Below are 144,179 nucleotides of genomic sequence, written 5' to 3'. Positions count from 1 at the left end.
TAGTAGAGTCATTTTCACAATGTTGATTCTTCCCATCCAAGAACATGGTATATCTCTCCATCTATTTGTATCATCTTTAATTTCTTTCATCAGTGTCTTATAATTTTCTGCATACAGGTCTTTCGTATCCTTAGGTAGGTTTATTCCTAGATATTTTATTCTTTTTGTTGCAATGGTAAATGGGAGTGTTTTCTTGATTTCACTTTCAGATTTTTCATCATTAGTATATAGGAATGCCAGAGATTTCTGTGCATTAATTTTGTATCCTGCTACTTTACCAAATTCATTGATTAGCTCTAGTAGTTTTCTGGTAGCATCTTTAGGATTCTCTATGTATAGTATCATGTCATCTGCAAACAGTGACAGCTTTACTTCTTCTTTTCCAATTTGGATTCCTTTTATTTCCTTTTCTTCTCTGATTGCTGTGGCTAAAACTTCCAAAACTATGTTGAATAAGAGTGGTGAGAGTGGGCAACCTTGTCTTGTTCCTGATTTTAGTGGAAATGCTTTCAGTTTTTCACCATTGAGGATGATGTTTGCTGTGGGCTTGTCATATATGGCTTTTATTATGTTTAGGAAAGTTCCCTCTATGCCTACTTTCTGGAGGGTTTTTATCATAAATGGGTGTTGAATTTTGTCGAAAGCTTTCTCTGCATCTATTGAGATGATCATATGGTTTTTCTCCTTCAATTTGTTAATATAGTTTATCACATTGATAGATTTGCGTATATTGAAGAATCCTTGCATTCCTGGAATAAACCCCACTTGATCATGGTGTATGACCCTTTTAATGTGCTGTTGGATTCTGTTTGCTAGTATTTTGTTGAGGATTTTTGCATCTATGTTCATCAGTGATATTGGCCTGTAGTTTTCTTTCTTTGTGACATCCTTGTCTGGTTTTGGTATCAAGGTGATGGTGGCTTCGTAGAAGGAATTTGGGAGTGTTCCTCCCTCTGCTATATTTTGGAAGAGTTTGAGAAGGATAGGTGTTAGCTCTTCTCTAAACGTTTGATAGAATTCACCTGTGAAGCCATCTGGTCCTGGGCTTTTGTTTGTTGGAAGGTTTTTAATCACAGTTTCAATTTCAGTGCTTGTGATTGGTCTGTTAATATTTTCTATTTCTTCCTGATTCAGTCTTGGCAGGTTGTGCATTTCTAAAAATTTGTCCATTTCTTCCAGATTGTCCATTTTATTGGCATAGAGTTGCTTGTAGTAATCTCTCATGATTTTTTTTATTTCTGCAGTGTCAGTTGTTACTTCTCCTTTTTCATTTCTAATTCTATTGATTTGAGTCTTCTCCCTTTTTTTCTTGATGAGTCTGGCTAGTGGTTTATCTATTTTGTTTATCTTCTCAAAGAACCAGCTTTTAGTTTTATTGATCTTTGCTATTGTTTCCTTCATTTCTTTTTCATTTATTTCTGATCTGATTTTTATGATTTCTTTCCTTCTGCTAGCTTTGGGGTTTTTTTGTTCTTCTTTCTCTAATTGCTTGAGGTGCAAGGTTAGGTTGTTTATTCGAGATGTTTCCTGCTTCTTAAGGTGGGCTTGTATTGCTATAAACTTCCCCCTTAGAACTGCTTTTGCTGCATCCCATAGGTTTTGGGTCGTTGTGTCTCCATTGTCATTTGTTTCTAGGTATTTTTTTATTTCCTCTTTGATTTCTTCAGTGATCACTTCATTATTAAGTAGTGTATTGTTTAGCCTCCATGTGTTTGTATTTTTTACAGATCTTTTCCTGTAATTGATATCTAGTCTCATGGCGTTGTGGTCGGAAAAGATACTTGATACAATTTCAGTTTTCTTAAATTTACCAAGGCTTGATTTGTGACCCAAGATATGATCTATCCTGGAGAATGTTCCATGAGCACTTGAGAAAAATGTGTATTCTGTTGTTTTTGGATGGAGTGTCCTATAAATATCAATTAAGTCCATCTTGTTTAATGTATCATTTAAAGCTTGTGTTTCCTTATTTATTTTCATTTTGGATGATCTGTCCATGGGTGAAAGTGGGGTGTTAAAGTCCCCTACTATGAATGTGTTACTGTTGATCTCCCCTTTTATGGTTGTTAGTATTTGCCTTATGTATTGAGGTGCTCCTATGTTGGGTGCATAAATATTTACAATTGTTATATCTTCTTCTTGGATCGATCCCTTGATCATTATGTAGTGTCCTTCTTCGTCCCTTTTAATAGTCCTTATTTTAAAGTCTATTTTGTCTGATATGAGAATTGCTACTCCAGCTTTCTTTTGGTTTCCATTTGCATGGAATATCTTTTTCCATCCCCTTACTTTCAGTCTGTATGTGTCTCTAGTTCTGAAGTGGGTCTCTTGTAGACAGCATATATAAGGGTCTTGTTTTTGTATCCATTCAGCCAATCTGTGTCTTTTGGTGGGAGCATTTAGTCCATTTACATTTAAGGTAATTATTGATATGTATGTTCCTATTTCCATTTTATATATTGTTTTGGGTTCGCTACTATAGGTCATTTCCTTCTCTTGTGTTTCGTGTCTAGAGAAGTTCCTTTAGCATTTGTTGTAAAGCTGGTTTGGTGGTGCTGAACTCTCTCAGCTTTTGCTTGTCTGTAAAGGTTTTAATTTCTCCATCAAATGTGAATGAGATCCTTGCTGGGTAGAGTAGTCTTGGTTTCAGGCTATTCTCCTTCATCACTTTCAGTATGTCCTGCCACTCCCTTCTGGCTTGTAGGGTTTCTGCTGAGAGGTCCGCTGTTAACCTTATGGGGATTCCCTTGTGTGTTATTTGTTGTTTTTCCCTTGCTGCTTTTAATATGCTTTCTTTGTATTTAATTTTTGACAGTTTGATTAATATGTGTCTTGGCGTGTTTCTCCTTGTATTTATCCTGTATGGGACCCTCTGTGCTTCCTGGACTTGATTAACTATTTCCTTTCCCATATTAGGGAAGTTTTCAACTATAATCTCTTCAAATATTTTCTCAGTCCCTTTCTTTCTTTCTTCTTCTTCTGGAACCCCTATAATTCGAATGTTGGTGCGTTTCATGTTGTCCCAGAGGTCTCTGAGACTGTCCTCAGTTCTTTTCATTCTTTTTTCTTTATTCTGCTCTGCAGTAGTTATTTCCACTACTTTATCTTCCAGGTCACTTATCCGTTCTTCTGCCTCAGTTATTCTGCTATTGATCCTATCTAGAGTGATTTTAATTTCATTTATTGCATTGTTCATCGTTGCTTGTTTCATCTTTAGTTCTTGTAGGTCCTTGTTAACTGTTTCTTGCATTTTGTCCATTCTACTTCCAAGATTTCGGATCATCCTTACTATCATTATTCTGAATTCTTTTTCAGGTAGATTGCCTATTTCCTCTTCATTTGTTAGGTCTGGTGGGTTTTTATCTTGCTCCTTCATCTGCTGTGTGTTTTTCTGTCTTCTCATTTTGCTTATCTTACTGTGTTTGGGGTCTCCTTTTTGCAGGCTGCAGGTTCGTAGTTCCCGTTGTTTTTGATGTCTGTCTCCAGTGGCTAAGGTTGTTTCAGTGAGTTGTGTAGGCTTCCTGGTGGAGGGGACTAGTGCCTGTGTTGTGCTGGATGAGGCTGGATCTTGTCTCTCTAGTGGGCAGGTTCACGTCTGGTGGTGTGTTTTGGGGTGTCTGTGGCCTTATTATGATTTTAGGCAGCCTCTCTGCTAATGGGTGGGGTTGTGTTCCTGTTTTGCTAGTTGTTTGGCATAGGTTGTCCAGCACTGTGGCTTGCTGGTCGTTGAGTGAAGCTGGGTGCTGGTGTTAAGATGGAGGTCTCTGGGAGATTTCCGCTGTTTAATATTATGTGGAGCTGGGAGGTCTCTTGTTGACCAGTGACCTGAAGTTGGCTCTCCTACCTCAGAGGCAGAGCCCTGACTCCTGGCTGGAGCACCAAGAGCCTTTCATCCACACGGCTCAGAATAAAAGGGAGAAAAAGTAGAGAGAATTAGTAGAAGTATGAGGAAAGAAAGAAGGAAAGGAGGAAAGGAAGGAAGGAAGAAAGAAGCAAAGAAGGAAAGAAAGGGAGGGAGGGAGGGAGGGAGGAAGGAAGGAAGGAGGGAAAGAAGGAAAAAAAGACAGAAAGAAAGATGATACAGTAAAAATAAAATAAAGTATAATATAGTTATTGAATTAAAAAATATTTAGAAAAAAAAAAAAGGGACGGATAGAACCTTAGGACAAATGTTGGAAGCAAAGCTATACAGAGAAAATCTTACACAGAAGCATACACATACACCTTCACAAAAAGAGGTAAAGGGGGAAAAATCATAAATCCTGCTCCCTGAGACCACCTCCTCAATTTGGGGTGATTCGTTGTCTAAAGGAGGGAGGGAAGGAAGGAAAGAAAGAAAGAACGAAGGTAAAGTATAATAAAGTTATTACAAGTAAACTTAATTATTAAGAAAAAGAATTTTTAAAAAAAAGTCATGGACGGATAGAGCCCTAGGACAAATGGTGGAAGCTAGAGTATACAGACTAGATGTCACACAGGAGCATACACGTACACCTTCACAAAAAGAGGAAAAGGGAAAAAAATCATAGATTTCGCTCCTAAATTCCACCTCTTCAATTTGGGATCATTCCTTGTCTATTCAGGTATTCCACAGATGCAGGGTATATCAAGTTGATTGTGGAGCTTTAATCCGCTGCTTCTGTGGCTGCTGGGAGAGATTTCCCTTTCTCTTCTTTGTTTTCACAGCTCACAGGAGCTCAGCTTTGGATTTGGCCCTGCCTCTGCTTGTAGGTCGCTGGAGGGCGTCTGTTTTTTCGCTCAGCCAGGACGGGGTTAAAGGAGCCGCTGATTCGGGGCCTCCGGCTCACTCAGGCCGGGGGTTGGGGGATGGGGGTAGGAGGGGCACTACGTGCGGGGCGGGCCTGCAGCTGCAGAGGCAGCGTGACGTTGCGGCAGAGGCCGGCGTGACGTTGCACCAGCCTGAGACCCGCCGTGCGTACTCCCGGGGAAGTTGTCCCTGGATCCCGGGAACTTGGCAGTGGCGGGCTGCACAGGCTCCGCGGAAGAGGGGTGTGGAGAGTGACCTGTGCTCGCACACAGGCCCCTTGGTGGCGGCAGCAGCAGCCTTAGCGTCTCCCGCCCGTCTCTGGGGTCCGCGGTTTTAGCCGCGGCTCGCGCCCGTCTCTGGGGTTTGCGCTTTCAGCCGCGGCTTGCGCCCGTCTCGGGGGCTCGCGCCCTCAGCCGCGGCTCGCGCCCGTCTCTGGGGTTTGCGCTTTCAGCCGCGGCTCGCGCCCGTCTCGGGGGCTCGCGCCCTCAGCCGCGGCTCGCGCCCGTCTCTGGGGTTCGCGCTTTTAGCTGCGGCTCGCGCCCGTCTCTGGAGTTCCTTTAAGCAGCGCTCTTAGACCCCTCTCCTCGCGCACCAGGAGACAAAGAGGGAAGAAAAAGTCTCTTGCCTCTTCGGCCGGTGCAGGCTTTTCCCCGAACTCCCTCCCGGCTAGTCGTGGTGCACTAACCCCTTCAGGCTATGTTCAAGCCGCCAACCCCAGTCCTCTCCCTGAGCTCCGTCCAAAACCAAAACCTTAGCCTCAGCTCGCAGCCCCGCCCGCCCCGGTGGGTGAGCAGCAAGCCTCTCGGGTTGGTGAGTGCTGGTCGGCACCGATCTTCTGTGCAGGAATCTCCCCGCTTTGCCCTCCGCACCCGTCGCTGTGCACTACTCCGCGGTCCCGAAACTCCCCCCTCTGCCTCCCGCAGTCTCCGCCCGCGGAGGGGCTTCCTAGTGTGTGGAAACTTTTCCTCCTTCACAGCTCCCTCCCACTGGTGCAGGTGCCGTCCTTATTCTTTTGTCTCTGTTTTTTCTTTTGCCCTACCCAGTTACGTGGGGAGTTTCTTGCCTTTTGGGAGGTCTGAGGTCTTCTGCCAGCCTTCAGTAGGAGTTCTGTAGGAGTTGTTCCACGTGTGGATGTATTTCTGGTGTATCCGTGGGGAGGAAGGCGATCTCCGCGTCTTACTCTTCCGCCATCTTCAAGGTCCCCCCCGATAGTATGTTCTTTTGATACTTACCTAGCTTTATGCACTAGTTTTCTATTGGGATTTTTGCATTTATATTTATATTATGTGAGTCTATAGTTTTCTTTTTAGAATATCTTAATAGTTATTGGTACTAAACTTATGGATTTGTGAATTCAATTCAAATGTAATATACATAGTGCTTTTATTTTTTTTTTTTTTGTGGTACGCAGGCCTCTCACTGTTGTGGCCTCTCCCACTGCAGAGCACAGGCTCTGGATGTGCAGGCTCAGCGGCCATGGCTCACGGGCCCAACTGCTCCACGTAATGCGGGATCCTCCCGGACCGGGGCACGAACCCGCGTCCCCTGCATCGGCAGACGGACTCTCAACCACTGCGCCACCAGGGAAGCCCCATAATGCTATTTTTAACCCACAGTTCTGACACCAAATGTATGAATTTTTTTCTCACACCAAACAATTCTCCAACTCTCCAGGCACCAACTGGTTGTCCTACAATTTGATTCAATTCCAACACTAATTGGGGTTGATGCATACCCCACAGGTTAAGGACTCAGTCGCACTAGACTGCCCCTACTTCAGATGCTAATCGCAAGTCCCAGAACTCCTGCACTTCTGACCAACCTTCTATAAAGCAGCGGTTTTCACAATTCCATTCTCAGAGGCAATAATTTGCTGGAATGGATCACAGAACTCAGAAACACATTTTACTCATGATAATGGTTTCTATGAAGGATATAATCAGGATACAGATGAACAGCAAGATGAAGTACAAGCATACCTCTTTTATTTGCATTTCACTTTATTGCACTTTGCAGATATTGCACTTTTTACAAATAGAAGGTTCATGGCAACCTTGAGTGAAGCAAGTCTATCAGCACCATTTTTCCAACAGCATTTGCTCACTTCATGTCTCTGTGTCACAAACTGGTAATTCTTACAATATTTCAAACCCTCCACCAGCAAAAAGATTATGACTTACTGATGGCTGGAATGTGGTTAGCATTTTTTAGCAATAAAGTATATTTAATTAAGGTATGTACATTGTTTTTTTAAGACATAATGCTATTGCACACTTAATAGGCTACAGTATAATTTACAAATAACTTATATATATACTGGAAAACCAGAATTTCATGTAACTCACTTTATTGTGATATGCACTTTATTGCAGTGGTCTTGAACCAAACCTGCAATATATCCAAGGCATGCATGTATATAGGGTGAGGTCTGAAAAGGTACTGAACAGAAGAACATCTGTCTTCATGGTGCTGGGATACACCAGCCTCTAAGAATATGGATGCATTCACCACCCTGGAAGATCTCCGAACCCCATCATTTAGTTTGGTTGACTAAATCATTGGCCATTGGTTATTAGGTCAATCTCTAGCCTCTCCTCGGCTTCTCCCCCACAAGCCCCACTCCCCTTCCACTTGCCAAGTCTCTAATCCTTGGCTTGGGCTTTCTGGTGACCAGCCCCAATCCTGAAGCTCTCAGTGGCCCACAGCCAGTCATCTCATAAGCCCACTAAAGATTTATCACTCAGAAGTTTCCAAAGCTTTTAGCATATGTGTGCCAGGAACCTGGGACAAAGATCACATGTTATAATTTTAAAACTCTCCTACAATTCCTATCACTCAGAAAGTTATAAGAGTTTTAGAGCTCTATGCCAGGAATCAGACAGAAAAACTAAATATATATTCCTTCTTGCATAACAAATACCAATTAATTTTTTCAAAGTTGAAATAACTTTATTATAGGGATTTTCTCTTTTTAAAAGGTTATCTGAAATTTAGGTAAGTATTACCTAGTCCTGATTACTTTTCAGTTGTAAGTCATTGTTCATATTTGAAGCTTTCCATAAAGAATTATAATTTTTACTTTTTGAATGACTTTTGATGAAGTTTAAAATTTCTTGCTATAGGAATCAAAATGGGGAAATGTTACTATCTGTTACGTCCAGTGGTAGGATTATGGTTGTTGGTAAATTATCTTCTATATTTTTTATTTTAAAAAATATTTTTAAATTAAAAATAAATTTAAAAAATAAGATTTCTTTACTAGCTACAAATGCTTAAATGGCAGCTATTAGAGAATGGAACACTGAACTGTACAAGAGATTTGTGTCTGTTTTTGCCACAATAACGATGCATAAGAACCCCTAAAGCTCCGTAGCTTAAAACAACAAGCAGGGAGACGAGGGGAAGATGGCGGAAGAGTAAGATGTGGAGATCATCTTCCTCCACACAGATACACCAGAAACACATCTACACGTGGAACAATTCCTACAGAACACCTACTGAACGCTGGCAGAAGACCTCAGACCTCCCAAAAGGCAAGAAACTCCCCACATACCTGGGTAGGGCAAAAGAAAAAAGAATAAACAGAGATAAAAGAATAGGGACGGGACCTGCACCAGTGGGAGGGAGCTGTGAAAGAGGAAAGGTTTCTACACACTAGGAAGCCCCTTCACGGGCGGAGACTGTGGGTGGCGGAGGGGGAAGCTTCAGAGCCGCGGAGGAGAGCACAGCAACAAGGGTGCGGAGGGCAAAGCAGGGAGATTCCCGCACAGAGGATCGGTACCAACCAGCACTGACCAGCCCGAGAGGCTTGTCTGCTCACCCGCTGGGGCAGAGGGGCTGGGAGCTGAGGCTCAGGCTTCGGTCGGACGCAGGGGGAGGACTGGGGTTGGCGGCGTGAACACAGCCTGAAGGGGTTAGTGCACCACGACTAGCCGGGAGGGAGTCCGAGGAAAAGTCTGGACCTGCCGAAGAGGCAAGAGACATTTTCTTGCCTCTTTGTTTCCTGGTGCGCGAGGAGAGGGGATTAAGAGCGCTGCTTAAAGGAGCTCCAGAGACGGGCGCGAGCCACGGCTAAAAGTGCGGACCCCAGAGACAGGCATGAGACGCTAAGGCTACTGTTGCCGCCACCAAGAAGCCTGTGTGCGAGCACAGGTCACTATCCACACCCCCCTTCCGGGGAGCCTGTGCAGCCCGCCACTGCCAGGCTCCCGGGATCCAGGAACAACTTCCCCAGGAGAACGCACGGCGCGCCTCAGGCTGGTGAAACGTCACACGCCTCTGCCGCCGCAGGCTCGCCCCGCACTCCATGCCCCGCCCTACCTCCCCGGCCTGAGTGAACCAGAGGCCCCAAATCACCTGATTCTTTAATCCCGTCCTGTCTGAGTGAAGAACAGACGCCCTCTTTCGACCTACACGCAAAGGCGGGGCCAAATCCAAAGCTGAGCTCCTGGGAGCTGTGAGAACAAAGAAGAGAAAGGGAAATCTCTCCCAGCAGCCTCAGAAGCAGTGGATTAAAGGTCCACAATCAACTAGATGTACCCTGCATCTGTGGAATACGTGAATAGACAACGAATCATCCCAAATTGAGGAGGTGGACGAGAGCAAGATTTATGATTTTTTCCCCTTTTCCTTTTTGTGAGTGTGTATGGGTATGCTTCTGTGTGCGATTTTGTCTGTATAGCTTTGCTTCCACCATTTGTCCTAGGGTTCTATCCGTCCTTTTTTTTTTAATCTTTTTTTCTTAATAGTTATTTTTTATTTTAATACTTTATTATATTTCATCTTACTTTATTTTATTTTACTTAATCTTCTTTCTTTCATTTTTTCCTTCCTTCCTTCCTTGCTTTCTTCCTCCCTCTCTCCCTCCTTTCTTTCTTTCTTTCTACTTCTACTAATTCTTTCTTTCTACTTTTTCTCCCTTTTATTCTGAACCGTGTGGATGAAAGGCTCTTGGTGCTGCAGCCAGGAGTCAGTGATGTGCCTCTGAGGTGGGAGAGCCAACTTCAGGACACTGGTCCACAAGAGAACTCCCAGCTCCACATAATATCAAATGGCGAAAATCCCGCAGAGATCTCCATCTGAACACCAGCACCCAGCTTCACTCAACGACCAGCAAGCTACAGTGCTAGACATCCTATGCCAAACAACTAGCAAGACAAGAACACAACCCCACCCATTAGCAGAGAGGCTGCCTAAAATCATAAGTCCACAGACACCCCCAAAACACCCCACCAGATGTGGACCTGCCCAACAGAAAGACAAGATCCAGCCTCATCCACCAGAACACAGACACTAGTCCCCTCCACCAGGAAGCCTACACAACCCACTGAACCAACCTTAGCCACTGGGGACAGACACCAAAAACAACGGGAATTATGAACCTGTAGCCTGCCAAAAGGAGACCCCAAACACAGTAAGATAAGCAAAATGAGAAGACAGAAAAACACACCGCAGATGAAGGAGCAAGATAAAAATGCACCAGACCTAACAAATGAAGAGGAAATAGGCAGTCTACCTGAAAAAGAATTCATAATAATGATAGTAAAGATGACCCAAAATCTTGGAAATAGAATAGACAAAATGTAAGAAACATTTAACAAGGACCTAGAAGAACTAAAGATGAAACAAAAAATGATGAACAACACAATAAATGAAATTAAAAATACTCTACATGGGATCAATAGCAGAATAACTGAGGCAGAAGAAGGGATAAGTGACCTGGAAGATAAAATAGTAGAAATAACTACTGCAGAGCAGAATAAAGAAAAAAGAATGAAAAGAACTGAGGAGAGTCTCAGAGACCTCTGGGACAACATTAAACACACCAACATTCGAATTATAGGGGTTCCAGAAGGAGAAGAGAAAAAGAAAGGGACTGAGAAAACATTTGAAGAGATTATAGTTGAAAATTTCCCTAATATGGGAAAGGAAATAGTTAATCAAGTCCAGGAAGCAGAGAGATTCCCATACAGGATAAATCCAAGGAGAAATATGCCAAGACACATATTAATCAAACTGTCAAAAATTAAATACAAAGAAAGCATATTAAAAGCAGCAAGGGAAAAACAACAAATAACACACAAGGGAATCCCCATAAGGTTAACAGCTGATCTTTCAGCAGAAACTCTGCAAGCCAGAAGGGACTGGCAGGACATATTGAAAGTGATGAAGGAGAAAAACCTGCAACCAAGATTACTCTACCCAGCAAGGATCTCATTCAGATTTGATGGAGAAATTAAAACCTTTACAGACAAGCAAAAGCTGAGAGAGTTCAGCACCACCGAATCAGCTTTACAACAAGTGCTAAAGAAACTTCTCTAGGCAAGAAACACAAGAGAAGGAAAAGACCTACAATAACAAACCCAAAACAATTAAGAAAATGGGAATAGGAACATACATATTAATAATTACCTTAAATGTAAATGCGCCCACCAAAAGACACAGATTGGCTGAATGGATACAAAAACAAGACCCATATATATGCTGTCTACAAGAGACCCACTTCAGACCTAGAGACACATACAGACTGAAAGTAAGGGGATGGAAAATGATATTCCATGCAAATGGAAACCAAAAGAAAGCTGGAGTAACAATTCTCATATCAGACAAAATAGACTTTAAAATAAAGAATATTAGAAGAGACAAAGAAGGACACTACATAATGATCAAGGGATCGATCCAAGAAGAAGATATAACAATTGTAAATATTTATGCACCCAACATAGGAGCACCACAATACATAAGGCAAATACTAACAGCCATAAAAGGGGAAATCGACAGTAACACATTCATAGTAGGGGACTTTAACACCCCACTTTCACCAATGGACAGATTATCCAAAATGAAAATAAATAAGGAAACACAAGCTTTAAATGATACATTAAACAACATGGACTTAATTGATATTTATAGGACATTCCATCCAAAAACAACAGAGTACACATTTTTCTCAAGTGCTCATGGAACATTCTCCAGGATAGACCATATCTTGGGTCACATATCAAGCCTTGGTAAATTTAAGAAAATTGAAATTGTATCAGATACCTTATCCAACCACAATGCTATGAGACTAGATATCAATTACAGGAAAAGATCTGTAAAAAGTACAAACACATGGAGGCTAAACAATACACTACTTAATAATGAAGTGATCACTGAAGAAATCAAAGAAGAAATCAAAAAATACCTAGAAACAAATGACAATGGAGACACGATGACCCAAAATCTATGCGATGCAGCAAAAGCAGTTCTAAGAGGGAAGTATATAGCAATACAATCCTACCTTAAGAAACAGGAAACATATGAAATAAACAGCCTAACCCTGCACCTAATGCAATTAGAGAAAGCAGAACAAAAAACCCCAAAGTTAGCAGAAGGAAAGAAATCATAAACATCAGAGCAGAAATAAATGAAAAAGAAATGAAGGAAATGATAGGAAAGATCAATAAAACTAAAAGCTGGTTCTTTGAGAAGATAATCAAAATTGATAAACCATTAGCCAGACTTATCAAGAAAAAAAGGAAGAAGACTCAAATCAATAGAATTAGAAATGAAAAAGGAGAAGTAACAACTGACACTGCAGAAATACAAAAGATTATGAGAGATTACTACAAGCAACTCTATGCCTATAAAATGGACAACCTGGAAGAAATGGATAGATTCTTAGAAATGCACAACTTGCCAAGACTGAATCAGGAAGAAGTAGAAAATATGAACAGACCAATCACAAGCACTGAAATTGAAACTGTGATTAAAAATCTTCCAACAAACAAAAGCCCAGGGCCCGATGGCTTCACAGGTGAATTCTATCAAACATTTAGAGAAGAGCTAACACCTATCCTTCTCAAACTCTTCCAAAATATAGCAGAGGGAGGAACACTCCCAAACTCATTCTACGAGGCCACCATCACCTTGATACCAAAACCAGACAAGAATGTCACAAAGAAAGAAAACTACAGGCCAATATTACTGATGAACATAGATGCAAAAATCCTCAACAAAATACTAGCAAACAGAATCCAACAGCACATCAGAAGGATCATACACCACGATCAAGTGGGGTTTATTTCAGGAATGCACGGATTCTTCAATATACGCAAATCAATTAATGTAATACACCATATTAACAAATTGAAGGAGAAAAACCATATGATTATCTTAATAGATGCAGAGAAAGCTTTCGACAAAATTCAACACCCAGTTATGATAAAAACCCTCCAGAAAGTAGGCATAGAGGGAACTTTCCTCAACATAATAAAGTCCATATATGACAAACCCACAGCCAACATCATCCTCAATGGTGAAAAACTGAAAACATTTCCCCTAAGATCAGGAACAAGACAAGGTTGCCCACTCTCACCACTCTTATTTAACAAAATTTTGGAAGTTTTAGCTACAGTGATCAGAGAAGAAAAGTAAATAAAAGGAATCCAAATCGGAAAAGAAGAAGTAAAGCTGTCACTGTTTGCAGATGACATGATAGACAGATGTTTGCAGATGACATAGAGAATCCTAAAGATGCTACCAGAAAACTACTAGAGCTAATCAGTTAATGTGGTAAAGTAGCAGGATACAAAATTAATGCACAGAAATCTCTAACATTCCTATACACTAATGAGGAAAAATCTCAAAGTGAATTCAAGAAAACACTCCCATTTACCACTGCAACAAAAAGAATAAAATATCTAGGAATATACCTACCTAAGGAGACAAAAATCCTTATACAGAAAATTATAAGACACTGATGAAAGAAGTTAAAGATGATACAAATAGATGGAGAGATATACCATGTTCTTGGATGGGAAGAATCAACATTGTGAAAATGACTGTACTACCCAAAGCAATCTACAGATTCATTGCAATCCCTATCAAACTACCACTGGCAATTTTCACAGAACTAGTACAAAAAATTTCACAATTTGTATGGAAACACAAAAGACCCCGAATAGCCATAGCAATCTTGAGAACGAAAAACAGAGCTGGAGGAATCAGGCTCCCTGACTTCAGACTATACTACAAAGCTACAGTAATCAAGACAGTATGGTACTGGCTCAAAAACAGAAACATAGATCAATGGAACAGGATAGAAAGCCCATAGATAAACCCACGCACATATGGACACCTTATCTTTGATAAAGGAGGCAGGAATGTACAGTGGAGAAAGGACAACCTCTTCAATAAGTGGTGCTGGGAAAACTGGACAGGTACATGTAAAAGTATGAGATTAGATCACTCCCTAACACCATACACAGAAATAAGCTCAAAATGGATTAAAGACCTAAATGTAAGTCCGGAAACTATCAAACTCTTAGAGGAAAACATAGGCAGAACACTCTATGACATAAATCACAGCAAGATCCTTTTTGACTCACCTCCTAGAGAAATGGAAATAAAAACAAAAATAAACAAATGGGACCTAATGAAACTTCAAAGCTTTTGCACAGCAAAGGAAACCATAATCAAGACCAAAAGACAACCCTCAGAATGGGAGAAAATATTTGCAAATGTAGCAACTGACAAAGGATTAATTTCCAAAATTTATAAGCAGCTCATGCAGCTTAATAACAAAGAAACAAACAACCCAATCCAGAAGTGGGCAGAAGACCTAAATAGACATTTCTCCAAAGAAGATATACAGACTGCCAACAAACACATGAAAGAATGCTCAACATCATTAATCATTAGAGAAATGCAAATCAAAACTACAATGAGATATCATCTCACACCAGTCAGAATGGCCATCATCAAAAAATCTAGAAACAGTAAATGCTGGAGAGGGTGTGGAGAAAAGGGAACATCCTTGCACTGCTGGTGGGAATGTGAATTGGTACAGCCACTATGGAGAAGAATATGGAGGTTCCTTAAAAAACTACAAATAGAACTACCATATGACCCAGCAATCCTACTACTGGGCATATACCCTGAGAAAACCATAATTCAAAAAAAGTCATGTACCAAAATGTTCATTGCAGCTCTGTTTATAATAGCACAGAGATGGAAACAACCTAAGTGTCCATCATCGGATGAATGGATAAAGAAGATGTGGCACATATATACAATGGAATATTACTCATCCATAAAAAGAAACGAATTGAGCTATTTGTAATGAGGTGGATAGACCTAGAGTCTGTCATACAGAGTGAAGTAAGTCAGAAAGAGAAAGACAAATACCGTTTGCTAACACATATATATGGAATTTAAGGGAAAAAATGTCATGAAGAACATAGGGGTAAGACAGGAATGAAGACACAGACTTACTGGAGAATGGACTTGAGGATATGGGGAGGGGGAAGGGTAAGCTGTGACAAAGCGAGAGAGAGGCATGGACATATATACACTACCAAGCGTAAGGTAGATAGCTAGTGGGAAGCAGCTGCATGGCACAGGGAGATCAGCTCAGTGCTTTGTGACCGCTTGGAGGGGTGGGATAGGGAGGGTGGGAGGGAGGGAGTCACAAGAGGGAAGAGATATGGGAACATATGTATAACTGATTCACTTTGTTATAAAGCAGAAACTAACACACCATTGTAAAGCAATTAGACTCTAATAAAGATGTAAAAAAAGAAAAAAAAGGATAGAACTGAAAAGTGTAACACCTGAAATGGAAAAATCACTGGAGAGGCTTAACAGCAGATTGAAATAAAGGTCAAAGCTTATAGAGAGATTCAAAGAAAATATCCAGTTCTAAGAAAAGAATAAAAGAAAGAAAATACAAATAAATCCTCAGTGATCTGTGGGACACTATCTAGAGTTCTGGCATATATTCAGTTGGATTCCTGGAAATAAGGGAAAGAATGGAACATAGAATAGTTTAAAAGAAAACTGGCTGAAATGTAACCACATTTTGGGGAAAAAATCAGCTGACATATCCACAAAGCTCAGAGAACTCCCAGCAGGAAAGACAGAAAGAAAACCACATATTTTAGACTAACTATTTTAACATATTTTAGACTAACTGCAGGAAAGCCAAAGATATAAAACAATGACAGCCTACTCGACAGATAAAAATGGAAATCAAAGTGATACTATCTTTAAAATGTGCGGAAATAAAATAAAACACTGTCAATCCACAATTCTATATTTAGTAAAGATGAATCTCAAAAATGAAAGCAAAATAAATATATTTTCAGATTAATAAAAGCCGAGAGAACTTACTGCAAGCAGATCTGCACTTTAAGATATCCAAAAGGAAATTCTTTAGCCCAAGGACAGGTGACACTATATGAAATTCCAATGTCCAAGAAAGAATAAAATGCACATGGACTTATGTATATGTGGGTAAGTATAAGATTTATCTTCTTTTTTCCCTTCTCTTAATACCTATAAAAGAGAAATGACTCTATGCCAAAGTTATAACAATGTACGTGAAATTTATATCATATGTCCATGTGAAATATGTGACAACAATCACATAAAGGATTGAGAAACTGAAACATACTGTTGCAAATTTTTAAATTTTGTACGAAGTGACATAATATTAACTCTAAGTGGACTGTGACAACATGAGAGCAACTGGTTAAAGATAACAACACACCACACAAAAAGATGCAGCTAAAAACATCAAGACAAGTGGAAACAAATACTTAAAACAAAAAAGATGCAGTTGTTATCACGTGACTTATTCAAGTTGGAACATCATTAGATCCTGACTTTGAGAAAGACTTGAGTTTAACTGGTCATAGCTTTGGTGCCTGTTTCTTTGTTTTATATTTTAACACACTTTCTACATTTGAAAAATGTCCTGTTCAATAAGAAAATTTTAGAAAAAGAAAAAGGGAAATGTCCTGTGCAATTTCTAAGCAAAACTACAGTATGATTTTAAAATTTTATTCTCACACACATACTGACAAATAGCATGCATACAAAGGAAGATGGAAAATTGCAGAACTCCCCTCCCATATGCTTTCCCCTATCCAAACTTCTCCCATACTGGGGCACTGCGAAGTACTCTTCAGAGCTTAATCTAGTTTTGTCCAGTTTTGATTGCTTAATCTAGAGGTCTGGGACCTCTAGAGTCTCATCCTTCCAGTGAGTAACTAAGCAGGACTCTATGGGGTCTTTCTGGGACAGACCTCCCCCCCCCCCCCCCCCGCAAAGTTCTCCACCTGCCTCTTGTCTGTAGAAAAACTTTAGCCTCCTAGGTCTTCACTGAGTTCCAAAGAATACATTTAATCAGAGAAGTGAGAAAATGCAGAAAGAAAGGAAAACAGTCAAGCAAGACAAAATAATCCTATAATAGTTTTAGCCATTAAACAAAGTCGAGGACCTTTAGTTCCTCCTCAAGGGCCATACATAATATTCTGAGCCATATCTTTTGAGCTGTGTTTGCAGATACTGAAACCGCCACCAGGGGGAAGAAATTAACTGTATGCTGCCCACAAACACTCAGGCCCCAGACTGATGGGAAGCAGAAGGTTGATGATGTTGACTCCCGATTACCTCACAAACAACCAATCAGAAGAATGTCCACCAGCTGATGGCTCAGGCCACAACCTGCCTCCTTCACCCTGGCTTTAAAAACCTTTGCCTGAAAGCCATCAGGGAGTTCAGGTCTTTTAAGCACTAGCTGCCTAGACTGCTTGCTTGGCGCCCGGCAATAAACACTGCACCTTCCTTCACCACGACCCCAGGTCAGTAGATTGGCTTTACTACACTCAAGGCACGCTGACCCAACAGCGACAAGTGAATTATGTTCCTCCCCATGGACCACAAACCTGAACTTCAGTAGTCTGAAAACAGTAATTAACACATGGCTTTGTTCTCCCAATGCCAGAAAACACAGGCAACCCAGCTCCCGCACCTCTTTTTCCTGGCACCCCTTCCTCCCTCCCTCCAACATCAAACTGGCCTCCTCCAATCCTGTGGAAAGGAAAACAAATGCCCGGGCCCCCGCGACCCAGTGTTTCCAGCCAACATTGCATCGCCAAGGCCAATTCTCCAAGCCAAGCGTGTGAGGGACTGACAGGTGCAAATTAACAGGGCTCTTACGAAAAGTGTCTTCTTTTCTTTTCTGGGCTCTTTAATCTCTGCCACGAAGCCCTGCCTCACAGGCTCTAGAAAGTGCCTTTAGGATTAGAGGCAACCGTCGACTTGCTCTTATCTTTTTCTTCACTTCACATGTGAGCGGTGACACTAGTTTTCCCTCTTTTCCTGTCCGCTGTGTTTTTTACTTGAAAGCCGGCTTCAGCGGCGGCCCACGCCTCCAGGGGGCAGCTGAGCCGGGGCTGCGGAGCACCCAACGCGGGGGCGGGACGGGGCGGGAAGACGGCGCCCGGGGAGGGTCTCCGCCCCCGTGGTCACGCCCCCGACCCACGACCCCTGCCCCCTGCCCGGCGGGGCTCTATTTGGTTTTAATTAGAAAATCCTCCTCTTCCTTCTCCCTTTCCCGGCCCCGTCCCTTTCTCTTTCCTCCCTGGATAAACTCAGACCCCCAGTCTTGGCGTCGCGGGTGCCGTGCGGACAGCGGGCCGGGAGGTGAGTGGGGCCGGGCGGGCGGAGAGCCGGGTCGCGGGAGCCGCGAGGAAAGGCCCGAGGCCGGATGCCGCCCCGCGCCACATCCTCAGGTGGTTCCCGAAGTTTTGGTACTGCTGGGAGGGAGCGGTCTCGGGCGCTGAGTAGGGGTCGGGGTCCTTTGGATCTGAAGTCGGCGGCCGTGGTCCCCAGACGGAGTCTGTGTTGGGGAGACCGTTGTGCCTGCGCAGAAGCGCGCCCCGGAGAGCGGGCTGCGCTGCCTGGCCGAGCTGCGCCCCTTTCCCGCCTCTCCTGGCGCGCCTCCCGCCGCCCAGGGCCGCCCGCTACCCGCCTGTTTCTGTCCCGCAGGCCGGGTCCCGCCGGCTGCGACTCAGCTGGGGTCTCCAGCGGGTGGTCCCTCCGCGTAGCTCTGGGGAACCGGGTCAGGTCGACTCGCAGGTAAAAGAGTTTGTAGTCACTTCTTGACGGGCCTGACGGGCGGGGTTACAGGAAGAACCCATCTATCACTTTAGCATTCAGGCAAACTGGAGAGATGTAATTATATCGCGATGCACTTACATGTAAAATGAAACATATTTCTAGACTTAGGTTTTCTCTTAATTTTATATTCTCCCCCTTTGTTTACCTTTACTGAGAACCTGCATTGAGTTTTAAATTTTATATCACATATTTAAAATTGGAGCCACCTAAACAGGTCTAGGTGAAGAAAATATGTGTGTACTAGGTTCATTTCTCACCTACTTAAATAGTTATAAATCAGTATTTTAAGTTGCACGTCTCTCTGATAGGAATATACAGATAATCTTCTGTTGTTCTGACATGTTTAATGGTAAAACACTACTGTCATCTCCATCAAATTTGAAAAGGACAAGAATGTTCACCATCACACAATCAATGTGGTAATACTGTGAATTGTACAGCCAAGCAAATTAGGTAGAACAAGTTACTCTGAATGGAAAAAGAAGATGCAAAAGCCACCTTTATGCATAATATGGTTGTATTCCTTGAATATCCAAATGAAACAACTGAAAAGCTATTTGAAAAACTAAGAAAATTTAGTAAACTGGATAACTACTTTTAATCTTAATCTACAGAAAACCTTACATTTCCTGTATATAAACACCTGGAAAATTAAAATACCCTCTTTTCAGGTTATCAACAAGGAACACAAAATATACAGGACTTTTTTTTTTTTTTTTTTTTTTTTTGCGGTACGCGGGCCTCTCACTGTTGTGGCCTCTTCCGTTGCGGAGCACAGGCTCCGGACGCGCAGGCTCAGCGGCCATGGCTCACGGCCCCAGCCGCTCCGCGGCGTGTGGGATCTTACCGGACCGGGGCACGAACCCGTGTCCCCCGCATCGGCAGGCGGACTCTCAACCACTGCGCCACCAGGAAAGCCCTGTTTTATCTTTTAATCCTACATTTTAAGATCCTAGAATATTTTTAAAGGGATGATAAACCATTTTAGTGGCCACTTTTGAAAAATTATAAGACACGTTCAGACCCCTCTCCCATCTGGTTGTGTTTTCATAGAAGAAGAAGTCTTGAATTAAGCATGGATTGTGTTCTCTCTACCCTCCTGTAATCAACAACATGACTAAACATTCATGCTCAGTTAAGTCACTTTCAATTTTATTCATTTCAAAATCTATTCATTAACTTATTCACCAAATTCATTAACTTGTTCATTAATTTATACAACAGATATTTAAGGAAATATGGCATTTCAGTCCATGTTCTGTGTTCACAAATTAGGAACGATGTAAAATTGTATAAGGTATGATCGGTCTGTCCTCAAGGAGATTTCTTTCCTTTTGCTGGAAGGACTCAAGTGTAATAGATAATAGGCCTATCAAATGTCCCTCTTGGGAGTAATTCGGAAGTAAAACTAAGATAAAAAGTTTATCTAATGGTATTCCCAACCTCTCTTTCCTCTCTTGTGCCCTAATCTTAGTCATGTTTCCTGCCCTCTCCAACCTTTTCCTAATTAAAGTGTGCGCTAAGGGAAGATGTTGGTGTTTAGTAACTCAAGTGAATGGCAATCATTATGTTACTCTCTCAGAAGTACCTGTGAAATGATACAAAATTGGACATTCCTGTATAAGGTCCACTAGCTGATTCACTCTCCCAAAGCCGCTGAGAAAATTGGCTTCTCTATGGCTGGTCCATGTTAAACTGTCCTGAACTTCCTGACAAGTCCAGTCTGTGGAAGACACGTCAAAGGTGTCAGTGAGTATGGACTGAGGAGACTGAGCTAGGAGCAATCTATGTCAACACAGCTTCTCAATGCAGTTACTGTAGCAGGAAGGTGATTTTCTGATATTTTAGATAAATGTTTCAATCTTTTACGGTAGAACTGGAGGAAAGTGTTTTTCCTATCTGGACAGCTCTGCTAATAACCATCTGATCAGGTGCAGATAGGCTGATTTCACTTGAAAAAATATATAATTAATTCTACTCATATTAAAGATACTTTAAAAATCAATTAATATGCTGTAATACATCTATCTTCAATTTCTTTTCTAATGGTAACTTGTTTTAATTCTATTATTTCTCTCTCTCCTAATTGCTTTTTTCTATCCCAATAGTTGGACAGCATACACGTTCTTCAGCGTTTTGAACCTCTGGAGAGTATGTATAATCCAGTAATGTTCAGCAATATTTGAATCAGGTTTGAATCAGCAACATTTGAATCAGAATTATCTAATATCCACTTTCTTCTTTAGATTAATCAATTTTTAGTGGTTCAAAGAGGAAAGATTGTCCTTTAGAAACTAAGGGAATTATTTTGTATAATTTTATTTATTTGTAAATCAGGTAATCATCAGATCTTATATATTATTTGGTCCTACACTTAGTCCTTCTCTCCACCCCCATCATTCACCTTTTATAGATGAGGGGGGAAAAAAGAGCAGAAAAACTAAATGACTTAGCAAGAGAAAAGCAGAATCTCGATTTACTGAATTCCAGTCCATGATCCTTGCTTTGGAAGTAGGAAAAATGAGGACAGTCAACATGAAGCTTGTCCTTTATTAGTAAAGCATTCCTGACCCTTAAAGTAACAACTCTACACATTAGTTGGACTACAGCATAAAGCTTTTAACTCTTCTTGGTCCTTTTTCTATTTGCAAGTTGCAATGATATCGATCATCTTACCACAGTTCACAAACTGACTATTTCATGATGCAAAGTATAATCTCATTGAAATATTTTTATAAGTCAAGTTTTCTGAATACAGGTATTATATAAAACATGATCAGTCTTATTCAGTATGGTTTCCATCTTTGTTGTTATGTGAAAAAAAACATTTTTAAACCATTTTGCCCTGAGCTTAAAATAAATGTTTTAAATTCTAAAGGACTTATATACTTATAAGGGTTATAAAATATTTTGATGTTTGAATCAATTGTGTATGTTTCAAATAAAATTTTTAAAAAGCTGTTTTTCTTTATACCCTAAGGAATGCTGCACAAATACTTCTTGAGGACCATTTTCACTACTTCTAATTTAAGATGGCTTTCTCAGTTTGTTTTTTAATGATGGCAGGTTTTGAAACTATTTATAGATACCATGCTAAAAACAACCTGGATAAGATAGTTTACATTGTAACTGAAGACAGAGGCAGCCAGCTTTATTTAGAATGATGCTGAGACACATTAGCGGCTATCCACCTACTATTCCTTCATGAAACAGGATCTAACAATCCCACAGGAATTCCATCTGACACAGACAAAATTCCATTTCACCCCTACTACACAAAGACATTCTAGGTGCCTTACTACTAATCGAGTTGAGGCTCTCAGGTCATTGACTATATGGACCCAGAAGTCATGACAATGCAAGAGACCTTTCAGATGCACCAACTTCTGTTGTCCCTGCCCCAGGCAAGAAGTCAGAGAATGGAAGTCTAATCCATTGTTTCTTCCTGATCCAACTCTTCATCGCATGGCAATGCTCCTTCCAAAACTACAGAGGAGGGGATTTCCACTGGCTCTGCCAGTCAGAATGGAAGATTGGTGGGGAGGGGGAAACCAAATTATTTCACCTAAGAAAAATCACAAAGGGCTTTTTCTTATGGGTTCATGCTCTTCAATGGTAATTGGTGGGTCAAGCACAGATTAGGGTTGTTTAGTCAGTGACCACAATTCTATCAGTTGTGTCTACTGAATTAGACATTTACCTATCACCTAGAACAGAAGTCACACATATTTATCTAAATGTCTCTTTGGATCCCTAGATAAGGTGTTGCTAAGCATACACTTATGCTTTTAGAATTAGAAGAGATTTTAGATAACTTTACACTACCCATCACAACCCAATGTCTTGCTACAGATAAAGAAACAGTGGTTCAGAAAGATTTAAGTGCCTGATGACAGCTTTACGTTCAGCGGGTGGCAGTGCTGGAACTAGAAAGCAGATGTTCTGGGTTACAGTTTGTTACTCTTCTACAACCTGTGCAGCTCTAGGAAAATTTTTGCTGCAGGGAGAAGAAAAGCAGCTTTAAATAGAGACCAACCAGAATTTTGAATTCTATGTATGTTACCTACTTAAATGTGTACAGTCTACTTAACCTCTTTGGGGCTCAGTGTTCTTATACATAAAATACCTATAATAATACCCCACAGAATTACTTTTAAAAGACATATGTTAAGTATGAGCATTTACTAAATATTACTGTATTAATGTAAATAAATATTAATTTATACATTTACATTAATTAATATATTTACATTAATACATTAACATTTAGTAAATGCTGATACTTAATAATTATGGTTTTTTAAAGTTTATTTAATTTATTTATTTTTGGCTCTGTTGGGTCTTTGTTGCTGTGCACAGGCTTTCTCTAGTTGCAGTGAGCGGGGGCTACTCTTCGTTGAGGTGTGCAGGCTTCTCATTGCAGTGACTTCTCTTGTTGCAGAGCATGGGCTCTAGGCACGTGGGCTTCAGTAATTGTGGCACACGGGCTCTAGAGCGCAGGCTCAGTAGTTGTGGCGCACGGGCTTAGTTGCTCCTCGGCATGTGGGATGTTCCTGGACCAGGGCTCGAACCCATGTCCCCTGCATTGGCAGGCGGATTCTTAACCACTGCGCCACCAGGGAAGCCCAATAATTGAGTGTTTTGATTGTCTATAGAATGGAGATAATAATAGTACCTATCACCTGGATTTTTTTGAAGATTAAATAGTAAATAAATGTAAACTGCTCAGAACAGCACCTGGCACATAGTACAGTGCTCAAAAAATGTTAGTTGTTATTTCCAGGTATTATACTTTATCATTACTGTTTTTGTAATAATAACCTTGTATTTAGCATGAATCTTCACTTCTAATCCTTGATTCTTTTGGATATTCTAGGAATATCCAAAAGATACTTGCTTCATATTCATGGCTTGGTTTTCTTCTCATATCCTGTAAGTGCAGCCTCCTAAGATTAAAGTAAGCCATGATGTAGTAAAGCTAATCAAAATGACAAGCCTACTCAATTTATGGAACATTTATCCCATGATAGATTTTTTTCTGATTTCTCTAGTTTTACTTGTATTCGTGGTGTGTGTGTGTGTGTGTGTGTGTGTGTTCTGTGAAGTTGTATCACTTGTGTAGATTCCTGTATCCACCACCACAATACAGATACCCAACAGTTCAGCACTACAAAAATTCCCTTTTATAACCACACCCACAATAAAATTAGAAAGGGAACTGGCTGTTTTATAGCAGGTGGTAATCAAGCTTCCTCTGTGTCCTAAAGGAAAACGTGGCCCCATCCTTCAAAGTTCCTCCCTGCAAAGGCATTCTTGAAGAGTAGGAGTGAAGTGCCAGAGATCCATGGAGGACTGTCTCTCCCAACAACAGTTTCCTTAGTTCTTGAGTGAGTTAAGAAACACATCTAGGTGTGTATGTGTACATGTATAAATGTAGCATCTTCGCCTCTGTCACTGCTTCATTTGCAGCTGGAGGTGCAGTGTCCTCCTGGCATCACCACTGGCTTTGTCATGGAACACTGGAACCTGTGAAGGGTGGTGTACAGCACCCAAAAAGAGAAGAAAGAAAATGTGATATGAGTGCATGGGCCATGCTCCACCTACAGCTGTGGTTCAGATTCTGTTTTTGAGGTAACCTAAAGTTAAAATAATGTATTTAGAATTTTCTCTACGTGGGGTAACCAACTTCAGAATGATATTGTTTCAGTCCACTATCTCATGTTAAGTGAATTGAGGTTTATAATATCACTTATAAAATGAATATAGTAGTATGGTGAAAGAGTTAACCAGCTGACATCAAAATATTTTCAAAGATTGCTAATGGATTGCATGGTATTTTTCCAAAATGTGAGCTCTTTTTTTTAATGATTTCAGCAGTTGATAAAGGTAAAAAGAGTAATAACTCATTAAAAACCTTATGAGAGAAATAGCCTGACCTAATCTATTTTTTTAGTACAGGTAAAACTCATAATAGGTCGTATTATAGCATTTTTTCAGTTAAAAAAACCCCAACATTGCCTTTATTTCAGTGGCTACAAATAATTCCTTATTGTCTAACAAATTTGACAAAAGAAATTCATAGAAATATTTCCTGGATTTTTTTAAAGATTCCTTTCTGAATGCCTTACAATCCAGCTAAGTTCATCATGTACATCCAGTAAACTTTTCGAGTTCCCATTTTATTTCACCGTATCATCAGGCATTGCTTATGTGATAAAAAGGCCATTGTAGCAAAAAGAAAATGTGGATAAACTGAAGTGTGGGGAGAAAAGAGTGTATTATTCTCATGACCAAGTGACATTAGCACATCTACCCTATAGCAAGTGCCAGGGTCCCCCTTTTAGAAGCAGAGTCTTTTTGGTGTCCTAGGATACCTTAAAGAAGACAGTGAATTTAGCCTACAGAAGCTTATGGGATTATATGGATTGTGTGAAGTGCACAGCACCATACATACCTCCTTGCTTTTTCATGTGGCTTCCTGAACTGGAGAAGTTTTCCTCCCAATCCCCAGTCCTAATCCTTTGCTATGTTGAAAAGAATTTAGGAATTAGTTCACATCATACCTCTTGACACAAGTTCCCCCTAATGCTTCATTTAAGGATGAAGAAAGAGCATTGGCCTGATAATTTTAAGATGTAGTCCAGCTTACCTCTTAACTAGTTGCATAGTACCTAACCTTTCCTAACTCTTAACCCTTTCTTCATTTGAAATTACATAACTTCTATATCCTTTTCATGCACTGTTTTTATGCTATCTCAATATAAACTGCTTCTAATTAGAAGATTAAAACATGTATTTTAACACTTTTCAATCATCACAGAGTCTCATTCTTGTCTTTCTAGGTCAAATCACTCAATGGTGTATCCAACGTGGGCAGTATTACTCAGAAGTGGAATGGTTTGTTATCTGCAATGAGCGATGCTGACCACTTTGAAGTTCACTTCCCATTAGACCTGGATGTGATGATGAAAACCATCTTTTCTGGAGCTCGCTTCCTCATGGTAAGTCTGTCACTTTTGAGTTATCTTGAAAATGTTATCCTTTCTGATGAGAAGTAGTACAGGGTGCTGGGACAGGAATAAATGTGACAACTAGGATATCTCCTGACTCCGCCACTCACTAGGTACATGACTTGTGACAAGATTCAATTGAAAAGGTCAGTCAGTAAATTTTAGTTATTTATTAACCTAAAGCCAAGGGCGTGTCTAGTACATCTGAAACGCTCAATTAATGTTGAATAAATGAATGACAGAATGAATAAAAGTCCTATTGTTTGTAAGACATTGCTAGGTATTTAAGGAGATTCAAAGATGAACAGAATAGTACTCTATCCCTCAGCAAGTGTAAAGCAAGAATATATAATTAAAGTATGAAGCTCACCAAGAGTTATTGATATAAAATAATCAGTTTATACATGTGTGTCATATGATTCTCAAAACTACATCATGAGACAGGTATCAGTTAATCTTACTTTTTAGAGACAAAGCTGAAATTTCATTAGGAGTTCATAGTAGGCAGATGGGGTGCTGAGGAATCTCTTCCCTCAGATGTAATTGTAAGGAAGGGAGTTGGAAAGAAAGGGAAAAACATAAAAGGTCCTGGAAGAGGGGGTGCAGAACAGGTAGAATTTAGCTGATACAAGAGCTGTTGAGCTCATGAGTCTCAAAGTTCCAACAGAAACTTGGTGAGGCAGCCTGCTGTCCTAACCCTGTTTGCCCAGTCCCCCGATAGGCTGGTGGTCATTGTCACTGGTGTGTGTGGCAGAGCAGGGGGAGGTGCTGGGATGACTGTGGCTCATCCACTCTTGAGGTTAAAGCTGTATTCAGTTTACTCAGCCTTGTGTGTATCTTAGAGCATCTATCCATGTAACATTTTCTGGATTCTACAGAACCAAAATATGTGTGCCCTAACATAACACATTATAAGGCAAATGATTTATGCTGGAAACCTATATATAAGTGTAGCTTTAAAAAAATAAATAGTAAGTTCTAAATGCATTATATAACTAGACAGCTTAATAGTTGCCCATTAAATTTTCCTGTGGTTCTTAGTTCTGCTGCTTCTCAACAAAGACCAGTCATGTGAAATCAAATAATTTTTCTATATATAGTTGTTAGGTTTACCTTAAAATTTAATTGCAGGCCAGATGGATATGCATCTGGGTAAATATGGAAGAAAAAAATCCTAATGATGAAATAGGTGGGATAATGTAACCGATTACCTATAACAACAGTGATGCTAATGATGATAAGAGCAGCTAGCCCTTTTTAGTGCTTGCTATATTCTAGGCATGGTTCTGGTTCTAACTACTTTCCATATAGTAATTCATTTAATTCTTGTATGTTAGATAAAGTATTATAATAATTCTCATTTTAAAGATGAGAAAACTGAGGTTAGGTATCTTGTTCAAAGCCATCCAGTTAGCTAAATGTCCGAAAGCCACTATCGAAGGTGGCTTCAGAGGCTACACCCTAAACCACTGTGCCATGTGCCTCTTTCATCTCTGTGTGATATTTGGTTTCTTTCTGTGTTAACACAGGAAGAGAAATAGAGTAAAATGGTGGCCTGTTGCCTCTAGAAGCCCGTGAGTCTCCAAGGAGGTCTTGTCTGAGGTTACACTCTCTATGAGCAGTTTGCTTTTCCTTCTGCTGGTGTCCCAGTGGTGCAGCCAATTGAAGACCACTTTTTATGTTATTCTGTCAGTTTGGTGCTTCCCAAGTTCGGTATGTGTTTTAAATATGAACCCCTAAACAACAATTGCAAATCTTGATTATGAATTCTCAGTGGACAGTTTTTTCCCTACCTCTGGCACAGGCCAGTGCAGTCAAGCTTTTTATTAATCCTCATTTGCCAGTGGGTAAATTTTTTCTAGTCTATCCTTTATACCGGGTTGTGTCCCTTTGAGTGTTCTCACTTTGTTGAGGCATCTCTGTTACAATACATTTATTGCTCAGGCCCACTGCCTTGCCACAATTGATGAAATCAAATCACCTTGCTAAGGAAGATTGGCAACTCTTAGGAGCCAAAGAAAATGTCTTTGTAACACTCGAATTTTCAGATTTTTCCTTACTTTTTTTTTTTTTTCTTTTTTTTTTTTTTTTTTTCCTTACTTTTTGCTGCACAGATTTCTCTAACTTTACTAGGTGTTTGGCTTTGCATGGAAATAGGTTTTAATTATACAGTTGTCCCTTGAAAAACAAGGGTTTGAACTGCAGGTCCACTTGTATACAAATTTTTTCAGTAAATATGTGGTATAGTACTACATGATCCACACTTGGTTGAATCCACGGATGCAGAACTGTAAAGTTATATGTGGATTTTTGACTGCACAGAGGATCAGTGCTCCCGCTGCCTGCATTGTTCAGGGGTCATCTGTACTTTAGTCAGCACATTTAGATTTTCACAGTATCTACTTTGCACATTGCCAGAAATGGAAGTGACAGTTGTGAAAAGGGGACACAGATTTTAGTGCCAAAAACATAGGAAGAATGTTCAACATAACAATTAAAATAATTTCTTCTTGTGAATTATTAATTCTTGGCAATGACTAAAAAAGATACTCCTTTGTTTTCTGTTTGAGATGACAAATATGATGTTTCTGCCATATGGAATTTCAAATCATCTGAAAAGGTTTGTTTCTACTACTGTTTTTTAGATAAAACATTATTCATGCTAACATATATGGTAGCAACTGGGGGGTGCCTTCAAGATGGCAGAGGAGTAAGACATGGAGATCACCTTCCTCCCCACAAATACATCAGAAATACATCTACAGGTGGAACAACTCCTACAGAACACCTACTGAACTCTGGCAGAAGACCTCCGACTTCCCAAAAGCTTTCCTTTTGCCATTTGTCCTAGGGTTCTGACTGTCCGGTTGTTTTTTGTTTTTTTTCCTTTTTTCTTTTAGTATAGTTTTTACCACTTGTTATCATTGGTGGATTTGTTTTTTGGTTTGGTTGCTCTCTTCTTTTTTTTTAAATTACTTTTTAATTTTTAATAATTTTTCAATTTTAGTAAATTTATTTTTTTTATTTATTTATTTTTTCTTTCTTTCCTTCTTTTTCTCCCTTTTCTTCTGAGCCATGTGGCTGACAGGGTCTTGGTGATCAGGACAGGTGTCAGGCCTGAGCCTATGAGGTGGGAGAGCCGAGCTCAGGACATTGGTCCACCAGAGACCTCCTGGCCCCACGTAATATCGTTTGGCGAGAGCTCTCCCAGAGATCTCCATCTCAATGCTAAGACCCATCTCCACTCGATGACCAGCAAGCTACAATGCTGGACACCGTATTCCAAACAACTAGCAAGGCAGGAACACAAACTGAACCATTAGCAGAGAGGCTGCCTAAATTAATAATAAGTTCACAGACACCCCAAAACACACCACTGGACGCGGTCCTACCCACCAGAAAGACAAGATATAGCCTCATCCACCAGAACAAAGGCACCAGTCCCCTCCACCAGGAAGCCTACACAACCCACTGGACCAACCCTACCCACTGGGAGCAGACATCAAAAACAACAGGAACTACAAATCTGCAGCGTGCGAACAGGAGACCCCAAACACAGTAAGTTAAGCAAAATGAGAAGACGCAGAAATACACAGCAGATGGAAGAGCAAGGTAAAAACCCACCAGACCAAACAAAAGAAGAGGAAATAGGCAGTTGACCTGAAAAAGATTTCAGAGTAATGATACTAAAGATGATCCAAAATCCTAGAAATAGAATGGAGAAAATACGAGAAACATTTAACAAGGACTAGAAGAACTAAAGAGCAAACAAACAATGATGAACAACACAATAAATGAAATTTTAAATTCTTTACAAGGAATCAATAGCAGAATTACTGAGGCAGAAGAACGATAAGTGATCTGGAAGATAAATAGGGGAAATAACTGCCACAGAGCAGAATAAAAAATTAAAGAATGAAAAGAATTGAAGACAATCTCAGAGACCTCTGGGACAACATTAAATGCACCAACATCTGAATTATAGGGGTCCCAGAAGAAGAAGATAAAAAAAAAGGGACTGAGAAAATATTAGAAGAGATTATAGTGGAAAACTTCCCTAATATGGGTAAGGAAATAGTCAATCAAGTCCAGGAAGCACAGAGTCACATGCAGGATAAATCTGAGGAGAAACATGACAGGACACATATTAATCAAACTATTAAAAATTAAATTCAAAGAAAAAATATTAAAAGCAGCAACAGAAAAGCAACAATTAACATACAAGGGAATCCCCATAAGGTTAAGAGTTGGTCTTTCAGCAGAAACTCTGCAAGCCAGAAGGGACTGGCAGGACATATTTAAAGTGATGAAAGGGAAGAATCTACAACCAAGATTACTCTACCCAGCAAGGATCTCATTCAGATTTGATGGAGAAATTAAAATCTTTACACACAAGCAAAAGCTGAGAGAGTTCAGCACCACCAAACCAGCTTTACAACAACTGCTAAAGGAACTTCTCTAGGCAAGAAACACAAGAGAAGGAAAAGACCTACAATAACGAACCCAAAACAATTAAGAAAATAGGAATAGGAACATACATTTCGATAATTACCTTAAATGTAAATGGACTAAATGCTCCCACCAAAAGACACAGATTGGATGAATGGATACAAAAACAAGACCCATATATTTGCTGTCTACAAGAGACCCACTTCAGACCTAGAGACACATACAGACTGAAAGTAAGGGGATGGAAAAAGATATTCCATGCAAATGGAAATCAAAAGAAAGTGGAGTAGCAATTCTCATATCAGACAAAATAGACTTTAAAATAAAGAATATTAGAAGAGACAAAGAAGGACAGTATATGATGATCAAGGGATCAATCCAAGAAGAAGATATAACAATTGTAAATATTTATGCACCCAACAGAGGAGCACCTCAATACATAAGGCAAATACTAACAGCCATAAAAGGGGAAATCGACAGTAACATAATCATACTAGGGGACGATAACACCCCACTTTCACCAATGGACAGATCATCCAAAATGAAAATAAATAAGGAAACACAAGCTTTAAATAATACATTAAACAAGATGGATTTATTTGATATTTATAGGACATTCCATCCAAAAACAGCAGGTTTCACTTTCTTCTCAAGTGCACATGGAACATTCTCCAGGATAGATCATATCCTGGGTCACAAATCAAGCCTTGGTAAATTTAAGAAAATTGAAATTGTATCAGGTATCTTCTCCAACTACAAGGCTATGAGACTAGATATTAATTACAGGAAAAAATATGTAAAAAATACAAACACATAGAGGCTAAACAATACACTACTAAATAACCAAGAGACCACTGCAGAAATCAAAGAGAAAATCAAAAAATACCTAGAAACAAATGACAATGACAACGCAAAACCTATGGAAAGCAACAAAAGCAGTTCTAAGAGCGAAGTTTATAACAATACAATCCACCTCAAGAAACAGGAAACATCTCAAATAAACAACATAATCTTACACCTAAAGCAATTAGAGAAAGAAGAACAAAAGAACCCCAAAGTTAGCTGAAGGAAAGAAATCATAAAGATCAGATCAGAAATAAATGAAAAAGAAACGAAGCAAACAATAGCAAAATCAATAAAACTAAAAGGTGGTTCTTTGAGAAGATAAACAAAATTGATAAACCATTAGCCAGACTCATCAAGGAAAAAAGGGAGAAGACTCAAATCAATAGAACTAGAAATGAAAAAGAAATAACAACTGACACTTCAGAAATACAAAGGATCGTGAGAGATTACCACAAGCCACTATATGCCAATAAAATGGACAACCTGGAAGAAATGGACAAATCTTAGAGAATCAGAGTCATCTGAGACTGAACCAGGAAGAAATAGAAAATATGAACAGACCAGTCACAAGCACTGAAATTGATACTGTGATTAAAAATCTTCCAACAAACAAAAGTCCAGGACCAGATGGCTTCACAGGTGAATTCTGTCAAACACGTAGAGAAGAGCTAACACCTATCCTTCTCAGACTCTTCCAAAATATAGCAGAAGGAGGAACACTCCCAAACTCATTCTATGAGGCAACCATCACCCTGATACCAAAACCAGACAAAGATGCCACAAAAAAAGAAAACTACAGGCCAGTATCACTGATGAACATAGATACAAAAATCCTCAACAAAATACTAGTACGCAGAATTCAACAGAACATTAGAAGGATCATACACCATGATCAAGTGGGGTTTATCCCAGGAATGCAAGGATTCTTCAATATGCACAAAATCAATCAATGTGATAAACCATATTAAGAAATTGAAGGAGAAAAACCATATGATCATCTCAATAGATGCAGAGAAAGCTTTTGACAAAATTCAACACCCATTCATAATAAAAATCCTGCGGAAAGTAGACATAGAGGCAACTTACCTCAACATAATAAAGGCTATATATGACAAACCCACATCCAACATCATTCTCAATTGTGAAAAACTGAAACCATTTCCACTAAGATCAGGAACAACACAAGGTTGCCCACTCTCAACACTATTACTCAGCATAGTTTTGGAAGTTTTAGCCATAGCAGTCAGAGAAGGAAAAGAAATAAAAGGAATCAAAATCTGAAAAGAAGTAAAGCTGTCACTGTTTGCAGATTACATGATACTATACATAGAGAATCCTAAAGATGCTACCAGAAAACTACTAGAGCTAATCAATGAATTTGGTAAAGTAGCAGGATACAAAATTAATGCACAGAAGTCTCTTGCATTCCTATACACTGATGGTGAAAAATCTGAAAGAGAAATTAAGGAAACACTCCCATTTACCACTGCAACAAAAAGAATTAAATACTGAGGAATAAACCTACCTAAGGAGACAAGAGACTGTATGCAGAAAACTGTAAGACACTGATGAAAGAAATTAAAGATGGTACAAACAGATGGAGAGATATACCATATTCTTGGATTGGAAGAATCAACATTGTGAAAATGACTACCCAAGGCAATCTACAGAGTCAATGCAATCCCTATCAAACTACCAATGGCATTTTTCACAAAACTAGAACAAAAAAATTCACAATTTGTATGGAAACACAAAAGACCCAGAATAGCCAAAGCAATCTTGAGAAAGAAAAACAGACCTGGAGGAGTCAGGCTCCCTGACTTCAGTCTATACTACGAAGCTACAGTAATCAAGACAGTATGGTACTGGCACAAAAACAGCAATATAGATCAGTGGAACAGGATAGAAAGCCCAGAGATAAAACCATGCACATATGGTCACCTTATCTTTGATAAAGGAGGCAAGAATATACAATGGAGAAAAGACAGCCTCTTCAATATGTGGCGCTGGGAAAACTGGACAGGTACATGTAAAACAATGAAATTAGAACACTCCCTAACACCGTACACAAAAAGAAACTCAAAATGGATTAAAGACCTAAATGTAAGGGCAGACACTATAAAACTCTCAGAGGAAAACAGGCAGAACACTCCATGATGAAAATCACAGCAAGATCATTTTTGACCCACCTCCTAGAGAAATGGAAATAAAAACAAAAATAAATGGGACCTAATGAAAGTTAAAATTTTTGCACAGCAAAGGAAACCATAAACAAGACGAAAAGACAACCCTCAGAATGGAAGTAAATATTTGCAAATGAAGCAACTGACAAGGGACTAATCTCCAAAATATACAGGCAGCTCAAGCAGCTCAATATCAAAAAAACAAACAACCCAATCCAAAAGTGGGCAAAAGACCTAAATAGACATTTCTCCAAGAAGATATACAGATTGTCAACAAACACATGAAAAGATGCTCAACATCACTAATCATTAGAGAAATGGAAATCAAAACTGCAATGAGGTATCACCTCACACCAGGCAGAATGGCCAGCATCAAAAAATCTACAAAGAATAAATGCTGGAGAGGGTGTGGAGTAAAGGGATCCCTCTTGTGCTGTTGGTGGGAATGTATGTTGGTGCAGCCACTATGGAGAACAGTATGGAGGTTCCTCAGAAAACTAAAAATAGAACTACCATACGACCCAGCAATCTCACTACTGGACATATACCCTGAGAAAACCATAATTCAAAAAGAGTCATGTACCAAAATGTTTGTTGCAGCTCTATTTATAATAGCCATGACATGGAAACAACCTAAGTGTCCATCGACAGATGAATGGATAAAGAAGATGGGGTACATATATTCCATGGAATATTACTCAGCCATAAAAAGAAGTGAAATTGAGTTATTTGTCATGAAGTGGATGGACCTAGAGACTGTCATACAGAGTGAAGAAAGTCTGAAAGAGAAAAACAAATACTATATGCTAACACATATATATGGAATCTAAAACAAAAAAAAGGTTCTGAAGAAACTAGGGGCAGGACAGGAGTAAAGATGCAGACATAGAGAATGGAGTTGAGGATATGGGGAGGGGGGAGGGTAAGCTGGGACGAAGTAAGAGAGTGGCATGGACATATATACACTACCAAATATAAAATAGATAGCTAGTGGGTAGCAGCCGCATAACAAAGGGAGATCAGCTCCGTGCTTTGTGTCCACCTAGAGGGTTTTGATAGGGAAGGTGGGAGGGAGACGCCCAAGGGAGGAGATATGGGGATGTATGTATATGTATAGCTGATTCACTTTGTTATACAGCAGAAACTAACACACCATTGTAAAGCAATTATACTCCAATAAAAATGTTAAAAAAATATATATGGTAGCAACTCTTTTATGATCCAGGACACAGAAGAATTTATTTTGGAAAAATTGCTGAAACCACGTTTTTCCTGAAAATTTCAGGAGCGTGTTTGCTCGGTTGTCTACACTAACAATCACTGAACATTATTTACTCTTTTTTTGTTAAAAATAAGCAAAACAGATTGAGAAAATAAACAATTTTAGAAACTCTTGCTTATGCAAGTTTAGGCAGATGAGGGATGCCAGAGAAAATAATTAAAATGAAAAAATATTTGTCTAGTTTTGTAAAAAATCATTGCTGCTGGAAGCCTTTTCCACCTTCTCCACTATAAAACTGAATGAAACAAGCCTACAAAAGGGGGCAGCACTAGCTCATAGCTTTCTTTACTAAAATATACTCATTTTCTTCGCCAAAATTATGCCAGTTCTAATTAGAACATTTTAATGAATAGAAGCAAAGAATTTTAAAGTTAGAAGGAACATTAAGGACTATCTACATTCTAATGTACAAATAGAAAGCTGAAAAGCTCTAGTTTGTGTATCCAAAGTTACACTGGAAATTAGTAATAGAACCAGAACTATGACTACGCACTCCCCCTTTTTGTCCAGTATTTTTGGAACCATACCAAAAATTTGATTTAAATCATTTCAAGGTACTTTCATAACAATGACATTTTAATTAATAATCATTCTAAATTAATTCTAAATTATTTTTAAGCACATACAAATAGAGCCATTTCCATAATGCAGACTGACCTCACAGCAATCCTCTAACTATGAAGGAAGAAGCAAATTACTGTTACAAAAAAAAAGAACTTTAAAAATGTCTATGTCATGGGTGACATAGAGATTTATTTTATTTCAAACATTGATACACTTGTATCTTTATTGTCATGCCTACCATTCACATCTGAGTTTAATTTCTTTTATTAATATAGCAACTTTTAGATTTTTTTTTTTTTTTTTTTTTTTTTTTTTTTTTTTTTTTTTTTTTTTGCGGTACGCAGGCCTCTCACTGTTGTGGCCTCTCCCATTGCGGAGCACAGGCTCCGGACGCGCAGGCTCAGCGGCCATGGCTCACGGGCCCAGCCGCTCCGCAGCATGTGGGATCTTCCCGGATCAGGGCACGAACCCGTGTCCCCTGCATCGGCAGGTAGACTCTCAACCACTGCGCCACCAGGGAAGCCCCTAGATTTTTTTGTAAAAGGATATTTAGCATTTGACAGATTCACTTGTATTGAGGTAGTTTAATTATTGGTGGCACAATATAAGATGAGCACAGACAGAATCAAACTATTACCTTGATTAGAAGAAGGGAAATGTATCTATTTAATGGGCAATCAGGTACAACTCTGCCAAGATGTGACCTAGCCTTCCTGCTGGCCTGACAAAAGACTTAACTGGGGATGTGGGAATATTTTATTCAGGGGTCTAGCAGATTCATAGTCAGCTATGATCTGGGGACTGCTACACTGTTTCCTTGAGTTTATTTTTACATCAACTGTAACATTTCCATTTTTTCTTTATTTTTTTTATGTTTGTATATTTCTCTCTGTTCTGTATGTCTTTGTATGTTTCTGTCTACATGTAATCCATACCACTAATTTGAGATATGGCTATAGCACCTGTCTGGACATGGATATCAGGGAGAGATTGTGCTGTTTTCTTCGCTGATAGCTTTTTAATGTTCTAAGAGAGAACATGTTCATATTTTTTGCATTTCGAGAGGTCACTTTATACTATCACTGTTCTTTGTCAGTGAATAAAATCAATTGAGAGACATAGGAGTGAGAAACATGTTATCTTTATCCTGACAAAGCTGTTGAGAGGGCATGGTTATGTTCTTTGGGAACATAGTAAGTCCCCTACATACGAACCTTCAAGTTGCAAACTTTCAAAGATGTGAACGTGCATCTGGTTCCAGCAAGGAGCCATAACCTGTGCCATCAATGTCAGGCATAAGTGAAATTGCAGCTTGCCCTCCATCTCCTATCGCTGACAATCCTTCAGCTCTACCATCTCCCACCTCCTCTCCCTCCTCGAGTCAGTAACTCTTCTTGCCTGTTCACTCGATGCCAACCCCTGTATGCCAGCTGTTACACTGTACTACTGTACTTTTCAAGGCACTGTATTGTAAGATTAAAAAGGTTTTCTTTATTTTCTTTGTTTGTTTGTTTTTTATGTAGTACTTGTGTGAAAAGTATTATAAACCTATTACAGTACAGTACTATATAGCCGACTGTGTTAGTTGGGTACCTAGGCTAACTTCGTTGGACTTATGAACAAATTGGACTTAGGAATGTGCTCTTGGAATGGAACTCGTTCGTATGTAGGGGACTTACTACAATAGACTTGTAGAAGGATGCAGATTGAGATTTACTCTTCTTGTCTCAGGCAGAGCCAAAAATCCACAGTCCTTTCTTATGGAGGCCTGCCACTATAAACTTTACTCCATGGAGGAGCTAGGAATGTATTCTCCCTGCAGACAGGCTGCCTCTCCAAAGAGAGTCAAAGATAAACAGGGCTGAACTACTCCTACCCAGCTTCTTTCAATCTCACCAGACCAATAACTCATCCCTATTCCCTGAGGCAAGCAAATTAGGTGACAGAAAAGGTCAGGTGTGTTCTCTAGAGTCACTGCCTCTACATGGAAATTTCAGGAGTGGAGACTAATTGTGGTAGAGGTGAGCTTGTCCCTTAAGTCTTTTCTCTTCTTTCATAATATCATAACCTGTGATTTCATTGATTTCACATGAAAACTTGGAATAAAGAGAAAATTTCCCATCCCACTATGCAGCTAGGTGTGATGACTTAGCCAAATTTGGGCCTACTATATGTGAATTGTAGCAACTGTTTTAAAAGATAATTGGCACACACCATTTGCCTCTCTTTGAGTCTTTCCTGATTCCAGGGAACACCTTTCCTCATTTCAGGGAGTATCTTTTCTGGGACACCAGCTGATTTGGGGAATGAAAACCATGAATAGTTGAGCCACAGGGTAGGAAAAGCCTGGGTTCCTAAGAACTCTTTAGGGCTAATAGAGCTAACGTAAAGATATTATATGATTCCTGGACTGCCCAATGGCAGACTTTCATGTAACTTGTATCTTGTTCTGGGTCTCTGTTACTTGCAACTAAACATAATACTAAAAGATATATCTCTTAACAAACATGTTTTCTAAGTATGTAAATCATGAGTCAAACTATTATAAAAATTGTCCAAGAATTGATGAATTTAACTGAGCAATTATTTAAAATAGAATAACCTAATTGATTTTTTTGAAATTGTTTTCCTAGGGCATATTCTTGTCAGAGTATAAGCAGACTAGGTTATTTGCAAATAGCTTCCTATAAGGTGGCATGTTGTTATACTTAACTGTAGGTAGGAAGTAATATCCTTCATACTGGTAGTTCCCAGTCCTCCATTTCTCTCCCTTTTTCTTGATTCTTAAATGAACTAAGTCTTTCACCATTTTCCCAAAATGTAAGGAAACCTCCTATGCACTGTGATCAAAACTTAATAAAATATGTAAAATTATTATCTTTTTAACTGGCTTAAGAAACATTTTTGAAGAGATTTGACTATTTAAAATTTATTTATCTGAATCAAGTAGGATGTTCAGTCTTCCTATGTTTCCAATAAAATGTAATTACCCCTAGTAAAGAACACATTGTCACATCTAAACTAAAATTCCTGTGGAGTCAGGAACAAGGCAAGATGTCCCCTCTCACCACTCATTTTCAGCATTGTGTTGGAAGTCCTAGCAAATGCAATAAGACAGGAAAAATAAGATCATCTATGTAGAAAATCTGAAAGAATCAACAATAAAAACTCCTGGAACTAATAAGGGATTATAGCAAGGTTGCAGGATACAAGGTTAATAGGCAAAAGTCAATCACGTTCCCATACACCACCAATGAACACATGGAATTTGAAATTTGAAACACATTACCATTTACATTAGTACCCCCCAAAAATGAAATACTTAGGTATAAATCTACCAAAATGTGTCCAAGACCTATATGAGGAAAACTACAGAACTCTAATAAAAGAAATCAAAGAACTAAATAAATGAAGAGATATTTCAAGTTCTTGGATAGAAAGACTCAATGTTGTCAAGATGTTAGTTCTTCCCAACTTGTCTATAAAATCAATGTGGTCCCAATCAAAATCCAGCAAGTTCTTTTGTGGATATAGGCAAACTGATTCTAAAGTTTATATGGAGAGGCAATAAAGAGAAAATTTAGAAAACTTAGAAAAGACAGAAAATAGCCAACATAATTTTGAAAAAAAAAGAACAAAGTTGGAGGACTGACACTACCAGACTTCAAGACCTACTGTAAAGTTATAGTAATCAAGAAAGTGTGGCACGGACGAAAGAACAGACAAATAGATCAGTAGAACAGAATAGAGAGCCCAGGAATAGACCCACATGAATATGGTCAACTGATCTTTGACAATAAAGTGAAGATAGTCTTTTCAACAAATAGTGCCAGAACAGCTAGACATCCACATGCAAAAAAATGAATCTAGACACAGACCTTAAACCTTTCACAAAAATTCACTCAAAATGGACCACAGACCTAAATGTAAAGTGCAAAACTATAAAACTCCTAGAAGATAACAGAGGAGAAAACCTAGGTGTCCATGGATTTGGCAATGAATTTTTAGATATAACACCAAAAGCATGATCCATGAGTGAAATAATTGATAGGCTGGACTTCATTAAATTAAAAAACTTCTGCTCTTTGGAAGAGAATGTCAACAGAATGAAAGACAAGCCACAGATTGGGAGAAAATATTTGCAGAAGACATATCTGATAAAGGACTATTACAAAAAATATACAAAGAACTCTTAAAATTCAACAATAAGAAGACAACCGAAATAAAAAATGGGCCTAAGACCTTAACAGATGCCTCACCAAAAGAAGATACACAGATGGTAAAATGGCATATGAAAAGGTGCTCCACATCATATGCCATCAGGGAAATGCAAATTAAAACAGCAGTGAGATACTACCATATACCTTTTAGAATGGTCAAAATCCAGAATACTGACAACACCAAATGCTGGTGAGGATGTGGAATGACAGGAACTCTCATTAATTGCTAGTGGAAATACAAAGTGGTACAGCCACTTTTAAAAACACTTCGGCAGTTTATTACAAAACTAAACATTCTTACTGTATGATCCAGCAAAAGCTGAAAACATCTCCACCTAAAAACCTGCAATAAAGTATTACATGCAGACAATGGAGTATCATTCAGTGAAAAAAAAAAAAAAAAGACACGGAGGAAACTTAGATGCATAATAACTAAGTGAAGGAAGTCAGTGTTGAGAGGCTACTTACTATATGATTTCAACTATGTGATATTCTGGCAAATATCAAAAAAGGCAAAACTATGGAAATAATAAAAAGATCAGTGGTTGCTAGGCAGGGGTTGGAAGGGATGGAGGAATGAACAGGCAGAGCATAGGATTTTTAGGGCAGTGAAACTACTCTGTATGACATTATGATGGTGAATGCATGTCATTATAAATTTGTCCACACCCATAGAATGTAAAACACCACGACTGAACCCTAATGTAAACTATGGACTTTGTATGATGATGATATGTCAATGTAGGTTCATCAGTTTTTACAAATGTACTATTCTGATAGGGGATGTTGATGATGGCAAAGCTATGCATGTGTGGGAACAGTGGGTAAATGGTAAATCTCTACCTTCTGCTTAATATTGCTGTGAACCTAAAGCTGCTCTATAAAGTAGTCTATTAAAAACAAACAAAATTCTTATAGAGGCCTTGTAAATGACATTAATGAGTGAGGAATAATTACCAGGGATTGTTGCAAACTGGAGACCCCATCTAAAGGGGGAAGCTGATTGTTAACATCAGCAGATTGAGTCATCAGAGCATGTGAGAGTAATATGGACAGATTATCAGTCAGGGTAGTCTAGGTTATGCTGTGGTGACAACTCCTAAGTCTTAGTGGCTTATAAGAAGAAAGGTTTGTTCCTTGCTTACCCCATATGTCCAGTGCAAGTTATCAGAACACCTCTGCTCATCAGAGTTTCTCAAGGACATATGCTGGTAAGACTCCATATTGATTCAGTCTTTCATAATTGCCAGGGTGTGAGGAGGTGTACAGTGCCACTCACAGACTGGATCTTAAAGTTTCTGCCCAGAAGTGAAGTACCTCACCTGAAGTCACAATTCATTGGTTAGCGCAAGCCATGTAGATACAACCAACTTAAATGAGTAAAAAAAAAAAAAATGCAATCTTATATACCTGGAAGGAAAGAAAAGAGTTTGTAAATAACGTTAATGACTACCCCACAGATGTTCTGGTTTTTTGTTTTCTTTTTCTTCAGAAGAGCTTATATGAAATCACTTCATATATAAATGTGGGCAAATGGTTACATTTTAAAAACACATCATTAGGTTGATGATGCTTGTTGGCTTCTAGTTTTTCATTTTTATCAACTAACATCTTAGTAGAAGCTAGGATAAATTTGGCAGCTGAGTAAAGGCAGTGAAAGGCCCTAGGGATAAGGAAAATGAGAAAAATAGAGGGAAGCTTCTCGACTGGACACAGGCAGTAGTATCAAAGCTATACTTTCTCTCACTTCGAAGTTTGCCTGACCTGAATGCTTAAAATTAAAAAGACTAACAAGACCAAGTGTTGGTGAGAGTAGAGAGCAACTGGAACTCTCATAAATTGGTTTGCCATTTTGGAAAGCCATTTGGAAGTATCTAATAAAACTAGACATATACTTTATTATTCAGCTATTTAACTTTTAGGTATATACTCAAGAAAAGTAAATGCAAATGTTTACCAAAGGTCATGTACAATAATGTTTCTAGCAGCTATTTTCATAGCACCAAATTCAAAGATCCCAAAATATCCATCAATAGGAGAATAAAGTGTATTCACACAATGGAGTACCACAGTAATAAAAGGGAGAAACTGGGATGTACAACACAACATGGCAGATGGAAAAATCTCAGAAGGTGTCTGTATTAGGGTTCTCCAGAGAACCAAGAGAATGTATGTATGGAATTGGCTCATCGGGTTTTGGAGACTAAGTCCCACAATCTGCAGTTGGGAAGCTGGAGACACAGGTGAGCTAATGGTATAGTTCTAGTACAAGTCCAAGGCAGGAGAAAACTGATGTCCCAGCTCAGACAGAGAGAGAGTAAATTCTCCCTTACTCCAGTTTCTCTATTCAGGTATCCAGCTGATCAGATGAGAATCAACCACGTTGGGGAGGGCAATCTGATTTGCTCAGTCTACTGACTCAAATATTAATGTCATCCAGAAACACCCTCACAGACTCACCCAGAATGTCTAACTCTATATTTGGGCACCCCATGGCCCTGTCAAATTGACACAGAAAACTAACCATCACAAGTCCACTCCTTGTCAACTTGGCATCCATACATATCTCCTTAAACCATACTTAATCTTTGAACCCAGATAATAACAAATTGATAATTCCACCTGACATGATAGGGCTATACTTCCTACAGTTGAAAACACACTGGGACTTCCCTGGTGGCACAGTGATTAAGAATCCACCTGCCAATGCAGGGGACATGGGTTCGAGCCCTGGTCTGGGAAGATCCCACATGCCGCGGTGCAACTAAGCCCGTGTGCCACAACTACTGAGCCTGCGCTCTAGAGCCCGTGCTCTGTGACAGGAGAAGCCACTGCAGTGAGAAGCCTGTGCACCACAGCAAAGAGTAGCCCCCGCTCACCACAACTGGAGAAAGCCCGCACACAACAATGAAGACCCAATGCAGCCAAAATTTAATTAATTAATTAATTTAAAAAAGAGAAAAAAGAAAACACACTAACCTCTTCCCTAGAAGAGAAAGTCCTTGGGTGATGTTTACTCTTCTCCTGATATCCAGTAACTTAAATACTATGATATAAAATTAATACGTAAATACCATGATAATAAGTCAATATATCTTATGTTACATGATAAGGGAATAGGAGAGGAAAACAGATATTTGCTCTACATACAACACATAACAGAGTAAGGAATACTCAGTTGTAATTCTCAATTCTGTAACAGGTGACATGGTCATAGCTGGCATTTATAATTGCCTTCTCCCACTATTTATTACCTTTGCCTTCAGACAGCACTTCAGCTGGTTGTGGTTTTCTACCTGGTGGAATTACCCAAACCTTCATTCCTAAATGTCATGGGACATTAGTAGTCCTGTCTGGATTGGGTTATTGTAGTTTTCCATTGACATTAACACAGGGCATAGTAATACCAAGAGATGCCCTAAAGGATCTCCTGTATTCCAGAATATTCTTCCTTACCTCCATTGTTGACTAGCCGTCCAATGTCCCCTTGGTAATCAGGATCAATCACCTCATCCAGTATAGTTACACCCTTCTTTGCCTGTTGACTCAAAGGCATGAAGAGTCCAAAGTGCCAGGGTGACAGTCTTCACTTTCAGAGTAAAGGAATCACTGTTTTGCCTCCTAGTGTGAGAATTCCTCACTCTGGTACTAAGGCTTCTAGGCCAGCAGAGCATAAGGTCACAGGAACAGGAAACATAAGTTTTGCTAATGGGTGATAGTGGTGCTGCTCCCATTTCCACCCCTAGATTCCTGGATTCATGAATACTGGCTATCGAAGAAACAGCATTGTACTTTGGATGCTGATTCAGAGCATATGTAGCCTCCTGGAGAACCTTGCCCCAGCCTTGCAAGGCATTGCCACTTACTTGGTGCTGTAGCCAAATCTTCAAAAAGCTGTTTCACCATTATATCAATCCAACTTCTTCAGGATGGTGAGGAACATGGTAACATCAGTGAATTCCATGAGCATAGGCCCATTGCCACACTTCTTTTGCTGTAATGTGTGTTCCTCAATCAGAAGCAATGCTGTGTGAAATATCATGTTATGGTGAATAAGGCATTCTATAAGTCCACAGATGGTAGTTTTGGCAGAAGCCTTGCATGCAAGGAAGGCAAATTCATATCAGAGTAAGCATCTATTCGAATAAGAACAAAACGCTGCCCTTCCATGATGTAAGAGTCCAATGCAGTCAACCTACCACCAGATAGCTGGCCGATCACCTCATGGAGTGATCCTATACCGGGGACTCAGTGTTAGTCTCTGCTGCTGGCAAGTTGGCTACTCAGCCATGGCCATAGCCCAGTCATCCTTGGGGAGGGGAAGTTCTTGTTGCTGAGCCCATGTTGACCTCTATCCCTGCCACCATGGCCACTTTTTTCATGAATCCAATGGGCAATGATGTGTGGCTGGGAAAGGAGTTGGCTAGTAGAGCAGAATGTCTCATCCTAGTTGCATGATTATTAAAATCCTCCTCTGCTAAGGTCACCCTTTGATGAGCATTCACATGGGACACAAATAACATCATGTTTTTTGTCCATTCAAAGAAGTCTACCCACATACCTCTTTCTCAAATTTCCTTGTCACCAATTTTCCAACCGTGTTCATTCCAAGTCTCTAACCATCCAGCCAAATGGTCATCCAGCCATTGACCATAGCCCATGAATCAGCATCACGCATCTGGCTTTTTATCCACGCAAGCAAAGTGAACAACCAGGTGTCCTTCCCAAAGCTCTGCTAACTGGAAGCATTTTCTTGACCACTGTCCTTCAGGGCTGTCCCAGAAAGGGGCTGTAGTGTTGCAGCTGTCCACGTCCAAGTGGCACCTGCATATCATGGGGAACCATCTGTAAATCAAGCCTGAGTCTTCTCCTCCTCTGTGAGCTGATGGTAGGTGCATTCTGAGAGAGAGAGAGAGAGAGAGAGGGCGATGTGGCAGGAGTGGGGACCATGGACATTTGGGCCATTGTTTTCAAAACAACTACTTACTCATTCTTATATTGTCTGACAGGTAATTCGTATGATTACTACTCATTTAAGGGAGGAGGATTTCTTGGGTGTTCTTCTTTATGTCACCAACCTCCAGGTAAAGCTCTGCTAAAAAATAAGCAAACAAATCTATTCTTGCTTCTGATTTGTGTGTGTGTGTATGCCATTACTTTTAATGAGGTCTAATCATTTTTATGATAAAGTGTAATTGTGAAGTATTTTAAGCTATGTGATAGCAAAGTTTTAATAAGTATTAGTTGTACAATAATAGTAAATAATTTAAAGAAGGGGAAGGCAAATCAAAACAAAAGTGAGCTTGTATTTTGTAAATAAGTTTTTCTAAGTTGTGCATAAAGTAAAAAACAGGACAACTTTTACCAGATTCCTTTGTTCTTCCCTCTGTTGTAAAATCATATCTAGGTACTGACTCTCCAGTTTTATCATATGTGGTATTTTTATGATACACTCTTTAAGAACGTGGGAAGGAAATAGGTTTTGAAGGGTGAAAAACTGGGAGCAACAGAAACACAAAATTGAACCAGTAATTATTTTATTATATTTTCTTTTATTATTGAAAATATGGATGTGTGTTATTTAAGCAATCACTTCCTTAAGAGAAAGAATTGACTTATCACTCTTTGTTAATTTATATAGTGTCCCAGGATATAAAATAATGTAGAGCTTCTCATTTGGTCAAATTGTGGAACAAAACTTGGAATTCTGCCAAATGATCAGGCAGATAGTATTCCAGGCTTCTGACACCATGAGACCACAGTGTCACTGGCTTTCAAAAACACATCCGTACAGCCCATTTAACTAATGGTTGTCATTTTTGTTTCCTCCTTAGTTTTTGGCACTGTCCTATTTTATTGTACAGGTCATAGACCTCCACATCTGGAACTGATCTAGTTGGGTTTTTTTTAACTGAAATAGTGCTAAGTTCATATCCATGCCTCAAAGTTTCATGGGAGTTGGTATTTTGAGGATTATTAGCCAAACCACTCTTCTAATAGCGTTTTGATTTCATCTATCCTTAGGGAATTATGAGCAAGTGCTAGATAATTAAATTCAGTCATATTATCAGATATAAAAAATATATAAAATTATGTCATTTTTGCTTCAGAAATCCAAATATGACCAGGGTTTGATTTCCTGGCTCTGTCCGTTTTGGACAAAATCCTCGATGAAGCCTCTGTTAGCCTTGATAAGTAAGGGTAATAATTCCCTCTTTTTAGGATTTTTATGATTAACTAAGCATGTTTTACCATTATTATTTTATTTATATTATTAATACACCCTTGATTCTCACCTATAAACATTTTTATGGCTTTCAGATGATGCGTAAGTACTCAAAGTGGGAGATAAATTTCTCAGAAAAATAATGAGAAAGTAAAGTTTTACTAATTCTAAATATTGGATATATCTAATCTAGCATTTTCCACACTGAGGAAATAGATGCTCTCCTACAATACTGGTGTATATTTGTAACGTATTTTTGATTTTTGATACTCAATTCAAATAACAGCTATAATTATTTACATGGGTATTTATGTAAATAAGCCACACATTCTCCAGATTAGTTTTCCAACAATATTTTCCAAATTTTAGTTTTTGTGAAGACTTGTTCTAAGTTGAGAATCCATAATTCAGTTTAACTTTTACCTCTCAAAATATGTGATGACTTTCCTTCAGAGTACAGCAAGGAGAATTTGAGAGCATTTATACAATCACAGGATTTATAACTAGAAGAAACTTTAGTTTTCTTTAATAGGTAAAATATTGTTTTACAGAGAGTATTATTTTATAGATAAGAAAACTGAGGCTCCAGTATTAGTTAATTAACGTTCACTGACACTGTGGACAGGTGTGAGGTATTACTTTCATACCCACAGTCTTTCACAGGATTTCCAATTCTCTTCCCTTTGTTCAAGGGGACGTAAAAGTGTCCAGGACAATTGTGTTGTCCATAGGTCCATGGATGAAGTGAGCGGAGGGGGTCATGCACAAGGGCAGCTCATCCATAGCATCCCTAACACTACACTTCTAGGTCTCATGTGTTCACAATTTCTCTCTCTTTTTCATTTTTAATATCATTTTCACTCCTGTTTTGAACTAGCATGGTCTTCCTTTTTATTTTACTGAACCTTGTACAAAATAGAATATTCTGATTTGCATTACGTGTAGTGTGTCTCTCTCTTTCATACATATACTTGAGGGTGATGCTTCTCAATACCGTGCTCTCACACAAGGTTCCAGAAAGTAATCCAGTCCAACAGTGGACTGGATTACAGTGCTCTGAAACCATTTTATGGGCCACAGTGTAATTCTTCATTATCTTATACTTAACCTTATCTTACCATTAACTTAGATAATTATATAATTTTACTGAATAAGTGCTTTTTTAATGAAATATAGTTGATTTACAAAGTTGTGTTATTTCAGATGTACAACGAAGTGATTCAGTTACATATATATATTCTTTTTCAGATTATTTTCCAATATAGGTTATAACAAGATATTGGATATTGTTCCCTGTGTTACACAGTAAGTCCTTGTTGCTTAGCTATTTTATATAGAGTTGTGTGTCTGTTAATCCCATACTCCCAATTTATTCCTCCTCACCTTCCCTTCCTCTTAGGTAAAAATAAGTTTGTTTTCCAGGTCCATGAGTCTGTTTCTGTTTTGTAAATATATTCCCTTATATCATTCCTTAGGCTTCTCATATAAGTGATATCATAAAATATTTGTCTCTCTCTGTCTGACTTACTTCACTCAGTATGAGTTGACTGTATTACTTTTCTGTTGCTCTGTAGCTTTATCAACAAATAGCTGGAGCAATTGGAAATCCACAGGTAAAAATATAAACCTCAACCTAAATCTCACATCTTACACAAAAAATTAACTCAAAATGAATCAGATATTGAAATGTAAAACTTAAAACTATTAACATTTTATTTAAAAAATAGAAGGGCTTCCCTGGTGGCGCAGTGGTTGGGAGTCCGCCTGCTGATGCAGGGGACGCAGGTTTGTGCCGCGGTCCGGAAGGATCCCAAGTGCCATGGAGCGGCTGGGCCCGTGAGCCGTGGCCGCTGAGCCTGCGCGTCTGGAGCCTGTGCTCCGCAATGGGAGGGGCCACAGCAGTGAGAGGCCCACGTACCACAAAAAAAATAATAATAAATAATAAATAAATAAATAATAGGAGAAAAGGGCTTCCCTGGTGGCGCAGTGGTTGAGAGTCCACCTGCCAATGCAGGGAACACGGGTTCATGCCCCGGTCCAGGAAGATCCCACATGCCGCAGAGCAGCTGGGCCCGTGAGCCATGGCCGCTGAGCCTGCGCATCCAGAGCCTGTGCTCCGCAACAGGAGAGGCCACAACAGTGAGAGGCCCGCATACCGCAAAAAAAATAAATAAAAAATAATTTGTGATTAATTCTCAACATACAAGGTATTGTAAGAAACTTTCTCCGTTTGATAAAGGGTATATGGGAAAGCTACTTAATGCTAAAATATTGAGTGCTTTTCCACTAAGATCTGAAAAAAAGTCAGGATGTTCAGTCCTACAGTTTTTTTTTTCTTTAATAGATCTTCATTGGAGTATAATTGCTTCAGAATATTGTTAGTTTCTGTTGTACAACAAAGTGAATCAGCCATATGCATACATATATCCCCATATCCCTTCCCTCATGAGCCTCCCTCCCACCCTACCTGTCCACCTCTCAAGGTGGTCACAAATCACTGAGCTGATCTCCCTGTGCTATGCTGCTGCTTCCCAATAGCTAACTAATTTGCATTTGGTAGGTATATATGTTGATGCTACTCTCACTTCACCCCAGCTTCCCCCTCCCCTCTGTGTCCTCAAGTTCATTCTCTATGTCTTTGTCTTTATTCCTGCCCTGTCACTAGGTTCATCATTACAATTTTTCTTTTTAGATTTCATATACATGTGTTAACATATGGTATTTGTTTTTCTCTTTCTGATTTACTTAACTCTATATGACAGGTTCTAGGTCCATCCACCTCAATACAAATAACATAATTTAGTTACTCTTTATGGCTGAGTAATATTCCATTGTATATATGTGCCACATCTTCTTTATCAATTCATCAGTCCATGTCCTGGCTATTGTAAATACTGCTGCAATGAACACTGTGGTGCATGTCTCTTTTTGAATTATGGTTTTCTCAGAGTATATGCCCAGTAGTGGGATTGCTGGGTCATGTGATAGTTCTATTTTTACTTTCTTAAGGAACCTCCGACTATTCTCCACAGTGGTTGTATCAGTTCACATTCCCACCAATAGTTCCCTTTTCACCACACCCTTTCCAGCATTTATTGTTTCTAAATTTGTTTATTTGTTTGTTTGAATTTTATTTTATTTTTTATACAGCAGGTTCTTATTAGTCATCCATTTTATACACATCAGTGTATACATGTCAATCCCAATCGCCCAGTTCATCACACCACTACTCCCACGCACCACTGCTTTCCCCCATTGGTGTCCATACATTTGTTCTCTAGATCTGTGTCTCAATTTCTGCCCTGCAAACCAGTTCATCTGTACAATTTTTCTAGGTTTCACATATATGCGTTAATATACGATATTTGTTTTTCTCTTTCTGACTTACTTCAGTTTGTATGACAGTCTCTACATTTCATTTCATCCACGTCTCTACAAATGACCCAATTCTGTTCCTTTTTATGGTGTAGTAATATTCCATTGTATATATATACCACATCTTCTTTATCCATTCGTCTGTCAATGGGCATTTAGGTTGCTTCCATGACCTGGCTATTGTAAATAGTGCTGCAATGAACATTGGGGTGCATGTGTCTTTTTGAATTATGGTTTTCTCTGGGTATATGCTCAGTAGTGGGATTGCTGGGTCATATGGTAATTCTATTTTTAGCTTTTTAAAGAACTTCAATACTGTTCTCCACAGTGGCTGTATCAATTTACATTCCTACCAACAGTGCAAGAGGGTTCCCTTTTCTCTACACCCTCTCCAGCATTTGTTGCTTGTAGATTTTCCGATGATGCCCATTCTAACTGGTGTGAGGTGATACCTGATTGTAGTTTTGATTTGCATTTCTCTAATAATTAGTGATGTTGAGAAGCTTTTCATGTGCTTCTTGGCCATCTGTATCTTCTATTTGGAGAAGTGTCTATTTAGTTCTTCTGCCCATTTTTTTTTTTTTTTTTGAGGTACGCAGACCTCTCACTGTTGTGGCCTTTACTGCTGTGGAGCACAGGCTCCAGACGTGCAGGCCCAGCGGCCATGGCCCACGGGCCCAGCCGCTCCACGGCATATGGGATCCTCCCGGACCGGAGCATGAACCCATGTCCCCTGCATCAGCAGGTGGACTTTCAACCACTGTGCCACCAGGGAAGCCCCCCATTTTTTGATTGGATTGTTTTTTTAATATTGAGCTGCATGAGCTGTTTATATATTTTGGAGATCAATCCTTTGTCCATTGATTCATTTGCAAATATTTTTTCCTATTCGGAGGGTTGTCTTTTCATCTTGTTGGTAGTTTCCTTTGCTTTGCAAAAGCTTTTAAGTTTCATTAGGTCCCATTTGTTTATTTTTGGTTTTATTTCCATTACTCTAGGAGGTGGATCAAAAAAGATCTTTCTGTGATTTATTCAAAGAATGTTCTTCCTATGTTTTTCCTCTAAGAGTTTTTATTGGTGGTCCAGTCTTACATTTAGGTCTATAACCCATTTAAAGTTTATTTTTGTGTATGGTGTTACGGAGTGTTCTAATTTCATTCTCTTACATGTAGCTGTCCAGTTTTCCCAGCACCACTTATTGAAGAGACTGTCTTTTCTCCATTGTATATCCTTGCCTCCTTTATCATAGATTAGTTGACCATAGGTGCGTCGGTTTATCTCTGGGCTTTCTATCCTTTTCCATTGATCTATATTTCTGTTTTTGTGCCAGTACCATATTGTCTTGATTACTGTAGCTTTGTAGTATAGTCTGGAGTCAGGGAGTCTGATTCCTCCAGTTCCATTTTTTTCCCTCAAGACTATTTTGTCTATTCGGGGTCGTTTGTATCTCCATATAAATTTTAAGATATTTTGTTCTAGTTCTGAAAAAAATGCCATTGGTAATTTGATAGGGATTGCATGGAATCTGTAGATTGCTTTGGGTAGTATAGTCATTTTCACAATATTGATTCTTCCAATCCAAGACCATGGTATATCTCTCCATCTGTTGGTATCATCTTTAATTTCTTTCAAAAGTGTCTTATAGTTTTCTGCATACAGGTCTTTTGTCTCCGTAGGTAGGTTTATTCCTAGGTATTTTATTCTTTTTGTTGCAATGGTAAATGGGAGTGTTTCCTTAACTTCTCTTTCAGAATTTTCATCATTAGTGTATAGGAATGCAAGAGATTTCTGTCCATTAATTTTGTACCCTGCAACTTCACCAAATTCATTGATTAGCTCTAGTAGTTTCTGGTGACATCTTTAGGATTCTCTATGTATAGTATCCTGTCATCTGCAAATAGTGACAGTTTTACTTCTTCTTTCCAATTTGTATTCCTTTTATTTCTTTTTCTTCTCTGATTGCTGTGGCTAGGACTTCCAAACTATGTTGAATAATAGTGGCAAGAGTGGACATCCTTGTCTTGTTCCTGATCTTAGAGAAAATGCTTTCAGTTTTTCACCATTGAGAATGATGTCTGCTGTGGGTTTGTCGTATATGGCCTTTATTATGTTGAGGTAGGTTCCCTCTGTGGGTTTGTCATACATAGCCTTTATTATGTTGAGGTAGGTTCCCTCTATGCCCACTTTCTGGAAAGTTTTTATCATAAATGGGTGTTGAATTTTGTCAAAAGCTTTTTCTTCATCTATTGAGATGATCATATGGTTTTCCTTCTTCAGTTTTTTAATATGGTGTATCACATTGATTGATTTGCATATATTGAAGAATTCTTGCATCCCTGGGATAAATCCCACTTGATCATGGTGTATGATCCTTTTAATATGTTGCTGGATTCTGTTTGCTCTTATTTTGCTGAGGTTTTTGTATCTATATTCATCAGTGATAGTGGTCTGTAATTTTCTTTTTTTGTATTATCTTTGTCTGGTTTTTGTATCAGGGTGATGGTGGCCTCATAGAATGAGTTTGGGAGTTTCCTTCCTCTGCAATTTCTTGGAAGAATTTGAGAAGGATGGGTGTTAGCTCTCCTCTAAATGTTTGATAGAATTCACCTGTGAAGCCATCTGGTCCTGGACTTTTGTTTGTTGGAAGATTTTTTTTTATCACAGTTTCAATTTCATTACTTGTGATTGGTCTGTTCATATTTTCTATTTCTTTCTGGTTCAGTCTTGGAAGGTTATACCTTTCTAAGAATTTGTCCATTTCTTCCAGATTGTCCAATTTATTGACATAGGGTTGCTTGTAGTAGTCTTTTAGGATGCTTTGTATTTCTGCAGTGTCTGTTGTAACTTCTCCTTTTTCATTTCTAATTTTATTGATTTGAGACCTCTCCCTCTTTTTCTTGATGAGTCTGGCTAACAGTTTATCAATTTTGTTTATCTTCTCAAAGAACCAGCTTTTAGTTTTATTGATCTTTGCTATTGTTTTCTTTGTTTCTATTTCATTTATTTCTTCTCTGATGTTTATGATTTCTTTCCTTCTGCTAACTTTGGGTTTTGTTTTTCTTTTTTCTCCATTTCCTTTAGGTGTAAGATTAGATTGTTTATTTGAGATTTTTCTTGTTCTTGAGGTTGGCTTGTATAGCTATAAACTTCCCTCTTAGAACTCCTTTTGCTGCATCCCATAGGTTTTGGATCTTCATGCTTTCATTATCATTTGTCACTAGATATTTTTTTATTTCCTCTTTGATTTCTTCAGTGATCTCTTGGTTATTTAGTATAAACGTATTTTTTAACCTCCATGTGTTTGTGTTTTTTGCGTTTTTTTTCCCTGTAATTGATTTCCAATCTCATAGAGTTGTGGTCAGAAAAGATACTTGACATGATATCAATTTTCTTATTTTTCCGGGGCTTGATTTGTGACCCAAGATGTGATCTATCCTGGAGAATGTTCCATGTGCACTTGAGAAGAAAGTGTAATCTGCTGTTTTTGGAAGAATGTCCTATTAATATCAATTAAATTTATCTGGTCTATAGTGTCCTTTAAAGCTTGTGTTTCCTTCTTTATCTTCTGTTTGGAGGATCTGTCCATTGGTGTAAGTTGGTGTTAAAGTCCCCCACTATTATTGTGTTACTGTTGATTTCCTCTTTTATAGCTGTTAGCAGTTGCCTTATGTATTGAGGTGCTCCTGTGTTTGGTGCATATATATTTATAATTGTTATATCTTCTTCTTGGATTGATCCCTTGATCATTATGTAGGGTCCTTCCTTGTCTCTTGTAACATTCTTTATTTTAAAGTCTATTTTATCTGACATGAGTATTGCTACTCCAGCTTTCTTTTTATTTCCATTTGCATGTAATATCTTTTTCCATCCCTTCACTTTCAGTCTGAATGTGTCCCTAGGTCTGAAGTGGGTCTCTTGTAGGCAGTATATATATGGTTCTTGTTTTTGTATCCATTCAGCAAGCCTCTGTCTTTTGGTTGGAGCATTTAATCCATTTATGTTTAAGGTAATTATCGATATGTATGTTTCTATTACCATTTTCTTAATTGTTTTGGGTTTGTTTTTGTAGGTCCTTTTCTTCTCCTGTGTTTCCCACTTAGAGAAGATCCTTTAGCATTTGTTGTAAAGCTTGTTTGGTGGCGCTGAATTCTCTTAGCTTTTGCTTGTCTGTAAAGCTTTTGATTTCTCCATCGAATCTGAATGAGATCCTTGCCAGGTAGAGTAATCTTGGTTGTAGTTTCTTCCCTTTCACCACTTTAAGTATATCATGCCACTGCCTTCTGGCTTGTAGAGTTTATGCTGAGAAATCAGCTGTTAACCTTATGGGAGTTCCCTTGTATGTTATTTGTCATTTTCCCTTGCTGCTTTCAATAATTTTTCTTTGTCTTTAATTTTTGCCAATTTGATTACTATGTGTCTCAGTGTGTTTCTCCTTGCGTTTATCCTGTATGGGACTCTCTGCACTTCCTGGACTTGGGTGGCTATTTCCTTTCCCATGTTAGGGAATTTTTCAACTATAACCTCTTCAAATATTTTCTCTGGTTCTTTCTCTCTCTATTCTCCTGGAACCCCTATAATGCGAATGTTTTTGCATTTAATGTTGTCCCAGAGGTCTCTTAGGATGTCTTTATTTCTTTTCATTCTTTTTTCTTTATTCTGTTCCGTAGCAGTGAGTTCCACCATTCTGTCTTCCAGGTCACTTAATCCATTCTTCAGCCTCAGTTGTTCTGCTATTGATTCCTTCTAGTGTATTTTTCATTTGTGTTGTGTTGTTCATCTCTGTTTGTTTGTTCTTTAATTCTTCTAGATCTTTGTTAAACATTTCTTGCATTTTATTGATCTTTGCCTCCATTGTTTTTCTGAGGTCCTGTATCATCTTCACTATCATTATTCTGAGTTCTTTTTCTAGAAGGTTTCCTATCTCCACTTCATGTAGTTGTTTTTCTGGGGTTTTATCTTTTTCCTTCCTCTGGTACATAGCCCTCTGCCTTTTCATCTTGTCTATCTTTCTGTGAATGTGGTTTTTGTTCCACAGGCTGCAGGATTGTAGTTAGCTAGATTTTTTGATAATGGCCATTCTGACTTTTGTGAGGTGATACCTCATTGTGGTTTTGATTTGCATTTCTCTAATTAGCGATGTTGAGCATCTTTTCATGAGTTTGTTGGCCATCTGTATGTCTTCTTTGGTGAAATGTCTATTTAGTTCTTCTGCCCATTTTTTAATTGGGTTTTTTGCTTTTTGATATTGAGCTCCATGAGCTGGTTGTATATTTTGGAGATTAATCTTTTGTCCATTGTTTCATCTGCAAATATTTTCTCCCATTCTGAGGATTGTCTTTTCATCTTGTTTATGGTTTCCTTTGCTGTGCAAAAGCTTTTAAGTTTAAATGGGCCCCATTTGTTTATTTTTGTTTTGATTTCAGTTACTCTAGGAGGTGGATCAAAAAAAGATCTTGCTGTTGTTTATGTCAAAGAGTGTTTTTCCTATGTTTTCCTCTAAGAGTTTTATAATATCTAGTCTTACATTTAGGTCTTTAAAACATTTGGAGTTTATTTTTGTGTATGGTGTTTGGGAATGTTCTAATTTCATGATTTTACATGTAGCTGTCCAGTTTTCCCAGCACCACTTATTGAAGAGGCTGTCTTTTTTCCATTGTATGTTCTTGCCTCCTTTGTTCTAAATTAGGTGACCATATGTGCATGGGTTTATCCTGGGCTTTCTATCCTGTACCATAGATCTGTATTTCTGTTTTTGTGCTAGTACCATTGTGTCTTGATTACTGTAGGCTTGTAGTATAGTTTGAAGTCTGGGAGCCAGATTCCTCCAGCTCTGTTTTTTTCCTCAAGATTGCTTTGGCTATTCGGGGTCTTTTCCATTTCCATACAAATTGTGAAATTTTTTCTTCTAATTCTGGGAAGAATGCCATTGGTAATTTGATCAGAATTGCACTGAATCTGTAGATTGCTTTGGGTAGTAGAATCATTTTCACAATATTGATTCTTCCAATCCAAGAACGTGGTATATTTCTCCGTCTGTTTTTGTCAACTTTTATTTCTTTCATCAGTGTTTTATAGTTTTCTGAGTACAAGTCTTTCACCTCCTTAGGTAGGTTTATTCCTAGGTATTTTATTCTTTTTGTTGCGATGGTAAATGGGATTGTTTCCATAATTTCCCTTTCTGATTTTTTGTTGTCAGTGTATAGGAATGCAAGAGATTTCTGTCCATTAATTTTGTATCCTGAAACCTTACCAAATTCATTGATTAATTCTAGTAGTGTTCTGGTGGCATCTTTAGGCTTTTCTATGTATAGTATCATGTCATCTGCAAACAGTGACAGTTTTACTACTTATTTTCCAATCTGTATTCCTTTCATCTCTTTTTCTTCTCTGATTGCATGGCTAGGACTTCCAAAACTATGTTGAATAATAGTGGCGACAGTGGACATCCTTGTCTTGCTCCTTATCTGAGTGGAAATGATTTCAGTTTTTCAACTTTGAGTATGATGTTTGCTGTTGGCTTGTCATATATGGCCTTTATTATGTTGAGGTAGTTTCTCTATGTCCATTTTCTACAGAGTTTTTATTGTAAATGGGGGTTGAATTTTATCAAAAGCTTTTTCTGCATCTACTGAGATGATCGTATGGTTTTTAACTCCTTGTTAATATGGTGTATCACATTGATTGATTTGTGTATATTGAAGAATCCTTGCATCCCTGGGGTAAATCCCACTTGATCATGGTGTATGGTCCTTTTAATATGTTGTTGGATTCTGTTTGCTATTATTTTGTTCAGGATTGCATCTATGTCCATCAGTGATATTGGTCTATAATTTTCTTTCTTTATAATATCTTTTTCTTGTTTTTGTATCAGGGTGATGTGATCTCAGAGAATGAATTTGGGAGTGTTCAACCCTCTGCAATTTTTTGGAAGAATTTGAGAAAGATCTGTGTTAGCTCTTCTCTAAATGTTTAATAGAATTCACTTCTGAAGCCATCTGGTCCTGGACTTTTGCTTGTTGGAATATTTTTAATTACAGTTTCAATTTCATTACTGTTGATACGTCTGTTTATATTTTCTAATCCTTCCTGGTTCAGTCTTGGAAAATTGCACCTCTCCAAGAATTTGTCCATTTCTTCGTGGTTGTCCATTTTATTGGCATATAGTTGTTTGTAGTAGTCTCTTATAATCCTTTGTATTTCTGCAGTGTCATTTGTGATTTCTTATTTTCATTTCTAATTTTATTGATTTGCGTCCTCTCCCTTTTTTTCTTGATGAGTCTAGCTAATGTTTTATCAATTTTGTTTATCTTCTCAGATAACCAGCTTTTAGTTTTATTGTTCTTTGCTATTGTTTTCTTTGTTTCTCTTTCATTTATTTCTTCTCTGATCTTTATGATTTCTTTCCTTGTACTGACTTTGGGTTTTGTTTGTTCTTCTTTCTCTAGTTCTTCTAGGTATAGGGTTAGATTGTTTATTTGGGATTTTTCTTGTTTCTTCAGGTGAGATTGAATTGCTGTAATCTTCCCTCTTAGAACTGCTTTTGCTGTGTCCCATAGGTTTGGGTTGTTGTATTTTCATTTTCATTTGTTTCTGTGTATTTTTAAATTTCTCCTTTGATTTCTTCAATGGTCTCTTGGTTATTTAGAAGCGCACTGTTTAGACTCCATGGGTTTTACAGTGTTTTTCCTGTAATTGATTTCCAATCTCATAGAGTTGTGGTCAGAAAAGATACTTGACATGATATCAATTTTCTTATTTTTCCGGGGCTTGATTTGTGACCCAAGATGTGATCTATCCTGAAGAATGTTCTGTGTGCACTTGAGAAGAAAATGTATTCTGCCACTTTTGGGTGGAATGTTCTATAAATATCAGTTAAATCTATCTGGTCTGTTGTGTCATTTAAAGCTTGTGTTTCCTTCTTTATTTTCTGTTTGGATGATCTGTCCATTGGTGTAAGTGAAGTGTTAAAGTCCCCCACTATTACTGTCTTACTGTCGATTTCCTCTTTTATAGCTGTTAGCAGTTGCCTTATGTAGTGAGGTGTTCCTGTGTTGGATGCATAAATATTTATAATTGTTATATCTTCTTCTTGGATTGATCCCTTGATCATTATGTAGCATCCTTCCTTATCTCTTGTGACAGTCTTTTTTTTAAAGTATATTTTATCTGATACAAATATTGCTACTCCAGCTTTGTTTTCATTTCCATTTGCATCGAATAGCTTTTTCCATCCCTTCACTTCCAGTCTGTATGTGTCCCTAGGTCTGAAGTGGGTCTGTTTTAGACAGCATATATATGGGTCTTGTTTTTGTATCCATTCAGCCAGTCTGTGTGTTTTGGTTGGGGCATTTAAACCATTTACATTCAAGGTTATTATCGATATGTATGTTCCTATTACCATTTTCTTAATTGTTTTGGGTTTGTTTTTATGGGCCTTTTTCTTCTCTTGTGTTTCCCACCTAGAGAAGTTTCTTTAGCATTTGTTGTAAAGATCATTTGGTGGTGCTGAATTCTCTTAGCTCTGCTTATCTGGAAAGCTTTTGATTTCTCTGCCGAATTTGAATGAGATCCTTGCTGGGTAGAGTAATCTTGGTTGTAGGTTTTTCTCTTTCATCACTTTAAGTATATTCTGCCACTCCTTTCTGGCCTGCAGAGTTTCTGCTGAAAAATCAGCTGATAACCTTATGGGGCTTCCTTTGCATGTTATTTTTTGTTTTTCCCTTGCTGCTTTAATATTTTTCCCTGAATTTAATTTTTGTTAGTTTGATTAACATGCATCTTGGTGTGTGTTTCTCCTAGGGTTTTTCCTGTATGGGACTCTCTGTGCTTCCTGGACTTGGGTGACTATTTCCTTTTCCATCTTAGGGAAGGTTTCCACTATAATCTCTTCAAATATTTTCTCAGACCCTTTCTTTTTCTCTTCTTCTTCTGGGTCCCCTATAATTTGAATGTTGGTGTGTTTAATGTTGTCCCAGAGGTCTCTGAGATTGCCTTCAATTCTTTTCATTCTGTTTTTCTTTATTCTGCTCCTCAGCAGTTATTTCCACCATTTTGTCTTCCAGCTCATTTATTTGTTCTTCTGCCTCAGTTATTCTGTTATTTCCTTCTAATGTATTTTTCATTTCAGTTATTGTGTTGTTCATTTCTGTTTGTTTGTTCTTTAGTTCTTCTAGGTCTTTGTTAAACACTTCTTGTATCTTTTCAGTCATGCCTCCATTCTATTCTCAAGATTCTGGATCTTCTTTACTATCATTACTCTGAATTCTTTTTCAGGTAGATTGCCTATTTCCTCTTCATTTATTTCGTCTTGTAGGTTTTTACCGTGCTCCTTCATCTGTGACATGTTTTTTGGACATCTCTTTTTTTTTTTTTTCTTTTGTGAGTGGGATTGTGTTCCTGTTTTACTGGTTGTTTGGTGTGAGGCTTCCAACACTGGAGTTTGTAGGCTGTTGGGTAGAGCTGGGTCTTGGTGCTGACATGAGGACCTCCAGGAGACATCACTTCAATGAATATTCCCTTGGGTCTGAGGTTCTCTGTTAGTCCACTGGTTTGGACTCAGAGCTCCCACCTCAGGAGCTTTGGCTGGACCTCTTGCTTGTGAGCCAAAATCCCACAAGCTGCGTGGGGTGGCAAAAATAAAAAAGAAGAAGAACAATAATGAAGTAAAAAATAAAATTAGACTAGGAAACTAATAGCTATGTTATAAAAAATATAAAAATAAAAATATAGATGAAATGACAACCAGAAGGTAAAACAGAACCAGAATAGTAAAAAAGAGAACAAAAAAAGAAAAAGTGGAAAAGGCCTTGGCTGTGGAGAGCAGGGCCTAAGCAGGGGCGAGGTTTGGGTGGTGGGTGGGGCCTATGCTTAGGCCCCACGGGGCTGGAAATGGCTCTGGGGGTTTGGGGATGGGGCTTGGGCCCAACAGAACAGAAGGGGCCCAGGAGTGCCTCCCACCTCTGATCTCAGAGGGTGGGGCACTCCACCTGGGTGCCCAGCAGACTTCCTGGGCTCGAGTGGGCAGGGCATACAGCCTCCTGCTCCTCTGGTCCTGGGGTTCCCCTCCAACCTGCCTCTCCTGATCTCCCTGGCCTCCCTCCTATTGCCCCAGTAACCACATGGCCTGGAGTGGGCTTTGGAGGGCAGGGGATCAGCCTGGGAGCTTAGCAGGCTTCCTGAGCCTGAGGGGGTGGGGAAAATGCCCTCTGCTCCTCTCTGGCTCCTGTGGTTCCAGAGGGCCTCTCCCACCTGCCTCTCCTGTTCTCTCCTGGCCTCCCTCCTACGCTCCCAGGACCAACCCAGCCCAGAGGGGACCTCTGAGGGCATAGGACCCAGCCCAAGAGCTGGGCAGACTGCCCTGGCTAATTGGGCAGGGGAAACTCTGACCATGCTCCCCCCCAATCCAAGCTCCTTAGGGTCCCCCCAGGCATGGGAACCCCTCCCTCTCTCAGCCACCCCTCAGGGGCTCCAGTCCTGTCTGCCCTCCACTTCTTCTTCCCCCTCAGTCCCCCCATGTCCTTCCTACAAATTCGCTTGGGGGTTCTTCCCATCTCCTTAAGCATTAGGGTCCCCCGCCAGCATCTGGCAGGCACCCTAGTTGTGGGGAGATGCGAAGTCCATGTCTTCCCATACCACCATCTTGACTCTGTCCCCAGTCCTACCATTTCTATTGAACTTTGTACTGGAGCTATAAACTGATTGCAGTAAGGCAATGAAAATACTTAAAAGGCCTAAAGTTCAAAAATAAACAAAACTGTCTCTATTGGTAGATGACATAATTTTTAACATAGTAAAAACTAAGGAAACTATAATAAAGATACTAAAAATAATAAATGAGCTAGCAAGCTCACAGATTGTAATTAAAAATCAATTGTATTTTCATACACTAACAGGAAAAAACTTTGGTAAATGAAATTACAGAAATAATTCCATTTATAATGGCATCAAAAATCATAAAATATTTGGAAATTTAACAAAGGCTATGAAAGACATTCACACTGGAAACTACTATACATTGATGGAAGGTAATAAAGGAGACCTAAATAAATGGAATCAATTTACTGGGTTTTATTGGTTTGAATACCTGAAATTGTTAAGGCATCAATTCACTCCACAGTGATCTATAGATTTAGGGCAATCCTAACACAATCACGATAATAATAATAATATTATATATTAATTATATATATAATATTATATATTAATAATATAATCAGTCTAGGACTGATAAACAAATTACAGAATAGAGAGTAACAGAATAGAGTTCAGAAATACAATCATATATTGATGGTAGTTTTGACAGAGGTGCCCCTGAACTCCAAAAGGGATAGGAATGTCTTCAACAAATGATCCAGAAAAGGTGGATATCCATATGGGAATAATTAATTTCAAACACTATCTAATGCCATACAGAAAAATTAACTCAAGCTATAACATAAACTAAAATACAGTAGCTAAATCTGTAAAGCTTTAGAAAAATAATCATAGCATAATATCTTTGAAATGTGGATTTAAGCAAAAGTTTTGTAGACAAAACTAAGAAAGCAATAACTATAGTAGAAAAAATATGTTAGACTTTATGAAAAGTAAAAACTTCTGTCATCAAAATACATTAAAAAAATTAATAGGTAACCCAAAGACAGGGAAGAAACTTTACAAACATATCTGACAAAAGACTGCTATGTACAATATATATTTTTTAAAACCCTATACCTCAATAATTAACAGACAAAAGAATATTAAATATGAGAAAAATATTTCAACAGAAATTTGACAAAAGGAGAGATATAAATGACCAATAAGCACATGAAAAACTGCTCAGTATTGCTTGTGACAGGAAGATGTCTAATAAATTCACATGAAGATTTCTACACATCTCATCAGAATGGTTAAAATGAAAAAGAATGACCTAACTAAATGTTGGGAAGAATGTGAAGCACTTGTAACTCTCATACATTTTTAACTGGTGTGTAATATCGTACAACCAAATTGGAAAAAGCTCTGGCAATTTTTTATGAAACTAAGCATATGTTAGTATTTTGACACTGTAATTCAAATCCTACGTGTTTATTCAAGAGAAATAAAAACACATTTTCACAAAAACACTTGTATAAAAATATTCATAGCAGTCTTTATTTGTAATAGCCAAAGCCTGGAAATAGCTCATGATTCCATCGAGGACAATGGATAAAGAAGGTGGGATCCAGATGGTGGAGTTGGAGGACATTGAGTTCACCTTCCCTCATCATGAACACGTACATCAAAACTACAACTACATAGGGAACAACTCTATCTGAAATTGACCTTAAGACTAGCAGAACATCTCTTATACCACCAAGGCTATAAAGAAAGATCCACATGGAGTCTGGTAGGTAGGGTAGAGGAGTGCTCTAGTCTGGACCCACACCCCTAGCTGGGGACCCAGAAGATAGGGGGATATCACAGGCTTGGGGAGTCCCTCTGGGGAGTGAGGTGTTCAAGTCACATAATAGGCACCCCAGCCCTGGGATCTGACATTAGGAAGATGAGCCCTCTTAGCTGGTTTGAAAATCACTGAGGCTTGGGACTTCCCTGGTGGTGCAGTGGTTAAGAATCTGCCTGCCAGTGCAGTGGACATGGGTTTGAGCCCTGGTCTGGGAAGATCTCACATGCTGCAGAGCAACTAAGTGTGTGCGCCACAACAACTGAAGCCCATGCACCTACAGCCTGTGCTCCACAACAAGATAAGCCACCACAATGAGAAGCACGTGCACCACAATGAAGAGTAGCTCCCACTCACCGCAACGAGAGAAAGCTCATGCACAGCAATGAAGACCCAATGCAGCCAAGTAATAATAAATAAATAAATAAATTTAAAAAAAAGAAAATCAGTGAAGCTTACCAGAGGGCTGTAAGAAACTGAGACTCTGCCCTTCAAGAGTATACACACAAACTTGCTTACTCCCAGTCACAGCATGGTGACAGCCAATTGAAAACTACCTGGTGTTCTGGCTGGCTTGCCAGGACCACCACTAGCATACCCCCCAGCTCTCACTGGGCTCCTGCTTGGGCCGCTTTTGCTCTGGTGCTGCTCCCAACTAAGACAGAGGCAGCCATTGCAAATGAGGATGTGCACACTAAGAGGGAACATAGCTGGCTTGGGCCCTGGCACTGCCTTTGACCAGGACAGAGGCAGCCATTGCAGATATATGCATGTGTGCACACATTTAGGAGGACGTAAAACCAGCTCCAGGGAGAAGACCAGCATTTCTGGCACAAACATCCATGTTTACACTTGGGAGGGAATGACACCTACTCAGTAGTATGGCCCCAACCTCTCTGGCCCCACCCAAGCCTAAAACTAGGGCACGCACACTGGGGGAAAATGTCAAACAAGCACAGAAGTACAGCCCCAAGTCCTTGGGCCTTGGTGACACCCCCAACCAAGATGGAGACTGCCATCACACCCATGAGAGACCCAACTCCCTCACAGCTCCTGCCCACCCCTTGGGTCCTACCCTTACCCCTGATAAGGTGGTGACTGCCATTGAGCATAGGAGGAGCCCTGACTCATACTTGGCTCTAGCTCTAGATCCTCCCACTCCAGCCCTACATCCCACCAATGCATTGGTTGCCACTGTACCCCTGGAGAAGACATAGCCTGTGCTCACTTCAGATCCAACTCTCCCACCAAAGCCACTGGGCACACACAAACTGCATAGGGAGGCTCCCACATAGGACATGCCTGTAATACTGGGATAGGTAACTGTTTCATCTAATCTAGAAAGACAGAGAAAGTTAAACAAAATGAAAAGACAAATATGTTTCAAAAGAAAACAAGGGAAAAAAATCTCTGAAAAAACCCTAATGACACAGACACAAATAATTTACTTGATAAAGTGTTCAAAGCAATAGTAATAAGAATGCTAACTGAACTTGGGAAAAGATGACCATAGTGAAAATTTCAACAAAGAACAAGAAAATGTAAAGAAGAACCAATCAGAGCTAAAAAATAATAATAACAGAAATGAAAAGTACACTAGAAGGAATTAGCAGATTCAGTGATACATAAGTAATCTGGAAGACAGAATAATGGAAATTACCCAATCAGAATACCAAAAAGGAATGCAAATTTTAAAATATGAGGATAGGGTTTCCTTGGTGGCTCAGTGGTTGAGAATCTGCCTGCCAATGCAGGGGACACGGGTTCGAGCCCTGGGCCAGGAAGATCCCACATGCTGTGGAGCAACTAGGCCCGTGAGCCACAACTACTGAGCCTGCACATCTGGAGCTTGTGCTCAGCAACGAGAGGCCGCGACAGTGAGAGGCCCGCACACCACGATGAAGAGTGGCCCCCGCTCGCTGCAACTAGAGAAAGCCCATGCACAGAAGCGAAGACCCAACACAGCCAAAAATAAATAAATAAATTTTAAAATATGAGGATAGTTTAATGGACCTCTAACATAACATCAAGCATACTAATATTTGCATTACAAAGGTCCCAGAAGGAGAAGACAGAGATAAAGGGGTAGAAAATTTGTTTGATAAAATTATGACTGAAAAATTCCCTAAGCTGAAGAAGGTAAGAGATATCTGGGAATAAGAAGCACAGAGTCCCAAACAAGATGAACTCCAATAGACCCACACCAAGACATGTCATAATTAAAATGGTGAAAGTTAGATATAAAGAGAGAAATTTAAGGCAACAAGAGAAAAAGAGTTACATATAAGAGTATCAGCTGATTTTTCTACAGAAACAGAAGTTTATAGCAATACAGGCCTTCCTCAAGAAACAACAAAAATCTCAAATAAATAACCTAACCTACCATCTAAAGCAATTATAAAAATAAGAAAAATAAATCCTAAAGTCAGCAGAAGGAAGGAAATAATAAAAGTCAGAACATAAATAAATATAATAGAAACAAAAAAATAGAAAAGATCAATGAAACAAAGAGCTGTGTTTTGAAAAGATAAATAAAATTGATAAGCCTTTAGTTACACTCATTAAGAAAAGAACAGGCCCAAATAAACAAAGTAAGAAATGAAAGAGGAGAAATTACAATTGATATCACAGAAATAAAAGCAATCATAAGAGAATAATATGCCAAAATATTGGACAACCTAGAAGAAATGGATATATTCCTAGAAACATACAATCTTCCAAGACTGAATCAAGAAGAAATAGATAATTTGAACAGACAGATTATTAGAATTAAAATTGAATCAGCAATCATAAAACTCCCCCAAAACAAAAGCTTAGGACCAGACCACTTCAGAGGAGAATTCTACCAAACATAAAGAAGTGTTAATACCTATCTGTCTCAAACTATTCCAAAAATTTCAAAAGGAGGGAACATTCGAAAACTCATTATATGAGGCCACCATTACCCTGATACCAAAACCAGACAAAGACACTACAAAACAAGAAAATTACAGGCCAATATCTCTAATGAATAAAGATGCAAAAATCCTCCACAAAATATTAGCAAACTGAATTCAGCTATATTTTATAAAAGGATCATACACTACTATCAAGTGGGATTTATTCCAGGGAAGCAAGCATGGTTCAATATTCACAAATCAATCAATGTGATGCACCACATTAACAAAAGCAGGATAAAAATCACATGATCATCTCAGTAGATGCAGAAAAAGCATTTTACAAAATTCAGCATCCATTCATGACAAAAACTCTCATCAAAGTGGGCATAGAGAGAACACATCTCAACATAATAAAGGCCGTCTATGAAAAACCCACTGCTAACATCATACTCACTAGTGAAAACTAAAAGCTTTTCCTCTAAAATCAGGAACAAGACAAGGATCCACATTCTTGCTGTTTCTATTTAACATGTTATTGTAAGTCTATCCACAACAATAAGACAAGAAAAAGAAATAAAAGGTATCCAAGTTGGAATGGAAAAAGTAAAACTTTCACTATTTATAGATGACATAACACTACATGTAAAAAACCCTAATGTCTCCACACACACACAAAAACTATTAGAACTAATAAATGAATTCAGTAAAGTTGCAGCATACAAGATTAATTACAGAAATCCACTGCTTTTCTATACACTAATAATGAAATATTAAAATTTTAATTTTAAAATTGCATCAAAAAGAATAAAACACCTAGGAATAAACTTAACCAAGGAGGTGAAAGGCCTGTACTCTGAAAACTATAAAACATTGATGAAGCAAACTGAAGATGATAAAAAGAAATGGAAAGATATTCCATGCTCTTGGATTGGAAGAATTAATATTATTAAAATGGCCATACTTCTCAAAGCAATCTATAGATTTAATGCAAACCCTATCAAAATACCCATGACATTATTCACAGAACTAGAAAAAGTAATTCTAAACTTTTTGGAATCACAAAGAACCCTAAATAGCCAAAGCAATCTTGAGAAAAAAGGACAAAGCCAGAGGTATCATGCTCCCTGACTTCTGACATACTACAAAGCTACAGTAATCAAAACAGCATGGCATTTGCAGAAAAACAGACATATAGATCAATGGAACAGAACAGAGAGCCCAGAAATAAACCTATGCTCATGTGGTCAATTAATCTATGACAAAGAAGGCAAAAATATTCAATGAGGAAAAGATAGTCTCTTCAATATGTAGTGTTGGGAAAATTGGACAGCTACATGTAAAAGAATGAAATTAGAACTTTTTCTTACAATATATACAAACATAAACTCAAAATGGATTGAAGACCTAAATTTGAGACCAGAAACCAAAAAACTCCAAGAAGAAAACATAGGCAGTACTTTCTTTGACAGAAATTCTAGCAATATTTTTTGGATCTCTCTCCTCAGGCAAGGAAATCAAAAGCAAAAATAAACAAAAGGGACCAAATCAAACTTAAAAGCTTTTGCACATCAGAGGAAACCATCAACAAAATGAAAAGACAACCTACTGAATGGGAGAAGATGTTTGCAAATGATATATCTGTTAGGGTGTTAATATCTAAAATATATAAAGGCTCATACAACACAATATCAAAAAACAAACAAAAGCCTGACCAAAAACTGAGCAGAAAACCTGAAGAGACATTTTTTTCCAAAAAAGACACACAGATAGCCAACAGGCATATGAAAAGATGGTCATCATCACTAATAATCAGAGAAATGTAAGTCAAAACCACAATATCACCTCACACCCGTCAGAATGGCTATCATCAAAATGTCTACAAGTAACAAGTGTTGGCAAGGATATGGAGAAAAGAGAACACTTGTGAACTATTGGTGGGAATGTAAATTGGTAGAGCCACTATGGAAAACAGTATGGAGTTTCCTCAAAAAATTAAAAACATAAGTACCATATGATCCAGCAATACCACTTCTGGATATTGTATTCAAAGGAAACAAAAACAGTAACATTAATGTTCATAGCAGCATTATTTACAATTGCCAAGATATGGAAGCAACCTAAGTTTCCATCAATAGAGGAATGAATAAAGAAGATGTGGTATAGGGAGTTCCCTGGTGGTCCAGTGGTTGGGACTCAGTGCTCTCACTGTGGTGGCCCAGGTTCGACCCCTGGTCTGGGAACTAGGATCCCACAAGCTGCGCGATGCAACTGAAAAAAAAAAAAAAGGGAAGAAAAAGGAGTTGTGGTATATATATACATATATACAATGAAATATTACTCAGCCATAAAAGGAATGAAGTTTTGCCATTTGCATTGCAATAGCATAGATGGATCTGGAAGGAGTTATGCTTAGTGAAGTAAGTCAGAGAGAGACAAATAGTGTATATTTTAACTTATATGTTGAATCTAAAAAAAAAGAATGAATATAACAGAACAGAAACAGATTCACAGTTACAGAGAACAAACTAGTGGGGAGATGGGTAGGTGAGGGGCACGATGGGGAAGGGGATTAAGAGTACAAACCGGGCTTCCCTGGTGGCGCAGTGGTTGAGAGTACGCCTGCCGATGCAGGGGACACGGGTTCGTACCCCGGTCTGGGAAGATCCCACGTGCCGCGGAGCGGCTGGGCCCGTGAGCCATGGCCGCTGAGCCTGCGCGTCCAGAGCCTGTGCTCCGCAACGGGAGAGGCCACAACAGTGAGAGGCCCGCGTACCGCAAAAAAAAAAAAAAAAAAAAAAAAAAAAAGGTACAAACCACTAAATATAAAATAAATAAGCTACAAGGATATATGTAAAGCACAGGGAATATGGCCAATATTTTATAGTAACTTTAAATGGAGTGTAATCTATAAAAATATCAAATCACTATTTTGTACACCCAAAACATATAATAAATCAACTATACTTCAATAAAAAATATTTAAAAATAAATAAGTAAAAGGATCTGGGTCAGAAAAAAAGGATAATGAATAAAGAAATTGTAATATATTCATAAATGGAAAACTTCATAGCAATAAAATGAATGAACTACTGGTATATACAACAGCATGGACTAATCTCATAAATATTCTGCTGAGCGAAAAAAGCTGCACACCTAGAGTACATACTGATTCTGTTTATAGCATCTATAAACAGGCAAAAATTTCTATGGTAAGAAAAAAATCAGAACAGTTGTTGCCTATAATGAGTGGAGTGAGGGTTTGCTTGAAAGGGGCATGAGGAAGCTTTCTGGACTGCGGCTAGTATTTAACATCTTGATAATGGGTTAGGTTACCATGTGGCACTCCAAGCAACTGCACTTTCTCTGAGGCCCTTGAGGCCAGCCCTGGCCAGCGGGCAGTATCACTTTACATATTGAAGCAAGCTAAATATTTTCCATTTCTGTCTGGTACCGGAAATTATTGGCTTACAGTGTTGCAGATGCAGATGTGAGTCCTAGCTCTGTCACATATCACCTGTTGGATTTGGGGCAAGTTATTTTCAGTTTCCTCTCCGAAATGTGGCCATGCAAATTAAATTTCCATTGCGAGTTCCAGCATCGCATATGAATTACACATGTGAATTTTATTCTAGTGAATTTACAAATAACTGAATGTATTATAAAAGTTATAAAAATTAGTGACTTTAAAATCTTGCTATTAGTGTTAGAACAAGAATTACATTAATTAAAACAATCTTTTGCTTTTCTCCCCCGCAATCCTTGGGGTCCCTTTTCCCAGTTGTGAGCTATCAGTCATAAGTAAAGGTCATTTTAAAATCAGAAACGCTTATTATTTAAACGAAGTTATATATTTAGGATTAAGAACATAATATCGTGTGCACTATATAGTCTACATATGGTATTCTTCATTGTAATCTTTTGCCATGACTTTTTGGTATTCATAAGTAGAATAATTTACATAGTGCTTAACAATTCTAAAAATCTGTTTACTTACATTTTATCTTTTACTCTTGTACTGAAAAACAGGAGTGCTGGTTCTTGACTGTGGACCTGTCTCTGTGGGTGGCCAGGCCACTTCCTTCACCGTCTCCAGGTGCTAGAAACCTGGCTTTTTCCAGTATATCTTTAAAAAACTGACACCAAAGCTCAAAGCATCTGTTCCCCAAAGGCATATCATTGGTACGCACTCCCCATTAAAAACAGAAAACAGGGGCTTCCCCGGTGGCGCAGTGGTTGAGAGTACGCCTGCCGATACAGGGGACACGGGTTCGTGCCCCGGTCCGGGAAGATCCCACATGCCGCAGAGCGGCTGGACCCGTGAGCCATGGCCGCTGAGCCTGTGTGTCTGGAGCCTGTGCTCCGCAACGGGAGAGGCCACAACAGTGAGAGGCTCGCGTACCGCAAAAAAAAAAAAGAAAGAAAACAGCAGGAGGCAAAGTACCTCTGCCAGCACCCAGCCCTATGCCCCAAACACATCTCTCCAGGAAATTGTAAAAGCAGGGGTCTCTTGCTCGTGCTGGCACTCACCAGTGAGTTCCTGCCTGCATTATGTGGTGCTTGCTGCTGTGTGCCCTGAGCCTTTGCAAGATAACCTTTAAGTCATTGTGGGACAAATAGGGGCAGGAATTATTCATCTCATTTTACAGTAAGGAACACAAAGTCAGATGGATAAAGTGAAATGCTCAAGGTCACATATCTTGATTGATGTGGCTATTTGACCTTCCTATGCCGGGATAAGTCATCAGTGATGTAGGCTTCTTGATAATAACAGCTAACATATTATTTACTCTATACCAGACCCTCTCACAAGCACTTTATACTTATTGACACATTTAACCCTACAACAAACCTCTAGGACAGGGACCAATATTACCCCATTTTTACAGAGGGAGAAAATGAGGCAAGAGAAAGTTTGGTGTTTTCCTCAAGGTCTTAACTGATAGTAAGTTGCAATGCTGTAGTTCAAATCTACATGGTCTGGGTGCAGAGTCCACGCTCTTATTCTGGCTCTGAAACCCTTTCCCAGGGCTGGAGCTGTCCAACCATAGCTCTTCCTGGGCCTCATAACCGGCTTATTCTATGGAAAAGGAAAAGAAAGATCTCCTTGTAAGAGGTCAGGTTGGTGTTCAGGGCAGCCCCAGGAGGGCAGGGCAGGGTTTGTGGCCCACGTCACTGGTTCGGGCAGGGTGTAAGACCAAAGGCAGCAGACATGTAGAGAGCTGATGGGTTAGGTCAGTAGTCTTCACCCATTCAGACTCATTCAACACTTGATGACACCTATTTTTTCATGTCTCCCATTAGGCATTCCAAGTCATGCAGGACACTAACAAATACTCTTTGTGCAGGGCTGCCCTATGTCCTGCAGGAAGTTCAACATCTCTGGTCCCTGTCCTTTCAATGCCAGTAATGTCCCTATCAAAGTGACAGCCATAAATGCTCCCTCACATACTCTCCCACTCCCAACATGAACTCTGAGGCGTGGTTCATTCTGTGCTGAGAATCACCCGTGTATATCTGTGCAAAGCCTTCAGGGATGATCTAGACTCAGGAGCCACAGGCAACTCATCTGCACCTCCCTGGGGTATATATACCTCATATCTTTATGTACCTGGCCTAGAAGCAATTCCCAATTCCTGGGGATGCCCTAAATTTCTCCTCAACAAGATCTCTACTTTTTCTTCACCTCTTGTTTCACAAGCGACGTATATCAAGATATTCTGGGTTCATTCCTGTTGTTAGAGCTTCATTGAAGACAGAGTCCCAAGAAACAAAAATTGGAAGCAAAATGTTTGCATGACCCTCTTACAGGAAATAGTTAACTGGCTGAAGTATTGGGGTGGGCTATAACCATGCATAGATTTTTAAAGAACAGCTAAGACAGGAGCACCCGGGAGGTAACCAAAATGAGAGAGCTGGTGAGCAGCTCTATGCCAAAGTTCTTGAAGACTGTCAGAAACCAGAGACAAAATATAAATGCCAAATCTCCAGGGCAGAAGCAAGCATTATATGAGAAAAAGGATCAAAAAGTCAGGAAACAGATGGAGATGGAATTTAAGAGTGAGCAGGCCAGGAACATAAGAGTAGGGATGGTCTGGGATGACAGCCAGACTATTGTGTGTTTTGGGCTCATTATTATTGCTTGGTGGTGCTTGTTGCACAACTCTCTGAATATACCAAAAAATACTGAACAGTACACTTTGAAAGGGTAAATGTTATTGTATGTGAATTATATCTAAATAAATCTGTTTTTTAAAAAGTATATGATTGAAATAGATTTTAAAAAATCAGGAAACTGTTTACCTAGTAATCCTAAAACCCTTAGATGTTAACACAAAATCTTTTGTGGATACATGGAACTGAAGGTGAAATGGCACCTCTAGCCAGGGCTTCTAGCAGTCACAAGTCATGACATCACAGATCTAAGAAAGCAGCAGAGGATTATGTGCACTAGTTTTCTTCATTTGAAAAGCAGGATGTTATCACCCTCTGGTATGTGAAAGTAAGGAGTTAATTTTCTACTGTGCGGTATTCAGAGTTATTAGGAATATCAAATAAGTATTAAAAATCATATTTTTATGCAGTGAATGATATGATTCATATAAAATGCTTTCTTTAAATCATCTAAAATATGTTCTTATTCTACAATTATTTTAAAACACATATGTGGTGTAGTTGATATCTCTCCATTGGTTTTTATTTTTTTCTTACCTGTATGAAACTCAGTCATGTCTCAGTGTACTAAAGCCAATCATTTAAGACTTGGCTCAGGTCTAGCAGAGCACAAATAAATATTAAAATGTAAAATAAACACATAATGGGTATTATTAGATCATGTTTAGCTCATGTCTAATTTTGCGGTAGATTGTATCATATTTGTTCTTGTGTCCAAGAACATTTTAAATTTGTTGAAAACCTCTGCAGAGTAAAGGAATGGGAATGTGTAAACATGGTTAAATAAAACAATGATTGTAACCTCCTCTTTGGATGTGTACCAGAGAAATGGAGAAAAAATTACAACTGTCATCGAAACGTTTAACAAGTAGGTATTCAGTGTACTGTTAATTTGTTTTCAAGATGCATTTTCAAATGTTCTTGAATCTTAATATAATTAAAATTAGGTGAAAATCAGAAAAATAGAACAAACAATATGTCTTTGGCCAAAATGCCTGTGCTATTTTCCATTTAGTTGGCACTCTCTAAGAGACTATTCAAGAATAGTAAAAGATACAATGCATTTGTCCAGTAAAAATATGTATTGAATCCAATCACATGCCAACTACTGTGCTAAGAACTGGGGTTATACAGGTGCCAACTTGTACACAGTCTTTGCCCCCATTGGGCTGTTAGTCTGCTGGGAAGGCAGTACATGAACCTACAAAGCTAATTGTAACATACTGTGTGAGGTTGATGATAGAGAGAGGCATTGGGAAGTCCATAGAAAGAGTATTTAACACAATGGGGTGAAAAAAGAAAAGCAAGAAGACTTAGAAAGACTTTGGGAGTAAGGCCTGAGCCAAGTCTTACATAGGAATTACCCAGGTAAAGAGCAGATATGGGAGCTCACAACAGGAAAGGATTCCAGAACAAATGGATGAAATTAAACAAGGAGCAGAAATGACAAATAGCATAGTGAATGGGGAGTTTGCTAGCAACTGGATTATGTTAAACACAGTGTTGGGAAGTGATGGGAGAGAGGGTGACAGAGGCAGAGGGGCCATGTGTGCACTCTAAGAGGTTGGGCTTTATCCTGAATGTGTTAATAAGGGACTGAAAGATTTCAACAGTTGACTAATGTGGTTTGAATTGTATTTTGGTTACATCTTTATGACTGTGTATAGAAAGCAGTACGTTAGTGGTACTAAGGAAGAAAAGAGGAAAATTATTTGAGAAATATTTGGGGTGTAAGATCTATACACATAGAGCATTGATTAGAAGTGAGTTAGTGAAAGAGATTTTTTATCTATGTCATTGGTACATCTTTTTATTTTTTCATTGCAGTATGGTTGATTTACAATATTATAATAGTTTCAAGAATACAGCATAGTGATTCAGTATTTTAACAGATTGTACCCCATTAAAAGTTATTATAAGATAATGGCTATAATTCTCTGTGCTATACAATGTATCCTTGTTTCTTATCTGTTTTATACATAGTAGTTTGTATCTTTTAATCCCATACCTCTAGCTTTCCCCTTGCCCCTTCCCTCTCCCCACTGATAACCACAAGTTTGTCTTCTATATTTGTGACTCCTTCTGTTTTGCTATACACATCCCTCGTATTATTTTTAGATTCCACATATAAGTGTTATCATACAGTATTGTGTCTTTCTCTGTCTGACATTTCATTAAGCATAATATTCTCTAGGTCCACCCACATTGCTGCAAATGGCAAAATTTCATATATACACACATATGCACCACATCTTCTTAATCCATTTGTCTGTTTATGGATACTTGGGTTGCTTCCATATCTCAGCTATTGTAAATAGTGCTGAAATGAACGTTGGAGTGCATGTATATTTTCGAATAAGTGTTTTCATTTTTTTTCTGTATATATACCAAGGAGTGAAATTGTTGGATCAGTTCTATATTTGTCTTTTTGAAAAACCTCCATACTGTTTTCCATATTGGCTGCACCTATTTACATTTTCACCAACAGTGTACAAGGGTTGCCTTTTCTCCACATCCTTGTCAACACTTGTTCTTTGTAGACTTTTTGATGATAACCATTATGACAGGTGTGAGGTGATATCTAATTGTTGTTTTGGTTTGCATTTCTCTAATAATTACTGATATTGAGCAACTTTTCATGTGCCTGTTAATCATTAATATGTCTTTTTTGGAAAAATATCTATCCAGGTCATTGCCCAATTTTATGATTGGATTGTTTCTTTTTTTCACATTGAGTTGTTTGAGCTGTTTATATATTTTGGATATTAACCCCTTGTTGGTCATATCATGTGCAAATATTTTCTCCCATTCTGGAAGTTGTCTTTTCATTTTGTCATTTGTTTCCTTTGCTGTGCAAAAGCATTTAAGTTTAATTAGGTCCCATTTCTTTATTTTTGCTTTTATTTCTTTTTCCTTAGGAGACAGATCCAAAAAAAATATTGCTATAATTTATGTCAAAGAATGTCTTTCCTGTGTCCTCGTCTAGGATTTTATGGTTTCATGTCTTACATTTAAGTCTTTACTCCATTTTGTGTTTATTTTTGTATATGGTGTGAGGAAATGTTCTAATCTCATTGTTTTACACATAACTGTGCAGTTTTCCCAGTGCCACTTATTAAAGAGACTGTCTTTTCTCCATTGCATATTCTTGCCTCATTTATCATTGATTAATTGACCATAGGGTGCATGGGCTATTTCTGGGCTCTCTATTCTGTTTCATTGATCTATATGTCTGTTTTTGTGCCAATACCATGCTGTTTTGATTACTGTAGCATTGTCATATAGTCTGACATCTGGAAATGTGATGCCTCTGGCTTTGTTCATTTTTCTCAGGATTGCTTTGGCAATTTGGGGTCTTTTGTGGTGCCATATGAATTTTACGATTATTTGTTCTAGTTCTGTTATTATAATGTCATGGGTATTTTGATAGGGATTGTATTAAATCTGTAGACTGCTTTGGGAAGTATGACCATTTTAATAATATTAATTCTTCCAATCCAAAAGCATGGAATATCTTTCCATTTCTTTTTATCATCTTCAGTGTGCTTCATCAATGTTTTATTGTTTTCAGAGTATAGGCTTTTCACCTCCTTGATTACGTTTATTCCTAGGTATTTTATTCTTTTTGTTGCAGTTTTAAATGGGATTTTTTTTTCACTTTCTCTTTCTGTATTTCACTATTAGTGTATAGAAAAGTCATAAATTCTGTATATTAATCTTGTATCATACAATTTTACTGAATTAATTTATTGGTTCTAATAGCTTTTTGTTGGAAGCTTTAGAGTTTTCTTTTTTTTTCCAGTTTCATATTTATTTATTATTTTTAAATTTATTTTTATTTATTTTTTGCCTGCGTCGGGTCTTCGTTGCTACACGTGGGCTTTCTCTAGTTGTGGTGAGCAGGGGCTACTCCTCATTGCAATGTGTGGGCTTCTCATTGCAGTGGCTTCTCTTGTTGTGGACCATAGGCTGTAGGCATACGGGCTTCAGTAGTTGTGGCACACGGGCTCAGTAGCTGCGGGTCATGGGCTCTAGAGCACAGGCTCAGCAGTTGTGGCACACAGGCCCAGTTGCTCCGCGGCATGAGGGATCTTCCCAGACCAGGGCTCGAACCTTTGTCCCCTCACCGGCAGGTAGATTCTTAACCACTGTGTCACCAGGGAAGTCCCCTAGAGTTCTCTATATAAAGTATCATGACATCTGCAAATAGTAATGGTTTTCCTTCTTCCCTTCCAATTTGGATGTCTTTTATTTCTTTCCCTTGTCTTATTGTTGTGGATAGGACTTTCAATACTATGTTAAAGAGAAGTGGTGAGAGTGGACCTCCTTGTCATGTTCCTGAATTTAGAGGAAACACTTCCAGCTTTTCACTGTTGAGTATGATGTTAGCTGAGGGCTTGTTATAAATGGCCTTTATTATGTTGAGCTATGTTCCTTCTGTTCCCACTTTGATAAGAGTTTTTATCATGAATGGATGTTGAATTTTGTAAAATGCTTTTTCTGCCTCTACTGAGATGATCATGTGATTTTTATCCTGCTTTTGTTAATGTGGTGTATCACATTGATTGATTTGTGAATATTGAACCATTCTCGCGTTCTTGGAACAAAACCAACTTGATCGTGATGTATGATCCTTTTTATATATTGTTGGATTCTTTTTGTTGAGGAGTTTTACATCTATATTCACCTAAGATATTGGCCTGTGATTTTGTTTTGTAGTGTCTTTTTCTGGGTTTGTTATCAGGGTAGTACTGGGCTCAGAGAATGAATTTGGTATTATTCCATCCTCTTCAATTTGGGGGAGTATTTTGAGAAGAATAGGTATTACTTCTTTATATGTTTGGGAGGATTCCCCAGTGAAGCCATCTAGTCCTGGACTTTTGCTTGCTGAGTCTTTTTTTCTTTTAATTACAAATTTAATTTCACTAATAGTGATCAGTCTGTTCAAATTGTCTGTTTCTTCTTGACTCAGTTTTAGCCAGTTGTATGTTTCTAGAAATTTCTTAATTTCTTCTAGGTTGTCCAATTTATTGGCATATAACTGTAGTAATCTCTTATGATTTTTTTTGTATCTCTGTGGTATCGGTTGTTATTTCTTCTTTTTCCTTTCTTATATTGTTATTTGGGTCCTCTCTCTTTTCTTCTTGGTGAGCCTGGCCAAAGGATTATCACTTTTGTTTACCTTTACAAAAAAATCATCTCTTGATTTCATTGATCTTTTCTGTTTTTTAAAAATCTCCATTTCATTTATTTCCTCTCTGATCCTTATTGTTTCCTTCCTTCTGCTGAAGTTGAGCTTTGTTTGTTCTTCTTTTTCTAATTCTTTCAAGAGGTAGGTTAGAGTACTTATTTGAGATTTTTCTTGTTTGTTGAGGAATCCCTGTATCACTATGAACTTTCCTTTTAAAAGTGCTTCTGCTGCATCCTATAGATTTTAGAGTGTTTTGTTTCCATTTTCATTTGTCTTGAGGTATTTTCTGATTTCCTCTTTATTTTACTGTTGACCCTGTGGTTTTTTAGTATCATGTTTAGTCTCCACGTGTTTGTTCTTTTTCCATTTTTCTTCCTGTAATTGATTTCTAGTTTCATACCATTGTGATCAGAAAAATGCTTGAAATAATTTGTCTTCTTACATTTGTTGAGATTTGTTTTGTGGCATAGCGTGTGATCTGTCCTGTACAACAATCCAAGTGCACTTGAAAAGAATGTGTATTCTGCTTGTTTTGGATGGAATGTCCTGTAGATATTTATTGTGCATTTAAGACCACTCTTTCATTATTGATTTTCTGTCTGAATTATCTGTCCATTGATGTAACTAGGGTGTTAAAGTCTCACACTATTATTGTATTATTGTATATTTCTCCTTTCATGTCTGTTGATATCTCCTTTATATATTTAGGTGCTTCTGTACTGGGTGCATATATGTTTACAAATGTTATGTCCTCTTCTTATATTGATCACTTTATCATTATATAATGCACTTCTTCATCTTTTGTTATAGCCTTTGTGTTAAAGTCTGTTTTGTCTGATGTGAGTCTTGTACCTCCCCTTTCTTCTTGTTTCTGTTTGCATGATATATCTTTTTCTATCCCTCCATTTTCAGTCTGTGTGTGTCTTTAGCTCTGAAGTTACTATCTTTCAGGAAGCTTATATGTGGATCTTGTTTTTTATTCAATCCACCACCACATGTCTTTTGATTTGAGCATTTAATCATTGACATGTAAAGTAATTATTGATAGGTATGTACTTAATGCCATTTTATTACTTTCCAGTTGTTTTTGTTGTTCTCTGTTTATTTATTCTTTCTGTTTCTTCCCTTGTGGTTCTACTAGTATGATTGTGTTCCTCTCTTTTTAGTTTTTGTGAATCTATTGTAGGTTTTTGACTTGCATTTACCTTATGTTGGTATGTAGGGTTCATATATGTTGACCTATATTTACTTGTTTTAAACTGTTAGTCTCATATGTTCAAGCACATTCAGGAAGATCACATTTTTTACTCGTCTCCCCCACATTTTGTGTTTTTGATCTCATATTTTACATATTCATGTTTATCCCTTAACTTTTAATCTTCATACTGGCTTATTTAAGTGGTTGATCCTCAGTCATGACTATATATTTGCCTTTCCTAGTGGGATTTTCCATTTCCTATAGGTTCTTGCTTCTTTTCCACTTAGAGAAGATGCTTTAACCTTTCCTTTAGGGTAGGTTTAGTATTGATGAACTCTTTTGTTTTTCTTTTTCTTAGAAGTTCGTTATCTCTCCTTCCATTCTAAATAATAATCTTGCTGGGTAGAGCATCCTAGATTGCATGTTTTTCCCTTTTATCACTCTGAATATATCATGCCACTCCCTTCTTTCCTGCCAAGTTTCTGCAGAGAAATAAGCTGATAGCCTTATGGGGATTTCCTTGTATATGACACTTTGTTTCTGTCTTGCTGCCTTTAAAATTCTCTTTAACGTTTGCTATTTTACTTATGATGTGTTTTGATGTGGGTCTGCCTGGGTTCATCTTGTTTGGGACCCTCTATGATTCCTGTATCTGAGTATCTGTTTCCTTCTTCAGGTTTGGGAAGTATTCAGCTATACTTTATTCAAATACATTTTCATTCCTCTTCTCTCTCTTCTTCTGGGATAATGTTGAGTGTGAATTTTGAGTTGTGAATATTGGTATGATTAATGTTATCCCAGAGATCTCTAAATTGCTTTTATTTCTTAAAATTTGCTTTTCTTTTTGCTGTACTGATTGGGTGATTTCCATTATTCTATCCTCCAGATGACTTATGCATTCTTCTGTATCACTTAGTCTGCTGTTCATTCCTTCTAGTGTGCTTTTTATTTCAGCTACTGAATTCTTCATTTATGATTAGGTCTTTTTTATTTTCTAGTTCCTCATTAGAGTGTTCAATGTTTATATCAATTCTTTTCCCTAATCCAGTTAATGTTTTCTTATTACCAATGCTTTGAATTCTTTATCTGGTATATTGTTTATTTCTGTTTCATTATTTATTTTTTCAGATGTTTTTCTCTTGCTCTTTCAAACGTGATTAGTTCCTCTGCCTTTTCATTTTGCTTAACTTTCTCTGCCTCTATGAATTTAGGTGAAACAGTTAAGTATTGCAGTCTTGAAGAGGTGATCTTATGTGGGAACATCCCTATACAGGCTGAATGTGCCTAGTGCCTTTGGTGGGAGAGCTGATTTGATGAGGACTCTAGGAACATCTTTTCTCAGGGAGTGCTGGCAGCTATCACCTTTTTGGGAAGTGGGGCTGAAGCTGGAGAGGCTAGAGCTGGCACCAGGTATGACTCAGGTCTTCCCATCTGCTCAGTGGCCAGCACCACCCTATTGGAGGCAGAGTCTGATCCCAAGTTACTAGAGCAGAAGCCCTGTGGGTTGGGCCCAAGCTTGCTCTGTTCCCTTTAAGTGTGTGTTTTTCCTTCTCCCTGTACCAGGACCCTTGTCCTGGAGAGAGGGAGTGTTGAAGCAAGTGGGGCCCATGTGCAGACAGAGTACCAGTGCTCTGCCTGTGCAAGAACCTGCAGCTCTGCTCGAATGCAGCCTTGGATGCAAGCCCCCTTTGTCCCCCACAGCCTATGAATGCCCCAGCCTCTGCCATCCCTGCCCTGTTGTGGAACTGCTCCACAGGGCAGGTGGGGCCTGCATGGATTCTTGACATGTATACAAGGTAAGCTATGGTGGAGTAGCCACCATCAGAGATCTGGGCTGCTTCTGAGGCACTGCTTGAGCAAACACAAGCAATGGCCACCACCACCCCATGCAGTCGTTGTCCCTGGACCAAGTCACTTCTGCATCCCATGGTCATGTCTTTTACTGGGTTGTGGCCACCCTAGATCCAGTGCCATGCTGTGACATAAGTGAGTAGGGCCACAGAATTCAGTCAGTCTGGGCTGGAACACATGACACGGTGGTTGCAGGAAACCTGGCAGCCAGTAGAGAAGACCTCTCTCTGCCCTGCCTCAAGGTCTAGCCAGCACGTGCAGACTCCTCGTGAATGGAGTCCAGGCTTCCCACAGCTCTTCCGTTTGTCCCAGTGTCCTCCAACCAGCCAAGGAGGCTTGTCTCCCCTGTGTAGGACCCTAGGACTAGAGCTCCCAATCTGTGGCTCAACTTGCTTACTTCCCAAGGTGGGTATCTGCCCATGTAATGTCTCTTTTCCTCTGATCCCCTCCCAGGGGCACAGATCCCAACCCAATCAATTTTCTTCTCTTCCTACTCAATTACATGTGTATATTTCTTACAGCCTTTGTTGTACGGAAGTTCTTCTGCCAGTTTCCCGTTAGTTTTCAGTGAGAATTATTCATAATGTAGATGTATCTTTGATGTCTTCATGGGGGGAGGTGAGCTCCATGTTCTCTTACTCTGCCATCTTGATTCGAACCCTGAAAGATAGAGAAATTTTGAGAAAAACTGGTTTCTGGCTAAGTGGATTGTGGTACTACCAGTTAAGACAGGGAGCATACAAGAAGATGCCTAAGGTAAAATCAGTTTTGTTTTAAATCTGTTGAATTTGGGATGCCACTGTCATACCCAGATAGAAATGTCCAGTAGGGAACTGAGTTTGTGAATCTGTAGCTGAGGACAGAGATCTCTGTGGGAAGTAGAGTTTGGGGAATTTTGTATATGTGGGTAATCATTGAAAACATTTTAAAAGATGAGATTATCCATCTCATTTTAGCAAATAAGGATTTGCTACATAATGTATCCTATGCAACAGGACATTTAAGGTTTATGTGGGAAATATAAGTTGTGAAAGAGACAAATACCTGCAAAAGTATGAGAACCAGAAGGATGTGATATCAGGGAGCAGAGAGCCATGGAGGATCAATAAATAAAAGCTAAATTGTTTCCACTGAATTTGGAAATACAGAGGTCATTGGTGAACTATGCCAGAATCACTTCCATAGAGAGTTGATAGAGCAAGCCAGATTGCAAGTAATTGAGAAATAAATGGAAAATAAGATAGTAGAAATGCTTTTAGACTCTATAGTGGATATAGGGAAAAGTAGAGACAACAGATGACTTTTTCGGATGGGAGGGATAAGCCTAAATTTTGTCTAAGGGAAAGAAAACAAGAAAGAAAGAAAGTAGTTGAAGATATAGGAGGTAGACATTTCAAAGGGATAGGAGTGGAAAATTCAGAGGAATTGCCAGGAAGAAGAAAAGGAGATAAGAGGAAGACAGATGGTTTCTGTTTCATGTTATCAATCCAGAAAGGAAATATCTATATGCTCAGTGTCCAGAGGTTGGCAGTGCATCGACACAGGTTGGTTAGTTAAGATGGATTTGGCTAGACCAGGCTACCACACCTAAATTTCACATATTCCCAGACTGGAATTGTTTTGTATTCAGTAAGTGCAATATTCAAATTAAGAATGAATTTAATTTTCTCTTCTATCCTGCACTTGTGTGTGTTTGAGTATGTGTTTCTTCTCCTCTGTATTTTTTGAGTCTTCATAATATATATATGGATCATTTTCACAATCAGAAAAATGTTAAGAATGTTGCTATCATGAACATAACAAGAATCAATGGGCTAGAGAAATTGAAGGAAAACATCTGACTAAATTCAATGGGAGGGAAATGGACAGTGTTCCTTTCTTGTTACATTAACTCAAGGCACTAGACCCACAGGTATCATACTTAGAAAAAATAAATACAAACATTGAAAGCAAACTAATTCTACAAACTAATTCTAGAAATTTCCAGACTTATTTCTTAAATGCTTTGTTATTCATTTTTAGAACCTGTAAACAAACCCATTTCTGGTAGTCTTATGTCCCTAAGATTTAAGTCATCACAGTATAATTATAATAGGAAGAAATATACTATGAGGTTTAAACAAGCCTAGAAATAGATTAGCAAAACTTTTAATAATTATGTTTGTGAGTATATATAATTGAGTTGCTGACAAATAAATCAGATTTGAAAGCTAATGGACATGGTTGGCAAAATCATTTTTCATATTGAATCACTGGAAAAAATATTCAATGGCCCTGTTACTGTGAATTATATACTAAATTATAATGCATTTCCAATATTTTCCTTGTACGTTCATGGACATTTATTTTTCCCCTCTATATTGAAAGATCATTTTAGCCAATTATTTGAAAGTTAGAAATTGTCAGGTATTGTTAATATATTAATTTTTAATGTATTGATTTTTAAAAATATTGATTCTTCTCATCCAAAAGCATTGCTTATATATCCTATATTTTACAGATTTCATTAAAATTTCAGTCTTTTTCATGAAGGCCCTATCGATTTTTTTGTTAAATTTATTCTTAAATTTCAAAGTTGTCTCCACTGTGCATAGTATTTTTTTTTAACTCTTTCCTTTTTAAGGACTGATGGAGATGATACTGCTTGAGAGAGGCAGAAAATAAATGTAATAAATGCATTCATAGATATAAGAAGTTAAAATAAGTATATTCCATAGTACTTGAAAAAGATAGAGGGTACAACAGTTACAAAGATCCTGAGGTAGGAGTATGAATGATATTCAGGAATCAGAATGATGCCAGTGACTGAAGTAAAAGCAAGAGAGTGAGAGAGCAATGGGAGATGATGTCAGAGTTGCCAGATCACGGAGGTCATTGGCTTCTACTCTGAGAAGACTGATAGAATAAAAGCAAGCAAGTCATATGGCAGTTCTATTTGCAGTATTTTAAGGAACCTCCATACTGTTCTCCATAGTGGCTGTACCAATTCACATTCCCACCAGCAGTGCAAGAGGGTTCCCTTTTCTCAACACCCTCTTCAGCGTTTATTGTTTCTAGATTTTTTGATGATGGCCATTCTGACCAGTGTGAGATGATATCTCATTGTAGTTTTGATTTGCATTTCTCTAATGATTAATGATGTTGAGCATTCTTTCATGTATTTGTTGGCAGTCTGTATATCTTCTTTGGAGAAATGTCTATTTAGGTCTTCTGCCCATTTTTGGATTGGGTTGTTTGTTTTTTTGTTATTGAGCTGCATGAGCTGCTTGTAAATTTTGGAGAGTAATCCTTTGTCAGTTGCTTCATTTGAAAATATTTTCTCCCATTCTGAGGGTTGTCTTTCGGTTTTGTTTGTGGTCTCCTTTCCTGTGCAAAAGCATTGAAGTTTCATTAGGTCCCATTTGTTTATTTTTGTTTTTATTTCCATTTCTTTAGGAGGTGGGTCAAAAAGGATCTTGCTGTGACTTATGTCATAGAGTGTTCTGCCTATGTTTTCCTCTAAGAGTTTGATAGTTTCTGGCCTTACATTTAGGTCTTTAATCCATTTTGAGCTTATTTTTCGTGTTAGGGAGTGTTCTAATTTCATTGTTTTACATGTACCTGTCCAGTTTTCCCAGCACCACTTATTGAAGAGGCTGTCCTTTCTCCACTGTACATTCCTGCCTCCTTTATCAAAGATAAGGTGACCATATGTGTGTGGGTTTATCTCTGGGCTTTCTATCCTATTCCATTGATCTGTATTTCTCTTTTTGTGCCATACTCTCTTGATTACAGTAGCTTTGTAGTATAGTCTGAAGTCAGGGAGCCTGATTCCTCCAGCTCTGCTTTTCGTTCTCAAGATTGCTTTGGGTATTCGGGTCTTTTGTGTTTCCATACAAATTGTGAAATTTTTTGTTCTACTTCTGTGAAAAATGCCAGTGGCAGTTTGATAGGGATTGCATTGAACCTGTAGATTGCTTTGGGTAGTAGAGTCATTTTCGCAATGTTGATTCTTCCAATCCAAGAACATGGTATATCTCTCCATCTATTTCTATCATCTTTAATTTCTTTCATCAGTGTCTTATAATTTTCAGCATACAGGTCTTTTGTCTCCTTAGGTAGGTTTATTCCTAGATATTTTATTCTTTTTGTTGGAGTGGTAAATGGGAGTGTTTTCTTGATTTCACTTTCAGATTTTTCATCATTAGTGTATAGGAATGCCAGAGATTTCTGTGCATTAATTTTGTATCCTGCTACTTTACCAAATTCATTGATTAGCTCTAGTAGTTTTCTGGTAGCATCTTTAGGATTCTGTATGTATAGTATCATGTCATCTGCAAACAGTGACAGCTTTACTTCTTCTTTTCCGATTTGGATTCCTTGTATTTCCTTTTCTTCTCTGATTGCTGTGGCTAAAACTTCCAAAACTATGTTGAATAATAGTGGTGAGAGTGGGCAACCTTGTCTTGTTCCAGATCTTAGTGGAAATGCTTTCAGTTTTTCACCATTGAGGATGATGTTTGCTGTGGGCTTGTCATATATGGCCTTTATTATGTTGAGGAAAGTTCCCTCTATGCCTACTTTCTGCAGGGTTTTTATCATAAATGGGTGTTGAATTTTGTTGAAAGCTTTCTCTGCATCTATTGAGATGACCATATTGTTTTTCTCCTTCAATTTGTTAATATGGTGTATCACATTGATTGATTTGCATATATTAAAGAATCCTTGCATTCCTGGAATAAACCCCACTTGATCATGGTGTATGATCCTTTTAATGTGCTGTTGGGTTCTGTTTGCTAGTATTTTGTTGAGGATTTTACATCTAAGTTCATCAGTGATATTGTTCTCTAGTTTTCTTTCTTTGTGACATCCTTTTCTGGTTTTGGTATCAGGGTGATGGTGGCCTCGTAGAATGAGTTTCGGAGTGTTTCTCCTTCTGCTATATTTTGGAAGAGTTTGAGAAGGATAGGTGTTAGCTCTTCTCTAAATGTTTGAAAGACTTCGCCTATGAAGCCATCTGGTCCTGGGCTTTTGTTTGTTGGAAGATTTTTAATCACAGTTTCAATTTCAGTGCTTGTGATTGGTCTGTTCATATTTTCTACTTCTTCCTGATTCAGTCTTGGCAAGTTGTGCATTTCTAAGAATCTATCCATTTCTTCCAGGTTGTCCATTTTATAGGCATAGAGTTGCTTGTAGTAATCTCTCATGATCTTTTGTATTTCTGCAGTGTCAGTTGTTACTTCTCCTTTTTCATTTCTAATTCTATTGATTTGAGTCTTCTCCCTTTTTTTCTTGATAAGTCTGGCTAATGGTTTATCAATTTTGTTTATCTTCTCAAAGAACCAGCTTTTAGTTTTATTGATCTTTCCTATCATTTCCTTCATTTCTTTTTCATTTATTTCTGCTCTGATGTTTATGATTTCTTTCCTTCTGCTAACTTTGGGGTTTTTTGTTATTCTTTCTCTAATTGCATTAGGTGCAGGGTTAGGCTGTTTATTTCATATGTTTCCTGTTTCTTAAGGTAGGATTGTATTGCTATATACTTCCCTCTTAGAACTGCTTTTGCTGCATCGCATAGATTTTGGGTCATCGTTTCTCCATTGTCATTTGTTTCTAGGTATTTTTTGATTTCTTCTTTGATTTCTTCAGTGATCACTTCATTATTAAGTAGTGTATTGTTTAGCCTCCATGTGTTTGTATTTTTTACAGATCTTTTCCTGTAATTGATATCTAGTCTCATAGCATTGTGGTTGGATAAGGTATCTGATACAATTTCAGTTTTCTTAAATTTACCAAGGCTTGATATGTGACCATAGATATGGTCTATCCTGGAGAATGTTCCATGAGCACTTGAGAAAAATGTGTACTCTGTTGTTTTTGGATGGAATGTCCTATAAATATCAATTAAGTCCATGTTGTTTAATGTATCATTTAAAGCTTGTGTTTCCTTATTTATTTTCATTTTGGATGATCTGTCCATGGGTGAAAGTGGGGTGTTAAAGTCCCCTACTATGAATGTGTTACTGTCGATTTCCCCTTTTATGGCTGTTAGTATTTGCCTCATATATTGAGGTGCTCCTATGTTGGGTGGATAAATATTTACAATTGTTCTATCTTCTTCTTGGATTGATCCCTTGATCATTATGTAGTGTCCTTCTTTGTCTCTTCTAATAGTCTTTATTTTAAAGTCTATTTTGTGTGATATGTGAATTGCTACTCCAGCTTTCTTTTGGTTTCCATTTGCATGGAAATCCCCTCACTTTCAGTCTGTATGTGTCTCTAGTCTGAAGTGGGTCTCTTTTAGGAAGCATATATATGGGTCTTGTTTTTGTATCCATTCAGCCAGTCTGTGTCTTTTGGTGGGAGCATTTAATCCATTTACATTTAAGGTAATTAATGATATGTATGTTCCTATTCCCATTTTCTTAATTGTTTTGGGTTTGTTATTGTAGGTCTTTTCCTTCTCTTGTGTTTCCTGCCTAGACAAGATCCTTTAGCGTTTGTTGTAAAGCTGGTTTGGTGGTGCTGAACTCTCTCAGCTTTTGCTTGTCTGTAAAGGTTTTAATTTCTCCATCAAATCTGAATGAGATCCTTGCTGGGGAGATTAATCTTAATTGCAGGTTTTTCTCCTTCATCACTTTAAATATGTCCTGCCAGTCCCTTCTGGCTTGCAGAGTTTCTGCTGAAAGATCAGTGGTTAACCTTATGGGGATTCCCTTGTGTGTTATTTGTTGTTTTTCCCTTGCTGCTTTTAATATGTTTTCTTTGTATTTAATTTTTGACAGTTTGATTAATATGTGTCTTGTCATATTTCTCCTTGGATTTATCCTATATGGGACTGTCTGTGCTTCCTGGACTTGATTAACTATTTCCTTTCCCATATTAGGGAAGTTTTCAACTATAATCTCTTCAAATATTTTCTCAGTCCCTTTCTTTTACTCTTCTTCTTCTGGAACCCCTATAATTCGAATGTTGGTGCATTTAATGTTGTCCCAGAGTTCTCTGAGATTGTCCTCAGTTCTTTTCATTCTTTTTTTAAATTCTGCTCTGCAGTAGTTATTTCTACTACTTTATCTTCCAGGTCACTTATCCATTCTTCTGCCTAAGTTATTCTGCTATTGATCCCTTTAGAGTATTTTTTATTTCATTTATTGTGTTGTTCATCGTTGGTTGTTTCATCTTTAGTTTTTCTAGGTCCTTGTTAAATGTTTCTTTCATTTTCTCTATTCTATTTCCAAGATTTTGGATATCTTTACTATCATTATTCTGAATTCTTTTTCAGGTAGACTGCCGATTTCCTCTTCATTTGTTAGGGCTGGTGGGTTTTTATCTTGCTCCTTCATCTGCTGTGTGTTTTTCTGTCTTCTCATTTTGCTTATCTTACTGTGTTTGGGGTCTCCTTTTTGCAGGCTGCAGGTTTGTAGTTCCCTTTGTTTTTGGTGTCTGTCCCCAGTGGCTAAAGTTGGTTAAGTGGGTTGTGTAGGCTTCCTGGTGGAGGGGACTAGTGCCTGTGTTCTGGTGGATGAGGCTGGATCTTGTCTTTCTGGTTGGCAGGTCCACGTCTGGTGGTGTTTTTTGGGGTGTCTGTGGACTTATTATGATTTTAGGCAGCCTCTCTGCTAATGGGTGGGGTTGTGTTCCTGTCTTGCTAGTTGTTTGGCATAGGGTGTCCAGCACTGTAGCTTGCTGGTCGTTGAGTGAAGCTGGGTGTTGGTGTTGAGATGGAGATCTCTGGGAGATTTTCGCTGTTTGATATTACGTGGAGCCGTGAGGTCTCTTGTGGACCAGTGTCCTGAAGTTGGCTCTCCTGCCTCCAAGGCACAGCACTGACTCCTGGTTGCAGCACCGAGAGCCTTTCATCCACATGGCTCAGAATAAAAGGGAGAAAAAGAAGAAAGAAAGGAAAGAAAGAAAGAAAGAAAGAAAGAAAGAAAGAAAGAAAGAAAGAAAGAAAGAAAGAAAGGGGATAAAAGAAAAAATCAAGTAAGGTAAAATAAAATAAAGTTATTATAATAAAAAAAATTATTAGAAAAAATATTTTAAGTAATAAACAAAAAAATGGACAGATAGAACCCTAGGACAAATGGTGAAAGCCAAGCTATACAGACAAAATCTCACACAGAAGCATACACATACACACTCACAAAAAGAGGAAAAGGGGAAAAAAATCATAAATCCTGCTCTCAAAGTCCACCTCCTCAGTTTGGGATGATTCGTTGTCTAATCATATATTCCCCAGATGCAATCAAGTTGATTGTGGAGATTTAATCCGCTGCTCCTGAGGATGCTGGGAGAGATTTCCGTTTCTCCTTGTTCACACAGCTCCCGGGGTTCAGCTTTGGATTTGGTCCCGCCTCTGCATGTAGGTCACAGGAGGGCATCTGTTCTTCGCTCAGACAGGACGGGGTTAAAGGAGCTGCTGATTCGGGGGCTGTGGCTCACTCAGGCCAGGGTAGTGAGGGGCACGGAGTGCGGGGCGAGCCTGCAGCGGCAGAGGCTGGGGTGACTTTGCACCAGCCTGAGGCATGCCGTGCGTTCTCCCGGGGAAGTTGTCCCTGGATCCCGGGACCCTGGCAGTGGCGGGCTGCACAGGCTCTGCGGAAGGGAGGTGTGGATAGTGACCTGTGCTCGCACACAGGCTTCTTGTTGGTGGCAGCAGCAGCCTTAGCGTCTCATGCCCATCTCTGGGGTCCGCACTGTTAGCCGTGGCTCACGCCCGTCTCTGGAGCTCCTTTAAGCAGCACTCTTAATCCCCTCTCCTGGCGCACCAGGAGACAAAGAGGGAAGAAAAGTCTCTTCCCTCTTCGGCAGATCCAGACTTTTCCCTGGACTCCCTCCCGGCTAGCTGTGGTGCACTAACCCCCTGCAGGCTGTGTTCACGCCGCCAACCCCAGTTCTCTCCCTGCGCTCCAACCAAAGCCCCGCCTGTCCCAGCGGGTGAGCAGAGAAGCCTCTCGGGCTGGTCAGTGCCGGTCGGCACCGATCCTCTGTACGGGAATCTCTCCACTTTGCCCTCCACACCCCTGTTGCTGTGCTCTCCTCTGCGGCTCTGAAGCTTTCCCCTCTGCCACCCGCAGTCTCCACCCGCAAAGGGGCTCCTAGTGTGTGGAAACCTTTCCTCCTTCACGGCTCCCTCCCACTGGTGCAGGTCCCGTCCCTATTTTTTGTCTCTGTTTATTCTTTTTTCTTTTGCCCTACCCAGGTACGTGGGGAGTTTCTTGCCTTTTGGGAAGTCTGAGGTCTTCTGCCAGCGTTCAGTAGGTGTTCTGTAGGAGTTGTTCCACGTGTAGATGTATTTCTGGTGTATCTGTGGGGAGGAAGGTGATCTCTGCGTCTTACTCTTCCGCCATCTTCCCCCTCTCCTGCTAGTGTTGGAGGCTCTCCTGCAGAGGTGGGCGGTGGCTGTGGCTCACCATGGGGACAAGGACACTCCGAGCAGGTTTTTAACGTGGACAAGACAGGACTGTACTGGAAGAGGAGGCCAGACCGACGTTACATCAGTAAGGAGAAGAAGTTGTTGCCAGGCTATAAAGCAGCAAAGGACAGGCTAACTCTGTTGTTTGGTGGCAATGCTTCTGGTGATATGAAGCTGAAGCCTTAGTTTATCATTCAGAGAACCCAAAAGCCCTTAAAAACATAGCCACGGGCTCTCTCCCTATTGTATAGAAGAGTAACCCCTAAGCCTGGGTTACACAGGCCATTTTCCAGGATGGGTTTTTCTACCACTTTATCCCAGAGGTAGAGAAACATTGCTTGGAGAAGGATGTCCCATTCAACATTCTTTTGCTGCTTGATAATGCTCTGGGCCACCTCCCATTCATGGATGACTTTCATCCCAATGTCAAAGTAGTGCATCACCACTGAATACTATGTCGCTCATCCAACCTATGGACCAGGGAGTTATAGCGACTTTCAAGAAATATTATTTATGTCACACTTTTCGTCAGGCAGTAAAGGTAAGTGACGAATCAGGAACAACATGGCAACAATTTTGGAAGGACTATAACATCTACAAGGCCATAAGAAATATTGACTTTGCTTGGTGTGAGGTTATGGTCATTACCATGAATGGGATTTGGAAGAACATTTGCCTTCAGTTTGTTCATGATTTTCATGGATTTGAGGTGGATGAGGAGTCCAAAGAGGTCTTCAACAACTTAGTGACCCTCGGCAAGAAGATAGATCTGCAAGAGGACAATTTCATTGAACTCCTTGCTCTGCAACACGAGGAGCTTACTAATGAAGACCTGATGGAATTGGTGGCCCAGAGTAAGGATGAAGAGAGACAAGAGGAAGAAGAAGTAACTGAAGAACTGAAGAGATTCACGACCCAGGAAATGGCAAGGGGATTTTCTTTATTTGAGGAGGCGCTGTTAGTTTTCGAGGCACAGTACCTGAATGTAGAATGGTTCACGAAGGTTGCAGCAGCTGTTCGGAAAGCAGTCTCTGTTATCTATATGAGAAAAAAAAAGCTACTACCCAGACATCGCTGGATGGTTTTTTCAAGAGGGTAGATAGAATTGAATCCAGTGAGGAATCAGAACCCGTGTCATCTATGTCAGGTGTGAGTGAAATTGCAGCTTGCCCTCCGTCTCCTATTGCTGACGATCCTTCAACTCTACCATCTCCCACCTCCTCTCCCTCCTCCAGTCAGTAACTCTTCTTGCCTGTTCACTCGATGCCAGCCCCTGGATGCCAGCTATTGTACTGTACCACTGTACTTTTCAAGGTACTGTACTGTAGGATTAAAAATGTTTTCTTTATTTTTTGTGTTTGTTTTTTATTTGTGTGAAAAGTATCATAAACCTATTACAGTACTATATAGCTGACTGTGTTATGGGTACCTAAGCCAACTTTGTTGGACTTATGAACACACTCTCGGAATGGAACTCATTCATATGTAGGGGACTTACTGTATTGGAAAAAGGTAAACAAGTCTTGCTGACCTGTGAGGCAACATTAAATGGTCTAAGATACATTTAATCGAATTTACAGAAGGAAAGAACAGAGAATGGTGTAGGGAGGTAAGTTAAAGAAATAATGGTTGGAAGTTTCCCAAATGGTGAAAATATCAACCTATCATCTGTCTATGATGCTCAAAGACTTCCAATGAGGATAAATACAAAGAAAACCACACATCACAGCCTAATTGCAGAAAACCAAAGCTAAAAATTTTACCTTAAAGCCAGAAATCTGAATCCCATCAGATAAAAATGTAACTCAAAACTGTTGGGGAAGAAAAGAAAAATCTGTCCACTCAGAATTCTATATCCAGTGAAGATATTTTAAAATGCATACAAAAAAATACTTTCAGATTAAACAGTGCTGAGAGAATTTATCTCTAGCTGTTCTGCACTACAAGAAATGCTAAAGGAAATTCCCCAGCCTGAAGGGATGTGACAATAGATAAAACTCTTTAACTACCAGAAAAAATGAAAAGCAGATAACTGTGTAGTTGTGGGTAAATATAAAAACGATGTTTTCATCTCCTAATAGCTGTAAAGACAACTGATTGCTTTAGCAAAACTTAACATTTAATTATGTAGTCTATAATTTGTGTGCATGTAAAACATGATAGCAATGACATATAGAATTGAGGTACCAAAAAGTGCTTTGCAAACTTCCTAATTTCACATGAAGAGGTACAATATTAACTCTAAGAGGATTGTGGTAATGTGGGAAAAAACAATAAAAAGAAAATAATACTAAGAGATGTAGCTAAGGAGCAATAGGGCAAATAACGTAGGATTAGTAAAAAAAACAGTAAAGTTTTCGTCCCCTGAAGAATTTGGGTTGGAACATCACCAGATCAGGAATTTCATAGACATAGGTTTGATCATTATTCTTCCCCTCAAAACTTGGGATTTGGGGCATATGAAATACTTTCAATCGTTTCTTTATCCCTCCCCAAAGCAATATGTTTCACAAGCCATGTTTTGCTCCTGAATTATTGGGGATCATTCATGTGATCATTTTGGAGGTTTGCATTCATAAACTCAATCTCTGAATCACTCTCATGAATTTAAAACAAAGCTAATAAATAGTATCATATTTAGTTGTAGTTTCGGCACTACTTCATTTTATGCTTTCAATATAACATTATTTCAGTATCTGGGTAATGTCCCATGCAATTACTACTGAGAAATGCAATATGAATTTTTAAAATCTATTTCACATACAGAGTAGCAGATAGCATTCATAAGGGGAAAATGGAAAATTCCAGAACTCCACTCCCATACGCCTTCCCCTATCCAAACTTCTCCCATAGTGGGGCACTGCCAAGTACTCTTCAGAACTTAATCTAATTTACTTCTGTCCAGTTCTGATTCTTTATAAGGTCAGAGATATCTAGATTCCCTCAGTTCCTGTCAGTGGGTTGTGTTCCTTCCCATGGACCACAGATCTAAACTTCATTAGTTTGAAACCAATACTTGTGCCTAACAACAGTAATTAACAAATGCCATTTTTCTCTCAGAAAACATAGGCGACCCAGCTCCCTCACTCCTCTTTTCTGGCACCCCTTCCTCCCTACCTCCCTCTAACATCAAACTGGCCTCCTCCAATCCAGTGGAAAGGAAAACAAATGCCTGGGCCCCGCGCCTGAGTGTTTCCAGCCCGCATTGCATCGCCAAGGTCAATTCTCCAAGCCAAGGGTCTGGGGTGTGGGACAGATGCAAATTAACAGGGCTCTGACGAAAGGCTGGCTTCTTCTTTTCCTTTCTGGGCTCTTTGATCTCTGCCACGAAGCCCTGCCTCACAGGCTCTAGAAAGTGCCTTTAGGATTAGAGGCAACCGTCGACTTGCTTTTATCTTTTTCTTCACCTCACATGTAAGCGGTGACAACTAGTTTTCCCTCTTTTCCTGTCTCCTGTGCATTTTTACTGGAAAGCCGGCTTCAGCAGCGGCCCGTGCCTCCAGGGGCAGCGGACCCGCGGCAGCAGAGCTCTCAGCACGGGGGCGGGTCGGGGGGACGGCGCCCCGGGGAGGGTTCCCGCCCGCGGGACCACGCCCCTGACCCTCCTCCCAGTCGCCTGTGGGGCTCTGTGTGGTTTTTTTGCAAAATCCTCCTCTTCCTTCTCCATTTCCCCGCCCCGCCCCTTTCTCTTTCCTCCCTGGATAAACTCAGACCCCAGGCCTGGCGTCGCGGGTGCCGAGTGGACGGCTGGCCGGGCGGTGAGTGGGGCCGGGCGGGCGGAGAGCCGGGTCGCGGGCGCCTCGAGGAGAGGCCCGAGGCCGGCGGACGCGGGGGCACGCCGTGTCCTGGGCTGGCTGCCCCCCGGCCCGCCGCGCCCCGCGCCGCATCCCCAGGTGGTTTCCGAAGTTTCGGGGCGCTCGGCGCATGTCTGCCAGGTGGACGCGTGGGCCTGGCTGGCAGCGAGCCGTCTCCGGCGCTGGGTGAGGGGTCGGGACCCCCTGGATCTGAAGTCGGCGGTCGTGTCCCCGGGACTGAGGCTGTGTTGGGGAGAGCGTTCCGGCCGCGGAGAAGCGCGCCCCAGAGAGCTGGCCGCGCTGCCCGGCCGCGCTGCGCACCTTTCCCGCGTCTCCTGCCCCGGAGGCGGCTCCGCTGGCGTCTCTGGCGGGCGCTCGCTCAGCGCAGCTTTGCGGACCCGGGCCTGGCCGACTCGCAGGTAAAAGGGTTTGCAGCCACTTCTTGACGTGCTTTGCTGGCAGAGCGACGGGGGTTACAGGAGAGAACCCAACTCTCGCTTTAGCATTCAGGCAGACTTGGGGGGCGGGTGGTAAATTATTTCGGCGTACAGTTGGTTTGTTTCTATAAAATAAAACGTTTATGTTTCAAGACTTAGAATTTTCTTTCATTTGTTTTCTGGTCTTAGGACCTACGATTTAGTTGAGTTTTTACTTTGTTGCGTATTTAGTGTGTTATCTACCCAAACTAGTACAGAGATGAAGATATTATGCACCAAGGTTGATTTCCCACCTACGTAAAAGGATAAAGCTTTAATATTTTATATTGGGTGTTACTGCATTACGAGTAGGATACCCTCCATCTGTCTGTCTTGCTCTCACGGTAAATCTTGGAACACTAGCATCACTTCCAGGAAATTTGGAAAAGCCAAGAATGCTCATCATCATGCTCTATGAAGTTGTTGAGTTGTATAGGCCAGTGAGGTAGGCAGGAGGACACGTTAACATTCTGATTAGAAAAGAAAACACAACATTATCACTTTTTACACATAATACAATCGTGTACCTTGAGAATCAACAGAAAACAACTGAAAATCTCATAGAAAAAATAAGAAAATTTAGTGGTGTCTAATTACATCTAACTGCAATTTACAGTTATCAATAGATGTTATATATATATAAACTGGAAAATAGAACAAAATAAACCATTCCGTTTGGCATGAAATAACTTGAAAAACATATTTTAAAAAAGATGTAAAGCTCTAGGGACATAGATGAAAATATATATGAGAATGTATAGATAAAAATACAATGAAATACATAACGTTTTTCTAGACAAAGGTATCATTTCTCTAAAAGAACATATAAATTAAACAGAATCCTAACCGAGTTTTTTGTTTGTTTTTAAAGCAACTGTTTAGCTCAAGGGGAAAAATAACTACTTGCCAGGAAGTTTTCAATTCAAAGAAAAATGTACATATGTATACATATATCTGGGAATTTTGCAATATAATAAAAGGTCTTATAAAGCTGTAGTGATTAAAAGGCCACTAGGGGGAATAGATCTACTACCAGACAAATCAAAGAAACTGAAGAGACATTTAAGAATAAAAGGAAAGCTGACATTTGATAAGCATACATTTAAAATAAGGAATGGAGAATAAATAACATTTAATCCATCATGTATGGACAATCAGGTGTTTATTTGGGAAACCTAATAATAAAACTTGAACTTTCCCTCACTCTTAACATACAAATGAAATCTAGATGATTTACTAATTTAAGTTGAAATATATGAAACCTAAAAAAGAAGAAAAGCTGAATGAATATTTGTGAGTGTAGCATGTGGGAAAGCATTTTTGAGGTTGATAGAAAAACCTAAAGCCCATGTAGGGACATGATTCTTAACATTTGCATGCAAGAAAAACAAAACAAAACAGGTACAAATGGAAATTGTTAACAGAAAAAGAGCTAATTTTCTAATATGCCTAGAACTCTCATTAAGGACTTTTAAGATCAACCATCCAATCTGAGAATAAAAAGTGTGAATTCAAAGTAAGAGAAAAACAAATGATAAGGGGAATGAAGACTCAGCCACATTAATTATCAGAAAAATGCAATTAAAGTAAGACCATTTTTGCCTGTTTTACTGATTTTGAAAATGTGATAATGCTCAGTATTGTTGATAGTGTGGTGAGAGAAATATACTCTTACAAACTCTTAGTGGAAATTTATTGGTAAAACTTTTTTATGGTGATAACTTTAAAATTTTAATATCCATTCACTTATTGGAATTCATCATGCTCCTAAGTGTGCAAATAAAAATCTGTGTCAAAGATGGTCACACACAAAAAAAAAAAAAACAAAAAAGATGGTCACAGTAGGATTGTTTGTAATAGAAAACTTGGGAATAGTTTTGTAACCATTGATTGGAATTTGGTTACATAATTAATTGTACATCTACAGTGGAATAATAATAGTTTAAAACATTTGATAGTTCTAAATGTTCTAAGGTGGAAGTATGTCCGAAGTATATTATAAATTGAAAACAAACAGTAACAAAAAGCAAGTTGTACCACAGTATGTATAAATGTTTATGTATATGGGTGTGTATATATACATATATTTATATGTATATATGTGTATTTGCTTTATTGTGGTCTGGAACTGAACATGCAATAGCTCTGAGGTATGCATATATTATGTATATTCATGTTTTGTTCTGTAAATATATGCATATTTGTAAATAAAAAGTGATATTTTTATAATAGGAAAAATAAAATAATAAATAGTAAAGATCTTGAGATTGTAATTAGTAATTTAGGTATATAATTCCTTTCTGGATATATTAGTTATCATTCAGTGTAGAAGAAATATATTTTCTTTCACAGAGCTTTTCATATTGTTCACTTCATTTACTTTCTCTTTGAATGTTCTCTTTCAGCTTCTTTCTTTGAAAATTCCTTCCTTTATCTACTTCCTCAGTATTGATTGCTATGATGTTTCCTATAGGCACACAATTGAAGTTTTGCTTGAGGGATTTCACAGCCTGTTAACATTTTTATAAACAGAAAATACAGTAGTTTTTATACTCTTTATATATTTCAGTAACATTGTCCTAAAATCACTTTTATAGTACTCATTCTTCAGGATGAGAGAGATGCTGTACTTCAAAAAGTTTGTAAGAGTATATTTCTCTCATCACATTATCAACACTACTGAGTATTACCACATTTTCAAAATCAGTAAAGCAGGCAAAAATTAGACTACAAAAAAAATCAAAAAGAATGCATGGCAAAAATGTAAACATTCATGACAAATTTGAGAAAAAATTCTTAACATAAAATGAAATTTTCTTTTTATACAGCAGGTTCTTATTAGTTATCCATTTTATACATATTAGTGTATATATGTCAATCCCAATCGCCCAATTCATCACACCACCATCCCCATCCCCCTGCCGCTTTCCCCGCTTGGTGTCCATATGTTTGTTCCCTACATCTGTGTCTCAATTTCTGCCCTGCAAACTGGTTCATCTGTACCATTTTTCTAGATTCCACATATATGGGTTAATATACGATTTTGTTTTTCTCTTTCTGACTGACTTCACTCTGTATGACAGTCTGTAGATCCAGCCACGTCTCTACAAATGACCCAGTTTTGTTCCTTTTTATGGCTAAGTAATATTCCATTGTATATCTGTACCACATCTTCTTTATCCATTCATCTGTCGATGGGCATTTAGGTTGCTTCCATGACCTGGCTATTGTAAATAGTGCTACAATGAACATTGGGGTGCATGTGTCTTTTTGAATTATGGTTTTCTCTGGGTATATGCCCAGTAGTGGGATTGCTGGGTTGTATGGTAATTCTATTTTTAGTTTTTTAAGGAACCTCCATACTGTTCTCCATAGTGGCTGTATCAATTTACATTCCCACCAGCAGTGCAAGAGGGTTCCCTTTTCTTCACACCCTCTCCAGCATTTGTTGCTTGTAGATTTTCTGATGATGCCCCTTCTAACTGGTGTGAGGTGATACCTCATTGTAGTTTTGGTTTGCATTTCTCTAATAATTAGTGATGTTGAGCAGCTTGAAAAGAAACTTTTTACAAAACCTAGCAAACAGAAAAATGGGCACATGACAAACAGGCAGTTCACAGAAATGGAGCTGAAAATGACTTTTAAGCAAAGAGTAAAAAGTGCTCAAGATATGGAAAATAAAACTGAAATGTTTTCACCTTTCAGATTAACAATGACAAAATTTTGATAAAACATAGTGTTAGAAATGTAACACATTTTTGTCTGGTATGTGAGTTGATTCAGATTCTTGGCAAAGAGTTTGACAATATATGTCAAAATAAAAATGTTCAAAACTTTTATCCATCAGTTCTGCTTCCAGGGATTCAATACACTGGTGCATAAAATATATGTTTATTTCAGCATTGTTTGTAATGGCATACATTTGGGAACAATTTAAATTTTCATCAAGCAGCCAGTTGAACTGTGGTGCAGCCTTTAAACATAATAAGGTTATATGAACTGAAATGTAATCAACATCAAAGAATTTTAATAAATGAAAAAACAAGATACAAAACAGTATATAGGAAACTGCCGTTTGTATTAAAAGGCATATATATTAGTTTGTGTTTGCTTAGAAAACCTCTTGGAAGACACAAAAAATCTAGTATCTGTGGCTGCCTTTTGAGAAGGGAAATGGGGCTCTAGGTAGGAAGGATCCTTTTTGTGATACAAATATATGTACTTTTGCAGATAACACATTTTAAAATGTAAGGTTACTTATCAAAATGATTTAATTGTAGGTCACCTGACATCCTGTTTTGTTACAGTTTTTAATACTAGAAGACTAGCCAGAAAATGACACAATAAGGCATTTTCTGGCAATCTTTTAGATATCATGATTGTCATGGTAATGTTTCCTAAAATGTATTATATAAAAATCATGATTATATTATTCTTCTGGAATTTTTTGTACTCCAGGTAACAAAAACATGCCTCCTCTGAAAGCTAAAATGGAGAGACCTGATATTCTCTTTTAAAAAATTAAGCTAATACGTTTAATAAAAGTTATCTATCGGGCTTCCCTGGTGGCACAGTGGTTGAGAGTCTGCCTGCCGATGCAGGGGACACGGGTTCGTGCCCTGGTCCGGGAGGATCCCACGTGCCGCGGAGCGGCTGGGCCCGTGAGCCATGGCCGCTGAGCCTGCGCGTCCGGAGCCTGTGCTCCGCAACGGGAGAGGCCACAACAGTGAGAGGCCCGCGTACCGCAAAAAAAAAAAAAAAGTTATCTATCAACTGTGACTATCAGTTTGCTCCCATTTAATCTAATTCTTTTGTTTTTAAATAAAGCTGAATAACCAACCTCCTGCTAAAAAAAGGAAATGTCCTACCATAGACCTTTTGTTTGGAAGGAACCATAGTGTGACTAAAATAAGAAAAATATTTGTATAAATTATAAAAACAGAACATAAATTGATTAGATTTTGCCAACATTTTCATTTGTTCATAGTGAAAATTAGTCACCATTTCTGTCAAGTTTCTTGTAGGATTAATTTCATGCAAATATATAATTAAATATATATTCCATGTATTGTTCTAATGAAAGATTCCATGTGTTTCTGGGTTACTTCTACTGCATGTTTTATTCCAAAGTAACAGACCTAAATTTATCTTGTTAGTGCAGGCCTCTGTAATTGCTTTTTGAGTAGGATAGTTTCTTAATTCCAGCCCATGTAACAGCAACCTATTAAGTTGCCAAGGTGTGGAACAGGAATGACAGAATCCTTCACAATCATCGGACTTTAATCCATTCATACTGAGCCCACTCAACTATCTAGTTCCCTGGTGACTAGGAAACCCATAAAACTAACACAATACACCACAGGAGCCAAGATTTTGGCTTCAAGTCTGTAAAGAGAATTGTGTTTGGAAGGGTGTGTAAAATTTTCATCTTTTATAGACCTCAGGTCTTTTTAGTTAAATTCACTGTAAGAGTCTAGATTGTCAGTTCTATTTCTATTATTTTTTTCATTTCGGATTATAAAATCTATTATACATTTCTTTTTTTTTTTTTTTTTTTTCGGTACGCGGGCCTCTCACTGTTGTGGCCTCTCCCGTTGCGGAGCACAGGCTCCGGACGCGCAGGCTCAGCGGCCATGGCTCACGGGCCCAGCTGCTCCGCGGCACGTGGGATCTTCCCGGACCGGGGCACGAATCCGTGTCCCCTGCATCGGCAGGCGGACTCTCAACCACTGCGCCACCAGGGAAGCCCTATTATACATTTCTTATAGAAAATTTGAAAAGGAAATATTATTTATTCTTTAGCATATTCTCTAGATTTTAAATACTTTTAAAAACAAAACTTTCCATATTATAATTATGCAGATTATTGTAAGCATCTTAATTATTTTTACAAAATTATTGTGACCATATTTTTAAAGGAATATGATTTTATAACGTTTCACTATAGTGTGTTTTCTTATATGTGTTAGATATTTATGTGCTAGATATTTATGTAGTTTACAGTTACTACTGTTTCATTCTGTACTCCTATGAGAATGAGAATGTATCACTTAAAACAAAAATCTTACAACATATTTGAACTTTAAAGGAAGTTTATTAAGATAAGGTTCTTTTATAAGTCAGAAGGAGAAAAATACCATATGCTAACGCATATATATGGAATCTATAAAAATGGTACTGATGGACCTAGTGGCAGGGCAGGAATAAAGATGCAGATGTAGAGCACTGACCTGAGGACACAGCAGGGGAGGGGAAGCTGGGACGAAGTGAGAGAGTAGCACTGACATATATCCACTACCAAATGTAAAATAGATAGCTAGTGGGAAGCAGCCGCATAGCACAGGGAGATCAGCTCCGTGCTTTGGGACCACCTAGAGAGGTGGGATAGGGAGGGTGGGAGGGAGGCTCAAGAGGGTGGGGATATGGGGATATACGTATACATATAGCTGATTCACTTTGTTATAAAGCAGAAACTAACACACCATTGTAAAGCAATTATACTGCAATAAAGATGCAAAAAAGAAAAAGATGTGATTCTTTTAGAAGATGGCTTTTTTGTGAGTTAGGAATGGATTTTGTCCAAAGTTGGGCGTGTGTTGGGGGGGGTGAGGGGTATGTCAGAATTGCTTGGAAAATGGTTTCAAACTTCATAAACTTTGTGAAAGAAGTTCTCTAGACTAGTGGTTCTCAGAGTGAACTAGCAGTATCAGCCTCACCTGGTCTGATATGCTCTAAGTCCTATTTGGAATGGTTCTAGATTTCCTTTATACAACTACCCACCTCCTCCTTGAGAATCATATTTGATTGCTGAGCTGTAGGATTTTCGTGCAGGAGGGAGCTTTGGAAATCAATTTGTTCAAACTTTTATACAGGTCTAGTTAACATATACTTGTCTGGGTGTATTCTATGTGTGACTGAAGCTCTCTATGAAACATATGCATAGTTTTTCTTCAGTGTCAACGTGATGAAAATTTCATAATTTTTACACTCATGAGAACAAACTGAACCATATTATTTAGTAATATATGTAGCAAATTGACTTTCTTAAATATTCTTGGTAAGAGTGGAGTGTTAAAGACATATCTACACTCATTTTGGAAGTGGTAACATCAAATGATGAGCTCATATTTGGAAAATCCTTGTAGGAACATTGCATATCCTATTAATCATCCTTTTGCAAATTTCTGCTATGCTAAGTACCCGTGAATAGTACTGTAACAGAAAATTTTTAAAAGACTCCTGATTTAATGTCATAATCTAAAAAATGTTTATGTATTAAAAAAATCTTTAGCAACTTGATCCAATTTAAAAATCTATATGAAAGAACTCCTTTAGATTTGGCTACAGAAGGTGTTAATTTTTATTTATTGTCTCAGTTGTTTTTGAATTGTTTTAATGTTGGACATTTATGTACTTATAAAAGTTTTCAAAGAAGTTTTCTCAATAGAAAAGAAGTAAAACATCTGAAAATGTGATCATGTTCCTGATTTCTGGAATCATTTTCTTAATTCTTTATAATAGGTACATAAATATATGTTTTGGTACTTGAATAATTAAATACGCACAGTAGAAAGAATATTTAATTCCTTTACTTAAAAACTGTATTTTCTCCCCCAACGTGAGGGAGTGGAGAAAATGAGAAAATATTGGGGAATTCTCAACTCTTCCTGAGCTGCAGGGATTCCCCTTTCCCTCTGCTTAAGCCAGGACCAGAGGGCTTCTGATCTCTCTGCATCTGGCACTTGCTACTGTGTGTCAGGCTGCCTTGAAATAGTATCATGCTTAGAGACACCAGAGAAAGATTAGGAAACTGATTCTGGTTTGATAGTGTTTCCCATTCTGGACTTCTTCTCCCATGCTCTTGCTGCTGTTTAATTTTCAGGACCTTCAGATGCCCAATCAATTTTTCTACATTAATTGCATTCAGTTGTGTAAATTTACTGAATCGGACTCAGAACTGGAACATGTGACCTCTTATGAATTTTTTTCCTCCTGGTTCATGGATAATTTCTCTCCCAATTATACATATATTTCAAAACTCTTACAAAAGGGAAGTTGAAAGGGAGTTCAGTAGAAAAGTCTATTTTCATTTTAGAGGGTAGAGTACAGTAATAGTAGTGGGGAGAGCTGGAGAGGGCAGCAAGGTGCAGAAAGTAATTTTCAGTGGCATTTAGAATACTAACCTGGCCTCTGATGATGGTGTTTTGAACTACTCTTTCCCCAGTTTATAGAACTGTGACCTTGAACAGATTATTTAAACACTGGGCTTCTGTTTCCTTACCTGTGTAATGAAAATTGTAATATCCACCTCAATCAACATATACAAAGTTCCTGGAACCTCATAGATAATTAATAATTGATATCTAAAACTGAAATCTAATGACAGTGTTTTATGTATATCAGTTCATTTGAAAAATTAATTCATTAATTAATCAGTAGGTAACTCCTCAGCTCTTTATAGCTAACTGCTCCTTTAAAAAATACTTTAAATCTTTTATAAAAAAATATTAAAATTTTTCACTTAAAAAAATCCCATTTTCGGGGCTTCCCTGGTGGCGCAGTGGTTGAGAGTCCGCCTGCCGATGCAGGGGACACGGGTTCGTGCCCCAGTCCGGGAGGATCCCACATGCCGCGGAGCGGCTGGGCCCGTGAGCCATGGCCGCTGAGCCTGCGCATCCGGAGCCCGTGCTCTGCAACGGGAGAGGCCACAACAGTGAGAGGCCCGCATACAGCAAAAAAAAAAAAAAAAAAAAAAAAAAAAAAACCCACTTTCGGAACTTCCCTGGTGGCTCAGTGGTTAAGAAACCACCTGCCAGTGCAGGGGACACGGGTTCGAGCCCTGGTCTGGGAAGATCCCACATGCTGTGGAGCAACTAATCCCTTGCACCACAACTACTGAGCCTGCGCTCTAGAGCCTGCGAGCCACAGCTACTGAGCCTGCGTGCCACAACTACTGAAGCCCGTGAGCCTAGAGCCTGTGTTCCACAACAAGAGAAGCCACCGCAATGAGAAGCCCGTGCATCACAATGAAGAGCAGCCCCCGCTCACCGCAACTAGAGAAAGCCTGTGCGCAGCAACAAAGACCCAACACAGCCAAAAATAAATTTAAAAATAAATTTATTTTAAAAAAACATCTGTTTGGCCTCATCCAAGGTCGTTTTATCTTTTTATTATTATTATTATTTTTGCGGTATGTGGGCCTCTCACTGTTGTGGCCTCTTCCGTTGCGGAGCACAGGCTCCGGACGCGCAGGCTCAGCGGCCATGGCTCACGGGCCCAGCCGCTCCACGGCACCTGGGATCCTCCCGGACCGGGGCACGAACCTGTGTCCCCTGCATCGGCAGGCGGACTCTCAACCACTGCGCAACCAGGGAAGCCCCAAGGTAGTTTTAAATTGAAGTGTAACAACAGTTATCTGCTTGAGAAGTTAGAAATATGACCAGTTTACCTATGCTTTCCAGCCCTGTGGTTTAGTATTATGTATTATATAATTATATGTATAAATAAAAGTTTATAATATATAAACAGTATTATATGTCATATATGTGTGTGTGATATTTACATATTTAGTAAATATAAATAATTTTTAACATAGTAATCTCTACATATGAGGTTGTAGAGATAGTATGTGGTCAAGAGAATTACATCTGCAATTATGAGCACAATAATGTAATACTATAGACAACGCAAAAGTGACAGAAATATACAAATTCAGGTCAACTATCTCCATGTGAATCAACTAACAGTCAAAAAACTTTTAAATAAAGGAAATTTACACTGAGAAACTGATGTGTAAAGTGCATAAATCCTGTAGTCCATCATGATCCGGAATCTGTAGGGAATTGTATTCAGAGAAAACAAAAATATACCCAGAGATGTGGAAGAATAATTCAAGCTTTTAGTGTAGATTTTCTTAAAGGGTGTAGCATAGGATTTTACACAGCAAAAAGTTTCATTTAAACAATATTTTTTGGTTACCTACCATGTGCAGGCACTGTTCTATGTACTAGGAGTACAGGAGTAAAAAAGTAAAAATCTTTCTTTAGGGAACTTACATTCTAGTTGGGGGTTCCATAAAACTTAATCCTTGTTAAGGCTCTTACTTCAAGACCGTTTACTTTTTATCGTATCTGCTGCTAATTCTCTCTCTCTTCCTACTCTTGAAGTTTCTTTATGGGGAGGCTTACTCTCCACTGCCCTTCTTCCTCTTCTCCACCTCTCTCCACCGTATGGCACCCCCTCCAAGCCAGAAAGGGGTTTTCTTTTTGCCCCAGTGGCTTTGTTGGGCCATAGGATGGCAGAGACCCCAGCCCTCCCTTTCATAAACATGATCTCCTTTTGGGCCAGTTTCTCAGGGACAAGGGTGGGGAAACCCATGAAAAACATCTTCCTTAGCTCTGTTTGTATTATAAGAAATCTTGCTGCAGAATTTTTTGTGAAATGAATTTTTCACCTACCTCATTACGCTTGCTAAAATACATAAACTGATTCAGTTTAAAATTTACAGCTGACGTTTTTATTATCCATGGTAACGTCACATATGAATTAGTCTATAATCCACAAAACTTTTGCTGAGCCACAGTAGAGAGATTAATATAAATCTGTCACCATTACTGTAAAACCATTTCAAAAACCAGACCCACCCAATTATAAAATGAATTTCATATTCAAAGAGTAGCATATTTGAACTAGTTGTTTTTGCTTTTTGATTTTACCAAGTCTATCACCAGAATTGCTGTGCCTTACAAAGACAAAAAGTAGCTCATTAAATTGTACATACAGTTGACCCTTGAACAACACAGGTTTGAACAGCGAGGGTCCACTTATATGCAGATATTTTTTCCTAAATAGGAACTGTAGTACCACATGATCTGAAGTTAGTTGAATCCACGGATGTGAACCAGGGATGAGAGGACCAACTGAAAAGTTATAGGTGGATTTTAGACTGCTGAGGGTCAGCACCCTTAACCCCTGTGGTTCAGGGTCAACTGTGTTTTTTCTATTTTCAACTCTCCCCTACCTCAAAGGCAAATATTGAAGAGTTCTGGTTTGGCCAAAAGGTAGACAGCTGCACTGGATAAAAGGAAGGCACAGGGAAACTGGATCACCAGTCAATGCTGCCACAACTTCTTGCTAACTGTACAGCCTTGGAGAATAGCCTTTTAATAACTTCTCTGTGCCTCAGTTTCCACCTCTATTATAGTATCTCTTCTATAAAGCTTTCTATGAAGTTAATATTTGTAAACTGCCTATGAAGGTGTTTTAAAGTATTTTTGTTGAATACAAGTTAAAGATAGAAAGGGATCATCAATAATGGGAGATCTGATTTGATACATTGGCCACAAAAATAATAATCAGTTTTTGGACATCCAGTCTTTTTCATCCATCAATATAAAGCTAAGAAATGTAAAAAGAAAAGTGAGCAAAAGAACACGTAATACCTCTAGTGAATTTACTGCAAAAATCTAGTTAAACCCTAAATGTGTAAGATTTGGGTGGGATCAGAGGCTATATTTCTGGATACCCCTGTCAAATCTGATTTGAACTAGTTTGTTCTTCAGCAGTGATTTCAAGGAGCCTACCCCTAAACGTGTGTTAATTTAAAATTTCTCTCTTTCAAAAAAGTAGTTACCTAGCTATTATAATATTCAATCCAGAATCCACAGGCAAGCTAAATTAGAAACACAATGTATCTTTTGCTTTTAAACCCCCAATTTGAGGGGCTGTTTCCCTAGGCAGCCATTAAATTTCCATGTCTTTATCTTGCTTCATTTGAAGAAATGAATAGAGTTTTATATGTTTGAATTAGCAATAGGTATTTAAAGGGTCACTTATAAAAGGAAGAATCAACAATCCTTTTGAATATAAGTAAAAGTTCCTGAGTACCTACTATTCTGTAATAGTTTTGCGTTAGTGATTCTTTAAAATCTATTAAGCCACTGTATCAGTTAAACTTTCTCTTTCAAAAAGCACATTATTCTTCTTAATATTTAAGGAATTAAGAATTATATTTAATGGCATGGTAATACAAAAGGAAATTTTCCCTTAGCATATGGGAAAAGTTTAAAGGAAGATAATATTTAATATTGAGATGGTCACTCAGATATGATTTAGGTTTAAACTGAAGAAGTCTGCTAGAAAGAAAATAGCAAAATGTTCCCTAAATTATAAGAAACATCCACCTATAGAATCCTTCTTAAATTGTTTTATCATAAGAGAATGGCAGAGGTATGTGCAAATATTTATGTAAATGGAAATTATATAGCATTGTTCATAATACCAAAAAGGTGTAAACAGTAAAAATGGAAGAATAGTTTGAATAAGTTAAGGTATAGTCATTGGTACCTTACATTTAAACAAATACATTTATTAGTTTCACAGTATATTTGAAATAAGTGGCAAAGAGATGATATCTTTAAATTTTCTGCTCATTTTAAAGTCTATTACTAAATAAATCCATTCATCTTAAAAATATAAGCAGACACTTAAGCTATGCTTTACTCATTGTCTTTCATTTGGCTACAAATATGGAAAGCCCTCCAGCAGTGTCTCCATTTTCTTTTTCCTAGTTTTTCCAATTTGCAACTCCTTACAAACAATGCTTATAAAATCATATCTGCTAGAATTGTTACCGACCCAAGTCCTTGGACTCTTTAATCAATAGAAATTGGTAAGAGGCCAGACAAGAAATTCAGGCAAGGCTTTACTGGGGCTCGTACTGCAGCAGGAGGGAGCGAGAATAAGAAGCAGGTGGCCTTGCTCACTCCCTGAGGCAGGGGCTAAGCTGGTTCCTTAAATGGGGTGAGGGTAGGGACGGGTCAGTGGGTTGGGCAGGAGGTGTAGCTTAGGTGCTCTTCCTACCCCCTTGGTGGTGCTGTGTGCAGGGATCACGCACAGGACCCTGCTTTTACTCTCGGCACCTCAGAAATGGCAGTTGGTTTGTGGCCTTTTTGTATCTTATTGCTCATAATTGCCCCACTGTGCATGCGTGTAGTTATTTTCAGTCCCTTATAGTTTCTTTGTATTATGTTGCTCGAGGAGACGAGGGTCCCAGGTCCTAGCCCATCTCTTGGTATCAGCTTGGAACCCAGCATAAAGTCTTACACATAGATGCTCAGTAATACACGTTAAATGACTGGCAGCATTTTTTCTAATACTACATTTGAATACCCAAATAGGGAACTGTGGTAGATGGACTGGGACTTTGCAAGAACTAGCTGTATTTCCTGCCCCTGCTAAGAAGCTGAAGGAATTATATGGACAGGGACCTCTTGCTTTCTCTTCTCTCCTCTCACAGCTGAAGGCACTGGAAACAGGCAGAGCCCAAGGTTTGAGATTTCACATGCAGGTTTCCAAGCCATGTGCCTAAAGAACGGCAAGATTCTCATGTGCCCAGAGTCTCTCTTGCCAAGAGACCAGGACAGATTCTAGTAAATACTCAACTGCAAAAAGCTGATTGTCATTTTCAGTTTTGTGATTGAATATCCATGGTATGGTTCAAGGACTTGCGGTTTTATTGCACTTTGCGAGTGTGTCACTACTTACAAAGGTGAAATTGAAGCATGAGCATATAACACAGCTGCAATGCTTGTTGCAGCAAGTGGTATCCGGGTAAATGCTCTCTTGCTGTGGGATGCCGTTTAAGATACCAGGGCTGCCTTGCACAGCGGCAAACCACAGATTCCCCAACCTCATGCTATCTCGCCCATGTCTTCTTTCCCTCTTATTTATGCTTCAGTTGGCTTAGATTCCCCTGTATGTAGCCCAAGCCTTGAAAATGCGAAGGCCTCTGCAATTGAGTTCTCTAGACCATGTGATGCTAACCTGTTACGGAGACACAGCTCAGTTTTCTATCTGATTTCCCTTTGATAGAAAGCCAAAAGTCAGTCTTTCTTCAACGTATGGCACTTTCTGGCCTTGCTGAGTGAATGAGAAATCTGAAACAATCCACTGAATGTTAAGGGAAGATTAATTTAGAACATTCACGACTGTACCAACAGGACATTATCCTGCCTTATATAACATTTGTTGATAAAACTATATTGTAAAGATTCAATGCAATCCCTATCAAACTACCACTGGCATTTTTCACAGAACTAGAACAAAAAATTTCACAATTTGTATGGAAACACAAAAGACCCCGAATAGCCAAAGCAATCTTGAGAACAAAAAACAGAGCTGGAGGAATCAGGCTCCCTGACTTCAGACTATACTACAAAGCTACAGTAATCAAGACAGTATGGTACTGGCTCAAAAACAGAAAGATAGCTCAATGGAACAGGATAGAAAGCCCAGAGATAAACCCACGCACATATGGTCACCTTATCTTTGATAAAGGACGCAGGAATGTACAGTGGAGAAAGGACAGCCTCTTCAATAAATGGTGCTGGGAAAACTGGACAGGTACATGTAAAAGTATAAGATTCGATCACTCCCTAACACCATACACAGAAATAAGCTCAAAATAGATTAAAGACCTAAATGTAAGGCCAGAAACTATCAAACTCTTAGAGGAAAACATAGGCAGAACACTCTGTGACATAAATCACAGCAAGATCCTTTTTGACCCACCTCCTAGAGAAATGGAAATAAAAACAAAAATAAACAAATGGGACCTAATGAAACTTCAAAGCTTTTGCACAGGAAAGGAAACCATAAACAAGAACAAAAGACAACCCTCAGAATGGGAGAAAATATTTGCAAATGAAGCAACTGACAAAGGATTAATCTCCAAAATTTACAAGCAGCGCATGCAGCTCAATAACAGAAAAACAACCCAATCCAAAAATGGGCAGAAGACCTAAATAGACATTTCTCCAAAGAAGATATACAGACTGCCAACAAACACATGAAAGAATGCTCAACATCATTAATCATTAGAGAAATGCAAATCAAAACTACAATGAGATATCATCTCACACCAATCAGAATGGCCATCATCAAAAAATCTAGAAACAATAAATGCTGGAGAGGGTGTGGAGAAAAGGGAACACCCTTGCACTACTGGTGGGAATGTGAATTGGCACAGCCACTGTGGAGAAGAGTATGGAGGTTCCTTAAAAAACTACAAATAGAACTACCATATGACCCAGCAATCCCACTACTGGGCATATGCCCTGAAAAAACCAAAATTCAAAGAGAGTCATGTACCAAAATGTTCATTGCAGCTCTATTTACAATAGCCCAGAGATGGAAACAACCTAAGCACCCATCATCGGATGAATGGATAAAGAAGATGTGGCACATATATACAATGGAATATTACTCAGCCATAAAAAGAAACGAAATTGAGCTATTTGTAATGAGGTGGATAGACCTAGAGTCTGTCATACAGAGTGAAGTAAATCAGAAGGAGAAAGACAAATACCATATGCTAACACATATATATGGAATTTAAGAAAAAAAAAAGTCATGAAGAACCTAGGGGTAAGACAGGAATAAAGACAGACCTACTGGAGAACGGGCTTGAGGATATGGGGAGGGGGAGGGGTGAGCTGTGACAAAGCGAGAGAGAGGCATGGACATATATTCACTACCAAACGTAAGGTAGATAGCTAGTGGGAAGCAGCCGCATAACACAGGGATATCAGCTCCGTGCTTTGTGACCGCCTGGAGGGGTGGGATAGGGAGGGTGAGAGGGAGGGAGATGCAAGAGGGAAGAGATATGGGAACATATGTATATGTATAACTGATTCACTTTGTTATAAAGCAGAAACTAACACACCATTGTAAAGCAATTATACCCCAATAAAGATGTTAAACAAAAACAAAACTATATTGTAAAATTTTTAAGAACGGGGAGAGAATTTAGAGTGGTGAAAAAAAAAGAAACCAGTGGCTCAAAGGAGGGAGGACTAAACAAATTCCATGAGCACTTGCAGCTTGTTAGGCAATGTGTAGGTGTATTTTACTTTAAATTCATTGATATTAGTTACTTTAAAAAACATTCTTATAGATTTTAAATTTTTTCAAAATTGGTTTATTTTTTCAAGGTGTTTTTCAATCGCTGGAATCACATTTGAATGCTAATTTCTGCCTGGCATGGTTGAGAACTGTTATTTTTCTTTACACTATATCAGTCCAAACATGCCTGATCAAAAGGATCACCTGGGACTGTGTTAAAAGTACAGATTTCCAGGCCTGGACCCCAGAGGTATTATTTCACTTCTGGGGTCCAGAATTATGTACTTGTTTTCCTTCAAGTTTTTGTTTTTGTAATAAAAATATTCAAATCTGTCTTCACTTAGCTTCAGCAATTGTTAACATATGCCACTTTTGCACTGTGCTGTACCATTTGCCACTCTAGATAGTTGGATGGATATATGGATGAATGGATGAATAGATGGATAGATAGATTGATAATTTGGCCCGTTTTTACTAAGGCATTCAATAATCTGGTCTAATTACTTTCCATCACAGTTATTTGACAGTTTGCAATCCCCAGGCTTGATGTAGAAAAGAACAATAGATGTTTAGTTAGAAAGTTACACTAAACATATAACCGTCAGATGGTTCTTTTTTATTGTGAAACAATGTCATACATATAAATATGCAGATATAAACATATATGTACTCTTTAAAAACTAGTAACAACCCATCACCCCTGTTTCACCACCCTATTAGAAGTAGAACATTAGCAGGAACTTCAAGCCCCTTGAGGGCCAGAGCTAAACACTTTACCCACATCACTTCTTTTCCACAGGTAACCATTTTCCTAAATTTTGTGTTATTAATTACCTAATTTTATTCTTTAAAGTTTCCCCCGTACATGTATCAGAAAAAAAGCGTTTTGTCTCATTTCCTGCTTTTGAACATTCTTAAATGGACTCATATGTGTTCTCCTATGACTCCTTTTTTTTTGTACAGTGTTGTAATTTCGAGATTCATCTCTGTTGATGGGTATGGCTGTACTTTGTTTTCACTACAGTATACTATTATATCATATAAATATACCAGAATATATTTATCCAGGGTACCATTGATGGGCACTGGAAATGTTTTTAGTTTCTTTTAGTATGAACAGTGTGTCAAGAATATTCTCGTATATAACCTGTGTGTACACATGCAGTCACTTGAGGGTACATTCCTAGGAATGTCCAGAATTTAAGGTTCTAGAAAGATAGGGGCATTTTCCTAAACACCAGATATTACCATCATTAAAGGAATAGGACCAGTTCCTGGAACTTTTGGTTGGCCTGCAGTTGGGTCTGGATTTGTGATGTGCTCCAGGGAGCTGTTTTTACTTTTAAGACACGTAGGACATTGTACAACTAACTCCAGCTCCAGAGAGGGAGAGGAAATGGTCCAACACTGACGCAGGCTTGGCAGGAGGCTAGAATCTACATACTGGCTTATGCCGTGGTGACATTTGCTGGGTCAACTCAGTCTGTATTGACTACTCACTCATATAGTGTTCTAATGCTTCTTTGGCATACCTACACTGTATCGGTGATTTCTACCCTACTGGAGCAACACAAATGACCACATTCTGTACTCTGATAAGCAGAACAACTCATTGGAAAGAACATGGACTGGGAACTTAGAAGTACTTGAGTTTAGCAACATTGGCCAGTTACGTATTAGATGTTTTCATTTGTTTTTTTCACTATTACATTGTTTTGTTTATTTACTTTTTTTCCAGTTTATTTATTTATTTATTTATTTATTTACGGCTGTGTTGGGTCTTTGTTGCGGTGCACGGGCTTTCTCTAGTTGTAGCGAGTGGGGGCTACTCTTCGTTGCGGTGCATGGGCTTCTCATTGCGGTGGCTTCTCTTATTGTGGAGCACAGGCTCTAGGCACACAGGCTCAGCAGTTGTGGCTCGTGGGCTCCAGAGCGCAGGCTCAGTAGTTGTGGCACTCAGGCCCAGTTGCCCCACGGCATGTGGGATCTTCCCAGACCAGGGCTCGAACCCGTGTCCCCTGCATTGGCAGGTGGATTCTTAAGCACTGCACTACCAGGGAAGTCCCTGTTTATTTTTTTTTTGGTTTGTTTTTAATTTTTATTTTATATTGGAGTATAGTTGATTAACAATGTTGTGTTAGTTTCAGGTGTACAGCAGAGTGATTCAGTTATACATATACATGTGTCTGTTCTTTTTCAAATTCTTTTCTCATTTAGGTTATTACAGAGTATTAAGCAGAGGTCCCTGTGCTATACAGTAGGTCCTTGTTGGTTATCTATTTTAAATATAGCAGTGTGTACATGTCAGTCCCAAACTTGCAATCTATCTCTTCCCCCACCCTTGCCCCACTGGTAGCCATAAGTTCGTTCTCTATGTCTGTGAGTCTGTTTCTGTTTTGTAAATAAGTTCATTTGTATCATTTTTTTTCAGATTCCACATATAAGCAATATCATATTTGTCTTTGTCTGACCTACTTCACTTAGTATGATAATCTCCAGGTCCATCCATGTTGCTGCAAATGACATTATTTCATTTTTTTAATAGTTGAATAATATTCCATTGTATATATGTACCACATCTTCTTTATCCATTCATCTGTCAATGGACATTTAGATTGCTTCCATGTCTTGGCTATTGTAAACAGTGCTGCAGTGAACATTGAGGTGCATGTATCCTTTCGAACCATGTTTTTCTCCAGATATATGCCCAGGAGTGAGATTGCTGGATCATATGGTAGTCATATGGTAGCTCTGTTTTTAGTTTTTTAAGGAACCTCCATACTGTTCTCCATAGTGACTACACCAATTTACATTCCCACCAACAGTGTAGGAGGGTTCCTTTTCTCCACACCCTCTTCAGCATTTATTGTTTGTAGACATTTTGATGATGGCCATTCTGACTGCTGTGAGGTGATATCTCCTTGTAGTTTTGATTTGCATTTCTCTAATAATTAGTGACGTTAAGCATCTTTTCATGTGCCCCTTAGCCATCTGCATGTCTTCTTTGGATAAATGTCTATTTAGGTCTTTTGCCCATTTTTTGACTGGGTGGTTTGTTTTTTTGATATTGAGCTGCATGAGCTGTTTGTAAATTTTGGAGGTTAATTCCTTATTGGTCGTATCATTTGCAAATATTTTCTCCCATTCTGTGGGTCGTCTTTTCATTTTGTTTATGGTTTCTTTGCTTTGCAAACTGGAGATAATATATGAAAAGTGCTCTGCCTTTTCCTGACATTTGATAAGCATTCAGAGTATTATAGCTTTTGCTGATGTTTTCTCCTTGTTATTTGTCATCGCCCAGAACTCAGAAACCTGAAATACTGAAATTCCTTTCTGTAATAATCTTTTCCCCTTGATTGAATTAATGAAATCAATGAACTCTCTCCCCAACCTCCACCCCTTGTTTCAAATATCATCCCAACTTCTAGATTACTTCTCTGAGTTATTCTCATAATGTTCACATGTACATGTTTGTTATTTAAATGTTTAACATGTCTTCTCTTGGACTCTTCTTTAAACATAACATGTCCCGATTTAAACTTTTGGTTCCTGCCCACCCCAGTCCCAACATTTTCCCACCATCTTCCCACCATCTTCCTCTCTAGTTCAGCTAATGGCATCACCATCAGCTCGGGTACCCTGGCTTAAAAAGTGAGACTTATCCTCGACTCCTCTCTTACTTAGTCCATCAGCAACTCCTGTGGGTTCTGCTTCCAAATCTTGTTATGCATCTGACGGCATCTGACCCTCTCTCATGTCACCTCCCCAGTCTAAGCCAGCATCAGCTCCCACCTGGATTACTGCTGCCATCCCTCCCCCACTGCTTCTACTCCTGCCCCTCAAGATAAAGTTTAAATCAGATCTGGTCAATCCACTGATTAAAGTCTTCCAAAGACCCCCAACTGCAATTACAACAGATTCCAAACATTTTGCCATGAGTTTCAGGTATGATCAGACCTCTGTCTCCATCTCTGACCTCGGTTCTCTTCTTTCCCTGTGTTCCAGTCACACCTGACTTCTTTCTCTCCCTTGCTCATTGCCCAAGCTCATTGCCATCTCAAGGCCTTTGCACTTACTTTCTTGTCTTTTGGGAACTCTCTTCCTACATTTTTAGTATAATGCTTTCTGTCATAGTTCAGATAGCTGAAAGCTTACCTCCTGAGAGAGCTTTTCCCTGACCCTCCTCGAGCGCCTCATCCATGTTTTTCTTAATCTTTAACTTTGTTTTCTTCATAACTGTACTACCTAAATTTAATCTTTAATATCTCTTGATATGTTTCACTCCACTAGAATATAATCTCCAGCAGAGTGTCCATCTGGTTTACTGCTGTATTTTCAACACCTATAATAGTCCCTGGTACATAATAGATGCTCAGGAAATATTTGTTGAATTAATGAAGGAATGAAAGAAAGGTAACTGGGGACTAAAAGAATCACAGAACTTGTTACATGTATCACTAAATAATAATACTAACTATATAAATATATTTTTAAAGGTATAAAATGTGTTTTTTTTTCAGGATTAATTAGAATTCTTCAAATGTCAGGTAAGTTTTTGTGAATAAATTTTAATATGCTTTATTTTCAAATGTGAACTGTGTGATTCCTTTCCTTAAAAAATTGGAGTTTATTTCACTTTGAAGTCACTTGTTTAATATTTGAAGAATATATATATATATACATATATATACATTCATTTGTTCATTTATATATATGAACATTCCTCTTTATCTTTGACAGAAAAGGATTAAAAGGGTTTTATACTGGCATATAGGTACTGCAAAAATCTCTAAAGTATGTGGGGGAAAGTTAGGTAAAGGAAAAATACAGGTAGGAGAGTAAATCTGCAAAGAGAGGTAATAGTAATAAAAAGCCTGTGATGGCAGCTTGCCTTTACAGAAGAAGACTCAAAAATAGCGCTGCTTTTTCAAGCAATGTAGGAGATGATACAAGGAGAGAAACACCACATCTGTGGGATTTGTGTTTCTTATGAGATAAAAGTCAACCAGTTAAAAGAGTCAGGACTACCTTCTAGTGAGTAATTTCTCTAATTTCAACAAGAGGACAAGCTATAACATAACAAAAGTGACTTCAGTACCTCCCTTGCAGCAATTACAATGATCTAGGTTGCTTTTAGGCAGAATATGGTAAAAATGTGACTCACTGGAGATGAAGACTGAACCACCTCCAGCTGAGTTGTGTGTAGCATTACTGCTGTTTAAAGTATTAAGTATTGTGTTATGTTTTAAATTTATTAAGTATTCATCATGTTATATATTAAATTTATTAAGTATTTATTGTGTTGTGCTTTGAATTTATTTAAACACAGCCATTTTCCAAAAAGGATTCGGGACTAAATCAGATGCACTCTAAATGACTGTACTCTCCCTATTATATAATAGGAGAAGGAAGTTTTGGTACTGTGCAAGGAGTTTATGTAGATAGGAATGAGCATCAGGTCAGCTGAACACTCGCATGAAAGCTTGTTGCTTTGATCATGACAATATAATTGCTTAGTTTTATTTTTAAGTCCATATTCAGGCTAAAAATTCATCAAATATATTAATAGGTTGATGTCTAATATACATAATGAATTGCTTGTTTATAAAAAATGAGTGTATGTCATGTTGGTTATATTCATTGATGCATACCAAAATTTAAAAAATGAATATCTTCTGTAATCATATTATCATTCCCATTGTAAATCAGGTCCCCTTTCTCTCCCCCAAAATATAGTCCCCACAGGCCCTGAACAACTTGCAGATGAAATGGAGAATCAAATAAAAGCACCTGATCCAAGGCCTGGTGCCCCTCCTGAGTACAATTCCCATTTTGTACCAGGTAGGTTAACTATTCAGAAAGAATCTTGCCCCTCTCCAGAAAACCATACTCATAGTTAAGATTGCTTTTAAAATTAACTAATTAATTAATGGAATGATTCAGTAAATAAATACTGGATGCCTACAGCATGCCGAGTAGTTTACTAGATGTTAATTAGAATTATATTCCTGTCTTAGGAAGGAAGTTGTGCAAACATTGATGGCATTCTCTTTGCTTGAATGTGAAGAGAACGTTGTCCTGTGAAGAGCACAGAGGGCAGTAACTGCCTCTACTGGGGATTTGAGGGAAGCACTAACTGAGGAAATCAAGTTTTACTGGCACGTGAGGAATTTATCAATCGAAGGAAAGGGGGAAAGGGCCATACTTGCAGAAAGAACAATATGTCCAAAAGCTCAGGGTCATGAAGGTCTGGTTGGGACAAATGGCAGGAGAAGTGCAGAAAAATGGAAGTGAATGGCTTTGAGTTCTGATTCAGGAGCTTGTAGTTCAGCAAATAGTTTTATAAGTTTGAATACACAACTCATACTGTACTCAGGGACTCAGGAAAATAGATACTCCTAAGTATTTGGGCAATATGTAAATTCTTTAAAATTAAAAATACTCTTACTCTTTCACTTGGTCATGGCTAAAAAAACTAAACAAACAGTATTTTTCTCGAATGAACATCCTTATGATAGATTTTCTTTTTTTTCCAGAGAACAGCAAAACATCCACAGCTAAGCCCAGCTGTTGAAACTTAACCTTAATCCTGACTTGAAGTGGAAGCTTTTAAAAAATCTTCTCTTGCTTTTCTACCAAATTCTAGCTACTGTTGTCTTTGCTGCTACTTTTTCTCCCTAGATCTCATATTCGAAGATGCCTATGGGTTTAATTATATGCAAATTGCAGGTTATTATTTTTAGAGACACACAGACACACAGCATGGAGGGTGGGTGGAGCCCTCTAGGTGCTGAATTTTGATCCTTTGCAAGATGACAGCAGAGTGGGGTCTTCTGGATTCTGCAGCTGTTAATTCAGGTCACCACCGACCGTGTTGTGATGTTCCAGACTAAAAGGCAAACTGGAGATATTTCTTTATACTGTTATTCTCATAAAGAGATAAAAGTGACATACTATACGTTTATATAGCAAGGTCTGTTTTTAATACCAAATAGTTTATATCTCTATGCATTTATATCTCTGTGCCTTTATATTTCTAATAATATGGTTCTTGTTGGTATATGTTGAGACTTTGAGAATGTTAGGATCCTTGACCTTGTGCATTAGAGTGTTACGTTCTCAACTGTTGTGTGCCTCCCCTTCCCCCTCCCCTCTCCCTTTTTAAGCTGCTTCACAAGATTTGGAAGCTCCCCGATTCACTTTTACTTTCCTTTCAGTGGGTAGAAGAACGGTTGGTTGGTTGGTTGCTTGCTTGCTTACTTGGTTGGTTCTTTGTTTTTCAGTTATGCTGTTAAACTAAAAATCTCTGTTAAACTCCCTTACTGTTCATGTGACTGTTCTCTTTATGGTGTTTGACCAGTGATGCCGTGAGTTCGGGAAGATCTTCGCTGAACAGTCTTTTCCCCTATTGTTCATCCATTGTCAGTGTTTTATGTTGACCATGTGAAGGACATTAAAGCCCTAAAACATCTAAAAAAAAAACCCAACTCTTACTTTTGACTAAGGAAATCGTTTTAATCAGGATTATATTCAAATACATTTTAGTGATTTAGAAAATGATAAAGTATAGTGATATTTCTTTAAATATATATTTAAGTGTTTGTTTAGAGGCAGAAACCAGTGAGTTAGGCTGTGAAAGAGCAGAAGAAACCCCAGTATCCACAGGATGAGGGCAAGGATGTTGTCTTGGCTCCAGACATATGATTCATGGAGCTCAGGTAGCCTTTGCCCCGGCAGTGTTTTCTGAAAACAGGGCTTCCTTTTCCCCTTTCCCTCATGTGTATGCATGTTGTGTGAATCTGATCCAGTATAACCCCTCATTATGGCTTAACCCCTGCTAAATCCAAGTTTTGACGACCCTACATTGTAATATCACTATATATACATTTCTCTATGTTTTACTTCATTGGCTATCAACATTATCTACATAATCTGTCTTAGATTCACCAGTCACTCTATATCCAAGAACTTAGGTTCCAGTAGAACAGAAACTCCACCGTTTCTAAGAAGTAAACATTGGTTATAAATCATGTTCTGCTCATCTGGGAAAGTGTCTGTCTCTTCCTTTCTGTATCAAAAAAATAGCACAACTAATGAATTTTCAGTTATGAAAATCAGCAACAAAAATTCACTGTGATCACCATCTAGTGGCTGAACTATATACTTATTTATACTGATGCAAATTGTGTGCCCTTGATTCACATTAAGGAACTTGAAATACTAGAAATTTTAGCTTTAATGAATTTCTTTAAATTCAATTATATAATTCCATTTGCATTACATTACTGGATATTTGTTACCATTGAAAATAATTTTGGGCCAAATATGTTTAAAAACATAGTTAATAAAGAAGCCTTTGTTATATGTAGTCTATTTAAAGAGGAAAATGACATACTTTTTTGAAATAAAAAAGGATGATAATATTCAAAATAACTAAGAAAACACAAATCCCATAAAGCAGTATTTCTCAGTATTTTCCTACCTACTAGCATTGGTAGGAAAATGCTCCATAACAGAGTTCTTTATTTAAATAAGTGTGGGATACTATAGTTACACAAAGTTAAACATGTTTTGTTGTGTTTTCCTGCAGAACAATCAGAACCCTTAACGGCAATTTTAAAGCTTAAAAGAGAGTATAAAACATTTCCCACACGTAATTAGATTGTTTTTTTCTTCACTTCTCTTAACCTCTCTGAATAATACATACTTATAACAAAAATCATTTGATTACATACATTTGTATACAATTTTTTTAGAAGTATAGTCTCTAAACTGAATAGCACCATAATCTAAATTGTAATTTCTTTTCTAATTTATTGATCCTCAAAATTTGTTCCATGACGTACTTTTATCTTAAAATCACATGGTTAATACCAGAAGAATTAATCATCAACTCATTGAAGTGATATAACAATTAGTATTTTTGAGATAGTTTGTGTGACTTTTTAGGTGCATTGTATGCTTTTTAATAATAGTTCTAAAAAAATGATGAGCGGGATTTCCAAGCCAATTTGGGTACTCTTTTTTTTTTTTTTTTTTTTTTTTTAAACATCTTTATTGGGGTATAATTGCTTTACAATGGTGTGTTAGTTTCTGCTTTACAACAAAGTGAATCAGCTATACATATACATATGTTCCCATATGTCTTCCCTCTTGCGTCTCCCTCCCTCCCACTCTCCCCATCCCACCCTTCCAGGCTGTCACAAAGCACCGAGCTAATATCCCTGTGCCTTGCGGCTGCTTCCCCCCAGCTATCTACCTTACTACGTTTGTTAGTGTGTATATGTCCATGACTCTCTCTCGCCCTGTCAAAACTCACCCTTCCCCCTCCCCATATCCTCAAGTCCGTTCTCCAGTAGGTCTGCGTCTTTATTCCTATCTTACCCCTAGGTTCTTCATGACATTTTTTTCCCTTAAATTCCATATATATGTGTTAGCATACGGTATTTGTCTTTTTCTTTCTGACTTACTTCACTCTGTATGACAGATTCTAGGTCTATCCATCTCATTACAAATAGCTCAATTTCATTTCTTTTTAAGGCTGAGTAATATTCCATTGTGTATATGTGCCACATCTTCTTTATCCATTCATCCGATGATGGGCGCTTAGGTTGTTTCCATGTCCTGGCTATTGTAAATAGAGCTGCAATGAACATTTTGGTACATGACTCTCTTTGAATTTTGGTTTTCTCAGGGTATATGCCAAGTAGTGGGATTGCTGGGTCATATGGTAATTCTATTTGTAGTTTTTTAAGGAACCTCCATACTGTTCTCCACAGTGGCTGAACCAATTCACATTCACACCAGCAGTGCAAGAGTGTCCCCTTTTCTCCACACCCTCTCCAGCATTTATTGTTTCTTGATTTTTTGATGATGGCCATTCTGACTGGTGTGAGATGATATCTCATTGTAGTTTTGATTTGCATTTCTCTAATGATTAATGATGTTGAGCATTCTTTCATGTGTTTGTTGGCATTCTGTATATCTTCTTTGGAGAAATGTCTATTTAGGTCTTCTGCCCATTTTTGGATGGGGTTGTTTGTTTTTTTGTTATTGAGCTGCATGAGCTGCTTGTAAATTTTGGAGATTAATCCTTTGTCAGTTGCTTCATTTGCAAATGTTTTCTCCCATTCTGAGGGTTGTCTTTTGGTCTTGGTTATGGTTTCCTTTGCTGTGCAAAAGCTTTGAAGTTTCATTAGGTCCCATTTGTTTATTTTTGTTTTTATTTCCATTACTCTAGGAGGTGGGTCAGAAAGGATCTTGCTGTGATTTATGTCATAGAGTGTTCTTCCTATGTTTTCTTCTAAGAGTTTGATAGTTTCTGGCCTTACATTTAGGTCTTTAATCCATTTTGAGCTTATTTCTGTGTATGGTGTTAGGGAGTGATCTAATCTCATACTTTTACATGTACCTGTCCAGTTTTCCCAGCACCATTTATTGAAGAGGCTGTCCTTTCTCCACTGTACATTCCTGCCTCCTTTATCAAAGATAAGGTGTCCATATGTGCGTGGGTTTATCTCTGGGCTTTCTATCCTGTTCCACTGATCTATCTTTCTGTTTTTGTGCCAGTACCATACTGTCTTGATTACTGTTGCTTTGTAATATAGTCTGAAGTCAGGGAGCCTTATTCCTCCAGCTCCTTTTTTCGTTCTAAAGATTGCTTTGGCTATTCGGGGTCTTTTGTGTTTCCATACAAATTGCGAAATTTTTTGTTCTAGTTCTGTGAAAAATGCCAGTGGTAGTTTGATAGGGATTGCATTGAATCTGTAGATTGCTTTGGGTAGTAGAGTCATTTTCACAATGTTGATTCTTCCCATCCAAGAACATGGTATATCTCTCCATCTATTTGTATCATCTTTAATTTCTTTCATCAGTGTCTTATAATTTTCTGCATACAGGTCTTTCGTATCCTTAGGTAGCTTTATTCCTAGATATTTTATTCTTTTTGTTGCAATGGTAAATGGGAGTGTTTTCTTGATTTCACTTTCAGATTTTTCATCATTAGTATATAGGAATGCCAGAGATTTCTGTGCATTAATTTTGTATCCTGCTACTTTACCAAATTCATTGATTAGCTCTAGTAGTTTTCTGGTAGCATCTTTAGGATTCTCTATGTATAGTATCATGTCATCTGCAAACAGTGACAGCTTTACTTCTTCTTTTCCGATTTGGATTCCTTTTATTTCCTTTTCTTCTCTGATTGCTGTGGCTAAAACTTCCAAAACTATGTTGAATAAGAGTGGTGAGAGTGGGCAACCTTGTCTTGTTCCTGATCTTAGTGGAAATGCTTTCAGTTTTTCACCATTGAGGATGATGTTTGCTGTGGGCTTGTCATATATGGCTTTTATTATGTTTAGGAAAGTTCCCTCTATGCCTACTTTCTGGAGGGTTTTTATCATAAATGGGTGTTGAATTTTGTCGAAAGCTTTCTCTGCATCTATTGAGATGATCATATGGTTTTTCTCCTTCAATTTGTTAATATGGTTTATCACATTGATAGATTTGCGTATATTGAAGAACCCTTGCATTCCTGGAATAAACCCCACTTGATCATGGTGTATGATCCTTTTAATGTGCTGTTGGATTCTGTTTGCTAGTATTTTGTTGAGGATTTTTGCATCTATGTTCATCAGTGATATTGGCCTGTAGTTTTCTTTCTTTGTGACATCCTTGTCTGGTTTTGGTATCAAGGTGATGGTGGCTTCGTAGAAGGAATTTGGGAGTGTTCCTCCCTCTGCTATATTTTGGAAGAGTTTGAGAAGGATAGGTGTTAGCTCTTCTCTAAACGTTTGATAGAATTCACCTGTGAAGCCATCTGGTCCTGGGCTTTTGTTTGTTGGAAGGTTTTTAATCACAGTTTCAATTTCAGTGCTTGTGATTGGTCTGTTCATATTTTCTATTTCTTCCTGATTCAGTCTTGGCAGGTTGTGCATTTCTAAGAATTTGTCCATTTCTTCCAGATTGTCCATTTTATTGGCATAGAGTTGCTTGTAGTAATCTCTCATGATTTTTTTTATTTCTGCAGTGTCAGTTGTTACTTCTCCTTTTTCATTTCTAATTCTATTGATTTGAGTCTTCTCCCTTTTTTTCTTGATGAGTCTGGCTAGTGGTTTATCTATTTTGTTTATCTTCTCAAAGAACCAGCTTTTAGTTTTATTGATCTTTGCTATTGTTTCCTTCATTTCTTTTTCATTTATTTCTGATCTGATTTTTATGATTTCTTTCCTTCTGCTAGCTTTGAGGTTTTTTTGTTCTTCTTTCTCTAATTGCTTGAGGTGCAAGTTAGGTTGTTTATTCGAGATGTTTCCTGCTTCTTAAGGTGGGCTTGTATTGCTATAAACTTCCCCCTTAGAACTGCTTTTGCTGCATCCCATAGGTTTTGGGTCGTTGTGTCTCCATTGTCATTTGTTTCTAGGTATTTTTTGATTTCCTCTTTGATTTCTTCAGTGATCACTTCATTATTAAGTAGTGTATTGTTTAGCCTCCATGTGTTTGTATTTTTTACAGATCTTTTCCTGTAATTGATATCTAGTCTCATGGCGTTGTGGTCGGAAAAGATACTTGATACAATTTCAATTTTCTTAAATTTACCAAGGCTTGATTTGTGACCCAAGATATGATCTATCCTGGAGAATGTTCCATGAGCACTTGAGAAAAATGTGTATTCTGTTGTTTTTGGATGGAGTGTCCTATAAATATCAATTAAGTCCATCTTGTTTAATGTATCATTTAAAGCTTGTGTTTCCTTATTTATTTTCATTTTGGATGATTTGTCCATGGGTGAAAGTGGGGTGTTAAAGTCCCCTACTATGAATGTGTTACTGTTGATCTCCCCTTTTATGGTTGTTAGTATTTGCCTTATGTATTGAGGTGCTCCTATGTTGGGTGCATAAATATTTACAATTGTTATATCTTCTTCTTGGATCGATCCCTTGATCATTATGTAGTGTCCTTCTTTGTCCCTTTTAATAGTCCTTATTTTAAAGTCTATTTTGTCTGATATGAGAATTGCTACTCCAGCTTTCTCTTGGTTTCCATTTGCATGGAATATCTTTTTCCATCCCCTTACTTTCAGTCTGTATGTGTCTCTAGTTCTGAAGTGGGTCTCTTGTAGACAGCATATATAAGGGTCTTGTTTTTGTATCCATTCAGCCAATCTGTGTCTTTTGGTGGGAGCATTTAGTCCATTTACATTTAAGGTAATTATCGATATGTATGTTCCTATTTCCATTTTATATATTGTTTTGGGTTCGCTACTATAGGTCATTTCCTTCTCTTGTGTTTCGTGTCTAGAGAAGTTCCTTTAGCATTTGTTGTAAAGCTGGTTTGGTGGTGCTGAACTCTCTCAGCTTTTGCTTGTCTGTAAAGGTTTTAATTTCTCCATCAAATGTGAATGAGATCCTTGCTGGGTAGAGTAGTCTTGGTTGCAGGCTATTCTCCTTCATCACTTTCAGTATGTCCTGCCACTCCCTTCTGGCTTGTAGGGTTTCTGCTGAGAGATCAGCTGTTAACCTTATGGGGATTCCCTTGTGTGTTATTTGTTGTTTTTCCCTTGCTGCTTTTAATATGCTTTCTTTGTATTTAATTTTTGACAGTTTGATTAATATGTGTCTTGGCGTGTTTCTCCTTGTATTTATCCTGTATGGGACCCTCTGTGCTTCCTGGACTTGATTAACTATTTCCTTTCCCATATTAGGGAAGTTTTCAACTATAATCTCTTCAAATATTTTCTCAGTCCCTTTCTTTCTTTCTTCTTCTTCTGGAACCCCTATAATTCGAATGTTGGTGCGTTTCATGTTGTCCCAGAGGTCTCTGAGACTGTCCTCAGTTCTTTTCATTCTTTTTTCTTTATTCTGCTCTGCAGTAGTTATTTCCACTACTTTATCTTCCAGGTCACTTATCCGTTCTTCTGCCTCAGTTATTCTGCTATTGATCCTATCTAGAGTGATTTTAATTTCATTTATTGCATTGTTCATCGTTGCTTGTTTCATCTTTAGTTCTTGTAGGTCCTTGTTAACTGTTTCTTGCATTTTGTCCATTCTACTTCCAAGATTTCGGATCATCCTTACTATCATTATTCTGAATTCTTTTTCAGGTAGATTGCCTATTTCCTCTTCATTTGTTAGGTCTGGTGGGTTTTTATCTTGCTGCTTCATCTGCTGTGTGTTTTTCTGTCTTCTCATTTTGCTTATCTTACTGTGTTTGGGGTCTCCTTTTTGCAGGCTGCACTTTCGTAGTTCCCGTTGTTTTTGATGTCTGTCTCCAGTGGCTAAGGTTGTTTCAGTGGGTTGTGTAGGCTTCCTGGTGGAGGGGACTAGTGCCTGTGTTGTGCTGGATGAGGCTGGATCTTGTCTCTCTAGTGGGCAGGTTCACGTCTGGTGGTGTGTTTTGGGGTGTCTGTGGCCTTATTATGATTTTAGGCAGCCTCTCTGCTAATGGGTGTGGTTGTGTTCCTGTTTTGCTAGTTGTTTGGCATAGGTTGTCCAGCACTGTGGCTTGCTGGTCGTTGAGTGAAGCTGGGTGCTGGTGTTAAGATGGAGGTCTCTGGGAGATTTCCGCTGTTTAATATTATGTGGAGCTGGGAGGTCTCTTGTTGACCAGTGACCTGAAGTTGGCTCTTCTACCTCAGAGGCAGAGCCCTGACTCCTGGCTGGAGCACCACGAGCCTTTCATCCACACGGCTCAGAATAAAAGGGAGAAAAAGTAGAGAGAATTAGTAGAGGTATGAGGAAAGAAAGAAGGAAAGGAGGAAAGGAAGGAAGGAAGAAAGAAGCAAAGAAGGAAAGAAAGGAGGGAGGGAGGGAGGGAGGGAGGAAGGAAGGAAGGAGGGAAAGAAGGAAAAAAAGACAGAAAGAAAGATGATACAGTAAAAATAAAATAAAGTATAATATAGTTATTGAATTAAACAATATTTAGAAAAAAAAAAAGGGACGAATAGAACCTTAGGACAAATGTTGGAAGCAAAGCTATACAGAGAAAATCTTACACAGAAGCATACACATACACCTTCACAAAAAGAGGTAAAGGGGGAAAAATCATAAATCCTGCTCCCTGAGACCACCTCCTCAATTTGGGGTGATTCGTTGTCTAAAGGAGGGAGGGAAGGAAGGAAAGAAAGAAAGAACGAAGGTAAAGTATAATAAAGTTATTACAATTAAACTTAATTATTAAGAAAAAGAATTTTTAAAAAAAAGTCATGGACGGATAGAGCCCTAGGACAAATGGTGGAAGCTAGAGTATACAGACTAGATGTCACACAGGAGCATACACGTACACCTTCACAAAAAGAGGAAAAGGGAAAAAAATCATAGATTTCGCTCCTATATTCCACCTCTTCAATTTGGGATCATTCCTTGTCTATTCAGGTATTCCACAGATGCAGGGTATATCAAGTTGATTGTGGAGCTTTAATCCGCTGCTTCTGTGGCTGCTGGGAGAGATTTCCCTTTCTCTTCTTTGTTTTCACAGCTCACAGGAGCTCAGCTTTGGATTTGGCCCTGCCTCTGCGTGTAGGTCGCTGGAGGGCATCTGTTTTTTCGCTCAGACAGGACGGGGTTAAAGGAGCCGCTGATTCGGGGCCTCCGGCTCACTCAGGCCGGGGGTTGGGGGATGGGGGAAGGAGGGGCACTGCGTGCGGGGCCGGCCTGAGGCGGCAGAGGCAGCGTGACGTTGCGGCAGAGGCCGGCGTGACGTTGCACCAGCCTGAGGCCCGCCGTGCGCTGTCCCGGGGAAGTTGTCCCTGGATCCCGGGAACCTGGCAGTGGCGGGCTGCACAGGCTCCGCGGAAGAGGGGTGTGGAGAGTGACCTGTGCTCGCACACAGGCCCCTTGGTGGCGGCAGCAGCAGCCTTAGCGTCTCCCGCCCGTCTCTGGGGTCCGCGGTTTTAGCCGCGGCTCGCGCCCGTCTCTGGGGTTTGCGCTTTCAGCCGCGGCTCGCGCCCGTCTCTGGGGTTTGCGCTTTCAGCCGCGGCTCGCGCCCGTCTCGGGGGCTCGCGCCCTCAGCCGCGGCTCGCGCCCGTCTCTGGGGTTCGCGCTTTTAGCCGCGGCTCGCGCCCGTCTCTGGAGTTCCTTTAAGCAGCGCTCTTAAACCCCTCTCCTCGCGCACCAGGAGACAAAGAGGGAAGAAAAAGTCTCTTGCCTCTTCGGCCGGTGCAGGCTTTTCCCCGAACTCCCTCCCGGCTAGTCGTGGTGCACTAACCCCTTCAGGCTATGTTCAAGCCGCCAACCCCAGTCCTCTCTCTGAGCTCCGTCCAAAACCAAAACCCGAGCCTCAGCTCGCAGCCCCGCCCGCCCCGGTGGGTGAGCAGCAAGCCTCTCGGGTTGGTGAGTGCTGGTCGGCACCGATCGTCTGTGCAGGAATCTCCCCGCTTTGCCCTCCGCACCCGTCGCTGTGCACTACTCCGCGGTCCCGAAACTCCCCCCTCTGCCTCCCGCAGTCTCCGCCCGCGGAGGGGCTTCCTAGTGTGTGGAAACTTTTCCTCCTTCACAGCTCCCTCCCACTGGTGCAGGTGCCGTCCTTATTCTTTTGTCTCTGTTTTTTCTTTTGCCCTACCCAGTTACGTGGGGAGTTTCTTGCCTTTTGGTAGGTCTGAGGTCGTCTGCCAGCCTTCAGTAGGAGTTCTGTAGGAGTTGTTCCACGTGTGGATGTATTTCTGGTGTATCCGTGGGGAGGAAGGCGATCTCCGCGTCTTACTCTTCCGCCATCTTCAAGGTCCCCCCCCTAATTTGGGTACTCTTAAACACAGCTCTTAAAGGAATTAAAGTCTGTTCTTCACAACAAACTGAAACGTGAAATTTCCTCCATTTTTTCTAAAGACATTAGCACTTTTTTTCTCACTTAGCTCTAATTTAACATTGTTTCTAGTTACCATTATTTTTCTGTTAGTCTCTCCTGACTCCTGGTCTCTGTCAAGAGGTCTGTGTTCTCTACCCTTAAAAACGGGTATTCCCCAGAGGTCCTTGGGCCACTCCCCTGTCCAGCCCTGCCCTGCCCTGTCCTCTCTCTCACCTCTTCCATTCACCTGTCCTTTTACACTCTCCTAAGTTATACTGGGAATACCCCCATATGGTTTCATTTGCCTTTAACCACTTACGAATCCCTTAGCCCCTACCCACATCAGTCTCCTCTGCTCTAAACTTGCATTTCCACCTGCCTGTAGACCACTTGCCCTGGGTGACCCAGGATCTCAAACTCAGTGATTCCTCAGTGCATCTTGGGCATCTCACTCCGGAACACGTGCCCTCTGTTCTTTCTCTACACTGGAGGCCTGCAGGGACCCATGTCAGAAACTTGAGAATCTTTCCTCACATCCAGTCTACTGCCAAGACAATATGTCTCTTAAACGTCGATTATTTTCTCCACTTTCTACTCTTTTCATCACAATTAAACTTCCTTACCTCACATCTAGACTCCTGCAGGCACCTCCTTCCTAATTTAACCTTCTCACTCATAAAGGTTCTAAATGTAAAACTGGTCACTCCATTTTACATTTTACTAGCATAAAGCTCAGGTTCTTTGCACAGAGCATAGGTCTTTCATAATCGTCACTTCCTCCCCACCTTCCTTTCTGTTTTGTTTGCTAAATCTCTATATATGCATGGCCTTTATTCCTGTGGTACTGAGCTTCCTCTGTGCGGCTGCTCATTTTGTACCTGCTGTATCGAAAACTTTTGCTCATCGTAAAGGTGCTGGCTGGGTCTAATGTGTCAGCACTTACATCACAGGGTACCTCTTCTGCCTAGGTTAGTTGCCCCTCCTCTCTAATCACTTCACATACTATGCGTCTACCAGTGAATGTGTTACAGACCCAGGTCCTTGGACAATTTAATCAACAGAAATTGTTAAGAGGCCAGATGAGAAGTTGAAGCAGGGCTTTACTGGGATTCCTGCTACAGCAGAGGGAGCGAGAATAAGAAGCAGGTGGCCTTGCTCACTCCCCGAGGCAGGGGCTGAGCTGGTTCCTTAAATGGGGTGAGGGTAGGGACGGGTCAGTGGGTTGGGCAGGAGGCGTAGCCTGGGTGGTCTTCCCACCCCCTTGGTGGTGCTGTGTGCAGAGATCATGCACAGGACCCTGCTTTTGCATGCAACCGTTCATAATATTTCCCTATGATGCATTTTAATTTCTGTAAGTTTAGTAATGTCCCCATTTTCACCCCTGTGTTTAACAATTGAAGTCTATTTTTTTTTCTTGGTTAGTCTGGCTTAAGGTTTCTCAATTTTGTTGATCTTTTTTTTTTTTGAGGTACGTGGGCCTCTCACTGCTGTGGCCTCTCCCGTCGCTCCAGATGCACAGGCCCAGCAGCCATGTCTCACGGGCCCAGCCACTCCGCGGCATGTGGGATCTTCCCGGACTGGGGCATGAACCCATGTCCCCTGCCTTGGCAGACGGACTCTTAACCACTGAGCCACCAGGGGCACTTGTTGATCTTTTAAAAGAACCTACTTTTGGTTTTGCTGATTTTTTAAAAATTAATTACTTTATTTATTTTTGGCTGTGTTGGGTCTTCGTTTCTGTGCGAGGGCTTTCTCTAGTTGTGGCAAGTGGGGGCCACTCTTCATTGCAGTGCACGGGCCTCTCACTATCGTGGCCTCTCTTGTTGTGGAGCACAGGCTCCAGACGCATAGGCTCAGTAGTTGTGGCTCACGGGCCCAGTTACTCCGAGGCATGTGGGATTTTCCCAGACCAGGGCTTGAACCCGTGTCCCCTGAATTGGCAGGCAGATTCTCAACCACTGCGCCACCAGGGAAGCCCAGTTTTGCTGATTTTTGTCTATTGTTTTTCCTGTTTCATTTCACTCACTTCTACTTCAGTGTTTATTATTTCCTCCTTCTTGCTTTGGGTTTGATTTATTTCTAAGGTGGAAAGTTGGGTTACTGATTTGAGCTATTTCTTTTTTAGTGTAGGTGTTTACAGCTGTCAGTTTCCCTCTAAGCATTGTTTTAGCTGCATCCCATAAGCTTTGGTATATTGTGCTTTTGTTTCATTCATCTCAAAGTATTTTCTCATTTCTCTCATGATTTCTTTTTACCCGTTTGTTTATTTAAGAGTGTATTGATTTATTTCCTCATATTTGTGATTTCCAAAATTTCTTCTATTATTATTGATTTCTGGTTTTATTCCATTGTAATAGAATATACTCTGTATGATTTCAGGTATCTTAAATTTGTTGAGACTTGTTTTATGGCCATCCAGTAGGTCTATCCTGGAGAAGGTTCTATGTGCATTTGAGAAGAATGTTTAGTCTGTTGTTGTTGGGTAGAGTGTTCTATACATGCCTGTTATGTATTGTTTCATTTATAGTGTTTTTCATGCTTCTATTTCCTTTTTGATCTTCTGCTTAGGTGTTCTATCCCTTATTGTGAGTGGGGTATTGCAGCCTCCAACTATTGTTCATTGGATTGCCTATTTCACTTTTTAGTGTGTCAGTTTTTGCTTCATGTATTTTGAAGCTCTGTTTTTAGGTGTATATAATTGTTATGTCTTCTTGATGGATTGACACTTCTGTTATTGTAATAAAATGTTCTTTACCTCTAGTAACAGTTTTTGTCTTAAAGTATATTTTGTCTGACGCGAGTATTGTTATTTCACTAGTTTTTATTAATGAAGTACTAATGCAAAGTTCAAGGATGAACGTTGAAAACTTGCCAAGTAAAAGAAACCAGATACAAAGGCTATGTCACATGATTTTATTTATATGAAATGTCCGGATTAGGCAAATCTATAGAGATAGCGGTTTCCAGGGACTGGGGGAAAAGATGGGGAATGACCGCCAATGGGTATGGGATTTTTGGGACGGGTGATGAAACTGTTCTGGAGTTAGATAGCAGTCATTAAAAGAACCCCTTTGGGGGGCTTCCCTGGTGGCGCAGTGGTTGGGAGTCCGCCTGCCAATGCGGGGGACACGGGTTCGTGCCCCGGTCCAGGAGGATCCCGCATGCCGCGGAGTGGCTGGGCCCGTGAGCCATGGCCACTGAACCTGCGCATCCAGAGCCTGTGCTCCGCAACGGGAGAGGCTGCGGCTGTGAGAGGCCCGCAAGCCGCAAAAAGAAAAAAAAAAAAGAACCCCTTTGAAGTTTAGTAGACCTTACTACCTTTATGACCTTAAACAATAATAACAGTAAACATAGTAACAAAAAATTAACCATGCTAATTATATGCTAGGCCTTGCGCTAATCCTACTATAACCTAATGAAGTAGGTATATTATTATCTCCAAAGAAGGAAGCTAATGCCTAGAGGCTAACATGTTAACTTGATATTTCAACCTTACTTCTGTACCTCTGAAATGGGAATAATTGTCTCATAAGGCTTAAGAGGATTAAATGAGTTAATATGTAAATCCCCTTAGTACATTTTGGTACATCCTACACACTTGTAAAATGGAACACCTTGTTATTTTTAAGTGGAGGTTGTGTGATTCATATCATCTCCATGTAAAAAGTCATGCTAATTTCCAATATATTGTAGTGTTTATAATGTATAACACTTTCATTTGTTTTTGAACACAGGGCCCCCTGGACCAGCTGTCCCTCCTCCTGCAGGCCACCCAGGAGGCTTGCCTGTGGGATACTACAGTCCACATCAGCCCACTACCTTCCCCTTGTACATGCAAACTGGTGGTAGCCATCCTATCCAGTACCAGCCTGGAAAATATCCTGCACCACAACATTCTGCTCCAATAGTATGGATGCCAATGCCAACTGTTATGCCAAACTGTCCTCCAGGTCTGGAATATTTAGCCCAGGTACTCCACACAAATCCAAATTATTTTCTTACAAAGTATGACTGGGGATCCAAAAAAAAGAGACTGGATAGAGTAGATAAAGGGATGGGTCAGTGATGACAGATGTTTGTGAGACTATCGGAGTGGTAGTGCTAATTTCAGAAATGTGAATGGGGAACAAAGAAGATAGGGATTTTTTTGGTGGGATGATATGGTTTTTGTGAAGGTTGTATATTGAATTTTAAGACATTCAAGATGTCCTATTGAAGGCAGTTTAAAAACTAGGAATTGGAATAGAAGAAAAATTATCAAAGATGTTAATTGGAGTGTCATTTGCTTAGAAGTAAAGGCTGAATGTCAAGAAAAGCAATATTACAAAGAACAGAACAGAACAGTAGACAGTGAGTAAATCACTCAGTGCCTCAGGCCATTGCTATTTCTCACCACCCATAGTTTTCATCAACCAGTCTTGTCACCTCCCAAAGCATACAAGGTAAATAAAAATAGGGGACCTCCAAGGATACTGTTTCAGGTCAAGGTCCGGAGAACCCCTTTCCACAACACAGAGACTCTCTAATTTTTATCTAGATGGACATTCTAGGACTGGGCCACCCATTTCAGAAACTGGGGCAACATGCCCACAGGTTTGTGTACCATCAAATGGTATTGTTTAAAAACCTATGTCAGAAATAAAAATGTTGCTTAATGAAAATAAGATAAACCTAGTATTGCAAATCCCCTAGAAACTACTAAATCATGTTTCACTTCTAGAAAAAGCAAGTGTTGGAATATTGATACATTATAAGCAAGGGACTTGCCAATTCAATACGTGTCTCCCCACCGTAGTCAACCAAATGTTCCTTGGAGTTGACATGTTTCTCTTTTCAGTTTTATATACTGACTGTTGATCCTGTGCATTGAAAACCATTGTTACAAAGTTCTAGTGTTGATCTTTGAAAGTAATACAGTTGTTTCAGGAAAATTTGGATTTTACATAAACCAAAAACTTTATTAACCTGTTGTTTGGCAAAATATTGACAAAGCCAGTCATTCAGGTACAGTGCTAGAGTAACTACATTATTTTAGAAGCTTATAAAATGCTTATAAGTTAACCAAGTTTAGAAAGTTTATTTTTTACTTGATGATAAATATAGAAAATTTCCTTAGAAATCCAAGATCTAGAGTCATTTCTTTTTAAAAATGTATAGCTTTAATATTGTTCATTTAAATATTAAAAAACCATTTTCTTAATTTCTTCTGTTACTTTCAGTGAAGTTAAATGAGCATATTTTATGAATTCTATTTTCCGTTTCAGCAATGTTTTTAGTTTAAAAAAAAATTGAAAAAGAAACAAATAATACAGGTTTAGAGCCAGACAAACCTGGGTTTTAATTCTAGCTCTACTCTCTCCTCACTCTACTACCTTGAGTAACTTTTCTAACCTCTTGGTGCTTGAATTTCATCATCTATAAAATAGTGCTAGTCATACCTACTCTATTGGTTGTTAGGAGAATTTTTAATGAGATAAGGTTTGTAACGTGCCTAATATTTTTGGCACATGGGACCCACACAGTGGATAATAGCTGTGAGGATGTTTTTAGTTGAAACACCTTGTGTGTAGGTGGAAGACACAGAGCCAGGCATCTAAGCATTTTTTCATCCTAGGCTTTTATTTTTTATTTTTGGCTGTACCTTAGTTCCCCGACCAGGGATTGAGCCCATGCCCCCTGCAGTGGAAGTGTGGAGTCTTAACCACTGGACTGCCAGGGAAGTCCCTATCATAGTCTTTTTGCCATCTCGTGTGCAAATTACATGAATCATTATCAGGACTATCCTGACACTTTAACATCCAGAGTAGCAGGTTTATATTATTTCTAGAATACTGGCTTGGCCAGTGACTCCACACTTTGTTAGAACTGCTTCTTAACAACCGTAGTATCTTATTGGGTAAACTTCTTTCACAGTAACAGGCATTTCTTTAGAATATTTTGCCCAGCAGTAGAAGCTCTTACCAAGTAGTGAATATTTTTACTTTTTAGTTATAGATGTTTAAGAGTCCCTAGAGTTTTTCAAAGGGACTGTAAACCACCCTAGTGGCCACTTTTGATAATTTTGTAAGACATGTTTAGGCCCTCTCACCTGATTGTGTTTTCATAAAAGAAAATTTTTTTTTTTTTTTTTTTTTTGCGGTACGCGGGCTTCTCACTGTTGGGGCCTCTCCCGTTGTGGAGCACAGGCTCCGGAGGCGCAGGCTCAGCGGCCATGGCTCACGGGCCCAGCTGCTCCGCGGCATGTGGGATCTTCCTGGACCGGGGCACGAACCCATGCCCCCTGCATCGGCAGGCGGACTCTCAACCACTGCGCCACCAGGGAAGCCCGAAAAATTTTTTAATGAAAGAAAGATTGTATCCTCTCTATACCCACCTGTAATGGATCACGCCACAAAATGTTTATGTCAGGTTACATTATTTTAAATTTTATTTATTACCACAGTAATGTAGTGTTCATTAATTAATGTATTCAACAAACATTTGGTAAAATATGGCATTTCGGGCAATGTTCTGGGCTCGGGCATTAGGAATGATCTAATGATCTAAATTATCTACAATTAGATAGATACGAGTAGTCTGTCCTTAAGGGGGTTTCTTTTCTGCTAGGATGTTCTCAAGTATAACAGATGATGGGCCAAAGTGTTTATCTTTACAGTGATTCCTAAGTAAAGTTAAGGTAGAAGTTGGTCTAATGGTATTACCAACCTCCCTTTTCAAGGGATTCCATCCTTGGAGAATGTTTCCTCTCCTTTGCCCTCATCCTATTCACATGCTTCCAGCTCTCTTGGATCTTCCCCTATTAAAGTCTGCACTTAGGGAAGACCCTGGCATCAGCAGCCCAAGTGAATGGAAGTCAGTGTGTTAACCTCTTTCAGAGGTACTGTGAAGTAATATGAGATCGGACATTCCTGTGCAAGGTCCACCCTGCCTCATTCACTCTCCCTAAGCCACTGAGAAAATTGGCTTCTCTGTGGCTGGTCCATGTTAAACTGTCCCGAACTTCCTGACAAGTCCAGTCTGTGGGTGACATATCAGAGAGACCAGTGAGTAGGAACTGAACTAGGCAACATAGCTTCTTCTAGATGCTGTTACTGAAGCAGGAAGATGATTTTCTGATATTTTAGAGAATTGTTTCAATATTTTACAGGGGACATGGAGGAAAGTGTTCTATCTGGACAGCTCTGCTAATAACCATCTGATCAGGTGCAGATGGGCTGATTTTGCTTGATAAAAATGTTTTTGATTCCATTCAGTTTCAGAGAGATATTTTTGTATCAATTGATACATTTAATTTCTGTCTCATCAGTTTTTTTTCTAATACTGGTTTGATTTGATTCTGTTATTTCTCTCTCTCCTAATTGCTTTGTTCTATCCCAACAGTTGGACAACATACATGTTCTTCAGCATTTTGAACCCCTGGAAAGTATGTATAATTTTGTAGTGTCCAGCAATATTTGAATCAGGTGAAAATTTGCATTATCCAATATCTAGTTCCTTATTTATATTGATCATTTTTTAGTGGTTCAAAGAGAAAAGACTATCCTCTATTACCCTATCTTCAAGAAAGTAATAAAGGGACTTAACTTTGTATAATTTTATCTGTTTACACATCATACATGAGCTCTTAGATTTCAAAAGGACTTAAACATTTTTACCTGATTGAACGCCCTATCCTTTACCCATCTCAACTCCTCCATATTCACTTTTCATGGACAAGGGAAAGAAGGAGCAAAAAGACTAGATGAGCTAGTCAAGGGCACCCTAGTCAGCTAATCAATGGCAGAACTGGAAATAGAGTCTCAGTCTGCTGAGTTCTAAGTCCAATGCTGTGGAAGTAAGAAAAAATCACGGTAAACACAATGCCTGTTCTCAGTTCCCCTCACTGTATCAGATCTACACCCTCATTTCATTCATTTTACCTCCACATAGAGCCTTTGACTTTTCTTATTTAGTTTTCTTATTTGCAATTAGTAATGGCCCTAATCCTCTCAGCATATTTCATAAGCTGATTAATTCATGGTCTGGTGTATGATTTCCTCTAAATGTTTTTATAATTAAAGTTTTCTTAATTCAAGTACTCCAGGAATATTGTTTCCAATCTTTGCTTCTATGTGGAAAAGTTTTAAAAATCATTTTACACTGAACTTCTTAAAAGAAATGTTTTAAAAGTTCAAAATTACCTATATACTTATAGGGCATATGAATTACAATGGCATTCTAATAATTGCATATTTTTCACCTGAAATTTTTTAAAAAGCTCTTTTGCTTTAGGCCCCTGTGAAATCCTACAAAAGGACTTCTTGAGGCCCATTTTAACTGCTTCTAAAATAAGATGGCTCTCTCATTTTTAGTGATAACAGATTTTGAAACTAATAATACATATGATATTAAAAACAACCTGGGCCAGATGGTTTACTTTGTGACCGAAGACACAGATGATTATACCAGGAATGCTTATCGGACACTGAGGCCCTTTGTGCTCCGGGTCACTGACTGTATGGGCCGAGAAATCATGACAATGCAGAGACCTTTCAGATGCACCTGCTGTTGCTTCTGTTGCCCCTCCACCAGGCAAGAGGTAAGAGGACAGAAGTCTCATCCATTGTTTCTTTCTGATCCAACTCTTCCCTGCACGATTGTGCTCCTTCCAAAGCTACACAGGAGGGGACTTTCATGGCACAGGCAGAATGGAAGAAGATATTGGGATGAGGGGAGGAAGGAAGCCAAATGCCAAATTGTCTTACCTATGGAAAAACCACAAAGACATTTTTCATGTGGGTTCATGTCTTCAGGTGCTAGTTGGCGGGGTGGTCAAGCACAAATGAGGGTTATTTAGTCAGTGATCGCAATTCTATCAGTTGTGTCTACTGAATTAGAAATTAGTCTGTTACCTAGAACACACATTTGTCTAAATGTGCCTACATATCCCCAAATGAGGTCACACTAAATGTAGACATGCTTTTAAATAGGATCGGAAGAAACTTGAGATACTTTTACTCTACCCATCATAATTTACACCTTGCTACAGATAAAGAAAGGGTGGCTAAAAATGAATAAGTGCCTGAGGATGGTGTTACACTTGGTAGATGCTGGAACTAGGAAGCAGTTGTGCCAAGTTGCAGTTTAATTGCTCTTCTATAATCTGTGCTGCCCTAGGAAAATTGTCTGCTACAGGGAAGAGAAAAGTTTTAGAGAGAGATCCAAGAGAATCTGAATTTCAAATATGCCACCTACTTAAAAGTGGGCAATTTACTTAACCTGTTTTAGCCTCAGTGTTCTTAATATGTTAACTGGGCATAAAAAAGTACCTCCTAGGATCACTGGGATTTTAATTATATGTTAAGTACCAGCATTTTCAATAGAATTTACTTATAGCCTCTGTGCCTTGATTTATTCACCTATAAAATGGAGATATTAATAGTACCTATCTCATAGGATGGTTATTTTGAGGATTATATAGTAAGTAAATGTCAACTGTGTTAGTAGTGCCTGGCAAATAGTTTAGTGCTCAGTGAATATTAGCAATTGTCAGATAGTTTACTCCTTTGTCATTATTGTCTTTGTATAATAACAGTCTTATATTTGAGATCAGTCTCCACTTCATCCTATACTTATACACACATACTGTTGTCTTCACAACATACAATTTTCAGAATGCCTCTTTTCTCTTGTTTCCTATTACACTTGTCATGTCTGAGATGTCAGTCTAAGAAGCTAGCATGTTACTTTTTCATGGATTGTGCCAGAAGACATGAGAACCCTAGGTCAGGGGCAAAGGACTTTATTACAGCACAGTTAGCAGCATGAACTCCAGCACACGTGCGTAGGTCCCCTCATCCCCAAGTTCTACAAGGATGACTCAGCGGATCCCAGGTAGATGCTACATATGCAGCTAAGGGACATGGAGCTTGGAGAACTGACCATTTTATAACAAGGAGTAATTTTGTCCCAAAGGGAACATGACTTCATCTCTCAAGGCTGTTCACTGAAATACAGCCCTAAGAAATAGCCTGGGGATAATGGAAGACTCTTTCCCAGTGACAGTTTCCCTAGTTCTTGAATGAATTAGGAACATACCTAGATTGTGTGTATCTGTGTATGTGTATACCTATACATGTAGCATCTTCGCTTCTGTCACTGCTTCATTTGCAGCTGGAGGTGCAGTGTCCTCCTGGTGTCACCATTGGCTTTGTTGCCGAACACTGGAACCTGTGCAGGGCAGTGTACAGCATCCAAAATGAGAAGAAAGAAGATATGATGGGAGTGCTTGGGCCATGCTCAACCTATGGCTGTGGTTCAGATTCTGTTTTTGAGGTAAACAAATATAAAAATAAATGTTTCTACTATTTTTTCTACATCTACTAACAGACCTCAGAATGATGTGCTTTTAGATGATTTTTTTGTGTGTGAATGAATAACGTAATGTGAGGAAAGAGTTAACTAACCAGTTGACATTGAAAAATTTTCAAATTATCATTAGGGGATTGCTTAACGTTTTCCACAATGTGAGCTTCTTTTGCATGATTTCAGTGTTTGATAAAGATAAGAAGAAACCATTTAAAACATTAAACCTGAGAATAAATAGCCTAACCTAATCCATCTATTTTATTCTTGGCTGTATTTCACTAACCATTTTTACCAAAGATTTCCAGGAACAGAATATAGGTCCTGAGTAATGAAAAGGCCCCACATATCACAGAACCAATAGAGCACCCCTGAGGTTGTGCAAATTGCTTATTTGCAAGATAGAAGTCTGTCTGCATCCTCAAGAAACAAGACAACACTCATAAACCAGGATAAATCTTATAGTGGATTATAACATTTTCTGGAAGAAGGAAAATCCTTCTGTTCTGCCTTCATCTCAATGGCCACAAAATGATAGCTTATTACTCTTAACAGTTGTGACAAAGGAGATTCCTGGGCTTCTTAAAGAGTTCTTTCTAAATGCCTCACAATTCAACAAAATTGATAATCCAGAATTGCTCATTCAAATATTTTCTATGACACCCAATAAACTTTCCTTAGTTCTCATTTTACATAACCATATCATCAACCATGACTTATTTATTAAAAGGCCATTATAGATAGATAGAAAATGTAGATAAGCCAGATTTCGAGGGCAGGGTGTGTGGGTCATTTTAATCACCAAAATGTAGTGTTTGGTTATTATCCTTGTGGCAGGTGCCTTCTAGAAGCTGAAGCCCTTTGGGACTCTGACATACTTTAAGAAGACAGGGCCCACAAAAGCCTGAGTGATCATATGGATTTTGTGAAGTGAAAAGAGCCATACCACCTTGCTTTTGCTAACATGTTTCCCTCGACTGGGAAAGACTCCCTTCCAATCCCCAATTCCCACCCTTTGCTATATGAAAAAGAATTTCAAAATCAGTTTAAATCATACCTCCTCTGACAGGCTTCCCTAATAACTCATTTGAGGGTGAAGAAAGAACACTGACCTGAGAATTGTAAGATACTCCCCAGCTTGGTTGTCAACCAGTTGCAAGGCACTTAACCCTTCTTGGCCATAATTCCCTATTTGAAATTATATTATTACTATATTCATTTCCTGCACCATACTTATACTACCTCAGTGTAAACTGCTTATAAACAGGAGAATAAAGCATGTAGTTTAACATCTTTCAATCATAAAGTCACTTTCTTGTCTTTCTAGGTCATATCCCTCGATGGTGTATCCAGTATCGGCAGTATTACTCGGAAGTGGAATGGTGTGTTATCAGCAATGAGTGATGCTGACCACTTTGAAATTCACTTCCCATTAGACCTGGATGTGACAATGAAAGCCATGATTTTTGGAGCTTGCTTCCTCATTGTAAGCCTTTTGCTTCTGAGTTATCCTGAGAGAATTATTCTTTCTGATGAGAAGCAGTGTAGTGCAGTAGAAAGGCAATACGATTTGAAGCTGTCTCTGCCACTTACTAGTTATATGTCTTGCAAAGTGTTTAACACTTGCAAGCCTCAGTTTCCTTATTTGTAAAATGGAAATGAAAACACACATATATATATATATATATATATATTTCAGGGTTATGAGTATTAGCTATCATATGAGTAAAGGGGCCAGGAGAGTGCTTGAAAGATACTAGGCATCCAGTGGGTGTAATTGTCATCATTTCATGTTACTTACCATTCTCACTACTTAAAGATGCCTGTTCTTTGATTTCTTAGTGAAATAAAATAACTCTAAAGCTGATGTTCTCTCCCTTCATCTATTACCTCTTTGTCAATATACCTAAGATTTATTAGGTACAATTTCCTTGCTGTATTCCTGTCTGATTAGTGGCTAATATTCATAAATCATAGAAATAAAATTGATAGCATTTACCTTAAAAACCTAATTAACATATTGCAATTGGTATATTTAACATCTTTAATATTGATTATCAAGGTTTTCCTCCTTTCAACAAGGAAAATTTAGTTAATTGGTACCCCAGATGGAAAACTTATTGACTACCCAGTTTCAGATTTGCAATTGCTGTTCTTCATATTAGGTTCTCTTCATGAAAATTTCATTAGCTTGATTTATCCTTAACTGGAATGAGATCACCTGATAAATTATGAAGAATAACATTTTGTGCATTGCACCTAATTATCTATTTACATTCTTTATATAATTATTTATCTAATTTGATATTTATCTATACATATAATTCTTTTTCCAATTTCAGGACTTCATGTATTTTGAGAGCTCTCCACCACAACGTTCATCCACTCATAATTGATGGACACCGCAAATCAGCAATTCTGATTAATGAAAACAATTTAGAAAAGTTGGTTGGGCTTACAGTCGGCCCTCAATTATTCACAAATATATTTATCTGCTCTTGCAGATTATTGTTATTGGGTATTAGCTTTGACAGGTAGGCTGAGCGTGTAAGTGAAAGAACACATCTAAACATGTGTTTCAATTGAGTATCTGTCTACCCGTCTACTTGGTAGACTAGGAGTTTACCTGAAAAAGTTATGACCCATTAACCAAGTAAACATATATATAGTGAACTTGAAAACGCTTTAAACATGAGATTAGGGGAAATGAATCCCAAAGCTTTCACATTAATTGATAGTAAAATGATGGGCTTTTTAGAGCAATCTTTGTTGAGATAGAGTAATATAGCTTCTAACTCTGACCCTCTCCTCTCCATCAACATGTCCAGTTACTGAAGACAAATTTGATTCCAGGTGAAAAGAATGATACTCTTCATTGTTAAAAACCAAACGGAAGGCAGAGAGGAATACTGTGTTTTATTGCCCAAAGAAAATTTTACTTGTGCAAATGTATCAGAACCTTATTTTGCAAACTTCATAAAAATTTCAATGGAAATTTTTATTTTATTACAAAATAAAACATGTTTTTCATATCATAAGGTTATATTTTCTATGCCTCATTTACTAGCATACACAATCAGGAGCTGCCTCTGTATGAAGATAGAGTCAGACTACCAGGGCCATTAACCAATCTAGATCTCTGAGCAGTTTAGAGACATCAGTGCCCTTATGAGAAGCTTGTATTTAATACATTTAACCTCTCTTGGTTATAGATGTCTTACATGTAAAATAGGTTCGGTCGAATCTCTAAGATTGCCTATTGAACCTGTGTCTCATTTGATATGACACAGAGGAGATGAGTTTTTTTTTCTTACAGGAAGATCCCTGATTTGAACTGTGCTGTTCAGATTGCAAGAGTTGGAGTTTTGTTTTTAAATTTTGCAATGTGACATTCTGCATAGCACTTTGTAAAAGCAAAAGTTACAAATGCAGGCACGGCTTAATATTGTTTTGCTGTTTTTTATTTAAATGATAGATAAATCTGTATCTATGCAAAGAAAATGATAAAACACAGCAAACATGCTGCTTCTCTGGGATCTATAGCTTATCAGTAAAGATTATTTGGATCAACATAGTAAAAGTATAAATTACACTTATTTGTATTAAGTAGTTAAAATCACAGTGTATTAGTGAATACACTCTGACAAATCAACTTGCCTCTACTGCACTTTAGCTTCTTATCTGGACCTGAACTGTGTTCTTTCAACACAGCCAGTACATAGGATGGAATGTATTCTTCCACTGCTCTTTATTAGAAGAAGCAAGACTGAGTGTTCTTTGGTATGAGATGAAGGCCTTCACCCACAGTTCCTATTGAAGTGAAAGAAAGGTGACTCATTTTAAAATTATATTCATCTTTTCATGGTAAATGTTGTTTTACCCAGTTTCTTGTAATGTTCATTTTTATATGCTACTACTAGCTTTCTAAAAAAATGTAAAAACTGCTTGTTTCTAAAATAATAATTACCTTATATTTAAGGCAATTGTAGTCTTAAATGGACAGATATATTATTTCTTATAATGATGTCTGACATTTGATAGAGCAAATCAGACAATAGTATTCAGAAAGTTTACTATATAAACTTTCCATTTTTACTTGCCTACATCCCTACATTCTAAGACCTGATGCATACTACTAAGAAAAAATTATTTCTAGCGTGACATTTCAAATTTCTGTTTTAGGTTGTTGTGGTATTAACATGTCTCTTACAATTTCTTTCTTTAAAAATAATACTATGTTTCTTATATTTTTATACTACAGTTTATATTATAATTTTTATGTTTCTTAACGATATTTCATTGTGTAAAACTGATCAGATTGATTAACAAAACAAGCCATTCTCTGAAATGTGTGTGTTTTCATGTTTCATCATATTGTTTTTGGCTTCTAAATAAATATATTATAGTTTATAGTAAAATACTGTTTTATTTTTGACTTGTGATTGAGGCTTTGCAATAGACTGGATGTTTGTATTCCCCCCACCCCAAATTTATGAATTACCTGTGTGACGGTATTTGGAGTGGAGCCTTTGGGAGGTGATAGGTCGTGTAGGTGGAGCCCTCATGAATGGGATTAGTGCCCTTATAATCTGCCAGCCTTGATCTTGGAATTCCCATCCTCCAGAGTTAAATGTTTGTTGTTTAAGCCACTCAGTCTGCAGTATTTTTGTTATAGCAGCCCGAACAAACTGACAGAAATTGGTACCGAGAAATGGGGATGCTGCATAACAAATATGTAAAAATACGGCACTGGCTTTGGCACTGGGTGAGGAATAGAGGCTGGAAGTTTTAAGGTGCATACTGGTAAAAACCTATATTGACATGAACAGAATTTTAAAGATAATTCTGATGAGAGCTTAGGAAGAAAAGAGGCAAACTGTAGAGAAAACCTCAGTCTTCTTAGAGAATACCTAATTAAACATGAACAGGATATTGGTAGAAATATGGACAATAAAGACCAGGATGGAAATGAGGAACATGTTATTGAAAACTGTAGAAGTGATCCTTATCGTAAAGTGGCCAAGAGCTCTGGCAGAATTGTGTCCATGTTCTAGTGTTTTGTGGAAGGTAGAACTTGCAAGTGGTGAAATGGGATACCTAGCTGAAACAATTTCTAAGCAAAGTGTTGAAGTGCAGCTTGGCTCCTCCTTACTGCTTACAGTAAAATTCAACCTGAGAGAATGGACGTAAAGATGGGATTGTTAAGCAACAAGGAAGCAGAATTTATTTACTTATTTAGAATTTTATTTTATTTATTCTTTTATACAGCAGGTTCTTATTAGTCATCCCTTTTTTTTTTTTTTTTTTTTTTTTGCGGTACGCGGGCCTCTCACTGTTGTGGCCTCTCTCGTTGCGGAGCACAGGCTCCGGACGCGCAGGCTCAGCAGCCATGGCTCACGGGCCCAGCCGCTCCGCGGCATGTGGGATCTTCCCACACCGGGGCGCAAACCCGCATCCCCTGCATCGGCAGGCGGACTCTCAACCACTGCGCCACCAGGGAAGCCCCTAGTCATCCATTTTATACATATTAGTGTATACATGTCAATCCCAATTTCCCAGTTCATCTCACCACCCCCCACCACTTTCCCCCCTTGGTTTCCATATGTTTGTTCTCTACATCTGTCTCTATTTCTGCCCTGCAAACTGGTTCATCTGTACCATTTTTCTAGGTTCCACATATATGCATTAATATACGATATTTGTTTTCCTCTTTCTGACTTATTTCACTCTGTATCACAGTCTCTGGATGCATCCACGTCTTTACAAATGACCCAATTTCATTCCTTTTTATGGCTGAGTAATATTCCATTGTATATACATGTACCATATCTTCTTTATCCATTCGTCTGTCGATGGGCATTTAGGTTGCTCCCATGACCTGGCTATTGTAAATAGTGCTGCAATGAACATTGGGGTGCATGTGTCTTTTTGAATTGTGGTTTTCTCTGGGTATATGCCCAGTAGTGGGATTGCTGAGTCATATGGTAATTCTATTTTTAGTTTTTTAAGGAACCTCCATACTGTTCTCCACAGTGGCTGTATCAATTTACATTCCTACCAACAGTGCAAGAGGGTTCCCTTTTCTCCACACCCTCTCCAGCATTTGTTGTTTGTAGGTTTTCTGATGATGCCCACTCTTAACTGGTGCGAGGTGATACCTGATTGTGGTTTTGATTTGCATTTCTCTAATAATTAGTGATGTTGAGCAGCTTTTCATGTGCTTCTTGGACACCTGTATGTCTTCTCTGGCAAAATGTCTATTTAGTACTTCTGCCCATTTTTTGATTGGGTTGTTTGTTTTTTTAATATTGAACTGCATGAGCTGTTTATATATTTTGGAGATTAATCCTTTGTCCGTTGATTTGTTGGCAAATATTTTCTCCCATTCTGAGGGTTGTGTTTTTGTCTTGTTTGTAGTTTCCTTTGCTTTGCAAAAGGTTTTAAGTTTCATTAGGTCCCATTTATTTATTTTTGTTTTTATTTCCATTACTCTAGGAGGTGGATCAAAAAAGATCTTGCTGTGATTTATGTCAAAGAATGTTCTTCCTGTGTTTTCCTCTAAGTGTTTTATAGTCTCCAGTCTTACATTAAGGTCTCTAGTCCATTTTGAGTTTATTTTTGTGTATGGTGATAGGGAGCGTTCTAATTTCATTCTTTTACATGTAGCTGTCCAGTTCTCCCAGCACCACTTATTGAAGAGACTATCTTTTCTCCATTGTATATCCTTGCCTCCTTTGTCATAGATTAGTTGACCGTAGGTGCGTGGGTTTATCTCTGGGCTTTCTATCCTTTTCCATTGATCTATATTTCTGTTTTTGTGCCAGTACCATATTGTCTTGATTACTGTAGCTTTGTAGTATAGTCTGAAGTCAGGACTTTGATTCCTCCAGCTCCGTTTTTTTCCCTCAAGACTGGGAAGCAGAACTTAAGATTAGAAAAATTCTCAGCCTATCCATATTGCAAAAAATGAGAACACTAAGGGCGTGGTCAAGTGACTGATAAGGAGATTAGTATGGATCAGCCATCTGATCAGAAGCCAGGCACTATTCTCCAAGGCAATGAAGAACGACCCCCAAAGGGGATTCAGAGATCAACAGAGCTGCCACTCCCATCACAGGCCCTGAGTGCAAGGGCCTGGGGAGCAGCGTGGTTCAAAGAAGGGACCACCAGCACCTGTGAGACCTTTGTGCCAGCTGTATGGTGCCATTCACATGTAGAGCTCTGATCTCTGTAGTCTGTGCCACACTCCTTCAACACCCCAGGTGAAGTTCTGGTAGACCCCCAGTGTAGCGTGGGCCTCAGTGGTTGCCCTTCCAAAGGGCACAGGCAGCAAACTTTGGTGATGACCATACGACCCTGTCTCCATTGGCTCAGGTCTGGTGGGGCATGGCTGCCTTTACCTAAATTTCAGAGGATGGGGTCACCTGGGAGACTCATGGGCCAAGGACCCCAGACCCAGAGAGCCATGGAGCCCAGGCAGAGAGTCGCTACAGGCCTTCCTGCTGAGTCCTGGGATGATATTGCCATCCCAGTGGGTCTAGAAGGCAGGTCATTGAGTCAAAGAAGATTATTCTTGAGCCTTAAGGTTTAACGTTGTTTGTTCTGTTTGGTCTTGGCATACCTGGGAACTTTCCTCCTTTATTCTTTCCTGTTTTACCCTTTTGGAATGGAGATGTCTATGCTATGCCTGCCCCACCATCGTATTTTGGAAGCACACAACTTGTTTGGTTTCACAGGTTCACAGCTGGAGAATAATTTGCCTCAGGATAAATCACACCTTGTGTCTCACGCATAGCTGACTTGGCCAATATTTAAATAAGACTTTGGACTTTGTAGGAATAACTAGCTTTCTGATATAACCAAGTTATTTATAAGTGCTTATTTGTAATTCACTTATTTAAGACACATTTAAATTTTAAGTATAATTTCAATGCCAGTATATCATGCAGAAAAGCTGCTAGAATTTGTAACTGTTGGTGAAGGGTACCTTTCAAACATTTTTTTTTCTTAATGACAGATTTCCCAGAAATATTATAAAAATCTGGTTACTAGACTAATTTACTAGCTGAATTTTCCAAACAACTAGATGTTAAATTAAGCTCAAGTCTGGAATAAGTAGTGATTCTGGGGAATGTCATCCTGCCTCTGATGGGACTGCTGGCTACTTTTCAGTCCTTTTTCCCCCCAGTAGTCAAAGTTGAATGTAATTTATACTGAAAGATGCAAGCTTGGGAAACCCATAGGTCCAGATTTAATCAACGAATACCAAATTCAGCTTTTTGGCTGGTGATAGCTGATATTTAAAATGGACCTATTCCCGTAAGTTGGTCGACCATTGCAGAATGCATTTCCCATTTGCCTCTAGCTCCCTAAATTGTAAAACCCAGAAAAGAGAAAAACAGAATGACGCATTCCAAGTGTAGTCAGAGTGAGGCACATAGTATGCTACATGATTAGACGTGGTACGGTTAGTAATAGCACACGGTAGGCGTTCACTCAGTAGACATTCACCTCTGCCTAACAAATAACAATAAAGTCAGTGGATATATTTTTGCAATATTTGTTATAGTAGCCTGTAAAAAGTTTTAACATCCTCTCCGCTATTTCGCTCTATCAATCATTACTTTGTTGAACATCTTCCAAATTCAGACACTGAGCTATTTCTGAAGCAGAGGGAAGCACAAATGTGAAAAGTACATAATTACTACTCTCAGGGGCTCACAGGCTAGTGGATGAGACAGATTTTTAAACAAAATACACGTCTTTGAGGACCAGGGTGGACATGTGCTCAATGGGTTGTTGGCATATTCAATAGAGGCCATGTCACTAGCACAATCTAAAGTGTTGGGTGATATATTTCTGTCCCATTTAATCAGACAGGCTGGCTGGTTGTGTCATAAGCTCAGGTAAA

The 144,179-nt window shown here is 38.8% G+C and overlaps 2 protein-coding genes across 4 annotated transcripts; one reads left to right on the top strand and one right to left on the bottom strand.

The window, feature by feature from the left end:
• Positions 1-69,097: 69,097 nt before the first annotated feature.
• On the bottom strand, positions 69,098-92,657 carry LOC116752588 (basic proline-rich protein-like). The gene is made up of 4 exons (XM_032629377.1): positions 92,555-92,657; positions 91,692-92,150; positions 88,958-89,016; positions 69,098-69,250 (listed from the first exon to the last, which is right to left on the bottom strand). Exons 1-4 carry the CDS (start codon positions 92,655-92,657, stop codon positions 69,098-69,100), a joined length of 774 nt encoding a protein of 257 aa, XP_032485268.1.
• Positions 91,659-139,636, top strand: PLSCR4 (phospholipid scramblase 4). Of its 3 annotated transcripts, none has more exons than XM_032631250.1 (9): positions 91,659-91,736; positions 112,672-112,698; positions 113,888-113,992; positions 128,659-128,894; positions 132,305-132,347; positions 133,354-133,502; positions 135,077-135,238; positions 136,596-136,754; positions 137,611-139,636. In XM_032631250.1, the coding sequence occupies exons 2-9, from the start codon at positions 112,692-112,694 to the stop codon at positions 137,662-137,664; spliced, it is 915 nt and encodes a 304-aa protein (XP_032487141.1). In that variant the 5' UTR covers positions 91,659-91,736; positions 112,672-112,691; the 3' UTR covers positions 137,665-139,636. The 3 variants fall into 3 exon arrangements, with proteins under 3 accessions (XP_032487141.1, XP_032487139.1, XP_032487140.1); XM_032631248.1 differs by having other exon boundaries at positions 133,276-133,502; XM_032631249.1 differs by lacking the exon at positions 91,659-91,736 and adding an exon at positions 92,023-92,191 and having other exon boundaries at positions 133,276-133,502.
• Positions 139,637-144,179: the final 4,543 nt, after the last annotated feature.

The sequence above is a fragment of the Phocoena sinus genome, chromosome 4 (genome assembly GCF_008692025.1).
Source record: "Phocoena sinus isolate mPhoSin1 chromosome 4, mPhoSin1.pri, whole genome shotgun sequence".
In the NCBI taxonomy this organism is placed as follows: Eukaryota; Metazoa; Chordata; class Mammalia; order Artiodactyla; family Phocoenidae; genus Phocoena; species Phocoena sinus.
The sequence above is the reverse complement of the archived record's forward strand: the minus strand, read 5'-3'. Positions and strand labels throughout refer to the sequence as shown.

Bases quoted from the DNA above. Each gene is read 5' to 3' on its own strand.
- PLSCR4 (XM_032631248.1), top strand. The intron at 132,348-133,275 runs GTATGTATAATT...TCTCATTTTTAG, and splicing joins GCATTTTGAACCCCTGGAAA to TGATAACAGATTTTGAAACT. The intron at 136,755-137,610 runs GTAAGCCTTTTG...TTCCAATTTCAG, and splicing joins TTGGAGCTTGCTTCCTCATT to GACTTCATGTATTTTGAGAG.
- LOC116752588 (XM_032629377.1), bottom strand. From the start codon at position 92,657: ATGATGATGAGCATTCTTGGCTTTTCCAAATTTCCTGGAAGTGATGCT. The intron at 89,017-91,691 runs GTCTGAGTTTAT...TTTCTCATATAG, and splicing joins CCCGCGACGCCAGGCCTGGG to ATAACAGAGACTGCTTTCCG. The intron at 69,251-88,957 runs GTACTGTGCCTC...CCTTTTCCATAG, and splicing joins GTGAACCATTCTACATTCAG to AATAAGCCGGTTATGAGGCC.